General features: G+C 39.7%; 4 protein-coding genes across 8 annotated transcripts; 2 read left to right on the forward strand and 2 right to left on the reverse strand.

The window, feature by feature from the left end:
* Positions 1–8,417: 8,417 nt before the first annotated feature.
* UBE2W (ubiquitin conjugating enzyme E2 W) lies at positions 8,418–41,907 on the reverse strand. The gene is made up of 6 exons (XM_052787589.1): positions 41,798–41,907; positions 23,548–23,639; positions 19,748–19,850; positions 17,045–17,200; positions 15,803–15,878; positions 8,418–11,322 (listed from the first exon to the last, which is right to left on the reverse strand). Exons 1-6 carry the CDS (start codon positions 41,810–41,812, stop codon positions 11,309–11,311), a joined length of 456 nt encoding a protein of 151 aa, XP_052643549.1. The 5' UTR covers positions 41,813–41,907; the 3' UTR covers positions 8,418–11,308.
* An 8,055-nt stretch (positions 41,908–49,962) lies between these two features.
* Positions 49,963–65,616, reverse strand: ELOC (elongin C). Of its 2 annotated transcripts, XM_052786922.1 has the most exons (5): positions 65,490–65,542; positions 64,961–65,030; positions 57,637–57,698; positions 55,327–55,470; positions 49,963–52,602 (listed from the first exon to the last, which is right to left on the reverse strand). In XM_052786922.1, the coding sequence occupies exons 3-5, from the start codon at positions 57,638–57,640 to the stop codon at positions 52,412–52,414; spliced, it is 339 nt and encodes a 112-aa protein (XP_052642882.1). In that variant the 5' UTR covers positions 57,641–57,698; positions 64,961–65,030; positions 65,490–65,542; the 3' UTR covers positions 49,963–52,411. The 2 variants fall into 2 exon arrangements, with proteins under 2 accessions (XP_052642882.1, XP_052642881.1); XM_052786921.1 differs by lacking the exon at positions 64,961–65,030 and having other exon boundaries at positions 65,490–65,616.
* A 274-nt stretch (positions 65,617–65,890) lies between these two features.
* Positions 65,891–70,186, forward strand: TMEM70 (transmembrane protein 70). 2 transcript variants are annotated; one of them, XM_052786916.1, is made up of 3 exons: positions 65,891–66,301; positions 66,818–66,929; positions 68,026–70,186. In XM_052786916.1, the coding sequence occupies exons 1-3, from the start codon at positions 66,149–66,151 to the stop codon at positions 68,472–68,474; spliced, it is 714 nt and encodes a 237-aa protein (XP_052642876.1). In that variant the 5' UTR covers positions 65,891–66,148; the 3' UTR covers positions 68,475–70,186. The 2 variants fall into 2 exon arrangements, with proteins under 2 accessions (XP_052642876.1, XP_052642877.1); XM_052786917.1 differs by lacking the exon at positions 65,891–66,301 and adding an exon at positions 66,347–66,526.
* A 1,589-nt stretch (positions 70,187–71,775) lies between these two features.
* Positions 71,776–94,938, forward strand: LY96 (lymphocyte antigen 96). Of its 3 annotated transcripts, none has more exons than XM_052786919.1 (5): positions 71,776–73,109; positions 79,589–79,678; positions 80,630–80,758; positions 81,722–81,774; positions 84,008–84,512. In XM_052786919.1, exons 1-5 carry the CDS (start codon positions 73,037–73,039, stop codon positions 84,107–84,109), a joined length of 447 nt encoding a protein of 148 aa, XP_052642879.1. In that variant the 5' UTR covers positions 71,776–73,036; the 3' UTR covers positions 84,110–84,512. The 3 variants fall into 3 exon arrangements, with proteins under 3 accessions (XP_052642879.1, XP_052642880.1, XP_052642878.1); XM_052786920.1 differs by lacking the exons at positions 71,776–73,109; positions 84,008–84,512 and adding exons at positions 76,449–77,871; positions 94,089–94,938; XM_052786918.1 differs by lacking the exon at positions 71,776–73,109 and adding an exon at positions 76,465–77,871.
* Positions 94,939–144,179: the final 49,241 nt, after the last annotated feature.

Raw genomic sequence — 144,179 nt, forward strand, 5'->3', positions numbered from 1 at the left:
AATTTTAGACAAAAACCCAGATAATTCAGGTAAATCAGTGCTTCAAATCTCATGACCACAGGCAATGAAGACAAATATAACTACAGTTTGATGAATTAGCAAGAATAATACCAGAACTACCAATCTGAAGATCATGGCGTACCAGTTTTCCATTACAAAGCACACAGACATTTAGGAATGGCCCACTTCTGCATTACTGGGCTTTGCTACTTCATAAGAATACATTGGCTTTGCTCAGGAGAGAAGTATGGGAAAGCCAAAGTGTAATTACAGGCCAAAGCAGCAATAGATTCTATAAGATTAAATTCCTGTTCACAAGCCTGTTGGGGTTTTTTTGTTTGTTTGTTTTGTTTGGGTTTTGCTTTACTGATAGCATTCTGACTACATAAAAAGGCCTTCAAACAAGTCCAGACAAGATGCTATTTTCATTGACAGTGTTGTACAACAGCATCACACCTATCTTGAAGTGCTTTGGATTCTCGTTAGTGCCTCTCACTGCAGGCACAGATTACAGCAGCATACTTCAAACACAACCAAAGCTACACCAATAACAGCACCGGTCTGTCTGTACATCAGTGTCAGTATTAGGTACATTTATTGCCACAGTCATGCTGGCAAGAGACTGTACCTCATCATACCTATTGACAACTTCACAAATAGCAGGCTGTAACAGACTAGGTCACAGAGAAGGCAGGGATCAGGCCTTTTAAATCTTGAAGTAAGTTAAGGCCAGTGTTGGGACATGAAAATTAAATGTTTCACTCTTCGCCAAACACGTTCTTGTACTGGCATTAAATCTACCTGATACAGTTAAGTAGATGTAAAAGGACACAACTAGTCAGGAGATAATTAAATCAGTAGAAAGGTGCTTCCCATTCTGCATAGTTCATTTGCTTTTCCACCCTGCTACATAAGTTACACTGCTACAAAACATGTTGTGTACTTCACTAACAATCTTACATTCCCTAACACACCAGGGTAGTTAAGGCAAACAAAGCCTAACCCTCCTAAAATACTCCTTTTGTTACAGGACAGTGGAAAAACTCTGCAACAAGTTGAAAAGGACTTAAATTTCTACCACTTTGTAGAAGTAAAAAAATGACTTAAGGCAATTGGGCAAGATTATAAAGTTATACAGTAAATTAAACCTATATTAAATCAGTAAGTTTTTAAATTATTATTCTCTTGGAACAAGAACTTAGACATACATGAAGTCAAACAGCAAGCAGAAAAGAGAAAAAAATTCTCTGTACACAGCATTATGCAGACTCTTCATACAGAAAAAGGGTGTGTGTCATTGTCTGCCCCCCCCCCCAAAAAGCAGCTTCAGAAGTTACTAGTATTGTAAACATGAATCAGTAAATGACATAAAGGGCTTATCATAGTCAATAGGAACAACACTAAAGCCTACACATGCTCATAAGTATAGAATCTCATGAATGGAAACACTAAAAGCAAGGACAACCGGCATTGTCACTCAAATGGTGTTCATTTTTAGAAGATTACCAATGCCTCCAATTTGCTGTTAGTACTATCTCCTGCCAGCATACACTAGCTTCAGTCCCAGTTTGCCCAATTTTTAAGTGCATGCTACTTCTAGGGATGGCAGCAAGATATAGCTTCAAAAAATGTGAAGTGTTACTGAGTAAATAGTAGGTATTACATCAGTTGAAAATACAGAATCTATGCATTTTACTCCTACATCAAATGCAATTTAACTACTCAGTTTCACCTACAAAGTAGCCATTTCTGAGTGAGTTAACAGTGCAAGAGGTCTGTTGTATATTATGCATGTTATAGCAACTAGCACTGTAACTTCTTCACAAGACAACAGTGAATTAAGTGTAACATAGTACTAATAGTAATACCTAATAGTACTAATTAATAGTATATTAATAGTATATATGAATAGCATATTCTGAAAGAGACACAAATCATATTTATGTTAGATGAAGTTGGTTAAAACTGTTTGACTTCAGAACATTTCACAATCCTGTCAAAATTAAGTCCCCAAGCCTTAGTAAAGTTTTTTGGGGGACTGCAAATAAAATTATGAATTACTGGCAGTAACAAAGTACAAATAGTCATGTATGGACTAAATTCTATTGCTATATGAGGGTGTAATAGAGTTGACAGTAAATTTTGCAGCAGTTCAAACTTTTTTTTTTTAAAATGGTCAGTGCATCATTCTCCTATTAATAAAAAAACCCACAACCTTATCCTGCATTGTCACCAAATCATCATTTTGCAATTATGTGCTAACTATGCCAGGGCAATGGGAGTTTGGGGGTTATAGGAGGTCTAGGATATTTTGAGAAGTGACACAAATGCACTAACTGGATGTTTCTACTAAAATGTTGCTGTATTCCCACCCATCCAATAATTTACCAAAATTATTAGTTTTGTGATGATTGAACATTGCTGAATTTAAGCAAGAGTAAACCCCCACATAATTTGAGAAGTTCAGTGTTCATTTAATGAGAGTAATACTAATCTACTACCTGAAAAGCAACTAAAAATGCTTAAAAAGGGAACATCTACGACAGGTATGTATATTTTTCAATTTCTCTGAAAGTTTAAACATGCACAGTGCCCACATGCTTTCACAGAAGTTAGCAAAACATCCCCATGTCTGAAAGTGTTTTGATCTTCAAAGCCACATTAAGACAAAATGTAAGCAATCTACAAGGCAGCATCTTTACAGATAGATGAAAACTATCCCAAGATTTTCAAATCAGTTTCCTCACTACACCTACAATTCCCTATGGAACTCAGTATATTATTGTTATATATATATATACACACACACACACACATTTGATAAAAGGAAAAAAAATAAACAGAAAAAACACCTTAGATAATAAAATCCAAATTTGGAGGGAGGCAGCCTGTAAGCTTCTACTTCAAGACACAAGCTAGAAATTCTCACTTCCTTTTCTCCAGATTGTTTTTAATGCATTATCTTTAAAGAAAAAAAAGAATGAAAATGTAGAAGTTGGTGGAAACCTGCACTTTTAAATTAAAAACTATAAATAATAAGGTCCTTGACACTGTATCAAGGAAGGTAAAATACAACATACATATCAAGATGGATATACACTACAATCAAACCAGATTAATGTATGGCCTAAGTAAGATTTATTAACCATCTTTAGTATGGACCTACACATAAAACTACTGTGGGGACCAATATCAAGAAACAAAGCTCTGTGACAGAAAACAGCAGTGTTCTGGTGCAGACCATGCAGGAGGACTCCTTTCCAGAGACCAAATCCTGCAATAATACTTTGTAATTATAAGAAAGAAAGAATTAAGTAAATGCTTTATCTTGTGACAAACTCCTAACAGTGACAGGACCCTTTACTCAAAATCAAGCAAGATGCATTAATAGCTGCCTCAAAATGCATAGAAAGCCATCTCACCACAAAATGGTATGGAATCAGGTTATGCACAGATCACCACAAATTTTCCAATTACATCTTTGGTCTACTCCAAAGAGAACCCCAAGACATTAAACGTGAGGTGCAGGGAGGGGTGCTCCAGACTGGGCTGGCTGGCACAAGACAACACTTGTCATACTTAAGCAGGTACATCCGATACTGGATAAACATTTAGATGGATTTACATTTCAGAAATCATTCAGGAAGAACTAAGCCTTACTATGTCGCATGCTACAGTCACTAACATAAGGAAACGTGCCTTCTGGATGAAATGACAATTCATATCAACATCCAAATGGTAAACCTTTATAATGTTCACTTTCAAAAAGCATTGCACAGAAATGAGTTTAAAAAAAAATTACAAAGTAGCTGATGAGGAAAGTATAGAAGCAGATGATAGATTTAGATGAGCATAAGAACTATTCAGAGAAGTTTTTATGGAAAAGAATCACAAGCTATTCTATACAGTATTCCCTAGTAGTACCTGAGATACCAGGAAGACATGAGTAATGTCCAGATACGATTTTGTCTATTCCTACAGACTAGAGAAAGGAAGGAAGCTAACAGAAGGAACTTTCAGAATTACAAAAACACATAGCAAAGTACCATACCAAGTCTATTTTTCACCTGCAAGACTTCAGAATCTCATCAGGCATAGTACGAAGTCTACTTCGCTCAGAGTTTACTAGGGCTTATGGAAAAATTATTGCAAAGGCAAAAAGAAACCTATTACCTCAGTTCATGGAGAGGGCTATCCATCCTCTGAGTTGTAAAGTTTGCTTGGACCAGTGTTTTCTCTTATTATAGTATACCCCAACAAACTCCGATACTGGTTTTTATACAGGACCTTGACCCTTCAGTTGCATCATGACCATAGTTGCAATGCATTTGCCCCTTCCACTTCTGAAGAACTTCATAACGTAAGAATTCCAGCTTGGTGCATTTACTGATGTCCTCTTAAAAAAAAAAAAAAATACCAACAAAACCCAAAACCAAACCACCGCACCACCACCCACCAATTCTCTGAGAATCTTCAGAAATCTATCAAACTTATCTTTCAAGAACTGATTGTTCTCCCTCTCATTTCTCCCTCCCACCCCACTTTGTAAGCATATATTTTCTCCATATGGCATCCCCATTGTGTTAGTCAACACAATTTAGCAGGAGCATTTGGAAGATCATTCCAAACACAGGATTGTCTGGACTATTACTTAAGGAAGCCAAATTCACCTGTCACTCCAGGAGGATGCTTAAGACAGAAGTTACTGATTGGGGCATATGATAATGCACAGATACACATGAGATTTAAGAAGTTATAGTCCAAGACTCAGTGTGATACAAAACACATTAGAGCAAGATGATGCCCCCAATTTCTTTTTTCCCCATAAACTCAAATCCTTATGCAAATCAAGACTTCAGGCTCAATGTATTATAATCAGCTGGAGATTAGGTGCTTTATCAGTCTATGACTTGTTTACTTAGTGATGTATACTTCCTATACTGCTACTTTCAGAGTACTAACATTCAATAAATCGTCTACACCCAACAAATAAAAGCGTACTTCATTTTTTGCATGTGAAATATATCTACCAATGTTTTCTGTAGACATGGGGACAGTTTAGAGAATAAGAGAGATAGTCAAGAGCTATTCACCCTTCGTCACCAGTCAGAATGACAGCTGTCACACACTCTGACCAGTACAAATAATAAATTGAGACCAAACCCATCAGATTTCATCTTTTGATGATGTCTTTTGAACAAGACCTTCAGAGAAAGGGGTTAAACTAGGAACAGTGTGGTTTTGTCTTGAAAACTTCCTACCACAGTGCAAAAGTCCTGTTCTTTAAGCATACAATAGACAAATGAGATCTGTATCCAAGACTTCTGTCTCGAGTGTTTTCTGTATTAGAAGATGACTGTACCACATTTGGCTTTCTATCTAATCTCAAGAACATTTGATTTGTAACATAACGATTGCCTTCCTTTTGGAAAATAACTGAGCATTTTCTGAGCAGCTTCACTGAATCTGTAACTCTCTATTTGATTAAGGTTTGACAATGTTGGTCTGATAAAAATTTGACCAAAAATATCCACACAGAGCAATGCTAGCAGCCTTGCTATTTTGAAAAAAACAAAACCCCAAAACCCAACTAAAAAAAAAAAATATCCTGGGCACCAAAACTGAAGGCATCTAAATAGAGAGGTCACTTGAAGCCTTTGGAACAACTTCAGAATTTTTACTAGAAAACAAAGTTACGATAGGAGAATCCCCTGCCACAGACAGTCATAGCCAGTCCAGACCTGCAGCTCTCAGGCTTCTCATAGCACGTAACTCAGCTTCTGCATAAAACAAGGTTTCTAGTACTTTACATTATGCAGAAAAGTGTAAAGATACAAATCAGGTTTCAGCCATCACCTCCCAAACCCCAGCTGCACAATCCTTTCCATTTCTTGCACTAGCTCTGAAACTCTTGATTACACAGCAAGCTGATTCAATTTCCTAATTGAGAAGAAAGATTTTTCACTTTTTCTTCTTAAGTCAGTTTCCTACTGCTTTAACATGCTAAATCATTTCAGTGCAGACTCAGACAATAAAGCTGGATGCAAGGTAGGAATGTGAATCACGAGGCTGGAAAGGGAGGAGGAAGAGTACAAATTCCTCCTTTTCAGCGGCAGTAAACTAACAGAAGACACTGAATAGCAAGAACCCTGCTTGATTTTATCTTTAAGGATAAAATGCCCTGGAGAACTCCATTAGCACCATCCAGATAATATTGTAGTCCAGGGAAGAGAAAGGGCCCAGAATGTTCATCTGAACAGATTTAACCCTGACCTACTTGGCAAAAAGCACTCCAAAGGGCTCCAAGAGGGTAAATTCCCACCTGCTGAAGACAATACAGAAGTTTCAAGGTCTTCTCACGGAGATTTTAAATACCAAAAGACAGACCAGCACGAGGGAAGCAACCATGGTCAGTGTTACAGTATTTCAGATAGTAACATCTTTCTTTGAGGCTATCATTACAGTTTTCAGTTCTTCACAGGATTCCTATTCCAGAAAAGTAAAGTCTCCTGTAAGTGGCTCTTTCACCAGCAGAAGTCGAGGAAAATGACACTTCAAAAGACAAAGTTACACTTGCAGATAGCATGTATGTAAACTGAAGGGGGTTAAATACAATCTAACCTACTCTCTCTGACACACACCTTAAGAGCTCCTACGGAGTATTATACTAAAAAGATTGTGGACAGAGGCCTATAAATTGATCTCTACACTGGTATCATACACTGCATGATCAATTGATTTTGCATTTAGCTTTTGTTTATTAAATACAAAATAATCTGAATTAAACCCACATAAATTTCTAAGGAAGCCACTTCATGACAGCAATTACTTTGGAAGTACAAAGTTACTGAAAATGCTCTTGCTTTGTAATTTAAAAACCCCTCAGTTTTAAGCAGCTCAAGAGAGAATTTCTTAAGTTGAATCAACTGCTCAAAGCCCCTCAAACACTACTTTAAAAAGTACTTAAAATCTGGAGGAAAAAAAATACGGCAAGTGAACAGAATACCCTGCATTGCTATTGTCAGTAAAATGAAATAAAAGCAGTAGCTAAGTATTTGCAAATTTGTATTTCTGAATTGTATTTTAATATGGTAAAAGAAGGCTCCTGATATTTCCACTCTTCCAATTTTATTAAGGTATTTCGAAGCCTGATGGTTTGGAACATTTGTAGAACTCCTGAAAACACCTGGCACACAAACCAAGTCCCAAGTCTCTGTTCCCACCCTGCTGTGTAGCTGCAGCTGAAGATGGAATATCACTAAGGCAGCTTAATTCCCCTTATCCAGTTCAACACTCAACTGTTCAGGTACCACTGCTCAGGAGAGCAAATCCAAACTCGATTGAGTGATTTGGATTAAAAGTAACTGGTTTTAGAAGAAAGTTCATTCAAACCTATTTTTTTAGAATGATCAGGATTTGTGAGTGTGCAAGCACAACATAATGCTGAATTGTTTTACCAGAGGAGGCAAAAACTATACTGGCTTCCCCCCAACAAAGACAGAAATTACATAGCTGCACTATCGCAAAGCTTTAAATATCAACAGGACATGTTCTAAGAAACAGGAGTGCCACAGGTGATTTTTTTTTCCCTTTGTTTTGAAAACATCATTCATTTTAATAAATATTTACATATACAAAAAAAAATCACCAAGAACAGGACTGGAAAGTCTTATTATCAATTATATTTAAACCTTTCCTGGCAGACATTTAACATGTTCTTTAAAATTTAATTACTGACATGGGAATTTTATGGTCTCCTTAGATTGCACCTTTAAAACCTGAGATGTGAACTATATTTTGTCAGACTTTCAAATAAAGTAATAACTAAAAATCAAACACCCAGAACAGTATTCATAAGATATATGAATTAAAAAACTTAATTCTTCACAAGGATACATTTTTCAGGTATGAAAACAGTGCCTTTTTCCAAAACAGAAACCATCATCTCTTGAATAAAAAATTGTACAGAACAAAGCAGTTATTGATATGAGGCAGCAGAATTTTCATTTAACAGTCCTGACATATGCTAACAAAGAAACTCTCTTCCCACCACTGCAAGCAAACAGGAATCCTGCACCTGCATCTGAAACTCCCCGTTCAATATTTGAAGTGTTTGTCAAACGGCAAAGAACCACAATAAGGAACTATTTGATCATCTATGGGAAATGAAAGCACTGTATCTTAGTGATTTTTTTTTTTTTTTTAAGAAACTATTTCCTTCAGCTGTTACAACAGATACCCTCTGGAGAAAAAAAAAGAGGAAAGACCTCACTATCATCCAAATTCCTCCCTTGATATCCATCACAGCATTTTGGAATTACTGACATCTTTGTCTCAAGAGTAGCTGAATGTAAGGAACAGTGCTTCTGCACTCCACCATGAAAAGGTCCACACGTATTTCCATTCAAGGGTAGTAATCTATTTTAAAACAAGAATTTATTGTGTTATAGTATAAAGACACTAAACACAAAACAAAGTGTTTAACAACATGAACATTGACACAAAATAAAAGCAAGATCGTTTCAAGCCAATTCTGTAACCATTTCATGTGAGAAATTCCAAGTGAAAGAAAGTTACATACACAGAGTCACCCTACAGAAAGGATGGCACCACCTTCATCTAATTCAAGCCCTATTTCAGGACATCATAGCATTGTCAGAATAGTTGCATTATTTTGAGGGCTTTAGTGGTATATAGGCTTTGTCTTGGCCCTCTGTATATAGGTGAACTTACCCACAGATCTACAAAAGAACCAATGGAGGCATTTCTACTGTAAACTAAAAGACCTGAGGTACATTCTCTCCTAATCTACCTTGCATTTTTTTGATCTAAATATATTATAGGGGAGGGTTATTAAAGAGCAGCATAAATTTGGTTATTTAACTTCATTGTAGTCCATGTGATAGCATAGGTCAATAAAACATATAATGCTTTGCACTACGACACCCATCTTCAACAAAATACATACAGCATGTCATAAAGCTTCTCTGAAACCATGTATTGTAGTATGGCAAGCCACCATATGAAAAGATACATGAATCTGAGAAGATGTTCTTGAACCATTTCTTCAGAGACATTACCTTGTATCACAATAAGGTCTCTTTCCTGTGGACTATTTGATAGGATCCATTATGTGAACCATTCATACATGAATTTCTCAAAGCTGCACCAATCATTTCAATCAATACAGAGCAGTTAATATGAATATACAGATTAAGTATCAGATTACTGCTCTTTTATATGAACCATTTCCAAAAATAACCAGTTTGATTAACTCACAACAATAAAATTTTGCTAAACAAAAAGCTCGGAGCAGAACTATTTCATTTGCTTAAAATTATTATTTTTGGCTCTTAAAAGAAACTGAATTCTATGTTTTAAAGGCTCATTGTGAAAATATATACACACATCAAATTTATATCCAAAGCTAGATTTTACCATTGAGTTTTAAAGGCCAAGAGATATTTTCAATACAGTAGAAAAAAATAGCAGTTCCTGAAGTATATTGTAGCCTCACTTCACTGGCAATATCCATAATTCAGTTGCTGTACAAAACACTTCTCTGAAGCAAATCCATCTGAACTCTATCCACCCTGAGTTAAGCATCTACACTTTAAAATGTTTTAAACATTAGGTAACAGAGAAGTATATACATGGCTATAAAACTTGTCAGTTATCATACAGCAGTAAGAAAAAAAAATCAGTATTTTCAGCCAATTTTCTGTTTGTTATTGTAGTTATTAGTTCTGGGTTGGGCTTGGGGTTTTTTTGGCTTTTCTTTGTTTTTAAATCAAGCAGTTACTTGATTTAGACATTCATGCATTAATCGCTTGAATTTTTTTTTTTTGAGTGCAACAATAAGGCAATAGTAAAAAAAGTTATAGAAATTTTGCATATGTGTAAAGGTATTAAGTTTATAAAAGTGCTTCCTAAAAAGACAACCTAATTGCAGTATCAAAATATTACAGAGTGGTGAGAACGACTATCATTTCAATAAATGTTGCTCCATAGAAAAACATCAATCTGATTTTAGGCTTTTTCCCCTTTTTTGGTGAAGTAAAAGCCTGGAAAAAAATTGGTATGGCTGCGTGGGACAAGCAAGTTAAGAAAATATACTTTAGTCTAAACTTAAATAAGAAGGTCCACACTTTTTTGTCAAAACATTAAGCCTCTGTCAAAAATGTATTTTTTTTTTTCTTTTTATAGTACAGGATTAAAAGACAAGATGATGCTTACAAGATAAAGAAATAATTTACATGAAAATATCTTCTGACAAAGCTTTTCAATCAAAATATTGTTTTGTAACATTCAAACATGACATACAACAACAAAAGAAACAGTGAATGCAAACAAAAAAATGTTATATGGATTGCTTTCAAACACATAAATAAATGAAATATTGGTGTAGGCAGTAGGGCTCATGCTGATGGCTAGCAGGAAATAACAGTGTGCAATCTATTTGGAAAAAGCTCTAAAGTACAAATTACAAGCCCAATTACGGACTGCAGCAAGTTCAGTTATATCACTGCCATCCTCTTCTATCTCCAAAATAAATTCTTGATTAAATCACTCATACCCTAAATTACTCATACCTTTGCTTCAGAGATATGAATAACTATATACAAAAAGTAGTTTTATTTCACCATAGGGATAACATTGTACCTCTCTGCCAACGTCACTTGAAAAACCTTCCATGTCAAAACAATCTGACAGCAGATAAACAATTTAATAAATATGCAATGATCTTATTACAGTCCTTCAGCTAAGCATGTTGATTCATGCTGCTAGTTTTGTGACCACAGTGCATAGAATCCAAATATAAAAGAATGGGGAGGCTTTTAAGGTAATGGAGGATCCCTTGCTTATAATCCAAATATATCCGAAACTTTCATAAGCTCTGTCATGCATCAATCTTTTTTTGTGGCAGGAGCAAAACCTTTCCCTGGTACAATGTCCATTGCCGGCAATGGATGCACCAAAACCGTCAAGGAGCTCAGTGTTATTGCACAATATATGAAGACCTGGAATTCTTCCAAAAGCTTAAAATAAAAATAATGGAATTATTCTGACATTTCTGGACACCTGCATTAATACTGTATGACTAATAAAAGCATGTCAGTTGCATGGACTGAACCAGCGATCAACATGCGCCCAGAATGCACACTAGTAAAAATGCAGTCAAAGGAAGTAGTCTTCATTGCCTATAGGTCACTTCCAGTCAAAGGTTAAAGTTCAAAGACTGAATGATCAAAGTGCTCATTTTCTCAGTAGGACTATCTTCTGCTACGAGGATCACAAAATGGTGGCATCAACATGTGTCATCTTTAAAATAAAAGAAGAGCATTTATGGAAAACATATAAACATTCTAAGTCCAAATTAGCAAGGTGCTGTACGCAGAAACAATTCCTAGCATAGACAGTAACATGCAGTGGAAATACACCAATTGAATAATTATGCAGTTTTGTTCAATAATGACTCAGGAAAAAAAGAAGAGAATATCAAAACACAAAACTTCCAAAATACACATAACACCCCCAAGCATATTAGTATTAGCAAATATTTCATTAAAAGGACAGTAATTTCCACGCTTGATATTGAAAAAGTCACTCATCAGGAAAATTAAAGACTAAATATGCTTAACATTTTGCCCCCTTTAAGTATAGCAGGTCCACACCAGTTACCAAATTGAAAAATCCTTTTATAAGGAATATATAGCAATAAGAGCTAGCAGAGTGGGCTTCTCCTGCTGCATTCTCAATCTTTTATACATATATATGTATATATATTTATATATATGTATGTATATTCATTTATTTCTCAAGAAGCAACACAAACTATAGCTGACAGAATTATGCAAAAATAACAGGTTACTACTATAATCCTAAAATCTTAAACCTGAAAATAACTTATATTCACTAAATTTTAGATACTGTGATTGGACAGAACATATTACAAAAAAGCATATTCTATGACAATCTTTTCTGCATTATGCTCAATATTAAAGTAAATATTTGCCTGTGAAAGGTCTCCCTTTTAAATTTTCTCTTCCACACATCAACCCGCAGTATATTTGCATCTGGTAACAGTAAATATTAAGTTTGTTAGCAGAAAGCAAACTTATTGTCTTGTTATTTTCAATGCACTTGTTACCTCGCACACCTAGAAAATGTAGCCTCATAAATAGTATTTTTACTGTTTACAGATTTAGTATGTATAAAGTAGCAGTTAAGAATTCCACATTCTCACTGGAAAACATTATGTCATCGATACTATTGCATGTAAAAAACCTCTTCATTTTGATAGTAGGGTACTATACATGTAAAAGATTGGACAAGGATGCAAGAGAGATAGAAGGGGTATTTAAATGGCATACCAAAAGTTTGGGCCAAATACCACAGAAAACACTTCCTACTTCAAAAAAAAAAAAAAAAAGAGACAAGCCAAAAGCAGTAAGGAGGTGCTAGTTGAAAACAAACACCATTGCCCTCTTTTTCACAAAAATCTACCTCCTGACAACACCAAAGCCAGGCAACAGCTTTGCGAAACCAGTTTCAGCCTGGATGCCCAAGAAAACTGTATCTGGAAGATCCTCCTCTGTCTTTAACACAACACGATCAACTCTCAGACTGAAAATTCAACGTGAAATTCAGTGTACAGGTGAAGCAGACATTTGTAGGGCAGACATTCTAGAAATATTTTAAGTTATCAAAGATCAGAAGTCTTGAAACAGGGCTTGCGAGGACATCAGTTTGTAGCAAACAAGGCTCCACAACTCTGTTTATGCAATAAGTTGCTTTGTTGGGGCATGAGATGAGATTAAAAACTCTGTAATAAGCTAAATGCACAAAGACACATGTTTACATGTCAGAATACATCTCAAAGTGCCACTTTATCCCTCTGTGTTCATATTGGTTTGCTTTACATCAGCTCCCAACATCAGCTCCCAGCCATGCACTATTTGCTCCCAGCTAAATAAATTCCAGGCACTTACTGGAAATAAAAATAAAATAAAATAAAAAAAAAAACCAAAAACAACCAAAAAACTTCAAATGCATATATTAGAAGTGATGACAGTCTTCCTCCTTTCTCTTCAAAACACAAGGATTCAATTTCACATTAAAGCTAAGCCATCCTAATGGCTAGCTGACAACAGAAGGGGCAGAACCACTCTGCATCTCCCCCCACGTGTTCTTATATTAGCACTGCCATTTATTTCACCTAGTTGTTACCTTTGGACGGCTGGTTTTCTTTCTTGGTTGGGATTGGGGTTTTGCCCCTAATTTACCCAGCCTGAAGTGGTTCGACCACAAGATCAGATATGTGACACTTCAGTTGAAGCAGAAGCAGAAAATTAAGATGACAGAATCACATTTTCCAAGGGCTTGTAAATCTTTTCAGATTACAAAACACTGAAGACAGTTCTTTTCCAGAGAGAGGTGGTTAAAATTAGCAGGCAAGCTACACCTCCCATTTTAGTGTAACCCACCATTTCTTCAAACCCATTAAGAAAACATTGAAAATTTAAAGATCATGCTTTGGCAGTCTTGTTTTATGTCCACAGAAGAGAAACAAAATTACTTGTAAGTAAGAAAAGGAGCAAGTGACACACAAAACTTGAAGGAAAAACCCTCTAGCATTTAAGAAAATTTTTGTCCAACGGACATTGGGCATATTTTATTTTTTAATGTAAGAATTTAATGGTGGGGGAGTAAAACCCAATGAACTTCTAATCATGACCTCCTTTTTAATTAGTACTTAAAAGGGAAGTTAAAGAACAAATGAAAATATTATGAAGCAAAACAGTATGAGTTATTTAAATGAACTGACTTGCTTTCTCTTGCCTCAGGTTGGTTTTTAGATCGCTCTGAATTTGGGGAGGGGTAAGGTTTTCTGACTTATAGAAAACAGCCATTGCATAGTTACTTCAAAGTAATTAAATGACTTGTTCAGTGGACTATAAGCAGCTTGATGGTTTTGAGCCACAATTATATAGCAACTTTCAGAGTCAGATAACCCACACTTCTTTTCATACTCATTTGGTGTTTTGCTTGTTTAACTCAAATTGAATTTAATGAATAAGAAATCAAAGTAGTATCGGTAGACTGTTCTCCTTGATAGACTTCAATCCTGAATCAAAACAAGACTAGTACAAATTCAAAGCAGACAAAACATATTTTAATCACAAGGCAAAGCCAATAAATGAAACTTTACTTGTTTCTCTAGCAAGTGAAAATACAAATAGTTAATAAAAATTCTCCCGAAATTGCCAATAAAGATAAAGCAAAACTAGAAATGGAGAAGCACCAAACACATTACAAGAGCGTGAAAACAGAAAGAGAAGAGAAAGTGACTACTGAATAATCTGGTGAAGATTAAAAACCCAGCCTTGCAGGCAATAGGATTATTATTCTTGGAATCAATTTTAAAAACAACATAATGTACAACCACATGATAAACAGTCCTGAGTTTCTTAAATACCTCTTAATCCTATGACATACAGCACTCCTCTTACTGTAACTGAAGTCACCTTGTTTTAGAGATACTATTAGAGTATTATGAGAAACAGAGTTTCATTCTGTTACATTACCATACATCAAAATCCCATTGGTCTCAGCAAGTCTTATGAAACTCTCAAGTTTCACTTGTTAAGGCATCCATGGGCTTTTAAGAATCTAAGGGTGAAGGTTTTGGCATTTGCCTCTCCAGTCATTAACTCCCACTGTCTCAAAATACCCAGTCTCATTTCACATAGGGGACAGAAGATGTCCTGGGGTGGGGAGGCAGTGAAAAACAGAGGATGTCTTATGATGGAGCCTTCAGTGAAAAGCAGTGATGGGATCAACTGCTCCTGCACCACCCTAGCATACAGCATTACTTGCTCTAAACACATCCTTTCCCAAAATACACGGGCTTCCAATAACCACCATTTATATACTATTTTCCCAGGGAAAGCAAAGAAAGTATTGGCCAACAAGAAAGGAGAGAAGAAAAGCATAGCCCGTCTCTAACTCCTGCTTCTTTCTTTCCTCACCAATGGAGTGGATAAGACAAGTACATACAGTCAACCCCAGCTCTGGGAAAAGGATGACAAATATTGAGGCAGAAGAAAGAAACCACACAGTATGAAGCCAGACAGAGAACACATGGAAAGAAGGGAAAAAAAAAAAAACAAAAAACAAACCCACAAACAAAAAACCCCACCAAACCAAAACAACTAGCACTGCAGACACTGTAGTACTATACATTGCAATTTTAGTATGGTGGGTTTTTACCATGTACATGTAGAATCTTATTACTGTATTATTGACTACTAGTTCTTAAGAGCCTTTAAGTCAGCCAACTGTCCTACACTGGAAATTCTGATTAACAGCGGAAATCTATTAAAACACATAGCTGTTTACAAATACATAGGCATTTTTTAATTGTCATAAAAGCTCTTAAAGCATTACCAACAACAACAAAAAAACCTGGGTTTAGAGCTAAACCTAGTTTCATTACAGACCTTCCCCAATCCCAAACTTAAGACTTGTCATGGACTAATACAGTTTATAAGAACTTTCATTCACATTCAAACCTCCAATTTAGAACATAAATCTGTGCAGTTTAAATTTCCATCAGGAATTATTAAAATGTGATATAAAAAAAAATCACAGCAGAGTATCTCAGAAACAGGATTTTAATAACTTCTTCAAATTTAAGAAAAGAGTTTAAGGCTTTGAATGCATTTCTCCTACTTTCCTACATTTTCATTGCCTTCAGCCTGAAAAACTTCAAAATTCCTGCTCCTAGTTAAATACTTACCATGATACCACCATTTTGTTTTCTTTGGATTCTTGTTACACGTTCTTACATAAAATGAGTTATCTGGAGGTCGCCTCTGCAACAGAAGAAAAAGACCTACAAATAATCAAACAATCCTCATATTGTAATACATGAGCTATTTAATAAGCTTATGAAAGGCTACCACGTGAATGCAGTGAAAATGAGGTAACAGGCAAGGCTAGAACTTTGTCGAGAAAAATCTCTTAATGATCCAGGTAAGAATTCTCACTAGAGATACTCCAAGCAAAAAATTAATGAAAAATACCAAACAGTTCGGACAGACAGGGGAGAACAAAATAAAAATAAAATAAAATAAAAAAGAATAAAAAAAAAAAGGAAAGGAAACAACCCACAAGAAAGGAATAGCTGTTCAAAAAAACCAAATGAAATTCCTTTGCAGTTTTGAATCTAATTCTGATATATTAGATCCAATTCCCATCCGTAAGTCTCAGCTTAGAGTGGGTGAAAAAATGAACTTAAACATCTATATCTGATCAATACTTTGTATTCTTCAGCTTTCTTCATAAGTGTCATCATTATGCAAAACCAAAGTCCTAGGATACAATACAAAGCCATTTTGGGGGTGTTTTTCTATCACATACACATGACTAGGACTGATTGGGATGTGACATAAATAGGCATGTTTGGATAGCACAGATGTACAAGCTCTGACCACATCTAACTTCCACAGATATTCCACTGCGAAAGAAATGGTCAAAAGTAAAAGGGTAGCCTCTTCACAGAAAAGGTCTGAGGTATCAGTACCACTCATCTATGACCAAAAAAGCAGCTTAGCACTATTTACCTTCCTGAAATGAAAATTATAAAGATCACTGAAACAGGACAGCTGCAAAGCCTTACAAACATCTGCACTAAAGACATTTCAATAGGCATTTTGCACTGCCTTTAGACATAGAATCAATTTACACAGAATTGTCCTAAAACATGACTGAACTTCACAATTAGTACAACTAGAAGGATTCCATTCACTCCTCTTTTCCAATGATGATATATGAGTAGGTTACCATGAAAACAGTGACAAAGGACTTACTGCACTGTTTATTTTGCAGTTCTAGCTTAGTATTTTTTCAGTAGTAGAAATGTAGATATAGTAGTTTTGCCTATTTTAGAATTTGAGAAATGAAAAAATCTCACTTTGCAAAGTAGAAAACTATTCACTTTTACTTATTCTACTCCAACGGTGCTAAAAAAAGCCCATACCTTTTCTTTGCAGCTGGAAAGCATGCTAATAATGCTAAGACAAACAGATTGCACTGAGAGAGCTGGAGACCAGTCTTCTGTTAGAATGGATAAACAGATATGACCATTGCTATAAACATGAGGATGAACAGGAATATTGTCTCCAGTAAACATGACCTAAAAAAAAGAACAAACATTACTGTAATTTATGTTCCACATTTTAAATAATTGTATTGCTTTGGGGAAAACAATATCTTATTTAAGAAGTGGATCTGCCATTTTCACTTACATTAAATAATACACTTTACCATGTGAGGTTCATTCATTTTTGGAAGCTGTTAATTGAAATGTAAAAATAAAACAATGGAAGCCTAAATAGCTAGTGAAGATGAAGTTAAATAAATGGTTATATGTAGGGTTTTTTCTATGAATATTTATACAGCATAGAAAAATACAAAGGTAACAGTGTAAAGACATCAAACTAAACTTTTTGTATCTTGTGGCCTCAGTCTCTCACGTCCTGAGGAATACAGTTGCCTAGCCAAAACACTGGATTTTAATGATTTCATAAGCCACAATGTTATACACCAGGAAACACAACCGAGATTCACAAATAAGTATTTATGTAACCCTGGACACCATAGAAATTAAGTTCTGGACAACTCATCCAGGTTCCAGCATAAAGAGTAAAATGCATCAATCCTACTAACTATAAAATAAAGGACTTGTACAACCAAAGTATGCTACCATATAGGAAATATTTTTAGATCATTATTTCAAAGGGGATATGTTTTTATTTGACATGGATGAATATGTAAGAATAGCATTTAGAACCTTAACTCCTCTCTATTAAAAGATAATATCACAGTCAAAAAAAGGCTAGAAAACCAGTTTTGACTATTGCTCTTACATCAAGTTTTTGTCAAACACATAGTTGGCTCAGGACCAACGGAAATGGAGTAAAAGTGAAACCTTTGTAGCAGCATTATCCTCCTGAGCTCCTTATCCAACATAACCACTGTCAGTAATCTTTTATCCAATGACACAATAAATCTCTACCACTCATAACCATAATACCCAGAAGCCTCTTAAGCATTTCCTAAGTTATATAGATATATGTATGTGTACAAATATGTATACATGTACACAACACACCCACCTCATCACTGACTACAAGAAAGAAGCAACACCATCATACAGGAAACTAAAATTAGAGAGCTTAACAAATGGCAGATAGGTTTCTAAGGCAGCAGAAAAACTGGATGCAGAATGATCTTTCATGGGTCTTTAAATTGGTATTTCTTAAGCACTGAAGAGCTTACCTTCATAATCTAGTAATGTATTTCACATCTAACTAACATCTTCCTTTTATAGGAAAACCAGAACTAGGCATGCTAGGTAAGTAAAAGTATGCACACTATGATAGACAATATACATTTAAAGGCAGAAAACAACCAAATGATTAAGCAGCAGAAGTGTAAACTGCCAATTCGCAGTAAATAGATTTGCAGGAGAGAGAATTATGACCCAGAGGTTTGTAATATAGAATGAACTACCCGCACAGCAGCGTTTTTATAATGGAAATTCTAGCCATCTACAACAATCAAGTATCCAGTACTTAATTTCTTAATTGTTTTCTGTGCTAAAAGTCAGTGTACACGTACAGATCTAATTTGCTGTTTTACAATAAACTGCACAGAGCCACACACACAGGTTGGATAATGAGTACAAACAGTACCTACTTGGAACCAAATGGAAGTGGCTACTCTCCTGTGGATGACCTATGATTAGTTCACTGCAAACCTGATGAAGTGCAGAAGTACAGGTGGCCAGTTTGTTCCTTAAAACCTAAGACTGAAAAGTCAGCATTCTAGGTTTTAATCACAGTACCTAAAAACATGTCATGTTTATGGTTTAAGTGTCTCTCTCAGCTCCATGCTTCAGTCTCAACACCAATGAGAACAGTGTCAGAGATCATTCTTGGAACTCTGAGCTGAAACAGACAGGATAAGAACTAAGGCACTCTTGCTTTTCTTCTTCCTTTTTCAGAAAAGCAGCACTGATAGATGAACACTACTCTTACCAGCCGTGTTTTGTAACATTTCCCTCAGGTAATGGAGGGATGGATGTACAGATCTCATTCTGCAGCCTAGTAGTACTGCTGTCCCTTCAGTTCTTTACATTGCCATGAAAGCAACACAGTATCTCACATCTCAACTGTAACCATTAGATTTATAGGCCTCTCATAAAGATGTCGTGTATCTATGAGAATCCCTACCACAAGAACAATATTGCTCCAGCTGTATGAATAATGGCAGCAGAGAAGATGCAAGAGGCTTAAAAACAAACTAGAAAAAAAAAAGAAGTTGGAAGCAAAAAGAGAGGGGACAAAGAAGCAGTTTGTTGTTTACTCTACTCCTACACCACAGTAAAGGGGATCTTCCCACTTTACCCTGCGTTGCTCTTTCACATGATATGAATATCAACCTCAAAGAAGCCTCCAGTTTACACTGCTCTTTCATCTCCTACGAAACCAAGTAGATTGTCACAGCACCATACCTCACTGCAGAGTCATTTTTTAAAAGAAAAGGCATCTGCACAATGTGTTTAATACAAATTAAAGTAACTAAACCTCATATTAGGATATGGGGATGATACTAATATTCAGCATGTGTCATGCAGCTATAACTTAAAGGTAGCGTTAAGCAAGAAGAAAGCAGTTACCTGAGGCGAATCAAAAGGATACCGACTACTGAACTTAAATAGAAGCTGAAATTTCTCCCCTTCATATAGTGTTCCTGGAGCACCTTCCATGTCTACAATCCACCTAAGGAATGGGGAAAAAATTGTTAGTATTGTGGACTGACAAGTAATTTTACTCCTGGAGCACAGGACTAATCAAATCAATTACCAATCACAGCCCAATTTTCTAAACTCTCCATTAGTATCATAACCATCACAAAGGTGAGTAACACATCAAGTCTACATTTGAAAGAAAAAAGCTTGGTATTTTACATACAAATAATATTTTACATACAAGCATTGATATAGTGCGGCAAATTATACAAGTAATTATGACTTGAATTCAACAGAGACCCATCAGTTCCCAATAAAATGACTGTTTCAGCTTTGTTGTCCCACATTAACAAAGACCTGTTCCAAAGTTTATTTCTACACAGAAACAAGCTTGGAACAAAATAAACTACTACGCATTCTCTTTCACATTGATTTCCTTGACAGAAAAGTAAAACATCAATACAGTTTATTAAAATAAAATCTGTATCCAAAGGGGAAGGACAATGCTCCTCTTGCACCCATATCTGTGAAAAACTCAGAAATTAAATGGTATATAACCTGGCAGGCAATGTAACCAAAACTGGAAAAGTGAATAGTATAAAAAGGAAAAGGTCACAGAAAATTAAAAACAAAACAAAACAAAACAAAATGGATGATTTGCAACCATAATAAAGATAACACCTCAACATATCACAGTATTTTTTTTTCTCTGCTTCTGCTCCTTCCATCATAATAACACGGAAGTAACTGACAGCTGGAGTTGGCAGGGGGTAGCTGGGTGTGAGTTGTTTATTGTTGTTGGGTTTGGGTTGTTGGGGGTTTTTTTAATCCAGTCAAAAATAGATGCTTTGCATATTGTTCAACACATACAGCAACAGTCTGCTGTCTAGCTTCTGTCATTTTGGCATTCTATTGTTGATCACTTAATACCATCCTTTGCAGCATAACTTCCCCATTTTTGTCTTTCACCCTTCGTTGAGTTTTACACATTTGAGCAACACAATAAGGTAAAGATTCAGCAAGAGACTACAAAAATGCTCAGATAAGATTTATATCTGACTCAAGTGAGGCAGCCAAGATTTTTCAGAACAGCAGCGTGTTCAGAAAAGTCAACATCTCCTCCAGCTGGCAGTCCTGATGACCCTATTCCCAACCTCTCCATCCTCATATCATATACACTCTCCCCCTGTATTTAAGCTACACACATTTTTTATCTTGCCCTCTGTTACTCACTCTTTTTTCTACTGAACTGCTAGCTGTCACACTCTTCAGAAGGAATGCACCTTCAACAGTAGCATGGTGATGGCTGTATCAGTGTTCCATATTTTAATTTTGTGAAGACTCCTTTGATTTAATCTATCTGCACTCCAGACCACTTATCTCTTCTTATGCCTTCTGCTTTTACATTTATACACATGGTGCACCAATACTCTTCAGCTTTATTAGTCGTTCTGATCCAGAACCTCCACCACTTTCAAGTTTTCAAAATAGTTTCATTTACTAAGTAGAAGATAATTCTGCCTGGACATTGCTCCTTTTATGGTCAAGGAATCGCTAGAACCCATCTTTCCTGTGTGCTTTACGGTTTAGCCATCTCAAATTTCTAATCTTTGGGTATTTAAAATACATGATTGCTTAACATTTCAAACGACCCAGTTACATCACGGGATCCAATTATTTTATTTAACATCTTTCAAATCTAAGCTTGTATTGCTACACAAATCTTTACTCCACCAGTTCAAACTGCAACTTGATTAATGAACTCAGAACATGCTACTTGGCACCAAAAAAACTCAAAGATAAAAAAATACGATGTTATTCATGACAGTGACAATTCCAAAATCTAGCATGACAGCAAACAGGAAGTTTTTACTTGCAAAGTATTGAAAAGTATAAAAATTGCACATAGCAGAAAAAAATAATAAGGTAGTACTCTGGGAACAGAGACATTCTAAGAAAAATGGAAATCCACAAACAGAAAAAAAACCACTCGACATATTTTTTTCCTTTTACATCTCTTCATCCGCTGTAAACTTTCACTTCATAGTTGGTTTTTGTTTAAATGAGTAAAAAACACTTGCAATATTAGACTGAGTCCCTTTTTCAGAAAATTTAAGTATTTTGCTTCCAAAAGAAAACCCAAAGTAAAGCAAGAAACACAAGCTGTAATTCACAATTGTACAGCAGTTTATTACTATTTGTACCAAACTCTGGAAGGTGCTATTTCAATTTGTTTCAGTCATATGCATCTGCATGAAGTATCACAAACCCCAGCATCATTTAAAAAGCAGTAGCAGTGTTTAACTCAGTATATACAAGGCTCAGAAAAGCCTCATGTAACATGGTCTGAGTGCCACCACCAAAAATGCAGATGTATCATGGTTTAACACCAGGCAGCAACTAAACAGCATGCAAGCTGCTTGCTCATTCCTCCCCCTGCAGTGGGATGGGGGAGAGCACCGGGGGGGGAAGTAAAATTCACGGGTTGAGATAAAGACAGTTTAATAGGACAGAAAAGGAAGGGATAATAATAATAATAATGATGATGATGATGATGATGCAAAACAAGTGATCCACAATGCAATTGCTCACCACCCGCTGACCGATGCTGAGCCACAGTGACCTCCAGCCAACTCCCCCCAGTTTATATACTGGGCATGATGTAATATGATATGGAATACCCTTTGACTCGTTTGGGTCAGCTGTCCTTGCTGTGTCCCCTCCCAGCTTCTTGTGCACTCCCAGCCTCTGCTGGCAGTGAAGTGTGAAAAGCTGAAAAGTCCTTGACTTAGTATAAACACTGCTTAGCAACAGCTAAAACATCAGTGTGTTATCAACATTATTCTCATCCTCAATCCAAAACACAGCACTATAGCAGCTACTAAGAAGAAAATTATCTTTATTCCAGCCAAAACCAGGACAATATGTGAAGCAACATGACAAGACAGCTCTATGTTATGTTTTTAAATTGATCCATCAATCAATAATACAGTCCAGAACATATAGCCTGAGATTCATACTCTCATAAATGTTTACATCTGCTAAGACTTTTTTAACATTTCTCTAAAATTAAACTAAGAAAATTATCTAAAAGAAATATCAACACAGTCTAAATGTTTTGAGTTTCAGTCAATTAAAATAATAATTTAAATTAATACCAGGAACAATCTCTGTCCATTTCAATGGACAGGACACAATATTTAACCATGTTTCTCCTGTTTCGCTAATCACAGAAAAAACTACAGCAGGAAGGAAAGCGCAGAAAAATGTACTTAGATAAATTTGCTCTTTAAGAAGTTTCTTCCACTTGCTTTAGAGAAAGAAGGTAATGGAAATTAACAGCTACGAAATATACTCAATACAAATAATGTAGAAACTCTAAATCAGCTACTCCATTATTTCAGTAAATCTACAGGGGTTTCACAGGTCAGTAGCTATGAAAGATTGTTAAATTATTTTATTCTAAAATATGCAGAAGCTTTTACCAATTGACATTTTGTTAGACAGTAAAAAGCCTAATAAAAATTTAATGAATTCACTATCCAGTTCCTAAGAGTGTCCAGCACATTACTGCAATATGCTCATTAAGTAGAACGTTTCACTCCCTAGACTAAAAACAAAAATGCAGAATGTTACTTGGAATAAGTGGTGGAAGTGGCACGCAAAGAACTTCTAATTACTTACGCTTTTCAGCTTGATAGCAAAAATAAAATAGAATGTATACTTACTGTGTAATTGAATTTTGTACACTCTTTTCATTTAGAGTCATTCCTGGAGGTGGATCATTTTGCAATGCCAATAGTTCTTTTTGTAATCGTTTCTATAAAGAAATTGTATAGAATATTTTAAATATTAAATAAAGTTCAACAATAAACATGCACACTAAAGTACATTTCATTAACTACTACAGGTGAAAGGAGTTTTATTTGAAAATTTAAATATAAAGTGAAATGAAAGGTGAGAAAGAGGGAAGACTCCTCTCCTAGAAATTAAACTGAAAAGTCACAGGCAAAAAGTCACAGGCTTTAAACTTACTTTTTTGGTAAAATGGAACAGCACTTGTATTTGCAACAGTGCCAAGTGAAGAACTGTTGTGATATGAAATACACAGAGGTATCCAGGATTCTGTCATATTACAAAGATGTCAGTCAGAGCTCTAAATCTATCAATGAACATTTCATATTCCCGATAGCATCAGATTTACAATTAATTCTCCAAGATTTTAACAGTAAACTCTTCCTCCTCCAAGTAATTTAAGACACTTCTATGTTGCATCTGTGCAAGCTTTTGCCTTGTTCTAAGCCATCCCAGAGGACAGAACACAAAACTAAACCAAGACTATGTGACTTGCAGATCATAAACTATTTTATAACTTTTTAGTAACTGTATCTTAGAGCCTACAGAGTCATAGTATTTAGAAAAGTGTTACACCAGTAGCTTAGGTAATTCTCACCTATTTTGACAGGGATAAATCGGTAACTGCAACCAGCTGCTTCTATGTGACTACCAGAACTGTTTCTTACAATGTATGGAGCAAGGGAAATGCAACCTCTGTAAAGTGCTATCATTGGCACTGCTTTCAGAGTGTATTTTCTCCATATAAACAGTTATGCAACATGTTTTGTCATCTCCAAGCTATCTAGATAACGGAAAATTCAAGGCTTTCTCATTTCTTACTCTCCTTTTTCCTGCCAACCATTTAAAGGTTTACCGCCTACCAGTCCACTTCCATCATCCCACTCATCAAAATGACCTTACCCTCAAGAGGAATAAAAATATATAGTTTGGGGTTTAGTATCTAATTTTGATTCAACATACATTTTTTTAAAATGTAGGTTTATCACGCATTTGTAGCTGTTTCTTACTAATTTTCCAAACAATTTTTCTGGTGCTTAGTAGAATTTTAAAAAATCCACTGGGGAAAATAAAGTGTTCACTTGTCAACATAGAAGTGATTCAGTATCTCTTTAATACCTTTGAAATAGGACTACAATAAATTCAGACACACAACTCCTAAAGAAAAGGCCCCCATACATTCACAATTTACATTTCGAAATAACTTTGCCTCCATCAAGCAGCCCTGAACACTTGCTTCGAGCTTCTGTTTTGAAAGTTCCTACCTTGAACACAGATACACACTTTAAAAGTCTTTTATTTGCAAGCAATTAAACAAATATGTTTTGAAGTGAAACGTTGTCAAAAAAGAATTTTAAAGGCTGTTATAATTGGTGTACAGATATAAACAAATTGAAAAAACAGTGCTAGCACTTACATAAGAAAGCTATATACATTGCTAATACAGTGAAAAACAGATTAGATTCCTAGTGTTCATCTTTTGCTTCATGCAGTTTAGGAAAATTTCACATTATAAACACCACTGTTTAACACCAGTATTATGAATTAAACTGCAAAAGAACAAAGTTCCAAAACCATTTTACAAATCCTTAATTTGAGTAGCAGAGATGTTTTGAAGCCAATTCTCTTTCTGACACTTTCCAAGACCACCATCAAATAAACCTCAGTGGTAGTCAACCTGTGTATGCCTTGTCATACAGATCATCATACTGACAAATATTTTAAAAGTTCAGAGATGAGAACCTTATATGATAAGGGAAATTCAAACTCTTTCCCTTAAAGAGGAGATTTAGAAATATTAGGTAAAAAATAGTAAAGAACAAATGTACTTAAGAACAGCAAATAATTCAGTAGATCCATTTGCTTATACATGTAGACAAACTATGTAACTGTCTTTATAAAAAAGGAGCCTAAAATCCATTTTAAAATTAAAGTAAAACCAGCCACATTAAGGTAACAGTATCTGATCAAAGACAGTAATTTGAAAAGAGGAAATTTTGTTTATTCTGTATCCTACCAAAAATCCCAAATTACCAACACTTCTCATTTCAAGTTTGGACCTTTGGCCCTTTTCTCCAGCAACCGTCTTTTCAGTCTAATACAGTCTCAGTCACTTTTTTATCCATCTCACCAGTTCAAAAATATTCTGACTGCTTCACAGCTTTTCAGTTCTCACATATAATATTTATGGTTCTTTCTAAAAAAAACAGTAACTCAAGGGGAAAAAAAAAAATGTAGAATGTGTACTTGATCAGCAGCGTACCACTGAAGCACTCTGTTCCTCTGATCTTAAAACATTTACTCACACTGTCATGGGGGCCTGCCCATTGAATGCAAATAATACATACAGACAACACATTGCTTCTCCTCAGTTGCAATACAAAATATATTAAGATCAAAAAATGCATCCCAGAGAAATAACAGCAGATACTATTTACATTTTGGGTCAAAAGTATCACAGTAAACAAAATCATATTTTTAAAGACAAAAAAGAAATTATCTTTTCTAAGTTAGCCAGTTCAAACAAGTATCAATGTAAGTTCAGTCTGACCTGTATTTGCAGCTCTCAGTGAGAATATAAATAAAAAAAAAATTCCATGTCATTCCCATATAAAGCTGAAAAGAGCACATTCAGTAGAAAATGGATGTTATCTGACTATTAAGCCAAAGAAACTCAATAACGTAAGTCCCCCAGAAAAGCAAACCTATAACATTGCTAGTGTTGTAATGAAATAAAAGCAAACTTTATCAAAGCAACTTATCACTGTGAAATACGGAAATCAACAAAGAAAACCTGACTATGATTACCTATTATGCATACAAAACTCCAGTATAATTCTGATTAACAGTAAATTCCTAGGCAAAGCTCCACACTGGAGGGAGGGGATGCAGAGGTCAAGAAACCCACAGCTCTTCTGGACTTGTTCTTCATTCAAAGCAATGTCCCAAACAGGACCAAGTATCAGCAAAAGGCATTATTTCCTTCAGCTTTACTGTAACCACTCTAACCCTGTCAGCTGTGTTCTCCATTGTACTATGCCCTGACAGATTTCATGTATCTCAACATTGCTCCCCCTAAGGGTAAGGCCAGGAGGAAAAAAAAAAACAAACAAAAAACCCAAAACAAAACAGAAAAAAAAACCCAACACACACACATAAATGAAGAGGATCTTACCCCACAATTGCAGGCAATCAGGACAGAAGACCAACAACTGCTATTAGAGATGGCACAGAACCTTTTCATTTTTATTCTCTCCACCTATACTGACTATCTTGGATAACTTCCCTTGAAATTAAAGGACAAAAATACAATTTAATAATAAATTCCTAGGTTTCTCCAGTCCCCATGACAGGAGCTCTGAAAGTGTTAGACAGCTCAAGGGGAAAGAAACGCTTTTAAAGATTTCGTAAGTATTACTCTAGTCACTACAGAGAGAAGCAAGGCAAAGTCTTTACACAAAGATAATTATTACTATTGGACCAACTGATACACATTTAAGAAGGGGTACTTTGGGGAATATAAGCCCTTATTTGTTTTTTTCCAACTGGAATAATAAAATATACTATCTATTTTACAACACTCTACTATTCCATTAACCATGCCATACAAGTTAATCATACCTTATCTGATGAACATAGCTGGGTATCTTTAATAGGCTTTCACCAGACATTTTCAAAATTTGGTTTGTTCTATCAAGCATCAACTCAATTATTTCTGTACAAACTAATGAACAGCTGCCTATAGACCTTTTCCAGAAGACACTCAAGAGTACTCTATAGCAACTGTAACAAAACTGTAGAGGGCATCATGGCCTACTAACCAGAATTAATCCAAATACTGAATAATTTTAAGAGAGGGACTAACCAATATTTTGAAAAGTGTCTTCTAATCAACCTCTCTGGTCAATGCATTCCAGTGTTTGACTACCCTCCTGGTATAAAATGTTTCTTTTGTATCTTATTGGAATATCTCACATTTCAATTTGTGTGTGTTGCCCCTTGTCTTCCCAATGTGGCCCCATTTTAGGTTGTAGGCATCAGCAAGATCTTCCCTTTGCCTTCTCTTCTTAAGGCTGAAGAAATCCAGTCAGCCTCTCCTTGAGCATCATGTAGTTTAGCTCCCAACCATCCTGGTGGCCATCTGTTGGACTCACTCCAGCACATCCATGTCTTTCTTCAACTGGGGCTTCCTAAAGACAGTACTCCAGATGTGTCAGAGTGAGGGGAAGAATCACTTTCCTCAAGCTGCTTGCTACATGCTTGCACACACAGGCCAATATGCAACTAAGGATATGCAGAAAATCTGGAAGATACTCTCCAAAGATATTATGAAGGACTATTTTTTCCTTCCTCTCTCCCTTACCACAACTTAAAATAATTTGTCTCATGTTGTGTCTCATTAGTACACAAAACTGGATTATCAGAAGCCAGATGTAGTTTTAGAAAAAAAAATCTTAAATGAAGCCCTTGAAGGCCAGATTCATACAGTTTAATTAGGAAATTAAGCTCCTGGTTACCATAGTAATTCATAAAACATCTGAAGTTTAAATGTAACAACTTGAAATTAATTCCTCTTCGGTGTTTAACAATATTTGTACTGGCTGACCAAAGAGGTTACAAAGAACACTAATTTTCTCAGAGTAACACCAAGTCTAAAGACTACTGTAACATCACGCACAAATCCAGAAACATGCACTCTTAGCTTCAAGATAATTCAGTTATGTACTTTTAAAAAACCACAACACTGATATACGAAGCCCACACACGTTATGTACAAAAGGCACGTTGCAACTCTAAGTTTCTGAAATTAAGCATTTGAAAAGGAACAGTTTTAGGAGGAAAGCCTTCCTTGTATTTGACAGCCATGAATGCAGAAAACTGTTTTTCTGGCACAAAATTCTTGAGAATTAGCAGCAACATACATAGCAGGACAAAGTACAATGGATTAACACTTTTCAGACAATTTTAACCACCTCATTTGTAGAATCTTATAAACTTAGGACTTGAAGATACCTCAGGGAAGTCACCTCCCCATCTTCCTAACATAAGGATGGATCAAAGATTCTTAAAATATCCTTGTAGTTAAAAGCCTTTAACATTTTCCACATCACCCTATCTCTTGCTTTTGTAATTGGAAGAATTTTCTTCACAATAAGAGATCTAGGTGAGTTGAATAAATTACGTCAAATTACTTCTCCTACTCTTCATGGAGACAGAAGAGAATTCTTTTACTTATTTCAACTTATTTCTCTCCTTTCCCAATCTTTACTAAACACAACACATAATTCTTTCAAGCCAATGCAGACTGCACTCAAAATACCCTTTAGTAGGTCCACCCAGCTTGACAGAACCAAATGCCCTCTGTCAATCAGATACCCAGTTGAAACAAGAGTGATTTTACTGCAATCAAACTACAACTGTGATACCCTGAGAAGTGGTCTTTGTGGTTAATAAAAAAAAAAAAGAATCCAAGAATCCACCAATTTATACATTTCTCTTGTGCGCTTATTCAAATGTCACAGTAACACAAGCCAGAAATACTTGCACAGTCAGAATACAGCTACTGCTTCTCTTTCACAATAGTTACTGCACAATAAGAGGAGAAAGTCATGTTAGTTCAATGTGATCCATTCTGGCTACTTTTTAGCTAGGTACTCACAAGTTAATTGTCCATTATATCTTACAGGTGTCAGAGACTATTCAGTCCAGTGATTTCCAGAAGCCACCCTTTCACACAACAGTACAAGAATAAAAATAGTACTTATCTGGAAACTCAAAGTAATTGTCAAAAAACCCAGATTCAGTTACTTAAACACTTAAAACAAAAAAAAACCAAAACCAACCCACACAGCTGAATCCTAGTGACCAACATAATACCCAACGCCTAAAAGGTATTGAATCTGTCCTTTTTGCTTGGCATTATTTGTTGTTAATTTAAGTAACTGTATCATCTATTCTTTGCTTTCCTTTTCTATTCACAGGCTCATCCCTTTCCTCATCTTTCTAGTGATTTATAAAAACCTTTATTAATGCTTTTCTAATCTGCTAATATAAAACAATGAACCATGGGTAGATTTCACTCTTATATGCTTGTTCCTTTCTTTCATATTGAGCTTTAGCTGTAATTACTTATTTTCGCTTTTCTGTTTTGTACAAAGCCTTTTCAGTCTTCAGGTCACTAAATAGATCCTCATGTAGCCATTCTGACTTTTACTATTATTCCTATATTTTTTCCATATTGAGACAGCTTGCCACTGTAACTTAGTATTTTCTTCTAGAAATTTGTAGCCCTTCACCACTCTTAATTACAAGGAGTCCTTCTTTATTTACAGATCTCCAGCTATGTTGAGACATGCATATCTAAAGTCAATACCGTTATTACTTTTGCTTTTTTTCTTACCATGAATCAGGAATACCATTCTTTTTTAAATCACATACTCAGGTTCCTTTCAGCCTCTCAACTAGCTCCTTTAAGTCAAAATACAAGCTAGTGCAGCCACTCACTCCCACAATAACCTCCAAACAGATGTTATCTATACATTAATATGCTCTTGGGTGCTCTGCTTGCTGGATTGTTCTTTTCATATCACAAGATCATCTTTCCAATGTTTCTGCTAATCCATCATAAGATTTCATATAGAAGCTCCCTTCCTGCTTCTCCACCTTCTATTTAAAGAGACTGCAAAAGAAAACATGGACTGCATTCATGGAGTTATTTACGTAAAGGGGGAATAAATGAAGCACGCATAGGCAATCTTAATTTGATCTTTTCCTTATTTTTGAGAAAGGATTTTATGCTTAAACATTCTTTTAATACAACTTCCCAATAAACCAAAACTAAAAAGTATCGAATTGGTAAAACCATTCACTACCTAGAGGGAAACAGAACAGCAGGGTAGGAAGATCAGAAACCCAAGACTGGGTAACACCACAGTCCTTCAACTAAAGAAATAACCAGCTGCAGAAGGCAAAGAGTAGTGACATAACCAGTAGTTTACAGAAGTATTTTCAAAAAGGTGGAACTCTTTGAAACCAAGATTACTGAATTCACCTCTACAGGAAAGGGTGATTCAAGGATGAAATCAAAGAACACAGCTTAACACTGATCCAAACATTAGTTCCAAAAGAAAGTTTATTCAAGTAGTTGAGACATGACTGACAGCAATGGCTTGTATTCTGTTGTTAATTCCATCAAATAGGATTTGTGCGACCCCTTCAATTAACCTCCACAAATTTTCTAAAGTGTCAAGCTCATAAGACTTCTCAAAGCATATGGGGCAAAGAACACAAAATTAACTGGGTGTCAGTGGAGTAAAATTCCTGCCAGCTCCCCAGACAGCTCACAACAACCTCCATCATTTCAACCCTGATAGATGGCACTCACTGTCTGTCATGGTTCAAGTTACATATAACTCTGAAGCCAGTAGCTTCTAGCACCTTTGCTAAACAAAAATACACACTCTTCTTTCTCCGAACTGGCACGTCTTACGTGGCAACCTCTGAAACTGGTATGGAAACATCTCAAATCCCACAGCTAAATTCTCACTTGTGTTGATTCCTGGTGAATCATATAAAGAAGCAGAAGGCAGGGCAGAAGCATATAAAAAGATGCGATCTCTGAAAAGGTGGAGAGGGTAGCAATTTAGGACAGGAGGAGATTTGGAAGTGGGCAAGATGAGTATTTCAGAATGCATCTCCTAGAACCAGTTAGTTTGGTTACTCTGCACCATTGAGCCAGATGTTTTATCTCACATGAATGATTATTAACATAGAAAATTATTTCACTGGTCTCCGTATCCCTGTCAACTACTTCAGAAAGCAATAACCTATATTCCTAAAGCATATATGACAATATCACCATCACATTCCCCCAAACCAGGGATCTTTTTTCTGATTCTACCACAAACCCATGGACAGACAGGTAGACAGACAGACTTTATCCACAATCCCCCACAATGCAACCTCCCCGCCATGAAAACTTACCTAGCTCTTAAAGGTATGCGAAAATTACCTTTCTCAATGCCTTTAAAAAGCAGTTTCACAATATCAGCTGTCTATTTCCAGTTCTAAGCCCACTGTCAGAACTCTTACAACAGCTTTGCCTCTCCCTTGGAAAACTGGAGCCTACAGAGTTAAACTTTAACAAAGCTACATACAAACAAAAACATGTGTACAGTGAAAAGGCAAGGCACCCTTAGTTATAGGCATCACTACCAAGTATGAATTATGTACATAAAGCTGAGAGCAACTAAGGTAGTCAATGAATATTGTTTCAGTTAACATATAATTCATAACTGGAGTGGGCAAAGCATACATACACTATTACATTGGCTCTGTTGATTAGCAGTAAAATATTAACACCATAATCCAATAAAGGTCAACTGTGTGCCCATACTCCCGTCTTATTATCTCCTCAGAGTTGAAAATACAAACTTTATAAAAGGTAAATGATACAAAGAAAATAAAACTGAAGATCAATGTATACATTCAACTGTCTTATCTTTGCAATTCTTGAATATTCCACTTCTTGGTGTTTCAAGAAATGCTGCACGAGATGTGCAGTGTCTTAAACGGGTAATATCTTAAATAAGTAAACTAAATTATGAGCTATCTTAGTCAAATAATTTACCTATGAACAACCCTTAATATAGACTTCAAAGTCTATTTTAGGGACTTTTTTTTTTTTTTTTAGAGAAAAAAAAAATTAGAGAGAGAAAAGCTGAGCTGATTAAACCAGAAGGAGATTCAGTACCAGACAGGATGTATTAAGGGCAGCAATAACAGTTTGGCAGAAAACAGCTGGGCATAAAGCAATTTTTCTCTACCAGTAGAGCAGAAACCTATGAGTAGAGCAAAAAGTGGAAAATGGGCAAACAGCTTCCGTTCCTTTCTGCTGGAGGAAATGTTCCATCACCACACCTTCTTTTACCATTAAAACAAGCTAGGATGGGCAATTAAGCTGGAATGTGGTGGCCTTTTCACCTGGAGTGGTAGGGACTCTACTAGCCATGCTCAGTTAGGCAGTATCGTGAGGATATGAAGAAACTGAAAGATGGAACAGCAACTTCACAGACTAGGAAGCATGGGTGTCCAAAACATCTGTATTTGAATTTTGTTAGAAACCTATTTCCACGCACTCAGATTCCCCTCTCTTTGTTGCAATGATCTAAGAACCGAGTGGCCTTCCAAGGCCAAGCCTTCCTAGACACTGTAAACTCAAATCTTAATCTGGCTTGGAGATCAAAGAGGAAGAAAAACTCACTCATAAATAGTTAAAAATTAAAAATTAATCCCAGAGGGGCTCCACTCTTCTATTTTATGCTGGTAAAGCCACTGCACCCTACGGAGACCTAACAATATTTCCGCAGTAACTGCCAATGATTCCCTTCCACACCCAAAGATTTAAATGTACCCAGAAAACTCTGTTAGCACAAAAGCACTGTCAGTACTATGATGAAGTCCTGGCAAAGAATTTACATTTCACTCATCAGCTACAGGCTGTCACCTCCTCCCCCATTCAAGTTACAAAATATTTCACAAAAAACATCTTTTCTGTTTTGTAGAAGTTTTTGCATGCAGGATATAGATTTTTTTCCAAGCACTCCCTCACTGAATGGAGGCAAATAGTAACCCTGTACCAGAATAGGAGAAGTTGTGAACAGGCTGCAACAACAGTGTTGTTACAACACCACCATGTTGATTCATAAGCAAAGCTGCTACTAGTCTGCTAGTACAACCTACTAGCCTGAGAGAGTAAGACCAGTAACAACTCTATTTTCAGTATTTTGGTTCTTCCATTCACACATTTCTTACTGAAAAATATCTCAAGTCCAGAATATGAAGTTCTAAACACTGGGTAGGTAGTCCTGCTTTTCAAACAAAACTCCTCTACAGAAAAAAAAAAAAAAACCCAAACATTTTTAACGGTGTAAGTATTGCTGGAACTGATTGCATATTACTCTCTAACTAGAAATCTAACTTTAAATACCAAAGAGCTCCCAGAAGAGAAACAAGGTAAAGATTAAAAATGGTGATATTTAGGAAAAAACTACCTGCTACAGTCCATCTTGCTACCTAAGGAATCTAAAGAAAATATGACAGTTCCTACAAATTAAAAAATCCTTTGCTTCCTAATCAATCGGGTCATTCAAGAAAGCCCCTGCAGAGTGTATCCCATAACTCAGGTGAAATCATTTGGCCCAGACTCCCAAACTCACAAGCTATCCAGACACTTGATTATCACAATCCTGCATGAATTTTTCCTAATCAAAGTTCTTCTGGTAAGTTTTAATCAAGGCCCAGAGAGGAAAGAAAGATAACTGTTTGGACATGCTCAATTAAAGCTTCAGCAGGACACATAACAAAACAGCTTCACAAAATACTCTGTACATAAAAAAATAATACCAGGATTTGAATTTGAAGAATTGTTTTTCAGTTTTATCTATTTTTGGCTGAATATCAGGTTTTCAATCTGTACTGAGAATGCAGAAGCAGATTAGTCTCCTCCTTCTCATTTCTAATAAAACATGTTAACATCTGGCAACCCAGTTCTATGTTATTTTCCCAGACCAATCCATACTTCAAGTTCTGACTGTCAAGCATTTTGTACATTTCTCTCTTTTTAAAGGAACCAAAAGGCAATACATGGATCTTTTAACAAGCTACTTACAAATAAGTTTCTACCACTAATCTTTTGTTCTTTGAGCATTTAAAAATTTCATTAGGTTGGGGGGGGGGGGGGGGGGGCAAGGATTGTTGATTTCTCAGCTCCATAACAGAATATTATCTTCACATACTCCAAGATATTCTAAACTATTTGACTGGAAGGTCAAGGCAACACAGTTCTCTGCTAAAGGGAATAATATGCTTGACTTAAACTCACCAAGAGACAAGATCAAACTGAAATCGAACTACAGTATAATTAAAGATCAGTCAATAACTACACACACAAAACACTCTGTACTCCACAGTCTGAAAAGCTTTTTGCCAGATAATCAAATTTTTTACAATGAACCTGTCATTTTAAAGCAAATTAAGTGAAATCCACTAATAAAGAATAAAATGAAACTGACAGCTAGTCATCTGCTTCATAAACAGAGTCTTCAAATGTACCAATGCCCAGCACAAGCCTCACACAGTACTAAAAAGTCAAACACAAATAATTTTATCTTTTAAGGACAAGAGTCTGGCATTATTTGAGCTGCTTCAGTTAAAGAAATGAATTTAAGACAACAGCAAGGGCTGGCACAATAAGGACAACCATATATCTACCAGGGAATTTCTCACCCTTATAAAAACTGTTGCAAAGGTTGATAACCAAGATAAAATGCTGTATTCTGACAAAAAGCCTTTTGGAAAGAAAAGGGTCAAAATCTTGGAAGTTGTAAACTGCAACAAGATTTAAATAGTCATCAAATCCATATCCCTAAACATGACAGGGAGAGAATTTCTAACTTAGGAAACCTCAATCCATTCAGTTTCCTTGTCCCTTCTCATTATTGGCCAACAATTTCTAATCAAAAAGAAATAAATAAATCTATGTGAATAAGTAGTATCAAATTCTATGAAGCATTTTAGTCCGGCAGACCTTTAGAGACAATATTTGCTATACTCTCGTAAACTATTATCACCATTTATTGACATATATACAGGATTTTCTTCTTGAGGCTGATCAAACAGTATTTTTAATTAAGTTGAATAAAAAAACATGACAAACAACTCTGTAATCACCAAAGGAGAAAATTATTTTTTATACTGTGTATGAAAGGATGAATAGCTAGTATTCTCAATCAGATCATTAATTATCAAAAATAAGGTGTCTCACAATTCCTGTGCTACCACTGTTAACTTCTGTCCTTTCTTTTCTAATATATTAATACTGCTCCCAGGAAGGCAAATGACGGGGCTCCCTCCCTTCTTCCCCTGCCACCCCAGACTGATACCTGTTTTTCATTCCAGTGATTAAGGTCACCTTAGAGGAAAAACAAACAAAAACAAAGAAAAAAAACTGCAAAGGCTGGCACCGATTCCAGAATACCTTTTAAAAGCACTCAACTATCAAAAGCAGGAAGAAGACAGGTTACCTGACCTTCATTCTATCACAAAAGGTTTCATACTGGCTCTTTTTATTTTAAAACATTCAACTTATTTACTTTATTTTCATTTGGTTTTAATAAATGAAGTTACAACAGGTTTCAATGAATGGGCAATATTGTCTCTTCCTCCCTTCGAAAGGCAAAAAACCAATCCCCAGCTGATAGTTTTGTCACAGTCCTTCGCTACTTCAAAACCATGCAAGACAATTTTTGGCTCCAAGTACTGAGCAAAATACCTTCATCGTCCTGTTCTCCTTTGCCCCAGTGGAAACTTTAGCCTGTAAACTGCTTGAAAGCTTGTCTCTCGGTTGTAAACCAAGGCTACATAAGAGACATTATCATTATACCAAACACACTTGTATTTGTTGGACACAGCCATAACTACGGGTAAGTTCAACAGAAGTTGTGCCTTCTCTCTTTCATATTAATAGGGGTAATTTAATCACATAATCTCTGGGAGTATCACCAGTACAGCCTATGCCTGTATAACATACAGTGAAGATCCTTTAGTCTGAAAGTCTTAGCTTGGTAGAATTTGAGCAAACAATTAAAGAAAGTGCTTGATCACTGAGTTTTGCACATTGTTTGAACTAAGCTGCTTTAGCTTATTAATTACAAACTCACAGAGCTTTCCAAGGGAGCAGCTTAACAAGATAACATTCCCTGGCTTTTGCAAATGCATTGTTTCCTCTCTTCCCCTTCTCAGAGCTTGAATAGTTAGGCCTAAAAGCAAGTACAAGACATTTTCCAACTCTGAGCAAAAAATATTTAACATCAACTGGAATAACCATTCTTTACAATAAATATCTGCCTGCTTTTATTTTCCTGATTTACATCACACACGTATTCATGACATATCAATGTTCAATGTGACGGGTTGAAAGCATTCATGGTTTTCTATATTTTAGCTATACAGTTGGTCTATTTGGAAGAAAGATCTGCTGATAACGCTCAGTGACACCAGTTTCAGTAAACTTGTCAACTACTGCTTTCTTTTTCAGAAGTGAATTCTTCCATTCTAGCTCAAAAATCGTGCAGTTGCTGCACAGCAAAATGTTTCCCAAAATTCTATTTACACGGGCAGATACAAAAACAAGCAAGTGAGACTCTTTAGGGCCTAAAGCCGTAACTTCTATTTTATTTACCTTTACTGACTTAAAGACTATAAATTTTAAACTTCACTTGATATTCAACTCACTTTAAAAGTTTATTAAACCCCCCCCCCCAAGATTAGACTATCTGATCTTGGTAAAATAACTATAAACTTTGTATTTATCTTATTTTACTGTAGCATGGCTACATGCCAAAGCTAATATACCACATATCAGTACAGACTGGTAACTGAAGGTTACATAAAGGACTAACAACCTCTTAGTGGACAGGAGAAATGCTTTTTACTTTCAACTCATTCTGGTCTCAATTATGGTACTTGCATTTTTCAGTTTAAAAAATGATTGAAATTTTTATCTTCAACAGTATTTCACCAATGGCACCACTAAATTAAAGCTGTTACTAACTACCAATAATTTCCTTGTGTTTATACGCCAGAATTGGTTATATAGTTACAGTAACCACTCATTTTCTTCTTATTTTCTAAATATTTTGTTTGAAACAACACAAATAGCATCCCATACTGTGATGTTTAACAGTACAGAACACATGTGCATCATCACTGAAGTTCCAGTTGGCTGAAAGCTTTCCTCACTTAACGCTGGGTTTCTTGGGGTTTTTTGGAAGATATATTAAAAATAGTTTAGAACTTTTTCCTGGACAAAGCTGTCTAATAAGCAGAGAAAATTACTTCCAAATTATTAAATAAAAATGCTGCCAATATTGAAGAAAGATTAATCAATAAGCAATTGTTCTGAGAACAGCTGGAAACACAGAACTTCACTAAGACTAGGAGAGCAGGTAAAGAATAGAACCAAGAGCAGGTAAAGAATAGAACCAAGGAACTTTAACAGAAAGTGTACATAATTTTTCTTGCAATTTCAGTGGCCTGTATGCATTTTTGCCACCCCCTACCCCACTGGCTGAAAACACTGGAGTGAAACTCGTGGGAAACTTTTATATTGCTACTGGCTTGTGTTTTGTGATAAAAGTTTCTGGTGCTTTCAAACTGTAACATGAATTCTGCATTGTCATCTAGCACAATTATTTTATTAAATGCCTGTTTAGACATGCATTTTGAAAAATATTCTATTGCTGGAATAAGACTTTTCAAGTAGCATTTTATTTTGATGTGTGCATGTATTTTGATGACAGCCCACCAACAGGCAGTTTTCAAGGGCAAAAAAAAAAAAAAATTTTCTGATAACAGAAACACATGGTGAAGGCTAACATTCTACACTCTTTACTAAAGCTGTTTGTGTCATTAATTACATTAGCTCTGTATTTAATCAGATTTAAATATCTACATGTACAAATCTCATGTGCCTAACTTTAAAGAAAAGGCAAGAGGTTATTTTGGTGATAAAATGCAAACCTAAAACCGTTCCCATATATGTGTTTGTGAAAGCTGTTTAAATATGTCCAACCATAATGCAGGGCCTGAAGTAACATGGTATTAAAAATGAGAGGAGGAGAAAGGGAAAACAATAGTAATTAAAATGCAAGTATTATGAATAAAGCCAATCTTTCAAGTTTAAGATGCAAATAGTTGGTATCTAGCACTTTGTACAGTAATGATATATTTTCTGTACATTTTCAACTGAACTTCCTTGGTTCTATTTTTTACCTGCTCTTCTATTCTTAATGCAAGTTCTGTCTTTCCAGCTGTTCTGAGAACAACTGTTTATTGCTTATTATTTCTTCAGCATTTGCCGCATTTTTATGCTATCTGTAGCTTTAAGACTTCAGATTACTAAAGATGCTATACTGAATTTTCTAAAGCAAATCCATTCTATTCACTTGTTCTATACAATTTACAACTTTTCAGAATATTTCTGGGGGTTTTTTTAGGAAAAAGTTGCACAAGCTGGGGCTTCTTCTGTGAAAAATGTTGGGAAAAAACGCTTTTCCTCCAAGGTTGGTTTGTTAAGAAAAAAAATTATCGCTTGCTTAAAGTTAGGCAAACCAGGTTTAAATCAATCCAGCAGTGGCAAATTAGCCACCACTTTGGACAACACTGTGGTTAGAAAACAAAACACAGGATCTTCTATTATTCTAGAAGAAAAGCATTACAGAAAACTACCATTAAAGAATGTCCACACAGACAAAGATCACAAATTTAAATACTACACATAAAGACTCAAACACAGGAGTTTTACAAGTTACTATGCATCAACTGAACAGCAGTAGCTCTTCAGGTTGATGTTCAGTGCTATTGGCAAAAAGAGGTGATTTGTTACAGTTTCAAAACTTTCCTTGTAGGCTGACTTACAACCAGCTGATCAGATAACTCTAGCTTTAAGTTAATCAGAGAAATTTCGGTGGATCTGTAAACATAAGATGTAATTAACCTAGGGCGTCATACATTGCTGTATAAAATTATGGCAGTTTAAGAAGTAACTAAAACATATTTAGCATACCAATAGATCATTCTTATGGGAAATGTAAATAATACTGCCACAATAGTACAGTGATAAGACTACTGGTAGTTACAGACTGAAGTTGCACAAACATTTCAGTTAAACACTGGGTACTTAAAAACACTGTACATAATCAGAAAAAGGATGTCTCCTTTTTATCTCAGGCAACTTACATATTAAACATCAGCACTAATAAATTAAATTATCTTGAACCAAAAACACACTTAAAATTATATACAACAGTTTCCTTTGTAAAATTTTTTTTTTTTTTGCATTGAAGATTTAGATGCTAATTAATAGAAGAATTCAGAGCCTTGAGGTCTTGTTCATCTGGGAAGGTGTCTACTGTTGAGAAACTTACTAATTTTACAGTTCACTTACTAATTTTTCATTTATGCTTCCTTTTAAAAAAAAAAAAATCCCAGACAATTTCTTTTCCAATTTGCTAAACTACATTACTAAATTAGTAGTTTACTAAACTCAGGAATAAGTCATCAGAACATTATACAACATATAGACAAAAAGACTCCATAAGTTTTCTTGAATCTCTCATCAGAAGACAGTAGAACACCATTTAAAAAAAAAAAAAAGTGTATTCTTAACAGCTGGTATTTCTAAAATGAAAGCAATTACAACCTTAGATTTACCATGACCATATTTTCGGGAACTGAGTACTACCCTCCACACATAACTTGTCTTCTAGGCAATATTTGTCATTCATATATCCTAAACAAACTTATTTAATTTGTAACCCTTATTTCCCCTTTACAGAGGGAGCAACAGGAACGAGGGGTGAGGCAAGCTACAATAAGTTGTTTACTAGGCCAGAGACAGCAACACAGCACAGGTTTACAAAGTCCCACAGAGTGCCTCCTTCAAGTTTCACAACTGTCATTTCCCTATAGTTTTCACAGTTTTATAAAAGATACTACTTAATAAATTATTGCCTCTATTTTGCAGTTACGCTTGTGAAAGTCTGAGCGTTAAAAGAGCATTACAAAAACGCGTTTTCCAGACAGAGCTGATAAAATGAAGGCAGATCAGACTATCTATGGTACTGCTAAATGAAGAACATTCTGTACAGTATGTTCAAGTTCTTGATCCCGTTTCATTTCAATAACTCAGACACACCATGGGTTTTTTTATGCTTCTACACTTCATCAGCAAAATTTTTACCCCATAAAGTTCAATGCTTTAACATTTTAACCCTTTTTAGCTATGCTAAATCCCAGTTATCAGGACAATTAAACTTATGTCATTGTTTTTGTACGTTCCTTCTGGTCTGTTTCATTACTAGTGACAAAAAATGTAAGTTATATTGGACCAAAACGAAAACAAGAAAGAGAAAAGAAGCAGCAGTTTGAGAAAGAAAACAGAAGTGCCAGATCATCCAGATCTAAAAACAAAATGGAAAACTGTAAAAACTCAAGGAAAAGCAGAACAGTTACAGGTGAAATAAGGAAGGACAGGGGCCACTGCCACAAAACCCAGCAATCTTTTCTCCTGCCCCTCTCAATAAATCACCACCCACTCAGAGCAGCACACAGTGAAAGTGATCCATTCTTCCAGAGCAATTTCTGCAGCTACTATTTAAGAACTCCTTCGGAGAAGGTATGAATAAATAATTCAGCTGGAAATACCTGTCAAGCAGCAGGATGTTTCATGCTACTGTACCCACAGCAACCCCATCCAACCAAGTAAAACCAGACGTTATCGGTCCACAGGACTGACACCACGCTACAATCTCAATTTACGGAGAGACAGAGGACCCCACGGGCATACGGCTTGGGACAAAACTTGCCTGTCCCAGCCCCCCCCATACCGGAGAATTACAGTGCTGTACCCCAAGAAACGCCCGGGAAGATACAGTTGTTGGTTGCATCCTTCGACACCGTCCTCACGGTGTCACGGGGGGGGGGGGGGGGGTGTATCTCCCTGACTCCCTCCGCTACGCCGCGGCCACACCGCCGAGGGAGGGAGGGGGACGACCCCGCCACCTCCCACATCGACCAGCGAAGCCGTGGCCCCCTAAAACCCTGCCGAGGGGGAGAGGAGGCATCGCTGCCAGACCTCTCCCCGAGGCAACTCGCCCCCCCGGCGCCTCCCGCCTCCTCCCCCGCCCGCCATCCTGCCCCGCCCGCCCTCACTTGCGGCTCCCTCCTCCCTCCCTCCCTCGCCGCAGCCGGAGCCCGGCCTCGCCCCTCGCAGCCTGTCCCCGCGGGTCTCAGCTCCATCCCGGCGCCGGGCCAGCCCTACCCTGCCCTCCCCGGCCCTGCCGAGCGGCCGCCGGCCCTCCCTACCCCCGCGGCCGCGCCGGAGCCGCCACGCAACCGATCCCCTCAGCCGCTGCCCCCGCGGTTGCTCCGCCCGCACCGCTCCCCAGAGCGCACCACCACGCACCCGCCCGGGGGAACGGCTCCTCCCGGCTCCGGGCCGCCGCCGCTGCCGCTCGGCCCCCGCGCCCCGGCGCTGCCCCGGCTCCGCCGCAGGCTCCTCACCTGCATAGACGCCATGATGGATCCTCCCCCTCCCCACTGCGCCGCCGGCCCGGGCCCACAGAGACGCAGCGCCGCACGCCCGTCCCCTCCCCGCCTTCCCCGGTCACGTGCCCGCGCCGCCGGCGGGGCGGCCGCGCATGCGCGGGGAGAGGGCGGTGCGGGCGGGCGTCACCCTTGGGCTCCCGCCGCCGCCGCCACTGCTACCGCCACCGCCATTGCCGGCCGCGGGGGAGGCGCCTCGCTGCGCCCATCGCAGGGCTCCCCCGGTGCTGCCCGTCCTCTGCTCGGGAGGGAGCTAACCCCCCCACCCGGCCTCTCATGTTTGTAAAGGTTTTATACCCGCACGCCCAGAGTCTTTAGGGGAGCTAGTTAATGCCGGCTGTGCCCTTTTATGGGTTTCTCCGGGCTCCCCTCACGTCTGGCGTGTCCCGGCGGGAAGGAGGGATGAGGGATGCGCAGCGGGCCCGGGCCGGCCCTGCTCGGCTTGCCGGGTTCAGGACGGCGGGGCCGTGGGCTGGTTTGCCGTGGGAGAAGGCCTGCCTGCGGCTTGGGGTGAGGGACGGCTCTCCTGGCGAGGGGAGGCCTTTCTGCCTCCCGCGCTGCGCTGCCCACAGGTCTTCAGTCTTCAGATAACCTGGTTTTTCTGCAGTGGTGGTCGGGTGGCGCACATGCCCAAATTAGCTCGGGTGTACTTTAAGCGGGAGCATTTTTAGATGCGATGTTTTCCTTTCCTGGAGTGGAACATCCTTTGTGCTTTGCACCAGATGATTTTGTGGTAACTGCGTAGGTGAAAATAAACGCGCCGCTCGCTAGAAGCAACCTGCATGCAATCAATAAATTAAGCAAATTGTGGAAACACTTTTCATAAAGCAGTTACTCCAGCTATAGTATTTCAGGCCTAACAGATCCTCAGGATAAACCCACAAAATGTTTTTTCAAAGTCAAACCTATAAAACTCATAATCCTAGTGGATATGTAAACCAAGGATTTAATAGAGATACTGATTTCATAGCTCGTTACAATACCCATCTCCCTGCTGATAGCACTACACGTTCCAAAAACATTGGAGTACCTTTCTCCATCCCTTCACACCCACGCTTTCTGATGATGCTAAAGAAGCCCTTTGGGTCACTTCTGCTTCATCAGTAGCACCTGATTTTTCCTTCAGAGGTGGCCTAGATACACATCCAATTAAATTATTGAACAGTTGTTCTCAGTTTGTGTTTACCTTTGAAATCTGCTTCTTTAATTTTAGACCTAAAGACAGGTTGTGCATCCAAAAGCCTGCCTACTTTCTTTAACCATATTATTTAATGTGATGCAAGATACTACTTCTACGTACAAGCTTTACCTTCTGGTATGTTTTTATGCATCCTCAACTTTGAAAATGGCTATCATCTGGAGGAAAACAAAAACCCAGCAGAACACGGCATCAGCTTCCAACTTGTACCCAGCACCAACAGTGTTGCCAATGTTGAAGCGAGTATACAAACTTCTGGGGTTTGCTTGAAGGGAGGAACAGAAGGAGTATCCTTGCCCTCTGAGGTAGCTGCAGAAGGGAACAAGCCTCTTGGCTTTGCGGGAATTTGCTGATGACAGAATTGAGTATGTGTCAATTTTTGCATAGAAAGGAAGACTAGCCTACCAAAAGTAAAGATGGAAAAAGTATCGTGATACTAACCAAATCCTATACTTCTTGTCCTCTAAATTCAACCTCAGTTTTCATGTCGTAAACTATGGCCTCCTGATGCTGTGCAAGCTGGCATTGCTGTACTGACTTTATGTAAGTAACACCTAAGTCAGAAGAATCTTGCTCGGTGTATTTTCCCTGGAAGTCAGTATTTATGTACTATATGATTTCACAACACCGTTTAGGTTGCAGAGGATTTATTGCATTAAGTAGACGTTTAGACCTGGTAGAGGTTTCTTTTTCCTGCAGTTCTTCAGAACTAACTTAGGCTGTTAGAACATTAAGTGGAACGTCGCTATTTCTGTTTTACTAGATGTTGTTGTTTTGCATGATCCAAACATATGTTTATCCTAAAATACATTTCTTAATGCCATATGCCACAAAGATAGCAAGAACATCAAGTTTAAGCAATGGACATGTGTTCGGCTATAAACATGGACATACTGACTATCTGTGTTGATGTAATCACAGTGAGATAAAACTGATTTCAATCCGTTATATTCAGTTTCTTAACCCTGTTCCAGAAGACCCTGTTCAAGGTCAGAAGATATGAACAGGCATAAGCTTATGAATGCCAGCACACTTCACAGGCTGCAAGCTAGTTTTGTATTAAAAGATCGGCTTTGTAGTCTTAAGCTAACTGTAATCAGTACAAATATGACTTCTACTCTATAACAAAAGAAAAAAATTCTCTCTGGATGAAAAGCCATGTTAGCAGAAAATCATAGCTTTTAACTGTCCTTATGTTCAAGAAGTCTTTTTTTCCTATCACACAGAGCTCTGCAATGTTAAAAACAAGGCACCTACCACATTTTGGACTAAAATATTGTTTACTGAGATAACTTCATCTATGCTGCAAAATCCCATTCCTAAGGATAGCAGGCACGAAAAGCAAGGGACAGTTTGCCCTTCACATAAATAATAATGCACCAACAAATTACTACCCGACCCTATCTTAATGAGTATGTAAGAAACTAAAGCATTACTCTGCAGCTGAAACTCGTGACCAGATCCCCTCATCCCTAAATTCACTTTGAGTAGTTTATTCTTACAGGACTGCCAAAGGTATCTTTTATCACTGTTGTTACATCTTTGTTTTTTAAAGTGTCATGCAATTGCCTAATACACACATGCAACATTTTTAGCTCTTTGTCACCATGGGAATAGGGGCAGCTAGAGAATTATCCCTGTGTTTTATTGGGTTTTTTCCCTTTCCCCATGTCTCAGTAACCTGGCTTGCAGACAGTGCTTTTCAGTAAGTGTTTTTGTACAGTGCATAATGCTATAGGGATTCAATCCCTTAAGCACAATAAGAGACTTCCAGAAAGAATTTATATGAACATCAGTATTTTCTTCCTTAAATACAATTCCATTCTTGATTTTGTGGTGGCTCATAGTATTCTTTGTTCTACGTTCTTCAGTAATCTCAGCAATGAAAGGCCCAAAATCCCGGAGTGGGTAGATTTCACAAGGAGTTGGTTATATTGTAATTTGCTGTTCATTTCAGTGTTGACCTTTACCTGTGCAAAATGTAGAAGAAAACACTTTTGCAGTTAACCCTTCCTAATCTGTTGCAGGTGTAGAGATAGCCAACGCAATAGTTGTTTGGTTTTTAAAAAAGAAAGCTTTACTATTTGGCTGATGCAGCCTGATCCTGCACCAGTCAACCTAAGGATTGCAGTCCTAGGTCCCAAATATTCAAAACTTTAGGGGTAAGAGGAATTTCATCTGTTATCTTAATTATTTCAGAAGCTATCTTGATCTGATCAAATACATGATTATGACTCACATATCAAAAACATATAGAGCAAATAATAAAAATTTTACCTCCTACTAAAATTGTTTCTGTAAATATTCACGAATTTGATCTAAAAATCCACTTTTCTTCAGAGTTTGCATTACCTTACGTTTACAGGAAAAATGCAACTGGTGTTCAAACTGCATTTATTAGATAATTTTCTGATATATCTAGCCAGTTTCACAAAGGTCAAATATGTTTCTTGATTAGGGTCCCTATAATTTTATATTCCATTCCCTATGTTATCCATAATGTTTTCAAACATTTATTTTCCTCTGCCCTCCCTTTTTTTCCCCTATATCATTCTTTTACATACTGAACTATCGCTGCCTGCTTCTTTACAATTTCTGCCACTGTAATAACACGGGAGCTTGATTTCTTTTATCCGTGTCCACCATACATTTTTAGCTTTCCATCTTGTCTCCTTCTCACACAGAAGTCAACTGTACATTCACGATAACCTCCCCTTAGTACGCCAGTGGCATAGCAACCATAATCAGCAGTGGCAGGAGACTGCATCTCAGGAGCCTGGAGGACTCCCCACCTCTAAAGCCAACTACTTCCTCCACTCCTGCCTGCCAGTTTAAGGAAGGGCACCAAGTTTAAAAAGTCTGTGGAATGGAGATCTGATAAACACAAGCTTGATGCACCTGTAGAAGACGCCATCTAAAGATGTAGAAGCAAACCAAGGCCAGATTCTATCAAGAATATAAAAGAAATAAATTGCATACATAGCTAAAAATGAAAAATACCCTAAATCTGCAAGATGTCTTTGAGGTGTTAAGATTTTATTGTTTTATTCCTTAGCAATAATCTAGGTTTTCCATCAAAGGTGTATTCCATTTTCATCTTAGTGCTGAACAGTAACAGGCACATTATCACTTCCATCCCAGAACTTTCAAAGGGACAAAAGGAAAAAAGTTTCACCTTATTCCTGATCTGCTGCAAGTGCAGTGCCTGCAGAAGAGGGTAATATTGTTCTCAGATGTCATATGCTTCCATTTCTTCTCTTTATAGGATTTGACAGTTTTGCAGCTGCTGGGTGATCTGTGCCTTTCAGCTTATCCACAGAAAGACTAAACTACCAAGATAATTTTCCATCAGATCAGAAAAAGAATCTGTCTTATTATGTGGACACACTGTTGTTATAATTACTGCAGGGGAAGAAGGAGGACATGTGGCTAGGGGAAGGAGTGGAATTGCCTGTTTTACTAATATGCCATAATTACCAATTTGTAGTAATTGTCAAGCCATGTTTTTTGGCACCATTAGTCCTCTAACTCTTTTAAACGCTGTGAAGATAAATACCTATAAAGATACAAGCTGTAAAAAATTAAAATAATGAGGATTGTGTAGGACCTATAATCAAATAGATGAATACATTATAAAGTGCGAGGTTATGTAATTATTAAAAGTTCTTCCACATCAAAAGCATCCATTTGCAGAGCCCACGTGAGCAGGTTGATTACTGCGTCTATCGAATACAAGGGTTCAGACGCTGCTCAGTGATAATACCTGTAAGATTCAAATATAATTATCATTTAGTAATTTTATTTTACCTCTGAAGACTGTGAACTGAAGGCTTCTCAGGTAAGCCCAAGAGTTATATGAATACCTAGTTGATTTTCTTATTACAAATACACAGAAGTGACTCTTGACTTCATAACCAATGGAGAAGATACTGGTAGGGAATTTATGAAATTAAGTAGCTGTTTGGTCTTACCAGTCTAGAAGCAAAACAAAATTGCTGGAAAAGAGGCTTCTTGGGTAACTTCCACAACTGTGCAATAAGCTATCACAGCTCCTGGGGGATAAGAAGCAAATCCTCCATATGTGCCCATCAGACTCCATACTGCCATCACCGTACCCTGCACACTACTTACAGAGCTTCCAGAATTTCATTTTGCAGGCCTGTACCCCAAGATGACACTTGGTTTGCATTTGTTTATTTAATGTCCCTTGGGAAAGACAAGACTTCATATGGGATACGACTACCATGAAATGGAGGTATGTTATGAAAACACAATGGATGAGCAGTTACTTGACTATTTCAGCTAAATATTTTCAGACAGTTCTCTTGTTAAGTCATGGTTGTTTCTTACAAGTCAAGTATTTTTCATTATTTAAGTGCTCTACAACAAATCTGAAAGCAGGTTAAATGTTAGTGCAATATTGATACATCATTTACATGTTTACAAGTAGTTTGCTACAAATAATTCTAACTCAAATGGACTGTCACTTCTGGAAAACATTTTATGTCAATTTAGTATGGTAAACGCGGAAAGTGTTTCCCTGTATAAAAAGAGAAATTACATCCTTTATGCCAAATGCATTTAGATTCTAGATATTTTTCAGGCTTGGTGATACCAACCAAAACTGAAAACTATTTATGTAAGAGTGAATTAACCTGCATAACAAGTATCCCATTGTTTTACTAGACAGAGTAACAAGAATTTAGAGCAACCTAAGACATGAATTATGTATTACTTATGGTTTTGTGTAGTGGTGATTTTGGAGATAAAGGTTTTCTATTATTAAGTGCAAATAGGATACCAGTAGTGTTTTCTTCATGGGAAGAAAAGCCTTAGCTATGAATTCTCACCTGAAAATGTGGTTTTAAATTTGAATTAACATCAAAAGAATTAACAGTATTTAACTTCAAAGTAACTTCTGGTTGAGGAAAGAAATTGGCAACAAATAAATAAGGAATAGCATTAATCCATACCTGTATTCCCCAAAAAACTCATCTCACAAAACTATCCTGAAAACCAGCAACTTCAGCGCTGTTCAGTAAGATTTTAATTTATCTAAAAAGTCTCAAGTTGTTACTTTCACCAATCTAAAACGCAGTACATAGGCAATTTTAACTTTATTTTCCAATTCTACCTTTAACAAGTGGGGCTACAAAACATTACATGATTAACATCTTAAAAACTGCTGGAGTATGTAAGTTCAGTAGGATAAAACATTGAAGTACTCCATTTGTCTAAGAACAATCATGAGCTTGCAGCTCTCATTCTCCTCCAACACAGCGTGAGAGGAAAATCCTGTATTCTGTAAACATGAAACAGTAACATGGCAATGACAGAGAGAAGTGTCTTTTTTTTTTTCTTTTTTTTTTTTATCTCAGTGACCTTTCTCCCATAGAAGAGATTGCACCACAACCTACATTTTAGATGTAACATACTCAAAGCTTTATTTCATGACACAGAACACTTGTTAAAACTTGAACTGATAAAAACTCACCATTCTTTTCTCTGTGCTGCCCTAGTGATGACACTCAAACAAGCTTCAGAGGTGGCTGATAATAATCACAAAATCTACTATGTGCTCTTTTCTAGCTCTTCCAGTCGTTGTGCAAGACAGTGAGTTCACAGCATTAGTATCTTCCCATAAAATTGCCACCTAATAAGGTACATTTAAAAGAAATCCAACTCCAATCCAGTTTATTATTTGTCAAAAAATCCTTCAAAGTTGAACTTTTTCCATGGGAAAAACTACCTAATGCCTTTTTTGCTAATTGCAAAGCTTTGGTCTGTCTTTGAAAAACAGCATAATAGTTTAATCTCCAAATCCACTCAATCTTAAATTAATGAGTTCCTGCTATTTTTCTCTTATTCAGCTGTTGAAATTAAGTTTATACTACAGCCTCCACCCTTAGTTTTCAGCTAGGAAAACTGCTACTTCTCCTTAGTACCTACACACTAACATTGTGCTTTTGTTGTTACTCTCTTAAATTATACTGCAACATTTGAGACTTAACAAAATAAATAAAACTAGGCATATAAAATATGGACTTAAAAGTTAACTTTCCTGCCCTGTTAATTTCCTTGCTTTACCTATCACATAAACGAACAGATTTAGGCAGGTGTTGGGAAACCCCTTTCGATGGGAAGAGTAAAAACAAGAAAGGGTGAAAAAAACCAAACAGCCACTGCTGCAACTTACAGCTGTAAAATATACAGTGATAAAACACAGACAGAAGCAACCAATTTTCCACACATACTACCGTTAATTAAGAAATGCCTTTTAGACATCGCATTCATTGCAGCTCTTGAACATAATGGCATGGTGAATCTTGATGGTGAATCCTCCTTTCTTCAACCTCAAAACCAAAAAGGAATTTCATGTCTTGTGGAACGGAGTTCTGATCATTCCAGATGCACAGACCATTTCATGTTGGAGACCATCAGCAGCTTCTTCAGCAGCTTATACATACTGAAATGATGAAAAACCATAACCCAGCAGGACTTTTCTCATTACTTACAGTTAGTAAAGAATCTGGAAGTTTTTGTGGCTAAATCAATGGTTCATCAATTTGAACCATCAAGATACAGGACTAGCTTACTAAGTAAAAAGGAGTATTATGGGACACCTGAAGTCTTCAAAATATCCTCTTCAAGGCTGTTCAGGAATTCCATCCTTTTTTAGTACTTGGTTGTTACTGAGAATTGTGCATACTTGTAATTCAGAGGAGCACAAAGATATCTAAATGCTTTAAATCTATGAAACTCTTCAGAACTACGAAAAAAACGCTTTAATTTTATACATGCAGTTTCACAACCTATTACCCAAATACTAATTATATTAGCAATTTGCTCACCACATAGCCATGAAAATTATGATTCTAGATATGAATACTTGCTCTGAGAAGTCATAAATCAAGAGAAACACAGGTTTAAAAATTTTCAGTTTTGAAATTTATTTAGAACTCAGGGGTTAAGCGTGGTAAGTTTCCAATCGTCTGATAATAGCATACCCATGTCACTATCACGGAAATTGCACTAATTCCCTCTGCCCCCCTCCCCCTTAGAAATCTGCACGTTAGTTTTAACAGCCGGTGGTTTTGCAAATAGTGTGCTTTAGGACACTACTGCATTTCCTGAGTGTTCAAAGCTACTTTATGATACATTAAGCTGAAAGAAAAACAACGAAATTATTATTCAGAACTAAACCAGCTATTTTACCTTGCTGCTGAAGTATGGAATCATAAAATGCAATGTATTTTAACAGGAGATTGTTTTGGAATGCTTAAAAAGGGAGGAAAAAAAAAAGAAAAAAACACTTTAAAAAAAAGACATCCTTTTTACTTCCATTTTAAACTAAATAATTTTTAAATTCAAGTCGTGAACCTCAAGACTATTAAAAATGGCCAAAGAACTTAAGACTTGCTCAGACTGAAATGTAGTTGGGACTAAAGTATCCACGTCGGTATTCCTTGACCTTTTAGGGTATTCCTAGTGGCTCTAACAAAAGCAGCATAACAGGGTATCTCTGGTTTATCTTTTTAGTGCTCTTGAAAATGAGTTACTAACAGCACTGACCAGAGTGCTTAAACATAGGATTTCAGACAATCGCCTTGCAATGCACTTCAGCTTTATCATGGAAAACCAATCTAGTCATAAACATCCCCACTTTAAACACAATAAATTGTGCCAAAGTACATGATGTGAATAAACGTCAGCTAATCTATCAACACATTGACAAATGTCAGCTTGTCTATCAAGCGTTGTTCAAGCCCAGAGTAAAATTTCATTAGTCAGAACTGAACTCCTCCATGGGCAGACTGCATAGTCTATGTAAGTTACTAGTTTTTTTCCAGAAAAATCTCTTCAAAGTTGTATTTACGTTGACAAACAGGTTTAGAGGAGAGTTTCAGTCCTCTAAATTCACCATGAGTTAATACATCAATAAAGAGGTCCCACCATCTGTCAGTGGGATTCTTCCATAAAAGACCACAACCACTTCTTGATCAAAACAAAGCTGAAGCAGTGGCAGCTGATGGAAATGCTAACTCCATTGTTCTTGCATCATTTTTATGATGTATTAGATTTATTCTCATTTACAGATTATTTTGGCAGAAGGGTTCTTCAGGCTGCAGCTGAACAAAAAGCAACTTCTTGTCCCAAGTTTAATTTTTTTTTTCTTTATGGAAACTTGTTTTGAACAAAGAACTGTTAGTATAGGCAACTACCATCAGGAACTACCAAGAGATGATGTGTTCCACTCTAGTATTATGTCAGTGGCTTGCCAATCCTTTTCACCTAAAATATTTGTAAAAACATTGGAAATACCTATGAAATTTATAAAACAGCTCCTTAAACATCTGCTTAATGCCCTTTCCTTCAAATGTAAGAGACCTCCACATTTCAGGGTCTTTTTCTGTGGATACAAGGGAGAGGTCGAGGAAGAGGTAAAAGATAGGATAACTGCTATCTTTTCAGTTCCTATGTTACAAAATTGAAATGACTACTACTCTAGAGATTAAATATGGACTTTACATAACCAAATCACAACAATGGAAATAAACCATAACTGAAACCATATAAACCATATAAAATCCATATCAGGTCAAGTGACAGTACATTAAGAATAACCTTATATGTTATACAGAAGATAATATACACAGATTTTAACAGTTATTTTTCCCCTTAAAAGCCACTGTCAGTAGGATCACAGTCTTACTGTAGAGACAAGTGACTTAAATATTTGTAATTACTAATGGGGAAAATTTAGGTTCTAAAAGAAAAATGTATCAAGTACACCTTTACACACATCTATACTATGATTTAAATTAAAAGCCTTAAGCATTCTCCTACATACTCCACTTTCAACCTAAATGGAGTATCGCTATCAATATACAAACCTTTGGGAGGACACTTATAATCTAGTTAGTATAACTATGCTAAAGGACAGCTATCTTACAAAGGAGATTAAGTTCAGATGTTTAGAAACTTTAACAATAGGAGAAAGTTAGAAACAGCTACTCGTATTTAACTATAATTACTTTTAAAGAGCATTAGACTAAACTCCAGTATTTTCTATGGTCATTGTATTAAAAGAAAGTTCTACCACACCTAAAGGATAAGGCATAGCCATCTACTAATTGGCATATTTGTTTATTTGTCTCAGTTTGTGAAAAGGTCCTTATTTGTGTAAGCAGCAAAACAAACTTCAACTGAATGATTGCTATATGCAAAAGGACTGAAGGCAATTGCCTCTGCAGTGAACTTTACAGTTCTCAACAGCACACACGCAACATGCTATCTGAAAAAAAGTTACTAACTGAACTACATGTATTAAATACTGAAAAAAGTTTTACATTTTTTATTATAATTTATTTTATTTAACAATCTAGGAAGTTTGCAGCCATCAGAAGTTCCAGTGCAATTTCAGGTGCAATTGGGAATTCAGGAATCTCCGTAGAGCTGTTAGTATAGCGGACCTTGTAGGTGAAATACATGCATACTTTGGATAGGACATGGGATGGGATCTCTCTAAAATTCACCTCATTTGTTTCATTTTCTGCAAACTGTCCTGTAGAAAAAAACAAAACAAAGTAAAACCAAAACAAAACACCAAACCAAAAGTCAGAATCTCAATTCACTGCAAAATTAAATGCTTTACCATACTAATACAACACATTCTAAATAGACTTGCATAAGTCCCATATTCCTGGGTATTAGATTCTTCGGTGTAAAGCAGGATGTGCCACATTCACAATCCTCAAGAATATTAAGATCCCCTGCATTACAAATTGTTTATTTTGGCTGCAGCTTTTTAATAATATTCTGAACAACTACACCAGAAATTTAGGTTTAATTCTGATCCTTGCTTGATAGGTGCTCTAAAACTGTAGTGTGCTCAACTCTAAAGGTCACAGTAACAACATTAAAAAAAAAAAAAATAAGGGTATCAATCCAAATTTCTAGCTATCTTATCCAAGAAAAAAAATGGTTTATAGATGTTCCATATCTGCATATACACGCTTATCAGTAGTCCCTTCTGTGATCCCACTAGCTTTGAATTTCTCAGTTTCAGGCAGATTTGACAGAGGGTCAAAACCTCAAAGACACACTAACTTGATAACCTGTGAAAACAGGCAGGCAGGAAGGACAGGGAAATCGTAGTTGTTCTGGAGGTAAGGTTACATACAGTACGAGTTTATCCCTATTCGACATTGAAGAATTTATCCAAAGCTCACATATCAAAACACAAGTACATTCAAAATTAGCTTTCTATAGTGCCTATAAGCATGAAACTTGGACGATATGAAGTCATCATGTGGTTAGTCCTACAGCCTTTCTACTGTTGTCTCTGTCCCTCTTTTCCTCATCTCTCTGGTCTTTCAACTCGTTAAGCTGAAAAACAATACAAAAAACACTAACGTGTGCTCTACATTTATGGGAGACCCAGCAGTGTTTGGTTCCTGCTATTTCTATAGGAATCCCCTAACTACAAAGCAGAGCTATTTACTAATGTCTACACATATTTGTGTAGAAATAGCTGCACACACTGAAGCCAATCCGGCTTGAATTCTAGCACATGAAGAGTAGGAAGCAACAGAAGAAATGTTAGCATATTGGCAATGTCATAGTACTGAAATAGAGAACACTTACACATCAGTGAAATTATGACCTACTGAACTAGACAGGAAAAGTACTTTTCCGTGTGAACCCATTTATCTTGCTGGTTTTTATACAAAATATTCTTGAATGCTGACTGCTTTACAGAGTCACTTTTCTAGCCCTCTAAGCAGGCTACTTCGCCTTTTATTCCTTCACATTGTTTATGGAACAAATTCAGAGCAGGTCTTGTAACTACTCTTCCTTTTACATGTCTGGGAGGCTGACATGGAGTGGATCAGACACAACAGACCTGCTACATATTTTCAAATGCAACCATTACAATGACATTTAATGGAACATTAAGCTGAGAATTTTAATTGCTCAGTGTGCCCAACTATTACTAGGTAATTTAAAAAAATACTAAGCAAATAGGTCTCTCCAGTAATCTCCCTCACCAGAATCTGAAAGAGAATATACAATGACCATATTCAGACCAGAGCTCCATGTAGCCTACTGCCCACCACTCAAGTGGCCAAAGGTAAACGTACGGGATGACGGTACAGAAGAAGAAAAGCACAGGTGTTAACTTCTCCCTGTTCTCTCCTCCACCCTTTCGGTCTTCAAGAATTAGTTCAGACACTTCTTAAACCAGAAGTAGTCTCATATATTCAGTAACATGTGAGGTCCTCCCCTTCTGTAAGTTTATCTACCCTCCTATCAAACTTAAGCTAACTTTTGTCATTAAGCTCAGGAACTCCTTGCCACAGGATCTTGTGAACATGTTGTGGCCTAAGCCCCAGTAGGCGGCTAAGCACCACACAGCCATTTGCTCACTTCCTCCTGCAGCAGACAAGGGAAAAGGAAAGGAAGAGTAAAAGCTAGAAAAACTCATGAGTTGAGATAAAAAAATTGTTTAATAAGCGAAAGACAAGTGGAAGGAGAGAAAGGAAACAAAACAAGCGATGCAAAGGTAATCACTCACCACCTCCCATGGATAGACTGATGCCCAGCCAGCTCCCAAGCAAAAGATGGCTGACCTCCTTAACCCCCTCCTCTCCCTTTTTACTTCTGAGCATGATGCTATATGGCATGCAATATCTCTGTGGTTAGTTTGGGTCATCTGCCTGGTTGTATTCCCTCCCAACCTCTCGCACAGCCCCCTGTCTATTCACTGGCTGGGGGGAAGACTGAGAAACAAAGAAGGCCTGGACACTGTGCAAACACTGTTCAGCAATAGCTAAAACATTGGTGTGTTAGCAGCATTGTTGTTGTCACAAATCTAAAACACAGAACCATATGCCCTGCTATGAAGAAAATTAACTCCATGCCAGCCAGACCCAGTACAGAATACTAAAAGTTCCACCATGAAGGTGGTAATGAAGAACTACTAACTCTTGTTTGTTTTGAACTTGACAGCTACACATTTCATGTAATACCCTCAAGTTCTCACACCATGGGAAATGAGTAGTAATGACACTGTAAGATCGCTAACTGTCCAAAAGCGGACAGAGTCCAATTATATGTCTGGTAGCACAATACCCTACAGAAGTGGACTGTTCCACCGGAAACAGGAACTAGGCGGGATCTGGAAAAGTTATCATTTATTCCAACTTTCACTCATTGAACAATATAAATTCAAACTGTCCAAAAGTGAAAACAAAGGATGTGAAGGTACTAAAACTTTTGTACCTACCTGGTCCACTCAACATAGCTTTTATTGTTCCTGATGTTAATGCATGCTCTCTTTTTACAATGAACTCATGGCCGTCGGAGGATATTAACTTCACATACATAGCGTCTGGGCCCTCACACCCACCGTATGTTTTCTCTTCTCCATCTATAATGGAAAACAGATTAACAATTTCAGAACACGACTGATTAACACCACTAAGAATGCAAGCTGCAGTCTTTTCTATGACTACGTTTGCAGACCGAAGAACCCAATACAACCAGAAATGACAGAAGCATTTTGCATATTTGAAGATGACTTCTCTGAAGTGCTCAGCAACCTGTTTTAAAGTAAGAGGTTTTGCAAAGTAGGATTTTTTTAATTAACATCTCTTCTCTCTCATTTCTTCATCACTAAATTCTGACATGATTTCTAAAATCTACGTAGGGAAGAAATTTTCCTTTAGACATTCTCAAGTGAATTGAACATGCTACAGCTTCCCTCCATAAGGCTATTGCCATGTTTATCATACCTGTACTTCCTAAAAGTTACCTAAATGCATATCTAATATTTAAAAATACAGACTGAAAGGAAAAAAGCGCTTTTTGAAGCACAGTTAAGAATAAAAGCAGTCAGTAGTCCTGTACTGAAGAAATGACATGAAGTAAGATTCATTGTCCCTCACTGCCCAGCCAGACCCAGAACCATACAGCGTTAGTGCAGACCCGTGTTGTGACCTTTGGTGGAGAACAGGGAAAGTGCAAAAGCACCAAAATCAAGGAAATTTGGAAATTCTCCCCGCAGCAGTTCTGGCTGTGTGTTTTCTGTTTCCCTTCTCCCTTTTGTCTCACTATATACCTGCTCTCTACTTTGTTTCTCTAGAAGCCCTTATCCCCCTTCCCTTTTTGTTCATTCATTTATTCTCTCCTAACAGCGCTATCTTTGAAGTTGAAACAACATTACTGTTGCCATCATTGCACTGTTCACTCTGTGCAGTCTTAACAGTTTCTGCATCTTGCACCTGTCTCGTCTATTTAGGCAGCACGCTCTCTGGGGTAGGAACCACTGACTACTTTGTGCCCGTATGATGCTTAGCACTATAGGACACCATCACACTAAGGAGACTGTCTCTGTAGTTGGTCTTTATATGTTCCTGTAAACTCTTAAATAATAAAGACTGCAGTAATATTAAAATATTTTTTAAAAGATGAGTGTAAAAAAAACTCCCACCCCACTAAAAATACAATTCCTATCAAATTCAAACTGGAAAGTTAATGCCTTCCTTCAAATACTGTATTTTCTAAGGGACTAATATAGCAAGTATTGCTAGAATTCCATTAAAAACTACTTGAATTTGACACTGCACATAAAATTTGATTTTCAGAAAGGTATTTATCTTGACAGAAAGTTAAAAATGAAAGTCCTGGAAGTTCTTCCAGCTTGGAAAAGTATAAGAGAAGAGATCTGTACACTTCTAGAAAAGTAATATACCGACAGTATTTCATGATCCCATGCAGAAGTATGGAAGATAAAACAGATATAGACTACAAACTTGACATTTCATTGTTAGTGTTGTTTCTCCTTCTGACAAAACAAAAAATAGAAATTATATTAATTATATAAGTACCTTGCATTGTATCTACTGTTATAGCAAATACAACATTCCCCCAATCAATTAAGTTCCTTTGTGAATTTGAAGTTAAAACTGAATTACCGTAGAGTTAGTGCCAATTTTAGTAAAGTACTGCCAGTGCCAAACATCCTAAAATACATTCAGAAAAAGTATAGATAAAACCAGAATCTGTACAATCATGTTTCATTAACCAGTCTTTTGTAGAGGCAGATACAACAGTTTCAGACATTTAGTCAGATCACACACACAATATAATTTATCAGAAATCAGTCCTTATTATGATCTCTTAGCCAGAATTCAACAGGCTGGCTTTAGTTAACAAACAAACAAATATTTAAAACAGTACATAGTGAAATTTTCTTGTCCACTACCTAAAAGTTTAGTGCTATAAAAGTCTAAAGGCATCCTATTTTAGCATGTACATTTTCAACACTATGGATATTAAGCAACTGAAATTGTTAGATAGATGCACTCTGAACAAGTCTTTTGACAAATGAACAGTCACTTGAGAATATTCTCCTAGAAAACATTTGTAGGAAGTTCCATTAATTTTTGAGGCTACAGGAAAAACAGTGACAAGATCAACGTTTAAAGTCTTACAATCCACCCTCTACTGATGTAAGAGAGAAAATGCTTATAGGAATAAGCATTATTCCTACATTATAGGAAACAAAAAAACCCCTCTAAGATGATGAACTTACCCATTCTCTTCTTATAAAAAAAAATTGTTTCTTTTCAACAGCAGCTTTTGCAATAGGAGCGTCTGAAAAAACACAAGTGGCAATATTTTCAGTCAGTAGTACAATTTCTTAAGTCAGCTTTAGTTACAAGCCTTTATGTTATCATAAACACTCTTCAGAAAAGAATATGATGACACACAGCATGCAATGTTGATGAGCATTACATTTTGAAAACATTACATTTTGAAACTTATCTTTGCTGCCCAGAGATCCCTACCATATTCAAGAATCTCTAAATTTTATCTTACTTTGTAAAGAAGGCGTTCCCCTAAACTTTTTAAAGACCCTTGACTATAAAGCCAGAGTTATTTCAAGAGCCTTATGATTTTTATCACTACGGACACCATCCATATAATGGTATCGAGGAGGTAAAGAAAGCAAGCTTTGCCACACTGCATAAGGCACTTAGGAGACTGAACAGCTTGTCTACAGGGGAAAAAAAAAAAAAAAAAAAAAAAAAGTCAGAGAACAGTTCACTATGCTGTGAATAGAGGAGCGGTTGTCCTGCCATTCAGAGGGACCTTGACAAGCTGGAGAAAGGGGCCAACAGGAAACCTGTGAAGTTCATCAAAGGGAAATATAAACCCCTGCACCTTGGGAAGAATTACCCCAGGCACCAGTACTGGCTGGAGGCCAACCAGCTGGAAAGCAGCTTTGCAGAAAGAGACCTGGGGATGCTGGTGGACACCAAGTTGAACATGAGGTAGCAACATGCCCTTGCAGCAACGGCAGCCGACAGCACCCTGGACTGTATTAGGAGGAGTGTTGCCAGCAGGTTGAGGCAGGTGATCCCACCCCTCCACTCAGCACTAGTGGGACACATCTGGAGCGCTGGGTCCAGCTCTGGTCTCCCCAGTACATGCCAGACTGAATTGAGTCCTGCAAAGGGCCACAAAGATGACCGAGGGATTGGAGCACCTGTCATATGAGGAAAGGCTGACAGAACTGGCGCTGTTTATGCTGGAGAAGAGAAGACTCGGGGATCAGTCTAATGACTGTGCACTAAATACCTGGCCTCCAACCTGTCCTTCCCAGAAGATTGACAGGTCCTGATAACAGCCACCAATGTCACCTAGATAATCTACTTCAGACATTTAATGTAGGTATTCACATAGTAAGTTAACCAGGAGCTTCCATAGCTTATAAATTGACATCCAGCTTGCCGCATACATATTTCACCATGTAAATGAATCAGAAGAGTTAAGAGAAATGGAAGCACTTATTTGCAAAACAAATCCAGTACGTTCAGATACAAAATATATTTCTTTACACTGAACCGCATCTCTGCTGTGGGAAAGAAAACTTCGGAAGAGAAATTCCAACCACCCACCTGCTGTTCTGAAATTCCTTTCACGTCAACAGCTACTCTCCAAACATTAACCCAGTACAAATCAATGAACTACTGCTGTATGCCCACAGGCTTAGGAAAACAGCACCAGTGATTCTGGGTGGTTTCCCAGCCGATATCCAGGGTCAGGGGCAGCAAAGAGACTGTTAAGAATTCTGACAAACCATGTTGTTGCCTCGCAAAGCAGTGAGCAACAGCAGAGGCATGAACCATGGTTATGCACTAGAGAAGGACCCCAGAGGCGAAGGTGTGAAAAAACAGACTAGAGACCACTTCCCCCATCCCCTCCCTCCTATGTTTCTGGTAAAAGCTTAGCAAAAAACATAAGCATGTTGAGGAGGGAGCTGCAAGATTTGGAGGAAGTTTTACAGAGATCTCTGCATCTCTTCAGAAGATGCAGCTCTTCGCTATTGCCAATAGCTTCACTTCTCAATAGCACTTTGGTGCTGATTTGATCCATCTCCCTTTTTTCATAACTACAATTATGAATTAGTCTGAATGTTTCCTCAAGCTTTCACAAGAAGGCACTGTTACGTACACCTAATCAAACTACACATGCATAACCAATAGTTTTTAGTTGTCTGTGGAGAACTGAGCAAAAAGCATCCTCCACTTAGACTGCTGTCATCTTTGAAAATTATCCTGACTTTACAAAAATATCTTACAAAATATTTTCCTTCCCAACTGGTATAAGGAACATCTTCATCTGTACTCTTGCAGGTGATAAGTACCTGAATATAAGGCATATTCAAGAATGCCCTTTGAGAGTTAATTTGTGTACACTGTCATAGAGATACCTTAATATCGAGTGTTAAATGCTTTCACCATTTTCACTAGTTCCAGGAACTCATCCAAGGAAATTACATTTGGGTGCTGGAATAGTTGCAGCACAAAACTGATGGGATCTTTCACCCTATTTCAATGGGGTTTGTAAATGGAAATCAAGCATCTTATTGGACAGTATCTGTTGCTCAGGAACTGAAGGGATACCTTGCATTATTACTTCTACTCCGCAAAAGAGAATCACTTGTGCTACCTCTTTCTCTAGCCACAAAACCCTTCCCTACATTCCAAAAGAGTAGTGAAACCACTTATAATGATTAAAAAAAACACAGAAGTGATACCATTTTGTGGAGGTACTGTTGATGATAAAATGTGCCTTAGCTTCCAATACAAATAATGCCACTAAATACAGGAATAAAGACAGGCTACCTAGTGGGAATGCAAATATATTGACACCTTGCAAGGTAAGAGCATAACTTGAGGAGGCTAATATATTGAAGCTGGGGAGCTGAAAAAATGTCTACATTATATTATATTAGAGCTGTCCCAAAAAATTGCAATGAGCACTTTAATAAAATCAAATTAAGTATGCTACCATGTGATTAGAGAGGAAAAAAAAATACTGTAATTAACACTTAAAGAAGAAAAAAAATTATCAGGCTTAGTGGTCTGAATTCAATTGTACTAAAAGGAAAACAGGATAAAAATGCAGTAAGCGTTAGCAGATTTAGGACATACTGGACTAATCCAACACCTAAAAAATGAATCAGTCGTTTCCTTGAAAAAAGGAAACTCAAACAAGATTCATCTGGACTCAGTGAATCATCTGAGGTTAAATAAATGTGCTAAGAGGGTAATCTTAAAATGAGAAAGAAACTTTCTACAAAGATACAGTATGATGGTGCAAACATGGAACAATTGGACTAGGAAAAAACTACTAGTTCCTCCAAAAATTATATTGAACTTTTTGTTGTTTTTTTTTTGTTTGTTTGGTTGGTTTTTTTAACAAAGCTGCCAGAAAAGTATAGGTAGATTTAGATAAGACAGAAGCGGAAAGCACTGCAACAGAAGGGGAACAGAGTATCTCTCACACAAGTGACTGGTCTTGAAAAATGGCATACTAGAAGCCACATGAAATGAAATCATATGAAATGCAAGATTCCTGCACGTAGGGACTGATACAAGCTTCTTACATGTAGTCAGGGCTTGTTATTTGGGAGTATAGTCATTCTGTGGTCAACTATGAACTGATGCAGCTCTATAGGGGAGAAAAAGGGGTGGGGGTGGGGAGGAAGAGGCAAATGCACATCAAGGATTTCTTTGCTATAGAGATAGGGAAATATGAACATTGTTGCACACGAGCAACAACTTGTCAGGAATACCACACACAATTCTGAATTCCTGTTTTCAAGAAAAAGAAGTTCTAATTACAAGAACTACAGAATGGAGCTACTGATACAACTGTGTGTATTAGTCTTGCTTAGTCAGCTTACCAAAATAAAACTGGAATGAAGATAAATATAACAATTCATTAAAAGAATAAACATCAAAGAGGGAGAAGTATGCCAACATTATTCCTCAGTTTAAGTCTAACAAATGAACATAAACTAAAAAAAGAATAAAATTTATACTGCTATTCCAGAATCTAAGTTTGGTTCCAAATATAGAACAAAACTAACATTCTACTGCCAAAAGTAAAAGATGCAGAAATCCTACCTGCTCTTAAGAAAAAGACGTCATACATTCCATTATATGATGCATTCAACATGTAAGCAAGGGATACAGTTTGGTTTCACTCAGTTTCTATTCTGATATAACAATGTGTCACTTCAGAAAAAGAAAATCTAAAGAGATAATCATGAATACTATTACAAGTATAGATTTACTCCTGACAAAATATGGACAGCAAAGAGCACAGAAAAATCACAGAGTCAATGCAACAGAAGAGGAGAGAAGGAAAGAAAAACAAGAAACCTGGGCAACTTGAAAAACCTAAAAAAAGCAATGATAACCTGTTAGCATCTATTGGTTCCTCTTCTGGATCAAGAAATGTTCGGTGTGTCATGACACTTCATGAAGATTAGAACATAGTGCAGCTCAAAATTATTATTTTGTGAAAAGCATCTTCTTCCCAACAAATACACTCAAATTATCTGAGACAGTATTAACATGATCTTGTGCAAGTCATAGCCTATTTTTTCAGTCAACTATTTATTATGTATTTCTGACCTGAGTATTTCAGACTCCTGCAAGGAACCACTAATTTTTGTTGAAGTACATTCCTGATTTCATTTCCCCTTGAAGAAGCTTATGTGGCATTACCAATTAGGTAGCTCAGCTCCCCGCCTTTAATCTCAGAAAAGCACACATATTAGGTATTATTGTTCTCCTGCCTTGCCTCCTTAAAAAAAAAAAAAAAAAAAGCCAACCCTGCATTAGTTAAGAGAAAGATTATATAAAAAAATCGATGAGGGAGAATACAATACAACGAAAACCAGAGTATTTGGTACAGAAACTTTCCAACCAGTCTAAAAAGGAAGCACTTGCTGCAGAAAACATAAAATTCTCATTAGATATTAGAGAACTGAAAGTTTTCACAAGTTGCTAGAATATTTACGCCTATGAGGTAGAATATAGCAAAGTATCATAAAACACGGTAATTAACCCACACAAGGCAAGTGTTCTTGTTAGCATAAACATCTTGCTCTCCTCCTTACAACTCTAAGAAGAAATGCTATGGTATCGTGAGTTTAGTTTGATCTCTTTCCTGCTTTTCTTCAGCATCAAATGTGAGAAAAAAAATGAAGCACGTCCATGACCTTCCCACCTTACTCCCAAAGCTGCGTGCTCATCTCCCAAGCTTCCCAGAATTTCCAGAATATAATTTCCTTGTATATCTTGTGTGTCGATGAGACCACAATAGACTTGAAGGACATAATGCTAATTTAGCTGAACACATGCAACCACTGTACAGATTCCAGAACCCCATTGCTTTATTCTGGTTAGCACAAGAAAATTAAATCTATGCAAACACTTCAGGCACTCAGATTCTTTGATCCCACAGAAAACTCTTTAAAAACTCAGATTCTGGCCTAAGGAAACTCAAATGGCTTCCAACTTGTTAGCTGCGCAATGCACACACAGCTTTTGTATACTTCAGCTGGTGACATTTCCATACTCTACACTATCAATTTTTGGAAAATGTGGGTCTAATAACCTTCACAAATGCCTTCACAATTCCTAGGTTAGTTTTGAAGCCAAACATGGCATCTTCTGGGTCTCATTTATGTACTAGTAAGAGTTCATCAGTAAACAAAGGCTGCTGTGTGCTAAAACAGTAGCCTGCTACTGTTCAATCCTAAATTCTAGTCCTATTCTTGATCCTATACGGTAACTTGTTTAAAAATACCACTCTTCAGTTTAGTATTCATTGTTCAGTACGCATCAAAAAATAATTAATGTAAATAAGGATTGAAGCATATTTAGAAAAAAAACCCATGAGGGCAAACTGGTACAGTGTGATTTCCAAATCAGGTGATTCACTATTACACACTCACAGGCACTAAAATTCAAACATTCAGGGGCACACTGAAGTGTGACAGAAAGGTGTACCATAGGTGAGTGCTAGTCAAGATAAACAGGAGATGAGGTAGGATACTGTGTGGAGTATCAAAGATCTCACATTAAGATGTTTCTATCTAAGGAAATTTTCCTTTTTGGTAATTCCCAAGAAAGTTTTAAGAAAAAAAAAAAGGCGGGGGTGGGGGAGGGGTGGGGGGGGCGGGCAGGGGGGTATTACTGTTTTCTTCCTAACATACAATAAAATGCCTGTACTATACACCTCTTGCTATTAGGGGAAAAAAGCTGCTAGCATATTCCAAAATTTTATAGGGGACAGATTTCTGCCCTCTCCTTATAAGCATTCATCAAAAACTGCTGTTATGCAAACTAGCTTATAATGAAGATAATTAAATTCTGAACCTTTCTAGGTGCAAGAAAACTTGTCAAAATACATCAAAATTCCTTTGTTTTAATCTGGCAAAACCCATACTTTTATGACAAAGCTTAAGGGTTTCTTGTAATATACACCGCGAATTGCAAAAACACAGCAAAACATCTGAAGCTAAGTATACTTTCAAAAGATATTTATCTATCCCCACACAAAGCATAAGGGACAGGAGCATGAACACAAATGTATCAGAAAAAGAACTATGAGGTTGGGAGACAGAAGAAGGTACCTCAGAGAATCAACTGGATCTCCTCACCACACCAACACTAAGTCTTCACATTAAGACTACATGAAACTACCTAAATCTGTTCATCACCCATTCTAATATAAAAAAAGAAATCTCAAATGACTTTTTTCTGATACAACAAGAAAAAAAATATTAAATGCTGAAAGTTTCTAAAGATTATCTTGAAGTTCCCAATGTTAATGGGAAATGTTAGCGAAGATTTTATTGACATAACTTAAGCACATTAAAAGGCTGATCTCAAAGTATAAGATGTGTGCTACATGTGCAAAGATGGTAGCCAATATATTATAGAAAAACTAATTGACACTTACTCCCTTTCTAAGTAACTCTTTAGTTGCTAAACATTATTTCTCTCCCGACAATATTTTTTTGTCCTTAGGATAGCAAAAGGAGGAAATTGAAGCACGTAAGGAATTATTCAGAAATAAGTGCACAAAGTGGTTCTTATCCTAAGTCTCTTACCTCTCTCTTTACCTATGTTTTTCTAGCTTGCTTCCAAATTGAACTTTTGCAAGTGATCTTCAGCAAACCCAAGTAAACAAATGGCCTATGACCACCTAAGCCTTCCTACAGCGCAAGGCTTAACTCACAATCTACAGTACTAACCATCTTTAATAAAGCTCCTGCACATAGTATTGCATGGTGTAAGATTAAACTGGTCATCAAAGTTAACCGCTAGCACCACCATCACCTTTTCATGCATCTATGTGAAGCCATCAATAACTCACCAGTGCTCAGGTTCCCTTATATTAAAGCAGAATCTCCCGCTGAGAAACACATGGTACTCAAAAGCTTATTTGTCTTACTACATGTCAGCGTATCACCCTTTTCCGTCAACCTTGCTTCCCTTATACTCGTCGACCACTACAGCTAAAGCACTTTAACCAGCACTTCTCACCTTGGTATAACAACCCCTGGGGGTGCATCCTAAATTCTTTCGGCCTTAGTTTTTCCCCTCTCTCTAGGGCCTGGCGTGGGAAGAGGGTGGACGTCATTTGTGGCGGAAAAAGTTTAAGAGCGATATTTAATTAAAACACCGTGCCGGAAAGCCCCTTTCCCGGCGGCGCCTGGATTTCAAGGAGACGGCTTCACTCCCGCACGCAGAGGAGAGAAACGCGCCCTTCGCCACCGTCCCGCGGTGGGAGGGGAGAACCCCGACCTGGCACCGCACCCCTCCACACACCCCCAACGGCCCCCCGCGCTCCCCCGACTGCCCCAAACCTCTCCGCTCCGCGGCCCGGCTCCCGTCCAGCTTCCCCCCCACAGCCCCGCCGCCTCGGGGCGCGGGGCAAGTGCGGCGCGGAGGGCGAGGCCCGCTCCCCTCCGAGGGGCAGGCCCCGGCGGCTCCCCCTTCCCCGTTTTCCGCCCGCCTCGCCCCCTCCCCCCCGGACGGCGACAGGGCCCCCGCCGCCCACGCGGCCACTCACTCGTCGGCGCCGCTCCCTCCGCCCCGCTCGCAGGGCCCCCGCGGTGTCGGGCCAGCTGCCTCCCAAGAACTTCCGGCAGGGTCACAGGTCACTTCCGGCCCGGGGCGAGCGCCTCTTCCCGAGCCCGCCCTTGGAAGGCGTGCGGCGCCCGGCTCCCGGCATGCTGTGCGGCGGGGAGCGGTGCATGCTGGGGCGCGTAGTTCCCGGGAGGGCAGGTGCCGGCCCGCCATGTTAGGAGCGGCGCGGGGGAGATGCTGAGGCGGAGTTGCCCGGGCGGCGGTTCCTGCCCCGGGGCTGGCGGAAGCCGAGGTGTCCGAGGGCCCGCCTTCCCTGGCGGCAGGCAAAGTCCGAACCTCGCTGCGGGCGTGTCCTAATCGTGCGGGCGTACGCTCTCGGTCTCGCCCCCCGCCCCCGCCCGGCTGTGCCCACGAACGCAGTGCCGCGGGGATCCGTCCAGGAAACCCACATCGCCCGCCGGGTCAGGGTGCTGCATCGCCGGGCGGAGGCCGCCGGCGGCAGCCTGGCGGGGGCGAAGTGGAGTCGGCCGGACCCTTCCTGCCGGCGGAACCAAAGCGCGGGGCTCTGGGGCGGCGGGGGCTGCCGTCCGGTGCACCGCGCCGCGCTCCCCCGACCCCCGCCGCTGCGGGACGCGGCCCGACATGCTGCTGCCGCTGCTGCGGGCCGCCGGCTGCCGCCGCCCCGCCGCCCCGGCCTCCGCCGCCGCCGCCTGGCTGCGGGGCGCCGCTCACCGCGGGTTCTCGGCCGCCTGCCGCCGCCGGGCGGCCCTGCCCGCCGCCGCGGGGGCCCAGCAGGTTGTGTGGCGGGTGAGGGGACGCGGCCCCGCTCCCCGAGAGGAGCTGGCCGGGGGGAGGGCGGCAGTCCTGGGATTGGCGGCTTTTTCCCTGCGAAAAATGCGAACCTCAGGCGGGAACCGAGGTTCCCCCCCAGGGCATACCTGAGACCTAACGGAGACCAGGCGAGCGCGGGGGCTGTGAATGTCTCCCTGCAAGGCCCGATGTACAACGATCGCAAGCTTAGTATTCGTCAGTGGGATCGCAGACATTTAATGCTAATTTGGGATCGCCACATGGAAGATTATTACAACAGTCAAGCGGTGTATTAGTTGGCGTTTGTTTGTGCCGTGCGCTGTAGCGTAACCTAACTTTAATCCCCAATTTAAGATGCTGGGAATAGGTTCAGGGCAAGGAGAAACTTTGTGTGTGTGTGTATATATATGTATATATATGTGCATGTGTGTGTGTGTATATGTATATAAAGTGTAGATTGGTACTAAAGTTGCTTGGCCATGTACTGCTTTCATCTTTCAGGTTACATCTTTTCAAGGAGTGGCTGTTCGCAGCCTCTGCACATCCTCCCCTCATGAACACCCAGAACATGGAAGATTAGTTTATAAAGGAAATTTGGCAAAGGCAGTGTTAGGTATGTGACTTGAAGTGATTTGTATTGCTTTTTTTTTTTTAACAGTGTTTAATAACTTTAAAATGCAACATTATAAACGTGACTGTTCTCCTTTCCAACTCTGCTAAAACCTGGATCCTCTATACAGCACAAAAATGTGGTGGTGGTGGTGCTTGGTTTCTGCTTGTACGTTTGGGTGTGCAGGGAGTTCTGTAGGTACTGTGCATCTCTGTAACCCCTCCGCCTCCGTCTGTTTCTCTAGCAGCTTTTGGAGTGCATGACCCAACCCAGTAGCAAACAAAGGCTAGCTGTAACTGCTATTTACATTCTGTATGTTTTCAAATGTTACTGATATGTTTCTGAAGTAGACAGATACTACCATGAAATGCGCTCTCTGTAATGAGACTTTGCTGGTCTTTCTCTGACCAGTTAACGTTACAAAGACCTAGTGAAAAGTAATCCGTTGGATGTTTTCTGATATGCATTTTTGAGATGCGTCTTAAAGAAGGAGGAAGTATGCCTTACTAACACACATAATTATCACAGCATCTTAGACTCCTGGTTCTCATGGTGGCTTAAGGACTGTGAGAGATCCACAACACTGGCTACTGTCTTTCAAGCTGCATGCAAGATGGCTGTGGAGTACTTGCTAATATTGAATAACCTAGGTTTTTCAAGTTATGCGTGGTGGAGGACCAAGCAAGCTTCTTTGTAATGTACAGTGAATGTCAACATTAGTTGTTGGTGAAGAAAGAAATTCCCAGTCATATCTGTCATGATTACCGTTATGCGTGTCAATGACTGGAGTCAAGTTTCTCTTGAAATCAGTTTCAATCATAATAGCTAGTAGCTGACTTCATCATAGAAATAGAGCCAGCTACCAGCTTTGATAAAACCAACATGAACACATAAACAAAACAGAACAGTGGCAAGAAGGCAGGGTTGAGCTGTCAATGGTTTCTTTGTAAGCTTTAAAAAAAAAAGAGAAGTGGATTTTCAGTAACTTCAGCTGTTCGAGTAATGCCATTGATATATAGTAGCAGAACATATGTAATTATAAAGAAAATTTTAGTCATAAGTATTAACCTTAATTTTCTTTTTCTTTTGTTTTATGTAGGTGTGAGGTTTTTCTCTTACTCCACCAGCATATTCAACCTGTTCATGATGCCCTACATCATGCTCAAAACGGGTATTGGATTTGAAAGTCTGCTCATACAAACTGCCTTTTATGGGTTGATTGGGTTTTTTACATTTGTAACACCGGTTACTTTGCATGTCCTTACAAAAGGCTATGTGATTCGACTCTATTATAAAGATGAAATGGACACATATACAGCCATTACATACAATGCGATCTTGGCAGAAAAAGCGACTGTTTTCCATCAGAAAGATGTAAAGATTCCAGACATCACCAAGATGTTTACAACATTTTATGCTAAAACAAAATCAATGCTTGTTAATCCGACACTTTTCCCAAATCCTCAGGATTATAACCATCTCATGGGCTATGACAAATCCTTTTATTTTAACTTAGAAGAGGAAAAGGAAGCTGGTGAAAAGAAATAATTTGAAGATAATGAATGTCGCTATCATTGTTCATGGTGCAGTGCTATATATGTGAAAGAATGTAAAATTCTGTTACACTTTCATAAGTATCAGGTAGCTAGAAGTCCCCAAATGCATTTTGGAATGTATAAAAAAAAAAAAAAAATCATTCTTTTAAACTTGTAAACAGTGTGAGGGCTTCTTCAGAGTTAATGACACAAAACATAGTAAAAAAAAAAAATAATGCTTAGATCTGTCTTGTGCTTGTTTGTTCTTGGCTTGGTTTTTATTGTTAACTATCCAGGAGAACTGTAAAACGCATGGGCTGTGCGGCAATCTCACCACCTCCATTTCAAAAGGAACCATTCATATAAGAAAAACCATCAATACACATTACCTGTCAAGTACATAGTTAAGCTTTTAAGCCTGAAAGATTAATTGTACTTAATCCAAAAAGATTGGGCTTTTTCTTCGATGCTGCTGGTGGTATAAAGGGAGTGGAGATGGCTTTCACTTCCCTTTGTGAGAGCATCAGTAGCCAGGAGGAGTCTTCAGAAAGCAGGCAGGTATTGTTGCTAGTTCCCACTACAGCCTCCTAGAGGCCTGCAGGCCTCTGGAGAAGATAGGGAGAATGTCTGCATCATAATAATCTCTAGCTACTCACAGCTACTAAATGGTTTCTTAAGCTAGAGTCCCACTCCAAGCGACCCTGTCCCCAGAGGTGGAGAACAAGAAGCCTCTGTTTTGTTGGGTGGGGAGAAGAGCCTTAGCATAAGAATTGCTCTCTGAATATCCTGTTGAAAACTCGTGCTGTATTTGAAGCAACTGAAAATACTAGCAGCTAGTAGTTAAAATGGATTCTGTCAGCATTTATGTAAGATGGGGAAGCAAAACGGAATCTCCTGTAGGGTACTGTTTAGATCTTGTGCCTTTAAAAAACATACCTCTTGATTTTTAGCACTGCGAAGAAAGCCACTTTTAGCTCAAGTAAAAAGATGATTAGATCTTTTCATGTGACTAGACTGGTTATTTCTGCACTTCGAGTATGGAGAAATTGGATTTAAATGTTTTTAGCCCAAGGAGAGGTTTGTCACGTAAACTGACGGATACTTGTTTTCAAATAATGAAGGGCCTAAATATTTTGAGGCCTAAAAGTTACTGCATTAAAAAAAAAAGTCAAAATTCAAATCAATCCTTTTGTATTAGCAGTGCCATTTGTAATAAGTAAATCTAATGCTTGCTACTAATTAAGTCATCCTGATACTGCAAATAAAGAGAAAATAATTATAGCTACCTTTCCAGATGTTTCCTAAGTTCTAGCTGCAAAAATGTATTTAAAAGTCTAAATGTCTTCCAAGACTATTATTTCAGTTTCCTGTCATAGGATGACACTACAGATCATACTAAAACACTAATGTTTTTAAATGTTGTTTTCCTGAATGTTGAAACTGCTCTCGTTGTACTTGCAGAGTGATTAAAAAGCAAATCAACCCATCCAGATATTTTTGAGGCAGTTGTTTTGTGTTGAGGCAGCTATAATTTTAAAAGCCTGATCTAGCCCCATTAAGCCAGTATCGCTTTATAGGTAACAATAATATAAAAAAACGTATTCCATAAATGATGCTGAAGATGTGAGGCCAGTAGCAAGCAATTCTGATCACCTGGTTGTACTGCTTGTCCTTATTGAAATGATATTTTACACCTAATTAAAAATAATCTTTCCGTTCTTTCCATGTCTGATGCATTCACTCTCTTCTTTTTGTGCTTGCAAATGAAGTTAACTTCATCTTTGAATGCCAAATACAGGGGGAACAGGAAATAGAGTTTGCAAGAGGAGGTAAAGGAAAGGCCCCAAAATAATGTTTATGTACCCCTTGAGCAATATTAAAATCCTCAGCCTTTTCTTCTGACTGCAGAAAAGTTTCACTGTTAAATTTGAGATTTGGCCAATTCAGATTTAAGCAGCAACAGTAAGAGGTTTCCATCCCAGTGGCTGAGTTTCTCAAAAAAAGTATGGAAGCTAAACATTATTTCTTCTATCTGTTTGTCCTCTGGCAGTGAAATGCAAGTTAAGCTAGTAGGTGGCTTTCTGACACATAGATGATTTTAAAAAAATAGTTAAGAAATCTAGATTTCTACCAGAAGATAGGTGATGATTCTGGCCATGATGTAGTCTCAGAAAAGTATTTTACGCTTTCAATGTGCAACTTGAAAATAATTATTCCATAGTTTTCTTTTAATAGTACTTTTATATTAAAGAAAGAAAAACCAAACTAGAGATGCACAATATTCTACCTTGTTTGCTGCTCACTTGGGAAACTCAGTTTGGGAAACAACCAAGTTGTAAATCCTAAAATCATAATATTTGTTATTGTTGCCAAGTAAGTATGGCTTTGGCCTCATCCCTGTTTGTGTTTCCACAGTTCATGTGTATAATCCCAGAATTATCAGATTTGGCTTTTTTGCAATTTTTACTTACAGTATGTACTTAGAATCCTAGAATCATTTAGGTTGGAAAAGACCTTAAGATCACGGAGTCCAACTGTAAACCTAACACTGCCAAGTCCACCACTAAACCATGTCCCTAAGCACCACATCTACACATCTTTTAAATACCTCCAGGGATGGTGACTCCACCACTTCCCTGGGCAGCCTGTTCCAGTGCTTGACAACCCTTTCAGCAGAGAAATTTTTCCTGATATCCAATCTAAACCTCCCCTCGTGCAGCTTGAGGCCGTTTCTTCTCATCCTATTACTTGTTACTTGGGAGAAGAGACCAGCACCCACCTCACTACAACCTCCTTTCAGGTAGTTGTAGAGAACAATAAGGTCTCCCCTCAGCCTCCAGCAGCTCAATGTCTTTCGTGTAGTGAGGGGCCCAAAACTGAACGCAGTATTTGAATTTACTTGCACATATGTGACTGGTTTAGATCCCTGGAACATGTTGAGAGCAGTAGAGACTAGTATTCAAAAAAATGTAGTTTGTTCTTCATGTTAGCAATGAAATAATGGAATGGAAATGTAATCCAAAAAGGCTTCTAGATGTGTATCTGTTTTACTTTGGCTTCTGAACAGATATTCTAATACAGATATTTCACAGTGCACTGAGTGCATTTCTAAGTGGGAAACTGAAATGCTTCGTGTCCTTCTAAGCTGGGAAATGTGCATAAACCAAAACAGGCCCTCTTGCTACTAACAAATCATGCAAGAGAATTGACTGTAGTGTGAATGTTTCAATAAGCAGATTGCTGTCAAGTAATTCCCAAAGCCTAGTTATGGTAGCTCCACATCCTTCACAATCCTATTAATTTTATGAACTACTATTTTCTTCTAGTTTATTTTTCTTCAGTTTTATACACTTGGTGAAAACCAGTTCTAATTGCAGAAGTATTACTACCTGCTAACGTTTTCTTCCCTGGAATTTGCTGATATTTCTTTGGGTGTGGGTAATTTGTGTACAACATGGAAGAAACAATTAATTTATAAGACCTAGAGAATGTGCTCATAAACATGGAGATTCTGAAGGAAATACTGATGTAGAAGCCGAGTCCTCTAAAATATGTGATTTACAAGCTGTCCTATTTGCAAGGCTATACCTACTATGAAGGTTGCCAGCTCCTGCTGTCTTTCCAGTACCAACCAATCACTTCTCCCTAGCAGCTCGGTCTCACATCTTACTCAGGTACCGGTATCACTCAATCTGGTGTGAAGAGCAGGAATGTACAAAATGACTCAAGCCTCTTTCCTAGACACTGCTTCCTATCCCCTTCCAGCCTTAAAAGCTTCCACAAAAGGCCATAGATGACTGCTTTTTTTCCTAGGAAAACAGACAGGATATATGAGAATTTTTCTTTTCAGTCTTTGACTACATGCCATGTTCTTGCCAGTGTCCCTCTCCCCTTTTCTCAAGTTTTTGGCTTTGTCCACAATATTATTCATAGTCCCTGTCTGTTCTTAATTATAAAGTACAATGCTTCTTTTAATTCTTTAATGTTATTTTTTAAATTAAATTATCCCACAACCCTCAGCCTTTTCTTGCAAATGCAAAAAATTCTGATGAGAAAATTATCCCCTTTTGATACTTCAAAGGGAAATCTTTAAAGCTCTGAGGTACTTCACGCTCTTAACCACACTCTCTAGAATTAAAAGCTAACTAATTTCACTGGAGCTTGGTTTATTACAAACCAAAGTCATCACATTGGCAAAGATGAAGAAAATCTGTAGATTTTTGCATGGTGCTGTCAGGGCCTAATTTAGGTGATGGAAACTTCATGAAATTTTGTGCTGTAAAAATTAAGAGCACACATGTGAATTATTACAATTGCTCGGTATAACTTAATAGGTGGAAACTTGGTAAGCTGCTGTAATTTGGTTGCTCTGGAGCTCTGTGGTCATATCACGAATTTCTTCATGCTCCCATGTACAACACAGCCTGCTGCAGCCCCCCTGAGAAATGGGACAAGTGTGATGATAGATAGGAGTTGGATCCACTATAATAAGATTATTCCACAGCTATACATACCTCAGCGAGCAGCTATTTTAAGCAGGGAAGAACAGAGAACAAAAGCAAACAGCCACAAAACATGTCCAGCTTTCTCTGTTTCTGGAACACCAGGGTGGACAGAGTTGCTGTGGTGTGCTTTCTGTCAGCCTCAGGTAGGACACAACCCTTCCTTCTCCCTTCACCTGCTGCTTTCTCTTCTTTTCGACAACTTCAATGGTTTCATGTATACTTTAGAGTATAACTATAAGCTTTAATCCTAAAGTTGGCTTGGAAAGAGTAAACCATAAGCCTACTGGCAACAGGCAGAGTTATTTCCAACATAATTGTTTCCACAGGATACCACCTGGTGTGTATTTGCTTCACTTTAATAGTCTCCAGTGTTTTAATGTGATATATTCAAATCAAACCCCTAAGCCAAAGTGCATACAGCATTTAAAAAAGTGTATTCAGAATAACGCACATCACTTTTTCTTTCTTTCCACAACTATTTGCATTCTTACTCAAATGCTACCAACTCACCACTGGTTATGTGTTGGAGCACTGCTCTTGGGTCAGACTCCCCTGACACTCTCAAGCACTTCATCAGCTGCATGTAGAGGAGCTGAACCCTCTACCTCTTTCTAGTATCCCTGGGCATGACTTTCTACTTCCATTATAAACATTGTCAAAGATAGGATGAGAGGATTTGAGAAGAGAGATTTATCCATGTATTGCTACAATTTTCTATTCTTCATGTTGATTGCTGAGTGTGTTTCTGTTTTGTGAGTAATGCCTTATGCCTTATATATAGCCCCTTTATATTGGAGTGTCTTCAGCAGTAACCCTAAACCCTGGATCAGAAGTAATAAACGTCTGCTTCCAGCTGCAAAAATATCTACTTCAAAAACTGTCACAAATGGTCCTGCAAGGAAAATAAAATTATTATTGCCTCTTTCTTTTGTTGAATAAATGTGTTTAACATCTTAAAAGAGTTTTCCATTAACGTGAGGTTTTGGTACATGCCAAGAACTAGGATATAATTTTTAATTCTGTCTGACTAACACTTTGAAACGGAGTACTTTGCTGTACTGGTTATTTATTTATTTTTCTGTGATAGGATATTATGGTAACGTATATTATAAATCTTTCCTGAGGGAGATTTCAGTGACTTATAAGTGCTCATCTGGTCAAAGTACTCACCTGCAGCCAACAATCCAAAGTGATTATTTTGAAAAGCAATCACAAGTAAGTTAAGCACTTTTTAGATGTATTGAGAAAGAAGATAAAAATATCATAAATTAGTTCAAGGATTTTAACCACAAATCAGTGAGGAGGCTTGCAGTTAAACTTCTACTCTCAGCATCTCAGATGTAGACAAAATGAAAAGTCATAGGTATGAAATCCTAAGTTCTCTAGACTTGGATTTATTTTATGTGCTGTTAACCGGATATGCAAGTTGGTCCCTACTAAATGTAGTTGCAAAGGATTTAAAAATAACTGAAGTAAATTGTCACAAAACTCTAGTGAAGTAACACCATTGTGTAGCTCTTTCCACTTCTCTTTCTTTCCTTTTCACCTTCCTTCTGGATCAGAGTATGTAAGAAGAAGATTATAAAAGAGTATTTAGTAAAAATAAAATATATTGAAGTTTATATCCTTCTTCTTCAGTGACCTTCATACTGACTTGAAAGGGACAGAGCAGACTCCTCACACCTCTAGTGCACTAGTTTGGGGCTTCAGTGAGCGTCACAAGAGGTCACTACTATGAATGGCATCGATAAGGGCATCAAAAGCCACAAGCATCTAAAACTGAATTTGCTGAGAAGATTTAAAAATTATTAAGGTTATTTCGATTTAAGGACAGTTTGACCAGACACAATGGTCAAGGTTATAGACTTTATAATCATGGTCATAAGTGATATTTTAGCCCTGATACCAGCAGCACTTACTGTCCCTATTTTCTCATTAGCCAGCCAGATCCTTCTAAAATGGAGCCTAGTTAGCGCTGATTTTTTAAAGCATTGGAATAGTCTTGAGTTGTGCAATAAAAGTGCATGCAATAAGGAACAGCAGAGGATACAGAGGTTTCCCCATGTGTCTGTCTAAGCCACCAGGGGGGACTCATTCCTCATCTATATAATTTACTGCAGCAAGTGTCTGAAAAAAAAATCTATTCTTGAACCAGGTACAGAAAGTCACCGAGTTCAGAGGAGAGCTTGTCTTCATTTATGTTAAAAGAGCTTGCATATCAAATCTTGTAAATCTGCAGCGCTCTTTCCAGTCTGCCCATGAGTACATCAGCCACCCAACACACTATGCAGCAAAGTACAAGTCTGGTCACAGAGGGACAGACACGCTTTCAGCTGGGTAATCATGTATGTCAATAGGGCACAGTCAGCGCCATCTCAAGCCCACTTCAAACTGACCTGTGACTTTTGCTAAATCAATTGGACTGACAGAAGACTCAGCGGAGAGCCTGGCTTGGCATCTCGCTGGTTAGACTCACTCCACATCAGTGGCCATGGCTTTGTGGTTGAATGGAACCTTTTTTTGCCTGTACATGCACAAGGTAGCTCTTCTCTAGTGGCTGCTTCATCACACCTTAGTGGCTGCCTTGTTACTCCATTTTTTTTTTTTCCAGCTATTGCAGACTTCCTGATTTATTTCCATTTCACTACATATTTTACTATTTTTAAGCAAAATGTGGGCATTTTGACACAGAACTGTATTATTGCTATGATCACAAATGGTTTGTAAGTTTAATAGCATCCTATTAAACAACAGCAAAAATCTGTGTGTGAGCTACATACTCTGGAGATCTGTCAGGAAAGTTGTATAATTTTGAATTCCCACTTGAAAGCCACCTGTTAAAAGTTCCTTTCAGTCTTGAACTCTGTCAGGCTGGTGGGACTCTTCTTGTGGTCTGTGGAAAGATTTGGAAATATTGAAGGGAATTCTCTAGCCATATTAAATTTTCAGATTTTTATCTTATTTTGTGAATTATTACATGTATTAGCTCACTAGTTGGTACTTCTAGGTACTTTAGAATTCTCACCTTCCTTAACTAGTCTGTGAACTTCCCCCATCTTCTGGGCACAATCAGCCATGTTTTTGTGCATGTCGCTATTCCTAAATTATCTTTTGCGTTACACGTTCGGACTTCTGAAATCCAATTTCTTAATCTTTTGCTACTTTACCTTTATAATATGTAAAATATTACCCTGGTGTGCACGGAATTTGGGAGAATAAAAGCTTTTAGACACTGTGATGGGGAGTGGGGAGTCAGAACGATTTATTAAGTTATATTTGTTGTAAGTAATTTTTATTGAGTTTTCTGCTTAGCACAAAACCAAATACCTGTCTATTGTATATACTGCTTCTTTTTAAAAAAAAAAATACAATTTCTGATCTCAGAGAAGCCTGCAGACATACATACAAACCAAGAGGGTAACTCATGAGAAAATAATTTGATTAAGTTCTGTAAGTCATTCTTCCATAAATTCAGTAAGTTTCCATATTTTATTATATTCAGAAAAAAAAAGTAATTGTGTTTCCTGTCAGTTAGATGGTGATTGTGCTCTCCTGAATGAGGTATGAGACTTTTTTTGATCTCTTTCTGTAGTTGGGACTAGCAATATTGCTGGGTTTGTGCAGTAAAAGCCGACCCAGTTTAGTCCACAGAACTGATGTAGCAGATACAGGCAAAATATGTTACTCTTTGTGTATTGCACTAACAGAAAGAAATAAGGGGGCAGATCTAATACCAAAAGTGCTTTAAGAGTTTTTGTTCTAGTGTTTCAAACCTGAGTACCAAAACCTACAACCTAGACTGTTTTCAACATCTTGGGTTAAAATCAGGCTCCTAATCAATCTTCAGTTGTGATGGGTAGATTCTGTGTTCTTACAGAAACATCTCACTCAAAGTGTGACAGCTTTTGTTGTTAATTGTCTCATGTTTGGTGTCCGCCTGGCCCCATGCCTGTGCACTGCACTGGCACAACAGTCAGGGGTTGGGCGCCGTGCTCTTGGGCAAATGGTGCAGTGCAGCTTCTCCAGCAGAGACAAAGTGTGGGGGAGAAGGTCACAGAGGGAGGCTGGGAGGCAGACATGGGACTTATCAGTTGTAATGTTATGGATTTTTAAGACTGCTTTCATTAAGAAGTATAACTGTGATAGTTACGGCTTTGAAGATGGTAGCTGACACCGTGCAGGACATCAGTGGTTCTACTCAACAACATGTCAGACGGTTGCCTTCAGCTCCCATACTTACCTCCATTTGGAAATATATCATCTAATTACACTTCTCTGCAGCACTGGCGTGTTCTTAAAGCATGGTGAGCTTTGTAAGAAATTAATTCTGAAAACTTGTGAGAGTTATTGACTACCATATCAATAAAAGAGTGGACTTGGTTTTCATCATGTGTGGATTCTTCTTTTCTTTAGTATGTACAGGAAGCTCTGTGTTTGAAATTATGCCTTAACAAATGTTATGTCTGATGAGTCAACTGAAATTTCCCTTTACGTGCTTCTGGCAATCATAATTGTACTTCTCCTCACTTCCCCATTTCACACAGTTTTCTCTTTCATTTTTCACTCGTGGCTTGAGCTGCGTTGTCTGGGGAAAATATAACAACAAAGGCAGAAATTCTTTTTCTTCACAAAATTTATTGTGATGATAATTGATAGTGCTGCAGTAGGATTAATTAAGATTGCAGAGAATTTGACAAAATAACCGAATATTCCCTGAAGACATGTGACTGAGGATGACTGTACTGAATTTTTGTTCCTCTTTTCCCAAAACAAAGTTTCATGCCATCGAATACTGAGCCAAAAAAGTAACTATGTTTGGACTTTTTTTTTTCATTTTATTCACCCCTGGAGTCAGTGAATTACTTTGTACGTCATCAGAGCTAGAAATGTCATATACTTTTTGTGGTAAGTAAAAAATAGCTTATTCTTTTCTTTTCTGGCGTTCGCACAATAATTACTGTAGTTTGAGGAAATGTGAACTTTCTTTCAAATTTGTTTCTTTGATGAATACAGAAAAATAAAAAGAAGTTCAGCTGGAGTATATTTCTGTTATTAATTACCCTCTTATAAGAATTGTACTGCATAGGCACAAATATTACCACAATGCTGGCTGCAGCAGCTAAGAGAGAAGTTTACGCCCAAGTAAAGCAGGCATGTTTTGGTTCAGGAAAAACTAGAAGATAAGGGATTTAAACTTGTTTTGCAAGTACTGTATTGTATAAATTATCCACATTGATTTAACCAATGTATTACAATGAAAAGCTTTAAGGATATGGAAGAAAAGGGGGAATGTGATGTTCTGCCAGGCTGGAGGACCAGTCAGGCTCTGGGACAACATGGCGTGTCCCTTCTTGCTGTGTCTGTGTCGTGGGCTGCTGGATCTGTGTAGTTCACTGAGTTTTTTGGTCGATTCTGCAACAACTGGGCACCTCCCTGATGTCCGTGTTGAACAGGCTCAGTGTGCCCATGCAGACCCAGTGGTCAGAAGGTGGGCTTTTGAGGAGATATTTTGCAAGGAAAGGCCCCTGTCTTTTGAAAATCTGTGTGCATTACTAGTGTATATCACCTGTAAAATAGCTATATAAACTGAGGCACAGGAGGGGATGGTTATTTTGCTTTACATTAATAGTCACGTTAAAAATTTAACAGGGGTAAAAGTGACGGTACTTAAGCTTGCAAACCAAACCTTTGAGACCAGAGCGAGTTTTGTTTGCCCTTTTTCCTGACGCAATTTCCTGTGTGTAGTGGTATCCGAGATGAGAAGCTGACTGCTGGTTACCGACAGCCAGACAGTTTCCCTCTGCACGCCCCTTGCTTTAATCCCCCAAACACAAGACAGAACCCTTCACCGTAAACGACCCCGCCATCCCGTTTGCTGGCGGGGTTAGTGCGGGGAGCAGGCCTTCCCCAGCCTGCCAAGCAAGGTGAACTGAACAGACTTCTTTCCTAAAATTAAAATAAAAATAAAAACTGACGGGAAATGCTTCCAAAGGCTGTAACTGAATGATTTTTTAAAAATTAAAATATCGGCTAATGGGCTCTAAATTTGATTAAGTACAGGTTGTATGATGCTTTATCACACTGCATCTGACACTGTGCGTTGTACAATGAATGCTAGGTGGGTCACTCACAAAAGAAATCTACTCAAAGGCTCATTTACATTATCCTGGAAAATATGCTGGTACATTAAAAACATTTTTAGCTGTTGTCAGCAAGTTTATATAGATTCCAGGGGTAGCATAAGTAGGGATATTTTCAGCAGAGGACCATGCTGGCTTAATGCTAATACAAAGTTTCTGTAACTTCAAAAGAGAAATAAAGGTACTTTTACCTCTGAGTTTTGTGTGCAAAATAGCATCAACCAAAAAATTGACTCTTCTTGCTACTTAAAGAAATATGATATTATTTTTGCCCTCTAAGTATATAAATAATAAAAATATAATTTAAATTACATATTTAATATTTATTGTGGGTATTTATATTAGACAATTTTATAGTATATACCTGAATACATTGAAAAATATATATGTGTTTATTGTGAGTGTGTATATATGTATATTTTTATTATTTTCCTGGAAGAAGCCAATTTACACTAACAATATGGAATACTTTTTTCCTGTAGATTCTACAGCTCATGATTTCATGTTTAATCTGACACCTTGCAGCATCATGAACAAATCCGTCTGGAAGGCTGCTCTTATGTGGATTCCAAGTGAGTCCCTCTCGACTAGACAATTATATTCTTCAAATGCAAAAAACCGAATACAAGCAAAAAGCTGACACTTGACATCCTAAATGCCAAATGGTTTGGGAGATCAGTTTCTCTGATTAAAAATGGAATAGATAAACTATAGTGATGGACAGAAATGATGATTTGTGAAAATAAGTGTGTTTGAATTTTACTTGTTGGAGCAGTTACCAGAGCTCTGCACACTAACTGGCACTGTATATGCAAATCTGAGACAGTATAGGTGCATGTGCATTTATCTGGAAGAAGCAGACAAGATTTGCAGCATACAAGCTCTTCTGGCCTGAAGAAGATCCAAGTCTGTTTAAGGAGAGAGAATACCATTAGACTATCCAAGTATGGCAGGCCTTCTACTGAGAATATGCATGTTCCAGAAGCTGGAAATGGTACTGGATTGTGTATGCAAACCCAACATTAATATTAACATCCAGCTTTAAGCTGGCAAGCTGAGTTACTTATGAAATGGCTGTATCATAAACTTCACCTTCTGAGTAAAAACTCTGGAGCTGGACTAAGTCTGCTTCCCTAGAAAGATATCTTTATGATGGCTACCAGCATTCAGGTCAGCTTGTTTGCAACACCTGCTTAAAACTACAGAGTCCTCATCTGAGTATTTATTTGGGTTAGCTGTGGAGCTGAGTGAACTCTGTTATCTTTGCTGAAGAAATTAAAACAGATTTTGAAATTGTCCACTCAAATATTTTTTAAGACTGATTTTTTTTGTTGAAAACCAGCTTTTTGGTTTTTTTTCTGGAAGTAACAGTTTTCAAAATATGTATTTTTGTTAGTTTTGGGGGGAGTCTTTAAAAAATATTGTATTTCAGAGAAAACTAGGTTTTAGCTGAATAGTGTGTCTGCATATATGTTTTTCCTCCCCACCAGCTACCATTTTCTTACTTGCAGTGTCTTAACTAGGAAGTGACATCACCTTTTTGAAGGTCGTCTTCAACGTCTGGTACGACAATGCCAAAGCATTACACTGGAAAGAAGTCCTTTGCAGCGGAGCTGATGATGAATATACAGTGTGTGGAATGCTGAAAGGAGGTCAGTGCGGAAAATACACTGTGCCTTTCCCTTGCCTGGCAGGTTCCCTTCACAACAGGGCCATATCCTGCCAGACCTTTTTCACCACTCAGCAGATTTCTTAAAAGACTAATTGATCAACCCATGCAGACAGATTTTTCTCTCCACAATCTAGACTGATTCATCTTGCTTGGCAGGCAGCAGACTTCAGGACAGGCAGTTCTCCAGTGCCAGAACCCCACTAAAATAGAGAATTTCCAAATTCTATGCTTTAACACCCTTGTACTGCAGTTTCCACCTCTATAAATTAGGATTACCAATATCCTTCATCTCATTATGACACTTTTATTGTTAACATCTCTAAAATGACATGGAAAGACTACATTTGACTGGACTGTATAGAAAACTTGAGAGGAGCTGGGGGCCTTACTAATATCCAGAACACAGTTTATTTAGATAAGTAGCTGGATGGGTTTTAAAAGAGATTCTCTACACCCATGTATAATGCTTTTTTATTAGAGAAGAGTCAATCCTGTTGTAGGGGCTAACCAACATTAACATGACACAGGCTTGGATCCAGAGAATTCAGGCAGGATGTCAGACTAAAGGCCAAAAAAGACCTGTACGGAGGTCAAAATACACAATCCATGTTTTCCTTTCTTTAAAAATGAGTATCAGCTGTCTTCGGTTATCATTCAGCTGAACTACTATTACAAGGTAAATTATTGGAGTTATCACAGTAGGATGGGTCTGCAGGAGACGTTGCAGGAGCATTGTGGCTAATTTCTATTTTCTAACGTGGTTTAGACAAATAGGCAGAGCTCTAGGAGAAGAAACAGGTGAGGGCTTTATCACTGGAAGAGTAAATGGCATTGGCACTGCTGTTGAGAGATATGACATATTGCTTTGAAGTTATTTGGGAAGTTTGATTGATGGCTTTATGATTAAGTAACCATTTATATTATAATTATCTCTGTTTTACAGAAACAATTGTGACAACATTTGACATTAAAGGTGCAAGAACAAAGTTTCCAAAGGTACTTTTCAGGATTTTATATAAAGAAATAACAATAGTAAAAATCACATACTTACATGTATATATTTTCTAAAAAGAGTTGTTTACCCAAACTGTAGAAAATAGCAAAAGAAAATGTCAGAAAACTTTCTCATGCTTGAAGTGATGACTCCAGTATGGTAGCATCTCTGAAATGCTAAATGTCCTCAGGTTATTATTCCTCTATTATTCCTCCTTTATTTTATAAAAGAAAAGACCAAAGATATGAGTTAATGTCACCTTAATAATTCCGTTTCATTTGGTAAATTATTGTGTTTACTTTTACCTGTTTGAGTAAATCCATTCATATTATTTCTTCCCATTTCATTCTTTATTTGATGTTCTCTTCACGTGCTGGTCTGTTCCTCCCTGAAATCCTTTTCAAAGATTTGAAGAGGGATAACAATATCCAAAAGTAAAAAGAATGCTCCAGCATTAAACCAGGAGCAGCACCAGTCCTCAGGTTAGCCCACTCTTATCCAACACCTGCCTCATCAGCTGCCTCAGCCTCCCCAAGGCCCTCACCATCCCTATTAATTCCCACAAATGTCACTAAGGAGTTCCTACTGGCACAAAATCTCCAGCCTCCCCTTAACTCAAACCTCAGAGGCCTCTAACAGTGTTGAGCTCCATCTGTCCCAGCAGCTCTTCTAGCCCCAGAGCTGGTCGTAAACAGGAATGTCCTCTGCCATAAGCAATCCTCCTATGGATGAGGTGCTTATGGCAGACCTAACACTTCCCGATGGGACTCTGCCAGACCAGGAACTAACGCTAATCATAGTCTTTGCTGTAAACTAGAAACTCTTGCAAGCCTCCCAGTCTTTAGATTAGTCCTAAGAGCCCTTCAGCTCCCAAGTGCTCATCCCCAGTTTGCAATACCAGAAGAGGAAGGTGACAGGTATCAAAGAAGGTAGGGTAAGACCTGGGTTCAGTAGGGGCCACCAAGCTGTCTTCTGTCCTGGTGCCTACAAAAGTCTGTCTCTGTGAGGGTGTAAAGATGGGTAGCTAGACAACAGCTAAACCTGGGTGATGCTGCTTTGTGAATCAGACTGCTGGATGTGGATGAGCAGAGCGGTGGGTCTGGAAGGAATGCTGAGCTGACGTGAGGACCAGTATTGCTTGCAGCAGCGTGCACTGTGAGTAAGTGTGGCTGACTTAGAGCTGGGCTTATGGCTGAGGTTCAGGCAAGCAGTATCCCGCTAGTCAGGGAGCAGATGCTCCATGCAGGGAGGTGAGCTGGGCACTAACAGCGTGATTTAAGTAGGCAGCTTGAGACCTCACACTAGGAGACATATTGGCTATACTTTGATCAGGGACTGAAGAATGACTACAGCACTCTTGTCACATGGGTCCTTCCTCCCACTCTCCTCTCTCTAGCATACTTCACCCTAATCTTGACATCATGTTCAAACTCAGGACAAACTTTTTGCCACCAATAATAGTATAAAGTTGCTTTAGCTTTCATCAAGCAGACGGCTGATGTATTCACATCATACGTTCACTCTAAGTTGCTGATTTTGGTAAACACCACTGAGGCTGAATAGCAGTTAAATGTCCAGTATGTGATTATAGCTGAAAACAAAAGGATGGACTGTGCAGTACAACAAACTTACAAGACTGGTCAGAAGCTGTGTGGTATGTAGCCAGGAGGATTTCCCTAGGACTGCCTGTGAAATAGAGGCTGTTATTGCAACTATCTATGTTGCAATGGGTGTTGGGGACAAGAAGGTGGCAGAAAGTCAGCCAAAAATCAAGTGTCGGTAGGAGTGAATCCTTGCTAGATGTAAGCTATAAGGGCTAATAAGGTTACTGCCTTACAGTGGGGACAAAAAAGCCCATTGCTGCAGAATGCAGCCTGGTGTATCAACTCAGTTAATTCCTGTTTGTGGAATCAGAAATGTTACTCACGACAACAGCTCTGGAAAGGTGAGCAGGTGCCCTCGGGAGCACAGGACTCTGGTTTGAGGGAGGACCTTGACAAGTGCAAGCTGGGCCACGGCCTACTGCTGTTCCTTAGTACCCTGGTCATGAGAATAAAGTTGAGCACTATTTTTTTATGTACACATTTATCTGAATATACACATGATAACAGTTCCTGATGGGAATCTTTCTTTTTCAGGTCTAACAGATGTTACCAGAACCATTCAAAGCAGATACTTAGGCAAAAGCAGGCAGCATTGTGCACTAATTTTCTTTTTTTTCCTTGCTTATTTTAGGGCAATTATAACATTATTTTACAAGGATTCTCTGATGATTCTGAGAATAATATGATCATGTGCTTGAACTTCACCATGATAGTAAAACAAGGCGCTTTCTGAATGCGACAAATATTTCAAATAATTCCAGAACACGGAGCTCACTTCTGCAAGCATCTGGAACCCAACCTGCGAAACAATAAGCACGCTAATTTTCCTGAGGTAGAATACATCATGTACTGGCTGGAAAGCTACATGATGGATAGTCTTATGCATTTATAGCACTGCTGTAATCAGATGCTCAGCCAATGTGCACAAAATCTCTGGGAATCAGACATCCTGATTAATCCACAGAATGACCCTGACTGGATGTCAGGCTGAGGACTGCGTTTTCGTGCTGTGCCTTGAGTTATGAAAAGAACAAGTACTTTAGACTGCGCTAAACTAATACAAGAAGTTTTTAAGTGCAAGAACCAGAAGTTCGCCAGTATTCAATTTGAAATAAACCAGCAATTGAATCTGGGAACGCTGTTGTGTGGGTTTTTTTTTTAGCTGATGTGAGTAACATTCAAAGTGGAACATGTTTCCAGTTACACTGATACGGTACAGCTGAATTTAGCCATCCAGAGCTGTAACTGCAACCCCATAGCGTGTTTTTAGCTCTTGCTCAGAGTCTGAGGGGCAGAGGCTACACAAGCTGTCCCCTTCAGAAGCAGGGGGATGGTCATTGCTCAACAGATTGATCTATTCCTCAGTTATCAAAAGCATGTCTAAAGATTTGCTGTGGCTTCTGCCTCTTGGGCAGCCCTACATTCAGTACCCACCTTCCTTCTCTGCTGCACCTCCACACCCAAGACCTTCGGTGAGATTTTGATGGAGTCTAAGGTTTGGTCCTTAGGAGGAGAGCTGGCAGCCTTTCAGGCTTCACGGTGCTTTGGTGCCACTGTATGATGAAAGAAAGACAGCTGACCAGTGCAGTGTACAAATGCTTCCTTCCTTCAGACAGGTACTCTCCTTATGACATTAGGATGCCATGTCCTCTTTTCATCATCAGCCCCCAGCCAGCGGTTGCTTAGTGAGTTCAGACACTTTTCCCTAATGAACAGGCCTGTGTTGAATTTGCACTTTGTGCTGGCTGATAGGTCATACTCTGTCTACCAGATTGCTTCCAAATGCCTGAAAAAAATGAAAAACCAGAACAAACAAACCCTCTTTCAGGCTGCTAAATACCAAGCAGGAATATTAGCAGAAGTGAAGCTTTTAATCTCACTTTACACATAAAGATGTTTTTCAAACTGAGTATCAGAAAACTCAACAAAAAACCCCACACCCTAGTATGTAGATACTCCATTTAAAACTTGGTTTCAGTATAGCTAGTTTGGCAATCTAAAGCAAAATCATCAAGAGTCAATAAAAACATAAGAAGTAGAACTGCGTCATGGCTGGAGACGAGAAGCCACGGTTACATCCAAGTGGCAACAGCAAAGCATCCGTGCTTGCGTTCAGTCCACAGACCATTCCAGCAGCAGTCCAAGATGGAGCATCACAGCAGTTTCTGCTTACTTTTGAACCAAGTTACTAGAGTTGCAATCAGTTTCTTCTCAATCTAAAATATCAGTCGAAAAGCAGCCAGAGAGCCTGATAACCAATACCTACTTTTCTTCTTCTATTTTCCTCATTTCAAATAGTATTACTGGTCTAGGGATCAGTCTTTACTGTATGATGCCCCTGTGTACACATTTCACAACAGTGAAACCAGCAACCACCAGCTGAAACCAGGACAAGCCTTAAAACAGTTTTTAGTGACAAAGTGTTCTGAGACTTTTGCTGCCCTGAATTATTTGGGGTGTTAGAAGAAATGTTTTGTTTATTAAGCAGCAAGTACCACAGGTAGGAGAGACTAACAAACAGCTCCTGGAAATCAAGGACATTCACGTGCTCTATTTGTCAAAAGCACACATTTTAATGCCTTATAGATGTTACAGAAAATTTACAGTATATGTAAAGGTAGAAATAGAATTTCTGTATCTAAATAGGGACATTTACAGATAAACATATGTATTCAGTAGCTTACATTGCAGACTTTTATGGTGTAGATCTTCAGCTGAAGGGTTATGATTACACATACCAGCAGATAGGATTGCGAGGCAGAACACAGGAGCCACAACTTTATAAAGCAAAGACCTTTCAAAGGCCTCAAGCTCTCTCCTGCGCATGACCGAAGGTTTCCACTTATTGCAGCACTGGTGGCTGCCACACTGTGTTGCCCCATGGACAAGAGGAGATGAGTTTTTGTAAGGTGTAAGATCACACAAACAGCTTACCCCAAAATCACCATGATTCTGTAGGGTGAAGGGTACAGCTGAAGGCAGAGCTTTGCTCTGCATGTGTTGTTCCCGGGACAGAGCTGTTACAAGGCTTTCCTTTCTTCTGCTGTTGTCCGGAGTTGACAACAATTATCATTTAACTTCTTTCCTTTCCAAACTTTCCTGAGCCCATACTCAGGGCTCTATGCAAATTGGAGCCTACTAGGATGAGGTGAATTACTTGGACTTGGTAAAGACTGATCTGAATGCTTCCCTTTTCTTCAATTTATTGGGTCAGTAAACTTTGATCCATTTTTTATTTCTTCATTTCCTGGCTCTGTCCAGAGTTTGAATAGTGTGAATGCTGTGAAGTAAACCATTCACTAAGTATTTCTTGCTTAAAATATTCAGTGAGACCCACATGTCCTGAGATACCTGTAGTTTGCCAGGAGTTCCAGTGAGCTGTGCAAAGTCCTCTCCCCTGCAAACCGAAATAAATCAAGGAAGGCCTCGTGTGCGGCGTACTTATCTGAAACTAATACCTAAAGTCTTCACAAATACTGCTTTTTCTCTCCCTCATTACTGTTGTTTTTAAGTGGCTGTCAGGATTTGCTGCAGATGGGAAAATAGCTTTTCTTCACCCCCTCACCCTCTGTCGCCAAATATGTAATTATCAGAAGAAGCAGTTCCTGTAAAATGTGTTTTCCAATAAGAGCACACACTTTTTGAGCTGTATTATTACAGTTTCATTTGATAAAAGCAGTAAAGCATGCATAATTTCAAATGAGAGAAGTCCTGCTGACCACAATAACAGATACATTTGCTGGCTGAAATTGTAACATCATTTGAGATGATAGACACACAAAGAAAATTCCATGTAATTCAGGTATTACGATAGCGTGTCTTGTTTCCAGGGATGTACTGGAAGGCATAAGGAAGCCCTCAGTCACCAGTTAGCTTGGCTGGTAAAAAGCATGTATACTCATACTGAACAAATGAACTACATGGTGCCTGCAGCAAGAAGGAGTTGGACTTGATGATGCAGGAGGTGCGTCCTGACCTGTGTTAGTTACAGGCATCAAAAAAGAAACACAGCAGCATTAATGCCTTTTGCAGAATTTTTTTTCTTGGCGGAAAAGGCTAGTAATTGCTTTTGAAGTGTCAGTGTAGCACATTATGCTGAATGACTTCAGCTGCTTCATTCGGCCCCTGCGTTCCTGCCAGCCCAGGGAGTTCAGGGGCAGCAGAGGGGGATAGTGACATTTCTAATGGGAAGAGATGAGGAGGGAGGGAAGGGAGGGCAGCTCATGCCAGCAGAGCTCAGGGGAGAGAGGGCAGGAGAAAGGAAATTTGGAAACTCTCCTTGCTGGCATTAGAAATGACTGGACTTTGGAAATCCTGGAAAATAGTCACTGTGCACGTGTACTTGCCTTGTGGATCCCAGGCACAGGGGCCTCGCTGCATGGCTGCTGTAGATGGGTATGTCCATAACCTCTTTTCTTCAAGATACATTTTACTACTGACAAAGAGAGACCTTATTATGTATATAATATATATATTTTTAATATATATATATTTATATACACATATATGCATTTGTCCAGATAATTTATAACAGCTTCCCAAAGCTTGTGTCTGCAAAAAAACCATTTTTTTTTTTCTTGGGCTTTAGCCTAAAGAGCTGCCTTAGCTACAGGTGGTGTGTTTTTAAATTTAAATTTCTTACTAACATAATTTCTTACTGACATAACTAAGAAAGCAAAACTTCTAATAGCAAACCTGGCTCTTTCCTCACAGGAGGGAACTGTCACTCATTCTGAGTATTAAGGTGCCCGTCTGCCCATTTTCCTGCCCTGCACAAAACCTTCAAGTACTACACAGTAGGTGATAATTTTTTCTTAATAACTTCTGCTAACTGGGCACATCCACTGTGTTTTTTTATTCTCCAAGAGGTTTGGCATCTCTTCCAAAGAAGTGCCTCCATACTGATTATGAAGTTGGATTAATTCTTATATGCTTTCTGTTCCGCCAGGTTCGATTTAGACTTTTCACTTTATTACCCATGTTTTTTGCATTTTTCATATAGTAGTGTAGTTTAACAATTTCAGTAATGCAAATTAAAAAAAAAAAAAACCACAACCCTACAATAAGTAAAGATAAATACAGAAAAGCAAAATTTTAGCATTAGTCCGCTGAAAGCAGTAGAATTAAAAAAATCTGTCCTTCACTTATGAGATGCATAAAGGAGGAAATAATCAAACAAAACATTATGCATATGAGAGCAAGCTGTTGTTCACTTTGACCCTAAATTAATTTGACCCTGTTTTAGAATGACTTGACTTTATTTCACATCTGAATATCAGCTGAACAGACTGGTAATTATCTTTTGTAATCATATATCACACTGAAGCAATCTGCCCTATGTCAGTGGACATTGCATGTAGTGGAATTTTCCTTATATCTTTAAAGCATTAAAGATGCTTTTATAACATAGAGATAACATAGATAGAACAATGAACATCACTAATGAAAGTTTCACATATGACTGTCAGAAAAAGACTGTCAGCAGCAATATGCCTTTCTGATTCCCCAAGTTATCTTGCAGTGACTCTGACTGCTAGATACACAGTTTCTTTAACCTGTAAAAGTTTGGCAATTTTAATATTCTAATTATGGAGGAAAAGGGTTCCTAAAAAAAATCTAAAGTAATTGCTTACCTAGGATAATCCAAAATATTAAAATAAAGAAAAAGTATTCTCAGATGAGTAATAAGGAAAAAAAAAAAGTAGTTGTGTGAAATAAATAATTTTGATAACTTCAGAATGTTGCGTATTTATTTTGACCAAATAAAAATACTAGGCTTCAACTCACTTAAATTTGAGATGCTTCAGCAAATAGGAAATATTTTTCTACTTTTTGACGAACTGGCAGTATTCAAGGAAAGACTGTTGTACCACAAAATCATTGTGATTCTGCTGATAAGCCAGGAGACAAGCTGTGATAGTTGTACTCGCATTAGTATCTACTTGACAATCTGAGTTGTCCTATAGGCTACAGGTGCACAGAACAATTCTAAATGACTTTATATGCCTTCTTCTGGAATTGATATGCAAAGGGCAACATTAAGACTTTGCAAACAATACAACAGGAAGCAAGATGTTGGGGGGAGCAGACCAAACTATGTATTTTGACTTTGTAAATTATAATTTTCTTTTAGTACTTTTGGTTTTATAAAAAGCAAATGCTATAACAAATAGAACAAATAAACAGACCAATACACCTCCTCCTTATGCACCTTTAGGAGTATATGGCTAGGGTAACCAAAATTTAGAACAGAACAGAATAGAACAAAACAGAATAGAATAGGTGTTGAGTGTCTCCAAATCTTACTGAAGCTGAGAGCTGGACATACTCCGCAATGTATATTTTCATATAGCCCAATCTTAGCACAGTCATAATGCAAATGATTTTATTTAAGTGTAGATGAGAAATCTGTGATAAAATACAGAAAAGCTATTTCCTTCCAGGCTGGTATTGGTTCTACTGCAAATGTTTTATACAAAAGTTACTTGGTTCAAGATGCCAAGCCTGGATGTCTGTAAGTGGGATAGGGGAGCAACACAGGAGAGAATGCTTTCTTTTGGCCTTGCCGGAGGCACAGTGCGCTGCAAAGTCCACAGTCACTGTCACTGCCATGATGGGAGTGGAAACACGGCTGCTCCCTGTTTCACTGCTGCTCCATAGATAGCTACAGCCAATCCTTGTGACAGTCCACTTCTTCACCCCAAAATAAGTGTTCTTGGGGGAAAAATATGGAATAAAATGATAAATAAAATTTCAGTTTTGAATATGTGGAAGAAAATAAGGAAGAAAGGACAGGTGGGGTAAACAGTTACATAAAATATACAATCAAATGCAAGATTTTTGAAATATTTATAGATAAAACATTGCAATATCAGTGAGTCAGGCACTAATATTAGGTTTATTTGAAAGAGGAGGCTTTCTCCAAACATTCTGTCAATACAACAAGGATGACTAAGACACCATAACTCTGTGAGAAGAGCTAAAATTCACCATAAGCTCAAGGTATTCAGCAATTACAATTATAAAGATCTGGTTTTTTAATACTTGGATTGCAGTGGTGCCTTCTGTAAGTAGCTTGTAATCAGGACTGTTGCTTCCCTGCTGGGTACTGTATAAATATTTATGAAATTAGTAAAAAAATATTTTAAGGGTTCTTTGAAATGTGAATCATGGCCAGACCCAAAGCACCTACTAAGCATCTAGCCCCAAGAGAGTGACCCAGCATCACTTAATTCTGCAGTCACACTGTTTGACATCTCCAAAGAGCAAGCCAGGAATCCTACACAATGAGGGGACTGGTTCAGTGCAGTGCAAGATAGCTTTGTGCTGAGGATGGCAGACAAACTAAATTAATTCTTATTTTCCACCACAATTTCCACTGTAATTCACATTTCAAAGCATTAACAGCCTGAAAAGCATATAGCATGACACAGCGAGGTCTATACCAAATTCAGAGATTTTGCTCGACTACAAAGCTGAAAATAGAGCCAGATGCCTAACTGTGATGGGTCTTGAGCATATGCATTGTTTGGATGTCTAAATTGGTGTTACATGGATTTGACATAAAATTCATCCTTTTTTGCAATGGTCTCACACTTTTCTATGGGACATCACATTGACCACAGTTCTGTGAAACATAATATAGCAGGCAAACTGAACTACCTTATTTTCCACCACAATAAAGTGTGTGGCTGTGTTATTAAAAAGACCCTAACACAAGAAGAACATTGATGCAATCTCTAGACCAAATCACTGACCCTTTCAGTGACTGTTTTCTCTATTTTTGTCTTGATCTGGAGGTTAAGAGACTAGTCTAAGAGTAAAGCAACATATTTTTAGGCTCATTGCCCTAATGTTCACCTTTTGGTCTGCTGTCTCTTGGTAGGACTGGATGGTTTTTCAGTTTCCCAGAGGTCCCATTCACAGGGGCCACAGTAGACTTGCGAACGTGAGAAACAGCAGCGTCACTCCTCGGTGGACTGGGGTGGCTACTGCCAACCAACATCAGCACCTTCTTTGCAGGGTTGTCACTTCACCACCATATGGGTCTGAAGTAGTCTGGTCTTATAAATTAATCTGATTTGCCTAAAATCACCATGGTGTCTTGCGTGTGCAGAGTAACATAGAATCTAGCAGTTGCCTGGTTGCCTCAGCTTTCTACACATGCTAAGTTTTTCTACCAAGAGGAAAAAAATATCAAAGGCTTAAAACCCCAAGCCGACTGTCATCTTGCTAGGCTACCAAATTTTCCAAGTTCTTGATCTTAAATCCCCTACATGAAGTTGTGAGTATTCCCATTTCCCTCCTTCCCTTAAAACTGTGATGCAATTTGCACATGTGAAGTGAAGGCCTCCCCATTGGGTGAGGTTTTTGCCCTGTTACTGGGGGTGCATTTTAGTTACTGCAGAACAGCAGGGTTTTTCACACAAGCCAGGAACCACTACTTTATAAATGCATATGTGCATATAGGAGATCTTGGTGCGCATGAAAGCAAACTGCACGATGTTGCCTGCATGCTTCATATTGTTTTTACTCCATTCATTTCTGTTGGGAAAAAAAAAGTAATATTTGACTGTTTGAATGTGTGAGATAAATACTAAAATGTTCAAGAAAGAAATGGAATATGCTCTGTTTAGGCTTAAAATTAATAACTTTTCCAAAGCTGGTATCAAGCCCAGAATAAAAGGAGGAGGTTGGCTGCAAGGTAGTGCCTCACTTTGTAAAATCAACAACTGCTCTCTGAATTACAGTGCTAGGAGAGCTTATCCTTGCTGATGATTGACAGGCTATTATCTTGCTGAATAAAAAATGAGCAATCAAATGTGAAAGGAAGCTCTGTACTTGGAACCAAATTCTACACATCCTTAAGCATGACACAAACTTGCTTAAGTCAATGAAGCCATTTTTTAGAGGGATTTTTGCGGCTTGGCCCTTGATAAGATAAGTGCCTACATGTAATATGCACTTGTCACTATGCTCCTGAATGACTCAAAAGACTAGTAACATGGCAAAAAGCCTTTCACCTGTAGACTGTCAGTTTGAATATGTCAAGCAACCAAAAGTTCCTGCTGCAGGAAATTTTATGCAAAAATTTCAAGCAGTGCTAGGAGAATATTAAAGCTGCACATATAGTCATATACTCAAATCAGGAAGGGTTGTCACTCATTTTTAATGTGCCCCTTTCTGCTACAGCCTTACGATTCAGTTTTTAATAACGCAAGCACGTATCACCTTTTGAGCAGCGCAGTACAGGCATTTTCTCCAAATCTGCAGAAATCTTTGCTTTGATGAACAGAAATCTTTATTCAGTCTCTGAGCACCCCGTAAGCTTATTGTGGTCTAAGTGAAGGAACACAAAAATAAGCACACAGTTGAGTGGCACTACACATCATGGTCACTGTCATGATCAAAGTTTAGTTGTATTGAAAATGTCTTTCCTGAAAATGGATTGAATTAAAATACCAAAGCTGAAAGGATTAATACTTGTTTAAACTATGTGTAAATAGGTCCCTTTTATATAATCAGGAATATTAGTGATTGTTAGTTATAGATTAAATAGTTTTTGCCTCCTGGAGTATCGTTTGCTTTCATCAAATGAAATGCAAGAGATCTAAATGCTCTTTTAGCCTTTCCACAGGCAAATCTGACCCCTTTCAGCTTTATACCTGAAGAAGAATCTCTCCTGAAGACTAGTTCTGTTACTTTAATTTCTCCAAGAAACTCCCCCTTTGAAGGTCTCCTGTTTACTGCAGATCTCTCCACGTGTTAGCAAATTTCCCCACCTCCCCTTACTACAAGGCCTACTGCGTAAAAATCTCCACCAACACAGAAGGTTTTTTGGTAGTCGAGTGACTCAGGGTCACTGAACTGAGGCTAAAGTTTTGAAGAACGTTTTGTTGAAGGATTGGCCACTGGCTGAATCAGCATCTTTCTACCGTCCCTATGAAAAGAAACCTAAATGAAGATGGTAATTCATTTAGTGGTCACTTGTGTTTCTTCTACTGCAGCAGGCAGAGTTTTTCTCTGTATGGCTGTATAGTGAAACTCTCTGCAATGCCATGGGTATATTTTGAGGAAAAAATGGGTTGAGTTCTCTGAAAAATCCTGAGAAGCTTAGAATAGACAGAGCTGGAAGGTCTTTGTAACATTATAATTCGCTGGGATTCTGCTTCTTGGTCAGCACTTGGAACAGATTCACTATCAGGTCAAGTTTTTTGGGAGCTGTTGGGCTGGAGGCAAAACTCAGATTTAGTCATACAGTACTGGAATTAAGAGAACTATTTCCTTGCTTAAAATGAGTTGTTAATTATCCTACTAATTGAAACCAGACTAATTACCTTGGAGAGTGATTGACATCATGCAAGCAGAGTGTCAGAAAAAGCAGCAGCAGTGATGCTTTGCCACTGAGGAAGCATGCAGCAGAGTGCAGTCAAGGATCCCTTGTCCACAGAAGCGTACTTGGTTTGTATGCTGGTTGTGGCAAAAACTGCCTGTGCTTGCTCAAGCACCTCCACAGCTTGGTGCCGAGCCCTCTGGGGAGCTGACTAACTCGGTTGCAGTGGTGTGTCCTGCCACTGAGGTCAGAGGCTTCCCGTGCCGCATGCCCCACCGGCACGCTGGAGGTGTGTCTGAGCCACTTCTGCAGCCACCAGCTTGGGTCTGGGCTCGTTAACAACTCTCTCCTTCTCCCCTATTCCCTATTTGCACTGAAGGAGGAAGAGGAGACTGTCTAATCCGTCGGTAGGAAGATGGAGTGTCATCTGGATCTAGCAACAACTGTGAGCACCTCTGCCCATAATTCAGCATCAGCCGGAACGTAAGGCTGGGAAATATTATTATTCAGTGGAAGGGAAGTGAACAGCTTCTGTTGCCTTGGAGCTATTGTTTCTCTCTCTAGCAGGGCTGCTTTGAATATTAAAGAAACTAATAGCGATTCAAATTAAAAACTGTGATTAACATTATGTACCAGCCTAGTGTACTTATGCTGTGAGAAAGCAAGAGATAATAGAAAACGATCCAAAGCCTGTCTTGCAAAAGTGAACAAGTTCATTAAGTTGTACAGTGGCTGCTGTGATAAAGGTATTTTATAGTGCAGAGTGACTCCTGTGTTGGCATTTGGCATACAGCTACTGTTCTGGTGAAAGCAGAAAACAGATCTTCTTTAATTTTTAGTTAATAATTTAATTTAACAGGAAGCTCATTTTCTTTAATTTTTTGTGTTGCGTTTTTTTGTTGTTGCTCTTGTCTGGAACACTACGATTAATATATCTTGCAATGGCATGTCCGTGAATATTATTTTAGATGCAGCTTTGCCATTCTTTTTTACAGGCCTAGTATTAATTTTAAACATTTTTTCTTGCTTCTGCTGCTATCTTCAGTTACCACCCCCATAGCAGCCACATGCCCTTATGCATTCTTTCAATTTTTCAAGACAAGCTGCAGCTATTCTATTTAAATGTCTTCTTTAAATTTTATTTAAAACTGCTAAACTACATTTACTCTGCATACAGCTTTTGTAGATGATACGTATGGCCAAAAATGATAGTTCTTTTCACCAGCAGATGCTAGAAATGTTTATTCATAATGAAAAAACAGAAATAAAGATAATAGCTGATTAAAGAAATGTGTGTGTGTATGACTATATATATGTATTTATAAAAGCTTTAGCAGCAGACATAGCAAAGGGGCTGGAGATTCTTTTTAGCGCTAGCTGATGCAGTTCAAAGTCCTACACAGCCTGATGTAGTCACCTTGCTGCATGTGTTCCCTTCACTCTCCCCATTTGGGTCAGGGCTGCAGCTACCCTTACAGCATGAATACGTTGAGTTTATTAGGGTGGAAGCTGTTTTTGTGCTAAAGACCCTCATGAGATCTTTCAATTTCCTTTCTGTACAGATATGGATCTCATTCATAAAGATAAAAGGTCACCTGAATCTTTTATGAATTTCATAAAAAGCAGACACACAAAAAATCCCAAACACCTCTGACCTGGGGAAAATTGGCACAAGTTATTTCTCCTCGCAAGCTGTACCTTGTGTTAAGAGGTGTTAAGCAGCCACAGCTTAGAGTATTACAACATTCAGAGTCCTGAAAAATCTGGTGATAATATGAAGCCAGTGCATTTGAACGTGCACGTTAGAGGTTCTCAGAATTGGCTCCTGCGTCTGGTTTTATTGGTCATGGTCTGTTCAAAACTGAAGAAAGCACACCTTTTTTATTGTTTTACAGCTATTGGACAAATTCCTCATGGTGAAAGTTGATACAAACCCATTAACTTAGAGCCAGAAAATCTTTGCAACAGTTATGGCGAGGCCATTTGACACAATGCAGCTTGGATAGGTTTTTTTAAGTATTAGAAATTAATCTAAACTTATGTTTCTGCAGAAAGTATTCCCATAGCAGTCCTACAGCAATAGGATTTTTCATCTCCTAGCTTTGAAATATGACACTCACCTGCTTGCTAACAGGCTATGTAATTTCTAATGAACAGGTATGGGACCTCAAGGATATTTCTATTAGTGCTGTGGAGTGTCTGTATGTCCCATGCAATGAGAAGGAAACATCCCCATATTTTTCACTGACGTGCCGAGAACAGCTAAATGTTTATTGAAAGAATCTGGAAAAAGAACATCCATAAAACTCAAACAGCGATTTTCCAAAGGTGATGTCTTTAGTCTTGGGATGACAACTGTCTGCTGCCACTGCTGTCAGTTGTGACTGAGAGTGGTCCTTCAGATGTGCTGATAAAGGCATCCAGTGCTACTGGGGGAATTCGACTGCCAAGCATAAACCTGCTTCAGGACATGGCAGGAGAACAGAGGGGCGATGCTCCTGCTGGAGCTGAAGTGTCCACAAATGCGAAATTCTTCTGCTAGCTCTCCAGTCATGTTGTCCCAAGAGGTGTTTCACTGGAAACCTGGCTACATATGATGGCCATGCAAAGACAGCTGCAGACCGTGGAGATCCTGATTTCATTTCCCAGGTGACTGAACTAGGGAGTCATCGATTTCAAGCACGTTTGGCAGACCAGAAAGCTGTGCCTGGGAAAGCACTCTGACCACACCGGACCAGACACAGCAACTAAACCCTGCCCCTGACTAGCTGAATAAAAGCACGTGTGGTTGAATGTCCTCATAACAACAGACTAATAGGTAACCCAACAGGGCTGGATATTTATTTAAATGTAGAGACTTCAGTACCTTGTAGTCCTCCTGGACTTTTGTATGTATTCCTTCTCTAAAGGAATTCCTGAACAGCTTTCTTTTAACTGAGGTTTTACACCTCCACGGGTCAGTGTTAAAACTGAATGCAATATTTATTCTAACTTGTGTGCCAAGAAATGAAGAATTACAGGCTTGTGGATTGCATGTGGCTTCAAATTTAGAGACTGTTCAGCAAATAGGAAACCCTTACTCTACAAAATGTAAAGCAGCCTTTTCACTGGGTTCAGAAAATACTGTACAGCAGTGTTAGTGACAAAAACTTAAGTATTTAACAATGAAGGTGTTGATGCTAGCAAAATATAGTGAAGAGGGAAGGTGGTTTATTAGACTTACCAGGTTAGCACTTCACTTGTAGAACATTGCCCTATCTATTTAATAGCCAGCAGTGATGAGACTCTTGATTTCATATCTTACTAAAGTGTTTTGCCTTTTTCTGGCTACTCCATGGAATGTGAATTTAAGTTTAACCTGAAGAAAGAGGTTGCACAAAATAATATTCTGCCACCATTTCTGGATAAAAAGACTTGGTTAGGTTTACACACACATGAGAGAAGGAAAGTGTTTTGACTTGAATGGACTATTTGATGACTGATGAAAGCTTAACGAAAAAAGGAGAACGTAGTGAAATCTACAACCTTAGGGTGGACTGAAGTCCAGATTTCCCTACCCAGCCGTTACCTGCTAGAGTAGCTTTGCAGTTCACTCAGGAGACGCCAAGCTACTTCTGTAGGAAGAATCATTGGTACTCCTAAGGAATTTACTTGCCATGAAGTAGTTCAGCTAGTGATCACCTGTGGATTTTGTAATGAAATAAAGGAATATATTGTCCAAATTCAACAGCAAACAAACCTTAGGGAAGGAAAAGTCCTATGGGGTACTCAGCAAGTAGACTATATCGGACCCATGGCACATACCTCTGAAGGGTGGAAATTCATTATGACTGGGGTTGAAATAGTGAGCAGTGTGGATAATGCTTTCCCTACATGCACCACATCCAGATTGGGTTTAATCCTGTGGCAGAATTAAACTAATGACCTGCTATGCAGCTGTGGTGGGTTGACCCTGGCTGGACACCAGGTGCCCACCAAAGCCACTCTATCACTCCCCTCAGCTGGGCAGGGGAGAGAAAATATAACAAAAGGCTCCTGGGTCAAGATAAGGATAGGGAGAGATCACTCGCCAGTTACCGTCATGGGCAAAACAGACTCAGCTTGGGGAAAATTAATTTAATTTATTACCAATCAAATCAGAGTAGCATAATGAGAAATAAAACCAAATCTTAAAACACCTCCCCCCCAACCCCTTCCTTCCTACCGGGCTCAACTCCACTCCCGAATTCTCTACCTCCTCCCCCCCAGCAGCGCAGGGGGACGGGGAATGGGGGTTGTGGTCAGTTCATCACACGTTGTCTCTGCCAATCCTTCCTCCTCAGGGGCAGGAATCCTCACACTCTTCCCCTGCTCCATCGTGGGGTCCCTCCCATGGCAGACAGTCCTTCACAAAGTTCTCCAATGTGAGTCCTTCCCAGGGGCTGCAGTTCTTCATGAACTGCTCCAACGTGGCTCCCTTCCACGGGCTGCAGTCCTTCAGGCACACACTGGTCCAGTGTGGGTCCCCTGTGGGGTCACAAGTCCTGCCAGAAAACCTGCTCCAGCATGGGCTTCCCACAGGGTCACAGCCTCCTTTGGGCATCCACCTGCTCCGGCGTGGGGTCCTCCATGGGCTGCAGGTGGATATCTGCTCCACCGTGGACCTCCATGGGCTTCAGGGGGACAGCCTGCCTCACCATGGTCTTCCCCACGGGCTGCAGGGGAACCTCTGCTCCGGCGCCTGGAGCATCTCCTCCCCCTCCTTCTTCACTGACCTTGGGGTCTGCAGGGTTGTTTCTCTTACATATTCTCACTCCTCTCTCCAGCTGCAGTTTCTGTGACCCAGCAACTTTATCCCCTTCTTAAATACATTATCCCAGAGGTGCTACCACCGTCGCTGATGGGTGTCCTGGTTTCAGCTGAGATAGAGTTAATTGTCTTCCCAGTAGCTGGTACAGTGCTATGTTTTTGAGCTAGGTATGAGAAGAATGTTGATAACACACTGATGTTTTCAGTTGTTGCTAAGTAATGTTTAGTCTAAAGTCAAGGATTTTTCAGCTTGAAGACTGGAGGGGCACAAGAAGTTGGGACAGGACACAGCCAGGGAAGTTGACCCAAACTGTCCAACGGGGTATTCCATACACGTGATATCATGCCCAGTATATAAACTGGGGGGAATGGGGGTGGGGGGATCACCGCTCGGGGACTAACTAGGCGTCAATCAGTGGGTGGTGAGCAATTGCATTGTGCATCATTTGTATATTCCAATCCTTTTATTATTACTGTTGTCATTTTATTAGTGTTATCATTATCGTTATTAGTTTCTTCTTTTCTGTTCTATTAAACTGTTCTTATGTCAACCCATGAGTTTTACTTCTTTTCCCGATTTTCTCCCCCATCCCACTGGGTAGGGGGGGAAATGAGTGAGCAGCTGTGTGGTGCTTAGTCGCTGGCTGGGGTTAAACCACGACAATGGCCCAGGCCTTGACCAGCAGTGGGTCCATCTTGGAGCCGGCTGGCATTGGCTCTGTTGGACATAGAGGAAGCTTCTGGCAGCTTCTCACAGAAGCCACTCCTGTTGGCCCCCCCCCCCCCGAAAACCTTGCCACGCAAACCCAGTACAGTAGCCAATGCCACAAGTGATACAGTCAGATAGTATGTGACATTTTAAAAATAAAATTGTGCAACAATGGTATCTTAAGCATGGAGTTAAGTGGACTTGCCACTTACTTTATCAACCTTAGAGTAATGGTATAGTAGAAGGATGGAATGGGTTGCTTAGCAACTCAAATGGCAAAATGGTGATGCTGACTGGGGAAGAAACTTATGGCAGGATGTGCGAGCTCTGAGATCCCAGCAGACTCCTACTGGTGGTCCACTGTACAGAGATTTTGAAGAATCCCCTGTGCTGAACCAACACCAGCAGGATGCTTTGAACACCTTGGTGTGGTATCTAGGAGATCAGGTGGGAATTCCACACTCATCACTGGGAGGACACTGTGCTTTGTGCTTTGCAGCACTGTTGAGGGAAAGGAACATGGGAAACTGTTGATACTGTGGGAGTGAAATTAATCATTGCTGATGCTTGGATATGATCCAAGATCTAAGTCTTCTTTCTTCCTCCCTAGGAACTGCTGACCTTCTGGATGAATAAGCAAAAGCTGTTGTTCAACCCATATACTACAGAAAGCATCTGTCTAGAGAGTACACGACATCTGCTCTGAACTTTGTTATGGAATGACCGGAATAAAACCATCAGTCCTGTCTGAGAGTGTTGGTGCAATCTAATGTCACTAGAGACCTGTGGACAACTTTACAGAGACCATAAAGCTAACCTCACATCAGTGCTGGTAATCAGTGCCTACAACTTGGACCCGGTTGGTCCCTTGGGGGACCATGGCTCATGTCACTGCCTGATGTGTGCTGGAGCAGCCACTGGGGCACAGTGAGAGCAACGCACGGGCAGGACACAGTGGGAAGAAGAGATGAGGGTGACTCTGCAGCCGTTCTCACCTGCAGCCTGCTGTCCCCTGCAGCTCCCATCTCCTACAGAGGAACCATCCCTTGGGACCAATATGGGACACAGTGTATTCTCAAACTGAGGAACTGGAAACTTTAATCACTGAATATGAAAAGGCTATTATTTGTCAAAAACAGGTGACCCTTGCTATCAAACATGATACTGGCTGGATTGTCAGAATTGCAACAGAAATAGAACAAACTGCTGGACATCATTGGTATGACATTTTTATGAGATATGTGCCATCTGCAAATGGCATATCACATCTTATGTTACATCCTATGATCATTGTATTATTGTGCAGTATTTTATTAGTTTTGCTATTAATATGTTTTTATATCTATGTTTATCACATATCTCGCTATGTTGAAAGCATGCATCACCGGTTGTTACCTGATTTGGGCTTAAGTGAGTGCACAAATCATCCCTCTGCCCTCACCCCCGGGAAGGCAAGAGGGCTAACCATACCTCCACTGACCCAGGCAGTGGTTTTGCTGGGTGTTTGGTCTATGCCAAGGGGTGAGTGTGACTGTCCACTCAGCTCTGGTTTGGCCCAACACAAAGCTCATGCCACGGCCTGATGTGTGCTGGAGCAGCCATTGGGGCACAGTGAGAGCAATGCGCGGGCAGGACACAGTGGGAAGAAGAGATGAGGGCAACACTGCAGCCTTTGTCACCTGCAGCCTGCTGTCCCCTGTAGCTCCCATCTCCTGCAGAGGAACTGTCTGTCGGTTTCTTCAGAATCCACTAACTTATGGAAATGTATAGACCAACCTCCCAAGCTGGAAGGTAGAAATATGCCAGCTTACCGAAAAAGCCTCTGGGGTGGTTCCATCTGCAGCCAGACCACGGAGGCTCCCGTGCTCCCCAGTGTGGCACAGGGATGCCCGCACTGTGAGGGAGGAGGAAGGGTGAGCATGCTCATCATCAGCTGGTAGCTGCTTTTCCTGTAGGTGTGCGAGCTAAAGAGTTTGTGAGCTGGAGAATTTGTGAATTAATGAAGTGATGCATTAGAGAATTCATGTGTTACATTAGTCTGCACAAAGGACATTGAGCTTAATTTGCTGAGTATGTTGTCCTGTAAATTGAGATATCCAAACAGACTGTGACATTTTGGTGTGCAGCAGAGGTAAAAAACTGGCACAGAAAGAGAAAAGTGGCATATTCCTTCCTTCAACTGATGAGTCTCTCTGATTACTAAAGATTATTCAGTTTAGACATGAGATCAATACACCATGCATAGCGTAAGATACCTGTAAATCACTGGGGATTTAGACATATCTTAACTAACAATGCTATTTATTTTTAAAGAAAGAGAGCTCTGTTCTGGCCTTTGTGGATGAGAAAAATCTTTGCCAAGTCACCTAAGCCCTTCAGATAAGAGTTAAAGTTTCTGCCTTTTCTTTGTCTGTCACTGTTTCTGTAGGTGTTAGATCTGCCTTGAGACATGCCTTGATCCAGGAAGACCAGGGTGAAGTAAGGTTGTTTGCATTTGTACTTGTAAGGATTTACTTTAAGCACAATTATCCAAGTTCAGATGTTTAACCGTTTGCTCTTTCTCTTGTTTTAGATTAAGAGAATTATTCTTATCCATAAAAGAGGAGATCCTAATCCAAACCTCTTAGCTTTTTCTGAAGACCTCTGCTGCTGTAAGATTTTTCAGTCAGTTCCTCCTTCCCTACTGTTGTCCTTATCTAGGGAATTTTCCTCTGCTGAAGGAGACTACAAAGCTTACAGCATGCCATGCATATCTTACATACTGTCCTAGGAGTCAGCTGCAGAGTCACCATTTCTGTCTGTTGTCCAGTCAATGAAAATAGATTCTCAGTCCTACAATTATGAAACACAACACAGGTCCTGGCTGCCTCATCTGACTTTGCTTGTTTTATATGAACAAAAGGGAACATGTAAGGGGCTAGGTTTTAAAAGAAAAAGCTACACCACTAGCTAGTTACTGACTCAAATAAGCTAATTCCAAAGCCGCTCAGTGGATTTCAGTGGAAAACTTCCTTTCCCTTCTAAAAAGAAGCTCTGCTATCCTTTGGTGTTTGGCAAGAAAGCAGACTGACTGTAAGTGTTCTGGAAAAGCTGCTTCCTAGCTCTCTTACAGCAAGTGTTTGCTCATTAGTAGGAGTCACTGGCTAGAACTGACTCCACCGCAGCCTCTCAAGTACTGTCAGTCAGGGGCTTTGATTGCCGGGGATTTCTCAAAGCAGGGGACAAATGTTTCCTTTCCCCTGATGCAGCTGAGAAAACTGGCAATTACCAAAACATTACATCTTGCTCTTTAAGCCTCTTGGGTTCTGTGTGTGAGGCCAATTGCCACTCACTGAGATTAAGAGTGGTTCACTTTGATATATCGGGATGTACAGGCATTCATGTTCCACTGTCGCTCCTGTACTTGTATCAGGACTACACCAGCAACGGGTTAAAAAGTGTGGTGTGGGGGGAAACTCAGTGAACTTAAATTGCAAAAGGGATTAGTAGCCTTGTTACACAAGACTGGAGGTTTAATTCAAAGGCATGTTGAGCCCAGCACTTCTTTTATGTCTGACACTGGTATATTGCTCATAATAACATCACTGTGGAGTGTAAGTGAATGTGGAATTCACTTGCAGTTCCTTCTTACATTTTATTGCCTCTTCCTTTAGAAGTTCAGTAATTATTTGGCAGAGAGCCTGGTAGCAAGAACAGAGTGTATACTGAAAGGCTGGTCACTATATTCAGTTTCTTTGTGCATGAGTAAACAGCATATATAAGAAGAACCAATCCATAGTCCAGTGAGAAAATGACAATTTTAATAGCAAACAAGCAGATAATGAAGTAAAAGCAATCCTGCAGGGAGGTGGCAAAGGAATAGCAACAAAACTTGCTGTGGGGAGGTCTTTAAGGTCTGTCCATTTGAGGCCTGACAGCCCTTTGCGCCCTGCAATGCTGCATTGGCACCGACTGCAGAAGCTGAGGCACATCTCTTTTGCTGACTCTGCCATGGGATGGTTATCTCTGACAGAGCAAGCCGCTGAGGTCAGAAATCCTGGAATGGCTCAGGGAGACTTGCCAGGCTTCATCTGTCAACACCCTTGCTTTTCTATTGCATGGATCCACCATGTGGATCCCTGTGAAGTGGCTAATAAAGGTCTTTAAGTTTCAATTAGCAGCCTGGCAAGGGAAAAGTGATACATGGATACATCAGTTCTTAGCTGCTTGCAAAAAAGAAACGGGGAAGTACTCTTCGTGGTCCCAGTGAGGAGTAACAGAAAGTGCGAGGAGGATCTGTTCTGACATCTGGTTTGTGTTGCTGCAAGCTATCTCTGCACATCCTTCCCTGCGGGCTGAGGTGACCTGAGGGTGTTCGGAGCCATGGCTGTGGTTTGTCACAGCTTTAAGCGACAGTTCTTTTACGTTTTGGTTTTTGTCTTGTTGCCAGTGTCACAAATAGTTTACATAATGGTCATCAACGAGCAAGTGGGAAGCACAAAAGTGCAATTCATTATCCTCAGGAAAGACAGGCTAATGTTGAGGCACCTTCGCAGGGCTCAGGAGGAGCAGATTGAATTCCTTTGCTCTGCCCAGAGCTCCTGCAAGAGTAACTCCACCTGGGCTGATTTACACACAGAAATCCTAGAGAAGTTGTTGACTATCACTTCCCATCTCACGACCACAGCACCACAGATGTGTCTGACCGGTTGTACAGCCCTGGGGCAGTGGGTCCCATTCATTCCACACATGACGGGCTTGCTGTGCACGTGCTACATAGCAGCTACATTGCTACATAGCAGCCGTGCGTCCAGTGCTCCTGGGGGTTGCACACACTGGGCAGAAGCAGAATTCGGGACACACAGGCAGATGTGGTGGTCTCGGTAAGGAGCGAAAGCATTTGGGACTGAGTGTGAAGTGACCTTGGACACTCTTTCATTTGATTTCTGCTGTGTTCAAGAAAAAGGACTTTGTAGTGTCTTGGCAAAGCAGCAGACTGCACCAACAGAACAGCAGACACCATCCTCAGCCTGAACAAAGCAAGCTGCAAAATTCTGGGGTTTTGCCTGGTCATTTAGGTAAAAATGTAGCAAAAAGCAAGAATTAATCAAGTGCGGGTAATGATGATGTAAATACTAGAGCTTTAATAGCTCCTCCACATAGCACTCACTGAGGCCAGTTAGCTGACCGAAGTCTGTGTAGGATTGAGTCGGACAGAAGTCCCCGAACACGTATCAACTACATCTTAGCTGAGTATACAGCGTTGATTTTTCAGCAAGTAACTGTTTGAGGAGAACATTTAACTGCCAGTAAAACTCTTTTGATAACTGTCACACAGAGTAACTAAGTTGCATGAATAATTCACAGTGCTTGAGATTTGCTGTGAATTTAGCTGCTTCTTCAGCTCATGAGCTTTTTACAAGTAACATGCAACTTTCTGTACATTATTTGTTATTCAATCCGAATCAAGTAGGGTCTTAATTTAGGAACAAGTTAGGGGCGTGATGAAGAATAGCTGTGGCAAAGTCTGACCCCGCATTAATCTCTATGTTGTTTTCTCTCCGCAAGAGATGGAATTATAGTCCAAGAGAAGCATTGACTCCTGACTGCAGGTAGTCCACATGTGTTGTCTTTTGGTACATGGTGTAGCTGGTAGATGCCTTGAACTCTGGTAGTCAGAGAGAGGCTCAAATCTTCACTTGTGGTTTTGCATTTTCTCAAGAAGCAGGGAGCATGTTAGGGTGAGAAGGCAGATGGTAAAATTTAAGGTGGTTCAGGAAATGTTAAACATGTTCTTTTGGGCTAAGGACACCTTGTCCAAGCGTTGTTCCTGAATAAGATTCTAATAAGAGGTGTTAATTGGCTTCAGTTTCTGTCAAGTCAATATAGTTTCAGCTGTGAAATATTTCACAATGTTCTTGCCTGACAAATGACATTTCTTCTGTGCTGGGATGCTGTTGATACCTTTTGGGAGTTCTGTTGCTCCACTTTGTGGAAAGAAAGAAACTTAAGTTGCTTAGGAGCACAAGTTTCATTTATTTTCCAAGAACATTAATGGAAAGTATATGTCACAGGCTCAGGCAGAGTTCACTGGTTATCATGCCATACAAGATATTTCTCTGGGGCTTTCATATTGCTTCCCACCTAAGCACCTGAAAGGGTTTGTTTGTTTGTTTGTGGTTTTTGTTTGTTTGGGTTTCTTTTTTTCCAAATAGGCAAATTTGAATGGTGCTGCAGGGATATGACAGGCTGGGGCTGGAAAAATACAGAAGTGCTGATGCAGAACTGTGCAGAGCTGTTACGTCAAAAGGATATCTGCTTCTGGACTCTTGCAGGGCAGCTAGTATTTGCTCTGCTTCTCTATTGCTTCTTCCAGGCCTAAAGAGGCCCCAGAGAAAGCGGAGAGTGTTTGTGTGTCTTCAGTCTCTTAATATAGTCATACCTTATATGATTTGCCTGATGTCCATGGCACTGCAGTGAAGTGAATGCAAATTGCCCTGCTTGCACCCTCAATGTTTTCTGCCTAGGCAAGAAGAAAGCAAGCCATCAGCGGTGACACTGCATTCAGTTTTAAGTCTTGTCTTGGTACCCCTGGGTCAGAAATGGGATACGTGCTCTGCTTGGGAAAAGACAGCACCTAGTAGAAAGCCAAGTTGTTTTTTTCTTCAGCCTTCCCAGGTAGGAATGTGGTCTTGGGTCTTGCGCTCAATCCCTTCTTCTCCATCCAGGCAGTCTCGCAGTGGTATTTGTCACGCCTCAGGGTAACAGAGCAACTTGTTTATCTGCTGCAATGAACCCTGCTGAGTCTTCAGAGGAGTGGAATTACATTCTGGATGGCAACTTGGGCTGCAGTCACGTTACTGAACATTGGCTAAAATTTCCCCTGGTTGTTGCTCTCGCTTTAGCCCTCATCAGTGGTTACAATGTTGGGAGCAGTAACACAGAAAAATCTGCGGAAGCTGTTGGTATTTTATCCACTGTGTCATCTTGCTGTCTTCAGCTGGATGACATGGTGCTGCAAATATTGTAAATATTTGCTCATGTTGTGGTCCCTGTTGTTTCTCCTGGTAAAGCTTGGGTTCATTTGTATTGAAAGTGTGGATAGGACAACAAACCCTTCTACTCCCATCCAGCAGCAGATGACTGCCATTTATTCAAAATTTATCTTAAAAAAGAGATCAAACCCAGTGTCTGGATTCCTTAGGGTTTTTAATATTTGGCTTCGGGAGCTGGTGAGGAAGATGGCCATATAACCATTTTGACAGCAGCTGCAACTTTTGCTGGCAAAGCTCTGAGCAGGGCAGCTCCGACTGGGGAGCACACGGGGTGAGGAACAGCTACAGAGAACAGAGAGGGGCTGCCTACCTGCAGCCAAGGATGCGGTTGATTTTAGGTCTTGGTTTTTTTTTGTTTAGCCAGGTTTAGGGACAGGGAGTTGGGTGCACTGTCTGTAAGTGTAATAATAACCTCGCATGTCCGCTCTGTGCTGTTCCCATGGTCTTCAGGAGATTACACAGTCTGATGCCCTGCCATTCATGCCATTTGTAATTTGTGTCATCAGGGGAATCGTTTGGACAGAGGAAGAGATTTTAATTAGGAGGATAGAATTCCTTCAGGATAAAAATGGCTATATATTAGTGTCACACTGTCCCTTCTTAGCACTACAAGAGAGAGGATGTGAATTAAATATTTAATATGAAGTAAGAGAGATTATTTAGCTAAACAAAACCAGATGTATTTCTGTAGGTACAAAGAAGTCAGTTCCTTACTGGGAATTTGAAAACCCACACCTCTCACTCATGCATGTACAAAACCCACCCCACTATCTCCAGTGAGTCCTCACAAGTCCTGGGACTTGCAAGAACGGACCCTGGAAGTGGGCATGCCGGGTGAGGACGGTTCCTTTCAGTCACTAGCCTACTGTATAACAACTGCTGTGGACACTTACTAAACCTTGTCCATCGCACTGTGGCCCTGGATTTTATAAAGCAGAAGCTAAAAAAAGACACAAGGGTGGAATATGGAACATGATCCTGTATGTCACCCATCCCCTTGGATATGGCAAGAGGGACTCAGGGGAACTAAAGCATAAATAGAGCTTCTTTGCAGTGGTCACAGTTAATGCATCTGTATGATACAGGGGGGTGAAAAAGGGGAAGGAGGTATGCAGAGCTGATACTGATGGAAACCCTATTACTTAGGCAATGTTATTCAAGAACGATTTATCTGTGAAAAAATATGACACTTGTAATGTAGCCAAGTCCTTTGCAAGCTGTAGAGCCAGCTGCATAGGCTTGCCTGAGGCACTGAGTATGCCATCTGAGCAAGTTACAAGGAAATCTCTATTTAAATAAAAAGCAAAAAAAAGTAGTTCATGAATATTAGGCACTCTGTGTCCTGCCAGAATGTTCTCTTTTCATATTAAGGGTCTGATTCTTCAGAAGAAGTACTTGTTTGTCCTCTTTCAGACTGCTGACCGATTCAGTGCAGAGGTAGTGTAGGAAGTAAAAATCATACTCATCCATGAAGTATCTCTGAAATAGAGCTTTCTGGATTGTCCTGTATTTCAAAGACTCATTCATGGGTACATGGTGTGTGATTCAGCCACAAGCAGAATGAGATTCCTCTTGTCAAACTGCAGACATCTGCAATGTCTCCATCTGAGTGATCTGTCAACCCATCCTGTAATAATCAATGGAGAGAAACAAGTAGCTACGTGGGACTGCTTCTTCTGAAGTGTTTTGGATGTCAATGTAATATAAGGTGATTTGTGCCTGAGGAGTGCCTACTTGTTTCCCCTGACTGTAGAGACATCTTTAGACGTCTACTGTAAAGTTAAGGGAAATGAATCCCCACATGAAAATATGCATCATTTTAAAAAGGTTAGCTTGAGTTGTCTGAATGGCCACAAGGCATCCAAATCTTACCTTCTCAGCTTTTCTCTTTTACATCGTCTGTGAGAGATTCTCAGTTTTCCACTCAAATCTCTCCCTTCCATCAAGGCACCATCATCTTTTTTCAAACTTTTCTCTCATGCTACATGCAAGCTACAGACAGCACAATACCCCTTGTATACCAATATATATTGGCATACAATACCAATACCCAGCAGTACAGCAGCCTCTTAAACTACAGGTGTCCTAAGTACCATGAGGCGAGATTTTCTGTGAAGTCTCAGTGTGTTGGGCATTGATAAATTGGCATGACAGTGCAGCGGATTGGGATTTTTTGATGAATATTTGTTGTTAGAAAATGACAGTTCACAGAAGCAAAAAGAACTGGTAGGAGCATACTGGTTCCAAGCAAATTTTCCCAGTGGAGTTTTTGCTTTGTCTTACTGTGAGAGACAGAGCGGGCTTGATCGGCTACTAGGAATAACCTCGGTTCATGTCCTGGGAATAGTCTAGTTAGATTTGGAGGCTGAACTTCTCTCTCCCACACATGAAGTATCCACTATCAGCTACACTAGTGAGTGTGGAAAAGGGAAGAGAAACGTCTTGCTTTTGTGAAAAACTTTGGGAGGTGTCAGCATCATTTGGATCTGAAATGAGAAGAAATGTTTCCTCTAAAAATGTGAAAGAGAAAACTGTTCCTGTCCAGGAGACCTCAGGAAAGAGACTAACAAATTTAAAGGCACCTCACACTTGTTAATGCAAGAGACGTGAGCAGTGGAGTTTTAACTTTGACTTATATAAACCAATCACCTTTAAAAAGTCCAGTTGTTTTAATAAAATATTATGATGGGGTCCACACAGATTCAGTTCTAGGTGAAATACAGTTTGCGCTGTTACTTTCCTTGCTGCAGCAAGGTTGCTCAATTATTTCTCTGAAAGCCATCATGAATGCAACAGAAATGACACTGGAAAAGTAAAGGAGAGACTCTGAAATAATTTCAAAGCTTTTTTATTTTCCAAGGTGGGGACGTGTAGTGTCTAACACGCAGTAAGCCTTGCAGAGAGTTCCTGCTTAGCTGGAGGTGCACACAAATGCTGGCAATGCTTCCTGTTGCTAGAAATGGCCCCAACTTTATATGACAGGGACAACTGAGTTTGTATTTAAAACACCACCTCGCCCCAAACATTCCAAGTGCTGTGCATTGCCTTTGGAATAGATGAGGTGAAATACTATAACAGTGCAAGATTTAGAGTTGTTTGGGATTTTTTTGTAAACATGCTAGTGACCTTATTGTGAGTGGTAGGTAGCCAATAGCCACTTCAGTTAGCATTCAGTGCTATAATTAGCTATAAAGAGTTTTGAGACGATCAATAATTCACCAATTGATCTTTTACATCCATTATTTTGCATCTGAAGGGTGCCTAAGAGTTCACCGGCAAATTATTCACTTAGACGGTGTCCTGTGGGACCACTGTCTGCTTCCTAAAAGGTGAGGGAAGGGGATGTTGCACAGATTTTAGGTGAGTTATTTGTCACCCCCTTGACTGTGGTTGGCTGCACCCAGCAGCAGGGAAATGCATGCTACCCTTGTCACCATTGATTGCAGCCAGCGCTGTGCTCTCTTTAGGAACCCACTGATCTGTATAGATCTCCAGGGTTGACCTACACCGTTCTCTGCTTAAAGGCTTTTGGCAAGATCATGTATGTCTTTCTGAGAGCTTTGTTTGCAGGATGGTGCAGGAAAGCTGGGGGTGCAGGGTAACAGCATCTGCCCCCCCAAATGCATAAATAGTCCAGATGAAGGACAAAAGGCAGGTGGCAAATTAGGACATGAACTTTTGTCTGTGCGACCAGCAGCCAGTTCCCTGTGTGGCCAAGTGACACAGCTAATCATCGGGAATTTGTACCCTCCCCATCCAGTCTCCTTGGCTGGCACCCACCCACAGTCTGCCTGCAGTTTTGCAAGGCATTCACACCATTTCTTGTGGTCGATCTCTAACCTAGTTGGTGCTATTAAGTATAGAAATGTCTGAACGTGTGGACAAAAGGCCTGTGAAGAAGAGAGATATACAGCAAAGCAGCTAGGGGTGCAGCAAGGGCTGCAGCCTCCTGCCAGCAGCAATATGCAGGCTGATCCCAGCCCAGGGACAGCAGCTGCCACTGGTAACCCCAGATCCGGGCTGTCTGAAGGCACCCCACTCCAATCTAAATTTTATCTACCTTGTGGCATGCTTAAGTAAGGAAAGCAGCTTCCACGCTAGTATCTTCGTGCCAGTTCATGCTGTACAGCGATTTTCACCAGCTAAGGAGCAAGGTTGTGTTTTTCTGCACCAACTTTTAGTCACCAGGAAAACCCTTGTTTCCCCAGACTCCTTCCTTCTCCAAGCTCAAATAAGTAGGAAGCTAGTTATTAAGAAAAAATAAATACGAAGATAGGGAATATGTTAAGTAAAAGGAAAAATAGCTGAAGAGCAGCTATACTCCAACTGTAGCATATCTGTATTTCTTGTCCTGCCTTCCTTGCAAACACCTTTGGAAACACGCCTGCTTCATGCAAGCTGGATTTGTATTTCAGGGAATGCATGTGCGCTACTACTGTGCTATAAATAAATGGCTGCTGTACCAGGTCCACTGGCTAAGTTCATCCAACTTCTCTGAACCCTCCTACCCATGCTTTTTGCCTTTGGAATTGCACTGCCCAACCAGAGCAAAGCTGGCCTGCCCTCTGTCTCAGAGATAGCAAGACTGAGGTCTTGCAATATTTTTGTTGTTTAAATAATGTTGTGATCTGGTGCTAGTTCAAATGGGAAGAGGTTTTTGTGGGTTTTAAGACTGATCTATATCACTTCAGGTTGTGTCAGTAATTAATTTGAAATATGCTTGCACACATGCAAGGTGTTGGCTTAAGCGTATCAGTTTCAGTAAAGCTGATGTGACTTTTGCATGTAGACATGGCCTAAAGCTCTGTGGGAATATAAGAGGGAAGACATTGCAGAGACGAGAGCTGACAATACTGTGTCATGTCTCCTCTCTCTCTTCCTCCTCCTCTTTCTAGTTTCACACTGCAGATTAACAGCATAAGCATCTGATATGTGGCATCCTGCACCTATGCCTAGCAAAGCTACTGTGATTATACTTCCCCAGCTTTTCACAGGAATCAAATGTCCGTTCTGGGGTTGATGATGAAAATCTCTTTTTAGGGTAGATCACAGCCAACCCTGGAAAAAAATTTCTGGTTTTGTTGCAAGGATAAAGTCAGTTTTATTACCGCAACAATTTTATTGTCAGTTTTATAACTGAAAGTTAAATGAAGTTTAAAGGGAGTAGCATAAGTAATATTCATGAAGATTTGTTGGAATTTTTAAAAGCATTTCTGTTGTCCAGGTTGGGTTCCCTTTTCTGCTCCCCTGTCTTGAATATTGTTGCAATATTCAGGTACATTCTTTATATTTGAAAGGAGAAATATTCACTTAGGCAGGCATTCTTGAATTGTCAGAAAAAAGTTCAAACTCATTTTGTTGACTACCCTACAGTGTGGAGACTGGATTTGATAACCACAAGAACTTGCACCAGAAACTTGATTCTTGAGCCATACAAAGCATGCTGCTCCAGATATCTTCTCTCTGAAGCTACAGCTCTGGGAAGAAGTTGTATTAAAACTTGGCTGAAGGTAAGGACAGATTCAGGGAAAAGTATGCTCCATTACAGTTTGTACAGTCTAATTATATGGCAAGGCAAAAAAATTTACATTAAAGTTAAGCTATGTATATTTTGATCCAAAGCTCATATATTTTTTAACTTCCTTGGTGACATTATGCAGCAATTATTTCTGTAATTCTACAGAGATGGAGAAGTTCAGATTCATGATTTTAAACTTCTCCAAACTGTGAGAGACTTAGCTTTTGAATCTGAATTGTATGCTTTGGACCCGTTTTTGTTCTACGTAATTAATAGCATGATTAATTCCCAGGGAGCACAATGCCAGTGCAGCAGGCTCTTGTATTACCGTTTCCACAATCTCAGTGCAGGGGATGTACAAAGAGGTCACGGAGAGGCAACTACTCTGAGTGCCCTTCCCTCAGGTAGTCAGGCTTTTGGTAATGTTATTTGTTGAGATGATAGCCTGAATCAGCCCCCCCTGCAGCTGTACACTTTTTCTGAGCAAATACTACAGGAGCTCTGACTACTTCCTTGTCTTTACTTCTCCTAACTTTATTTAAGGGAAATAATGTGAGATATTTAGCTGAGGCAAAAACTTTCATATGGCTCTTCTACCGAACTAGAAGAAATAGTATGAGTGGTTTTTATGGAGAGCAGAATATTTTCCCCCTTTCCCCACCTTCCCAAAACAATCTGTCAGCTCTGCTGTTTTAGTGGACAAGGACCAGAGCTGTGTGTCAGCCTTCTCCTTTCCTCTCTGTCTTGATGTCCGTTCACATCCTGGGGTAAATATTTGCTGCACCAACATTATTTTCTTTCCAAATTTCAGGGCAGACACTAATGCTGCTGCAGAAGCAATAAGGCTTCTTATGTCTTTTCTGATCAACCCTGTCAGGGTCAAATGATACCTAGTTATTTTTTTCTTCTTAAGCACAGAGATTCTGCATTATTATAGCTAAATTTCTGAATCCTGAGATATTTCAAGAAGTCATTAGTTCAAGAGTACAGAGATATTTTATCTCCATGTTATGTTTTAGACCGTGAATAAGATGACTTAAAATTTCATAGGAATGCTTGCTCTCTTCAAAGATGGTTTTGGGGATGTTAATGCTTGGAGTGGCAGAAAACTTGAATTTATCACTGAAGTCAACTTGTGGTTACACTGAACTTTGGAAAACAATGGGGTTTATTTTCTGGCTGTTGTGTTCAATGTGGAGCAGCATCACAGCAAAAATGTGAGGGTTAACAGCTTGTGCTACTCTCTTCCTTAAGTCTTCCAGGTTTGAGAAGTAAATCAAATCTAGCTGTTCTCCAGACAAATAACCTTTCCCAGTTTTTACTTTTATAGTTTTCAGTGGTGTGTAGGGTGGAATATGAATAAAAAAAGGAAGAGTTAATTTAGTGGCATGCTTGCATTTTGTGCAAAGGCAGAATGGTGTCCATGCATTATAGAGCTGTTAAATACCCAAGGGAAGATGCATCATGTCAGTTTTGGGCCAAAGTTTAAACATTTAGCCTGTAAAATCCTCTAGATAAGGGGTTTTCAAGATTTTCTTTCAAATTCTGTTTAAATGGCTTATCTCAAAATGTTCCCTCTAAGTATTCACAACACAAGAACTGCAACGTAGGTTTGCTGCCTGACAACAGAACTGACTGAAGCACAAATGAAACTGTCACCCTTCAAGTTGAGCAAAACATAGAAAGGAAGCAAATGACATGAATGATGAAAACTAGCTTAGCTTTTAAAAAGGTTCCATTATCATTAATCTAAGATGCTCTTAATGTAGGCAGTTTACAGCACCTTGCATTCTCCATTTTTCTGTACATATTCGAAGTTTCTTATCTTTAAAATCTTTGTTTCATGGATCATCCTTTTGCATTTATATCACAGCCTGCACAGCTGGGTCCCAGTCCAGATCTGATGCTATTGCAAATTGTAGTGATATATCTAACAATAATAATTACTTATGCAAGACGTCATGGGAAACATATTCTCATGTGCCTTTTCTAAAAAAATCCCCCTTTTATCCTCAATCAGTTTGTGATAGTACTTGTGAAAACCATTCACAGAGAAGACAGCAATGAAGTAATTTCACTGATGAATCCCTTCAAAGGCAAGTGGGTTTTAAGGTAGGAAATAAAAAAAGAAACATGGCACACGTGAGCCCCTTACAAAAAGGGGTATAAAACCAGAATGAAAAAGTCATTGCTAACTAGCAACCAAAGGCACATTGAAGAAAGCTGTCTCAGTGATGGGAATTACAAGACAAAAACTGGGCATGCAGGCAAGCAGAAGGAACAAACACCACATAGATCGTTTGCTCTTAAACTTACGTTGGTTTACTGCTGTTGGAAGTAGTAATGGTGACGACAGCAACAACTCCAAAGTTTTACTTTATGGTATACCAGAGGAGGCATTCAGCTCTTCAGGCAGTGCTTGCAGCTTGATGTACTCTGGCAACAATCACACATCTGTGAACCACCATTTGGTAAAGCTTGGTGCTTTAAACATATCAATCTAAGCAAAGGGGGATGAAGGACTAGAGAAGGGATATGAGAAGTAGTTGTTATAATCCTGGGAGCAGCTGAGGCACACAGAAAAAGTGGTCTAGGTGACTACAGAGATGCTACTCTGACAGTATAGAAGGAGGTATGTAATATGATAGCAGATACAGTCTTCTGAAAATCATGATTAAAAGCATCAACTTCTGAGCTATGAACTGGAGAACACGTTACTAGCAATGACACAGCTTAGTCATTACTGAATAACAGAGTTATTCACCAATATGACTTTGATCCAACAAAGAGGAATGCCATTTCTGTGTTTGCTTTTGGTGAGCAGCGAGGACATGACAGAGAAGCTCTTTTTGCTGAGCCAGCAAACCTTGATATCAACTGGGGAAAGGAACTCAAAGACTTCAGCATGGAGCAGACTTGGAATTTCATTACATCAACAACTGTCTTGAGAAAAAGCTTTGGGAGGACCCGTATCATGTTAGCCCTTCTGAAGCGTAGGGAGAGAGGAGACAAGGAGCCCTGATGAGGTCCCTGCCCTCAGTGCAGGCAGAAGTGACTTTTCCAGTCACAGTGTGGTAGAGATGACAGTTGCAGCCACGAGGCTGGTTTGATGAATCTGTCCAGGCAGTTTTTCTACCAAGTCACTGGAAAAGAGCTGAAGCCCTCACTCTTAGCAGAGACTGGAGGTCTCTTTGAAGTGGGGCAGCAAAGGGGCTGCAGCCCCACTCCAGCAGGAGCCCTACTTTTTCCTAAACCTCACCCTTCCCCTCACCTAGATTACTATGAGTATGCTACTCTGACTTCAGGGTATGCAAGGATTTAAAAGACATTTTGAAGGAAGTATTTAAATAAAGGGATGAAAGCAAATTCTAAAGGGATGAAATTCAGCGTGAGAGACATGGACAAACTTAGCTAGATGTCTGCCTTTGGTAACCTTTGCTAGATGGGCCAGTACCTAGCCCCTATTGCCTGCACTGATGCCTTTGATACAGGACCGCAGGAGAAGTCACTTCAGTTGGAGAAAAGGGCTGAAGGACCAGCTACAGGGAGACAACTGTGGGTTGTGTTGGAAGGGTCCCTGTCAGACTGGGAAGAGGTCATGATTGTAGCTCTGGTTCCGGTCCTGTTTTATGTGTTCGTTAATGATCCTGTCACAGAGAGTACTTGTTTGCTAATGGAATTTACTGACGACATGGTTTTAGGACAGAGAGAATTCCTACAAGAAAAAAGGGGATGACTGTGGTAAATAAGTAATAGCAATAGGATTAGATTTAACACTACAAAATGCAAGCCCATGTGTTTAGGGAAGAATAATAGCAGTTTCTTGCAATATGACAGGACTTCATCTGTCGAAAATTACAGAGAAAAAAATGTCAGAAGCATCTATAGTAGTGGAGAAATATAGTGGAGAAAAAATCACTTAGGATACTGAAATACATCAAATGTTTCACTTCCAGCAGAGATTTCCATAGGGATTAGCTCCACAGGGATAAATTCCACTATATACACCTCTTTGCAAGGCACTGGTGAGACATCTTCTGCAGACTGGGTGTTGTCCTGGTCAGGCATAATCAAGTATTATGAACTCACATTATGATACTTGCAGAAAACAATATTACCATGATGTTTTAGAACATACTAAAAATATGTTACTTTGCCCAGCAAAATGCAGTGCTTTCTAGGAATGCCTCAAGGGTACAAAGGCCAGGGAGGGAAGGAACTACTTATCTAAAGAGCAATGCTGTCACTGCAATAAATGTATATATAGAACAGCAAGAATTTCCTAACAAAGAAATGAGGATTTGGATCTTCTAGTCAGAGTAGTAGGGCCAAAAAAATCCTACCCCTTCCTTCTCAGCAGAAGTGTTTGACAATATGGGCAAAGAGCTGCAGCGATTAAAAAGCAGACTAAGCTGCACAGAATAAAGATTTAGTCACAAAATATCAAACGCAATTTCATTACAGTTCTATTGCAATAGCTGCCCTGCCAGTTCATGGCTGGGTTTGCCACTGAAATACCACCCAGATGGGATCTTGGAGAGGTCTAAGAAGGGTGCTGTTCCCAACACTACGATCCTCTGGAATTTCATGGCAAGAATGTGGACAGGAGTGACATTCATGTGCCAAAAACTTGAACGCAGTGCCCAATTACATCAACAAGTGATGTAACTGGGCACATCTTCACTGAGCTGATGGAGCTACACCCACTTAAACCAGCTGGGAACTTTTGTTAGCTGTTAGCAGCATGATGCCCAGGACATGGAGCATACTGGATGCGATTCTGCCCAGTAAAGGGCAATGGTGGAAATACACAGCACACCTAGCCTCACAGAAGTCTTATCAGTAGTATCTTGCTGGAAACAGAGGCATGAGTTATTAGCCATCTTCAAGGTTTCAACAGGATAGAGGTTTTTAATCTAGCCAACTTGTCTCCTCTTCACTAAGAAAACAAGCAGAAAGGATGTCTTTGTCATGTCCAAGGCCGGACCCCTCCAGACATCTCACCTTTCGTAAAATATCTCTTGTTGTACTCTGATTTTAAGGAAGTTTATCTTCTCCAGATCCTGTTGTAACCCAAAGCACAAATGTGTATTATTATCCTTGATTTTTGTGTACATACCTGAGTGTGAGTGTGTGTGCATACTAGCCTTTTTAACAACTTTGTTTGATTTACAAAGTACTTACTAGTAATTAATTATATAAATGATATACCAGTAGCTGAATTCAGCCAAATAAGCAGGCTTGAGAAAACAATGGACAGGTAGAAAGGCCATACACTTAGATGTCTTTTGGCTCAATGGATTCACTGAATTCCCCATTTCTGGCCAACAAGCATACTAATCCACCTACCAAAGTCATAGCCTTCACTTCCAACCAGGAGTTATTAGGGAATAACAGAAACAAACACTTGTTTCAATATTGCTCAGTTTTTCTGGGGTCAGACATAGGGTTATCAGTCTGACTGGAGGAGTACATGCATGCTATGCGGTTGAGTGTTGGAAGGAAAAGGGAAGTTATTATGGTGCAGAAATTGGTCTGTTTTGGAGCGTTTTGAGATTTGGCTGGCATGAGTTATGAATTGAGGCACTTCTTATAAGTAGTCTTCTCAATATATGTTTCTTACATTTTTATTTTGATAGAAAAAGTTTGAGCAACTTTATGTTCATGAAGAATGCCACCTGGGAGAACTAATGGAAATACTTTTAATTTTGGATATTATTATGAACTTACATGAACTAACAGGTACATAGATAATTAAGAGTTCATGATGAATAATTATTATTCTGATTAATCTGAATCTGATTCTAATTAATTATTATTATCTGATTTAGATATCAAAATGAACTCATACAAGATAAATGACATTATTAATTACTAGATCAAAGGCTCTGGGAAAGATTCATTTATGTAGTCCATGGGCACAGATTTACTGGATGATTCTTGAAGTCTTTTAAGAACTCTGTGTTAGTGTTTCAGCTTATAAAACTGTTATATTTAGGGAGATATTTTATGGAAATACTTCAAGACAGTGTTTACAAGGTATTGTGTGTTGTTTGGTGTTTTTTTTTTTTACAGAGAAGTTGATCTGGAAGTGAAAAGCAAAATAATAAATCTAATTATAAGCTCTTTGAAATGGCAGGATTTCTTTTAAAGCTTGTTCACTGCTTTTTGTTTTCTTTTCTTTTCTTCATATCTTCTTTTATATTTTATAGTAAAAAAGAAGTTTAAAAACTTGAATAGAGTGAAAGAGAAGATATATAGCAATGTCATTTCAATTATTATACTTTTTCCAGGACCAAAGGGTAAAAATTTGTACTGGGAATGTCATATTTACTAAAATTATTAGTTCTAAAGTATTTATTTGCCTCAGTTGTTAACCATGATTACTGGAGGGGTGACTGTGTACATACAGTTTACTCCATCTACCACCATGTAATAACACTCAATCTGTTCCACAGTTCCTAGCTAAGAAGTCACTAATAAAAACATGCAGCTGCCTCAAATTTCACTATTTTCAAATAGCAAATTTAGCCCTCAGAGTTTTTCCAAGCAAACAGAAGGCGTATCTATTCTAAGGGAATCAACAGCCTAATACTAATACATTTGAAAATGCTTTACATCTGAATGGCTGTGTTTGCCATTTGCTGCGACTCAAGGGGAATAAAACTTCTTTCACAGAGCTGCGATGCTGTGTGCTGGTCACTCACTATATGCTACCACTCGCAGCTGTGCTGCCTGAGAACGGGAGAAGAATTCTCCTCATTTTATTCCCTATACATCACTTGCTTATTTAGCCTAAAGTACCCTTCCTTCCCATCTGGGAGGCTACATATGTCTAAGGTCAGTTAAGGGAATTCTGTTCCTTATTAATGAAAGCTGTTTTAAAATAAACCCACCATGTGTTAAAAAAAAGAGAGTTAAGCAAGGCTATAAAATCTTAAAATGGATATTCATCCTTTTCTTCCACCCTAGAGGGAAAAAAATATTTTGTAAAGAGGGCTTTTCTTTCCTGGGACTTTGTTACTCACATCGTAAAGCCCAAATTAAGATTGCACTTTGCTGTATAGGTGAAAAGCTGTATCTTCAAATGACGTAGATTACGGAGCAACTCAGCACTCTCCAGATTTAATTCTGACGGGCAGGAGCAGGTGGATGCCATGCAGTATAACCTTGGAAAGATGACCCCACATGACTATTAATTTACATTTGATAGTTGTAAGATAAAGTAAGGGTTAATTAAGGAACTTCTAGAAGGGGCACAGGATGTTCAGGTGAAAGGTGGAGCAAGGAATGTGCTGACCCAGAAATAGGCCAGCTGGTTTATGTTATTATTTTATTTTTTCCTAAGACCTTGAAGTGATTGTAAAACTCTACAGTAAAATGTGCTCGGTGATAACCTGAGTACAATGTGTCTTTCAAACGACTGAGTGGCTGAGGCGCTGGTTTACCATAGCATGCTGGTGCCATGTAGACAGAGTCCAAAGCAGGCACACTTTGCAGTATTTTGTGTTATGAAGCTTTGAAAAAAATACTTTTCACTGCAGGCAAGCTTGAAAAAATGGGCAGGACCTAAAAAGCCTTTAATAACACTTTTCTTCTATTTCTTTTCTACCTTTTTTTTTCTGCTAGGGATCATTTGCATTTCTCAATACCAGAGTAAAGAAGAATGAATGTTCTTGCTCTTAATAAGAATCCTGCTGTTGCAGCCTGTCTCTTGTACATCATATCTGCTCATTTATTTTGCTGTTAGCAGTAATAATGCGTGCAGATGAGCTATTACATCATCAGCCAAAGATCCTATATTGGGAAAGGAAGGAAGTGTTTTCTTTGCTTTGACCCCATCTATTTTTTTTGGCTGATGAATTATTAAGTTAGTAAGAATAAAAAAGCAGTAAGCCCTGATGCAGAAGAGACATTTCTGTTTCCAATATTTTGTGGCTGTGTGGTTTTATTTTGTTAAGAATCCAAAACAACTGCACCTTCCCAGGAAGTGGGGAAGACTGTTCTCATTAGCCAGTGAGTTGGACGGCTCTTTTATTGAGAACAAGCTTCGGATCTGCTAGGCTGTGGTTTCCTCCTAAATATCTTCCTTCCTCCTAAATATCTCCTTCCCTTTCTCATTTGTTCTCAGGCATTGCAGCCCTCCACATTGCACCATCTGGGCTGCACACGCTAATTCATGTTGTTGGAAGGAGGAGACTCTTGCTGTTATGGGGAGAACTACATTTTATAGCCCCTTTGGTCACCTCTGAGTGCATCTCTCAGGTGACATCTCTGCTCCTCTGTTCCACCCCTCTGGTGGAAGTTCGTAATCCGCCCAGTAAGACCAACTCATTGGTCGGTTCCATTGGGATTTTCTAGCCATGGTATTGTAACAGGCACAGTGCAGCTTTGCACTTGAAAATCTTCTTTCCCTGGGGATTTTTGAAGGTGCTGGAAGTGGCTCAAACCCACCTGAATCACAGTCAAAGGGAAGCTTATAATTATACTTCCTCTCATTTAAACCTACATCTTTCCACACAGGCTTTATTAAGAAAGACACACCTGTTACCTCCGCCTCTGGGCCAGAAGCAGCACACAGCTCTGCTCCGTTTCTTCCTTCTCCTTTCTCCTCCTGGGGGACCACAGATTGCTTGCTGTATTTACTCCCAGCCTGGCCACTGCTCACCTACCTCAGTCACCCACGCGCCTCTTCAAAGCTTTTTGCAATAATTAATGAAGCATGGTAATGCTTATGAGGTAGGGAATGTATTTTGTCTTTTCCTGTCCCCTTGCTCTCTCTTTGTCAGACTGTTGATTTTGCATTGTTAAAGTTCGGCGCCAAAGCAAAATTCAGGTATTTATGTGTATGTTTTCAGTATCTCCATGTCACTCAGATTCAGGTAGTGGGGCAGGCTGATGGGTACTCTAAGTACCCAAGCACCTCGACCAGACACCCTATGCCTCCAAGGCATTTGAGGGAGCAGCAACATCTGCACTTCCTCAGTTCCCAGGTTATCCTGATTTTCTTCTTCTCTGGGACACGGTGCGCAATGACATTCACCTCACTTCTGCTGAGGACCAAAGGAAACACATTGCATTGGCATCAGACTGACCAACATTTCTCTAAGTCATTGTACTTCACGGCAAACAGTACTTAGTACCAAAGCATTATGGATCTCCAACTCATATATGAAACATTTGACGTATATTGGACTTTTTCAGTCCTTTGGTATCTCCACATTTGCTGTTATAAAGTAACTAACTGGGAGACTTCACAGCCATGAAAATTTGTCATGTAGGCGACTGAACTTCCCTACCTACCAATAATGCAGCATTATTATATAGGACCAAATTTTTCCAGCATTCTTTTGTCATCCTTAACTCATGAATGACAAACAGCTTTGTTACTAAGAGACACAGTTCAGTAAAGTTCCTTAATGACAGGTCTGTCTTCCTACCCACAAAGAGTTCCCATAGTACCAGACTGAAATATTCAGGCCTGTTTATTAATTCAGGGCCTGCATCTAGTGGATGCCTTTGCATCAGCTACTGGTACAAGGTTATGCTCTTATTTTATGTTTGTTGTTTTGGAATTATTCAAAGATTAAATTATTCAAAGATTCAAAGTTAAGATAACTTCCTTAATTTTTTTATAAATAATAAATAAAAAAATCTGCTTGCCAGAACTGTAGGCTTGAAACTAGATGACTCCTATAGGCTGGAGAAGTGGGGTTCTGGAATAGTCTTCTGTCGTGGTTTAACCCCAGCCAGCAACTAAACACCACACAGCTGTTCATTCACTTCCCCCCCTACCTAGTGGGATGGGGGAGAAAATTGGGAAAAGAAGTAAAACTCATGGGTTGACATAAGAACAGTTTAATAGAACAGAAAAGAAGAAACTAATAATGATAATAACACTAATAAAATGACAACAGTAATAATAAAAGGATTGGAGTATACAAATGATGCACAATGCAATTGCTCACCACCCGCTGATCGACGCCCAGTTAGTCCCCGAGCGGTGACCCCCACTCCCCCACTCTCCCCAGTTTATATACTGGACATGACGTCACATGGTATGGAATACCCTGTTGGCCACTTTGGGTCAGCTTCCCTGGCTGTGTCCCCTCCCAACTGCTTGTGCCTCTCCAGCCTTCTTGCTGGCTGGGCATCAGAAACTGAAAAATCCTTGACTTTAGACTAAACATTATTTAGCAACAACTGAAAACATCAGTGTGTTATCAACATTCTTCTCATACCTAGCTCAAAAACATAGCACTCTACCAGCTACTAGGAAGACAATTAACTCTATCCCAGCTGAAACCAGGATATCTTCCAAACAGAATTTAGGGACAGAAATATGAATGTTAGCATAGATTTCCCTCAGCTGATGAGAGGGATTACATGATGTGGTTGCCTGTGAAACCCTGGGACTGAAGTGATCCCTTCTAGTCTTATGCTTAGCGAATAGGAAAAGGAAAAATGCCTTTAGCTGAGGTTAACCATCGTATCTAGACACCTTCGTCAGGAGTTCATTTTATGCAGGAAGATGCAGTGACAGATTTTGCAACATCAATCCAAAAAAATCTGATTTTCATATAACATGACCAAAGCACGAGAGCTTGGTCAGGTCAGGGGGGAATAGCTCCTGTAGAAGTGAATGAAACATGAGGGCATTTGGTTGGCTTGAGGAACCCCTTGGCATACAGGTGGGCAAAGCTCTGAGGGTCTCTGTGCCCGAGCTTGTAGGCAAAAATAAGCAGTTCTGCAGTCACAGGTCTTTCCCCTGTGCCTCAGTTGCAGGCTTTTCCTGGGGGCAGAGGGAGAGGTTGCATGGGTGGGTAGCACGTACCATGGCATGCTGATGTAAGATGCTCAGGCGTCAGCCCTCGCCACCCCAGCAGACCCCCAAAAGGCTGATGGAGCGCAGGACAGGAGAGCGCAGGGGCCTCCGTGCCCACCGCCCTCCGCCAGGCTAGGGGGAATTTTCCCAATATGGGGATTTTGGAACAGAACTCTTTTCCTCATCTGCATACCACATCTTAACCTTTGGCACGAAACCCAGGGAAGCCTCAGGATTGAAACGTAAGCCTTTCCTAGACCCTGTGGAGGGAGGGGTAGCACCGGGACTGCAATTTCCATCTGTCCTAGCATCAGTACTGTACAAATGAGCATTTGCATGGTGTATTTTTAGCCAGTATTGAAAAGTCTCAGAACTTTTGATACCATATGGAGTCAGTGATTGCCTCCAATTCCAGAGAAATAAATAGGCTTTTTTGGTCTTTGAAATTATTTTATTTTTCTTATTTCTTGGGGTATTTGGGGTTTTTTTTTGTGTTTTTTTTTTAAGCATATGTAGCGTCTTTAATCTTTATATCCTTAATCCTTTATTAATAGGATTATTAAACCTGAGAAACAGCTCAAACAGAGAAATAAATCCAATGGTAAAGCAGAATTTGACCTAGAACTCTGAGAATGTGCATCCACGAAGTAACTGGCCTGCAGATAACTTAAAACACTACTGTCTGGGTATATGTTTGTCTTGCAGTGCATGAACTGCAGTAAATCCAATGGAAAAGACAGAAGCAATTTTAATATTTTGCCAGCAATATGTTTATAGATGAATTCTAGCTGTATGAAAAAAGAAATGTATTTTCAGGAACAAGAAAAGATATTACCACTATATCTTTTAACTTTAAAAAGGGTATTTTTATTATCAGATGTTAAATTTGAGGATATGTATTGGAATTAATTTAAGTTGGCAATTAAATTATCAGTGCTTTTCACTATTCAGAGCTAGTCTTATAATTCCTAAAATTCCAATAATTGTTAAGAATCTTTTAAAACATAAAAAAAAATTATTACCAGGTAGCAAAATCTTTCAGATACCTCAAAATTCCTGGGAGCATATGGAATAATACAATAATTTAGGAAGAGATTGTTCTTCGTCTTCATAATCCAGACAAGGTGCAGAAAGCTCCTCCTTTTTGATCTCAAGTTAAAAAAAGAATTTAAGCATATATGAAAAGGACTAAGCTGACTATAAAATGAACACATGAATATGAACATAAATATATTTGTATAAACACCAAATTATAAATATACAAATATAGACTGGAAAAATCTGAAAGTGAAAAAGTTATTTCGATAAGGATGAAAACTATAGTAATCTGAACATGCATGGAAACATCAGAAGAAATAAAGATTTAACTTAATAAAGGCTAAAAATAGCCTCATAAATTATTGTCTTGATCCTGTGGAAAAATGAAAATGTTTAAAAATTATACTTATCAAACTGTTGCATCATAGAATCAAGGTACTTAATGCTAGATTTTTGCTTGAAAAATATCTCCAAAGTGTATAGAAGAGCAAGGGCTTAAATTCAGTGACAAGTGAATTAGAAAAGCCTTGGCATGCTATTTGTTTGAGGAATATTAATAGTATAAACTAGAAGTGGGCAAACAGTGCTATAACAGAAAGTGACTCAAGGGAGATGGGCTGTTTGTCTTTGATGGGAAAAGAAAAAGGAAAAAGAGATTTTGACGTATAACAGAGAAAGGAGAGCTTTTAAAAGCCTGCCTGGAAAGCAAACTCGCTCTTTCGTTTTCTCTGTAACTTCATCAGATGTGTGAAAGGCTTGATACCTTGAGAGGCTGAATGTCCTGCTTCCTCTGGTGCTGCTGAGCCCAGGGAATTTGGTGGCCCCCTGTGCATCCCTTAATATCAGGTCACAGATGAAGGTAATTAAAGCAATACAGATTTATGTGGTGGGAGAAAGTAACGAAGGCAGCAATATGTGCTACTGCAACAGGCATGGATTCCTGCAAAAGTAGCTTGAGAGAAGCCAGAGCGAGCTGGTGCCAGTGGTTATTGATTCAGGGATAGGATATCTCAAGGACAGGGCCTGTCATGTGGGAACCGCAATGGGATAGCAAAATGCACTGTCCAGCCCTGACAAAATGGGCTTAGCTAGAGAGGTCGGCATGCTTAAACAAGTTTTTTGCTACTTCATATTACTCTCTGTGGTGTTATCCCTTGTCGTCCTTCAATTGTGTGTAATACTAATTTTCCTTTCTAAAATAAATGATGGTCTTACCGACATGGCCTCTCCAGCTGCGCAGGCCATCTGTTGCCTCAGCACCAACACCTCCATCTGTCCACACGGACACGTCCACAGACTCACCTGGCTCACAGGGAGACACACAAGATTTATGTGAGAAGCTACACAGAAGTGGTCATCGCATAGGAGACCTGGATTACTTGGGCCTCCTTCTCCTGAAGGTAAATTTAATCTGGCCAGTTGAAGGCAGAATCAGTGGAAAACAGCCTTCACAATCTTTTATTGGTTTGCATGTACACTTTTTTGAAATCCAGTTATTACCATGACACTTACCACCCAGCCAGGACAAGCCAAAGTGCAAGGAGTGGTGCTTTGTGAATGAAACAGTGCAGGAGTGACTGTTAACAGACTGCCAGACCCCCTTTCCGAGGGTGCGTGGAGGAGCTGGAACAGAGAATCCCGCGTACCCCGGTGGCTCTCCGGGCTTCGTGGTGACCTGTGGGCTGGCTTCGCTGTGGGAGGCAGGTGCTTGGTGTGCTGGCTCTGCTGCAGGGGGTCTTGGAGTCAGGCACCCCCACTGAAGGGGAAGTTGATGCAAGTGCTCAAGAAACTCCTCCAAATTCCTCTTTGTTGCAGTTTGTCATGTTTAGCTGAGTGAAAATTTGCCACTTGTGGAAAATAGGCTGTTTAGGTACCTGTTGTCTTAATGTGTCCTTTTTCAGGAGTTAAAAGTGGACCTGATGACCACCTAAAAGACCTGGACCTTAGTTAGAGAAATGGCTTTGCAGGGAAGGCAGGCAATTGTTTTTATACTTACTTGTAAGACCAGCAGCAGATCATTTGCAGCATTGCTACTGAGCTAGAGGTAGAGAAAGTTTCATGCAGAAGACCTGAGCAATATGATTTAATGAGGTCTTAGACTTCCACATTCATAGACTTAAGCAAGGCATGGAAAGAAAGCCTGGGTTTGGTTATTTGTCCAGCTTTCTTGGAACAGAGCTGCCAGTAATGACTCTGCAGCTGGAGGAGATGGTGGAAGAGAGCGTTCATGAGGAGTGCTGCAAATTCATCCCCCTTAGCTTTACAGAAGGGATAAAGTATCGGTAAGATGAGCTTTCAAATTGCAAGCTCACAGTTTTTCACGCTGTCAGTATTACGATACTACAACTCTCCAAAGCACGTGGAGGTTTGGGTGAGGAGTTTCAAAAGCTCAGCTGCGTATCGCTGAGTGTCCTGAGAGTGCCAAGACTCCTGCAGGCAAAAGAGACCTGCTGGATGAATGTGTCAAGGTTTTCTAGCTATACCTCTGTAGGCAGCTGCTTTATTTGCTTACAGATATTCAAAAGTTATTTTTATACAAAGGAAATAGGACCATATTTCTTGAAGTGCTGTGAGGGCAAGTGTATTGTTTCTGTTATTGACCGGGAGCTGCAGCTCTGGGACAGGACTGGCCTGTGCTAGGAGCTGTACACTGGATGGGAGGGGAGTTCCACCCTGTCTGGATGATAAGAAAATGGGTGGCTTCAGGCTTCAGGAGGAGGACAAGGAATCTGGGAGTCAGTGGTGGACAGCTTCACACACCGTGGTCTGAGCACATCAGTGATTTTCTTTACATCATGTTCTTAACTCTCCCTATCCAGTGAATGAAAAATGGGGGGTTTGGATGACATTTAAGCCAGCAGCTTAACCATCCACTGACATAAAAACAGCCTGTATTTCCACAGGAGGTGTCAGTGTAGTGCCCTGATTCATTTAATTTATCATCATTAAAATGTAAATAAAGGTAATACAGCAAGCACAACGTAACATGACAGAAGTAGGAAATAGGGCAAAATAGATCATATTAATCTCAGCTCATGTGATCCTTCTGTGCCATGAGTCAGATGGATAGTAATGGTTCACTAATCGTGTGAGGGGCTGTGGCCTGGAGAGAGATGGCCAACAGACACATTCTTGTCCTGGCAGTCCCTTTGTTTGGACAAGGAGTTTTGGGAATATATATGATTACTGGGTAAAATCACAGTTGTCTAGACATGTTAGTGCTACAGGAATTGCCCCCTTCTTCCACTAAAATCAATGCAGGAAATACACCTAAGCGTTTGCATGGTAATGATGAGTAATTTAGCATCATTACGTGTGAATTAATGTGGTTTTGCTACTCCTTAATGGATGTCTCGGATGCCCATCCTGCTCTTCTCTGTGTCTGGAAACTTACCCTACAGCAGGCAGCCTCAGCCTCTGGTCCATGGCTGGTCTTCCTCCAAGAGGTCAGCCAAAGGCAACTGTCAGAAGTGAGGCTATTGTGGGTAGGTTTAAAGCTGTGAGACTGGAAACCATAACCAAACCACTGGGCACATATTAACATCTCACAAATCAGAACAGCTTGAGCATTGCTGCTGTGAATCTAAATAACCATTCAGGTAGGTACAAGAACAAGCATTAGGCGCAGATGCCAGCTTTGTTTTGATGCAGCCAAGGCTCTGCTTCTCAGATTTTGCCCTCCTGTGCTAGCTGTACATTGGCCTCACTTGCTTGAAGCTGCAAATGTCTTGAAATGGAGCCCAAAACCTGCAGACTTTTTTTTAATGCGCTTCCTCCTCCTTTTTCTCTGTGATTTGCGATTTCTCTGCGATTTGCCTTTTCCTGACTTGGCTAGCTATGTGAAGGTAATTAACTTTATAAAGTATATATGTAAATATATACTTTATAAATATATATTCTGGGGAGATCTTATAGCAGCCCTCCAGTACTTAAAGATGGGGAGGGACTCTTTATTAGGGAATGTAGTGATAAGACGAGGGGTAACGGTTTTAAACTGAGAGAGGGTAGATTTAGATTAAATATTAGGAAGAAGTTCTTCACTGTGAGGCTGGTGAGGCACTGGAACAGGTTGCCCAGAGAGGTTGTGGATGCCCCATCCCTGAAGTGTTCAATGCCAGGTTGGATGGGGCTTTGAGCAACCTGGTCTAGTGGAAGGTGTCCTTGCCTATGGCAGGGGGGTTGGAACTAGATAATCTTTAAGCTCCCTTCCAACCCAAACCATTCTACGATTCTATGATTCTATACAGCAGAAATTACTATAAAATTAGGGGGTTTTACCCCTCCTTTTTCCCCTCCTCCTTGCCCAGTGCTGTTTGTGGGCTCTCTGCTGCTGTTGCTTGGGTTTTTCTGGCTGTCATTAACTTAGCTGTCCACGCTTCCTCCAAATCCACAGCAGGATGTAAACCTGTCATAATTTAAGTGCTTTGAATTAATCTCAGAATACTCTATATATGGATTTTAAGGTGTTTCCTTTGACACATATACACAAATATATACACTTTGGAGTTGACAAGGTGATCCTCTCACAGAACAGACTGAAACAGTGCTACTGGCTTGGAAGAGGAGACATCATCTTCCTAGATCTCATTACTCAGTTAAAAAAACCCAAAAATCCCACCAGAAACAAACCTCACATTTTGTCTTTGTTGTCACTGTACTTTTTCTGAAACGACTGTTAGGAATATGTTTTCATTTTACTGGTTAGGACTAGTGCTATAATAAATCCTGATGTATAATATAGCACAATTGTCCTCATCTTAAATTTAAATACAATTAAAAACTAATGTTAATGTCTGGTCTAAGGTAGAAGTTACAGTAACAGGTGTTAACTAACATCTGCTAAAGCATGACCAGCCTTCTCAGTGTGACCACATCCACCCCAGTGAAAAGGTTGTGCTCTTGGAAATAACAGGCTTTGAAATGAAAACTAAATAAGAAGCACAGGCCTGAGCAAGGTGGGGAAAGGCGATGAGCTCGGGAACCAGCTTTAGAAGCTCTGTGCTCTGGGAAGCTCTCAAAAGGGTCCAGCTGAGTGCTTTGACACATAAAAGCTGCAAAATTTACTTTTGGAAAAGGCACCTCTTAGAAAATATGGGTGGTTGTGTCCTCACTACTCTCTCCTCTTCTCTTTTTTTTGGCAAAAAAATAAAAAAGAAAGAAAACCCATAATTTTTTAAAATGTCAGTTTTAAAGTATCAGGCATGAAGTTTTAAGCTGTACTCCCTAGAGTCTCCTAAGAAATACCTTTCAAGGTCATGAAATTAGTAAAAAAATCTCCACTTCTCATAATCAAGTTTTTATGCTTGCCTTTCAGATTTAGAAACTGGCCCTCCATGTGTCTGGGATTTGTGGGCTAAAGCTTGATGGCTGCTGTTCCAAAGGACAAACAAAGTCTCTTTTACAAAAAAAAAAAGCCCTACGGAGTGTGGTCCTGCCTGTCAGTCACCTGTAATTTCTTTTGTTGGCAACCCAAAGAGATAAGAGCAGAGCAGCCTCAGCCCAGCAACTGTTCCCAAGCAAAGGACCCTGCAAAAGCTGGGTGATGGGAGGAGGTTTGTTGTGACTAATGCAAACTGATAGTCCTTGCAAGGGGATGGCAGCGCCCGGGGGCCGTTCGCCTCCTGTTCTTTCAAGGGAGCCTGTGGAAAGCACATGGGTCAGGAGGAGCTGTTAATATTCCCTCTCTGGAAGAGCAAACGTGTGCTGGCGTTAATGAGCATGGAAAAATTCTGTGATAGTGTCCCTGTGTATTTCAAAGGCATAGATCAGTGTTGAAAGTAATCTTTGCTTTTTTTTTCTCTTCTTTTTGAATTTAAGGCAGCTAAATAATAAATAAGCAGACATAAGAGCTTTTGTATTAGGATACACAGGGGGTTTTCAGTGACACTGCTTGCTAGATGGGGCTGAAATAGGGGAAACTTCCCTTTTGGTGCATGTGTCGTATTTTTTAAGATGGTTATTTGTTTATCACCGTCTTCCTTATTTCCCTCGCTTTTCCTGTGACTGGCCCTTGATGTCCCTTCTGATGCACTTTTTTTCTCTCTTTATATTGTTTCTCAAAAAGAACTTATAATGCCACAAATAATCCATTACCAAATGTATTACCTTCTTCTGAATTAACAACCTCTTCATCAGATGCTGCCCACAGTTTTTGGGCCCTTTGTCCTGCTTTGTTTTGAATGCCGTCCTGAGATTCCCATCTGGGAAGAGAAGATGGAGCTTTTCCTTTGCTTTCTCCCCAGCCCACTCCTCCTTCTCCAGTTGTCAAATGTCAGATGTGATTATGCTGTCCTAAGGAGAGAGATCTTTGCTCTGGCACCACGAGAAACCATGTAATTGGCGTTCGTGTGGGGTGGTGGGAAGCAGAATCTGTCAGGCTTGGGCACTAGCAATAATCTGGCGTGGTTTTACACGCCCAGAGCCCTGGCCAGGCTCACAGTTTAAAATGCAAATGATGGTGGCAAGAGGATGATAATAATAATAAAAAGACATCACTGTGGGTGATGCCGTTCCTGCTGCGAGTAGACAGGAAGCCAGTGGCACTCCTCGAGGGCCGGGGTGACGTCAGGTGTGATGCTTTGATGGCAATGCGAAGCCAACTCTTCATGAGCCTGCTAGCACAATTTAGAGAAAAGGTGGATGTGTGAGGTTGAGGAGGGAGGAGAGGAAGCTGCAGAGGGTGATTTAGGCTCCTTTTAATGAGGCTTTGCAGGAATAATGATGAATAAGAATGGTTAATAAAAACATGGTACACAGCATGGGCTTTCAGAAGAGTGGGGAACATATAGGGTACTGAAATATTTCTGCCATGTTTCTATAACAAATTGGTAATAAACATGCAGCTACCTAGAGAAAACCTTTATGGAGCCATAAAAGGAAACCCACCTCCAATTAAAGTCTCAGCACGATGGACAGCAAGTCCTTGCTCAAAAAAGGGAATGGTGGTTCAAACGCTTTTCCCATCATGCAGCAAAGCAGCTGGATGAGGAAAGGTAAGTGGGTACAGCGGGCTATTGCCAGGTCAGACCTCGTGGCCAGGCAGGAAAATGCAGCATCCCGGCCACAGCTGGGGTAGCTGTTGCTGCCCGGGGCTCTGCGACAATTGGGAGTAGCCTGTGAGAAGGAGCATCGGAGAGGTGGGAGAGATGGTGGTCCTCGTGCTGCTGTTCTGCAAGGGGACTTGTGTTGCTGCTGCTTTGCACTTGCTACTGCTATTTCTGTTCAAGTACGCAAGCACCTGTGAATGAAATGATCTGGGAGTTCAGGCCATGCTGAAATGGCTTTTAAATTGAGGAGTTTGAATTTAGTCATCCAAATGCATTTATTTAAATGCAAATAAGAAGCCAATACAAATTAAAACTGCAGCCAAAATGGTGGCTGTTTGGAAAATTTTATATAAAAATAATAGGTTAAAACTCTCCAATAAATAAAACCAGCATCTTTTCATATCCTCAATTCCATCAGAATATAGTCTAGTTTTTAAAAAATTTGTCTCATGAGTGCTGGTAATATCAGGGGAAGAGAGAGGTATTTGGTACTTTTGGAAATAGATCTGTATGGTTATAACAAAAAAGTTCAGTGAATATTCATGATTTACATCCTTTGACGTCTTCCTGACTACCTTTGCTGTTCAGAAGTCTCTGTTGTTTTGCTTGAAGTGAGCAACACCAAGACCCACAGGCCTTTATCACTGCAAGAGAAGCTGAGTGGATGATTTGAAAAGCCTGAAATGATAGAATAATGGAATAATAATATGTGGTTAGGTGATAGCTAGTCTAGGAGATGAATGTACAGATGGAATAATCTAAGTTAGAATGATTTGCACATGTAAAAAATGACTTCTTTAGAGATCTTAGAAAAATAATTCATCAGTTACAATTATTGGGCAGGGCTAGCTAATGCTTGGCTTTGTTTTAAATTAATTTACTAAATTAGTGACCACATTGTTTGAAAAGACTTCATAAATTACTGGAAAAAAGATTGTAAATTAAAGGGTTTGGGCTAGAGAAAAGTATGTAACAACTGGTTAGTTCAGTGCTTAAAACACAGGAATAGCGACAGCTATTTTATATAAGTGCCTTTAAAATGTTTCTTTGGTAAATGACTGCAGAGAGAAGCAGTGCTTTTCAGAAACATATATCTGAAATTGTCAGTGGAAAAAAGCATTTTAGGCAAAAAAAAAGGAAAAAAAGAGAGACAACCTAAAATTTAAAGCTTCAGATAAAAAGAAGATCTGGCAATGCTGCCATGATACTATCATGGCAGACTCATCATCTCTGTAATGAATCACTGGTTTCCTATATTTTTCTTTCAAGAAAAGTTTTGCCACTTATTTTTGAATCATGTATGCTGATTTATTTATTTATTTTAAGATATATAATTTGGTATTTTGGTAAAGAAGTACTTACCAGTTATTTATCAAAAGTGTTTTGGTAAGACTGTATACATTACAAATGCTGAAAATAAAAATAATTAAAGTTGATTGAATTATAGAATTATTGTTACCATACTGTAAATATCACTGTGACAGAATAACAAATTTTAAAATAGTGAGCCATAGACATCTGTTAGTTTCTGAACTGTTACCATTATTTTTCTGCAGTGAATATGATTCTCATTTTTCTGTACCATTTTTAGGTTATTTTTGTGCCATATGGGCATCCTTTGATATTTGGGAAAAACTTAGAATAGAGTCACTTTGAAGCACAAAACCTGAATTTGAATGAATTCTTTGTTCTTCCTTTATTCCTAATTTGCATGGAATGTGGTCCATGCATGCAGAGGGAGGACAGAAACTGGGCAGTGTCTTTGTTTGTTCTATATAAGGCACTGGCTTGTGTTGTACCCTTGTGAAATTGTTTAAGATCTCCCTCTAAATTTCATTTGTTTGCAGGCTGTCAATACTGTTGCCTTCAGACGTGATAGAGATTGTATTTTAGTACCAGGTCATGGTCCCTCCTGTAGACTGCCTACCGCTCCTTCAACACAGGACAGGAAAGAAATTCCACAAAATCGTCAAGAATCTCTGTCACACTGGCAGTAGCGTGAGCAGGACTTTCTCCGAGCTGTACCTCTATGAGGAGTGCACAGCAGCTCTGGTTTAAATAATGTCGCTTCTCCTGGTGCCATGAAGTGATGAGTACAAAAAGCTCCTTCTCTTCTGACTGATAGAAAATGTTAGACAAGATGCTCCAAGCCAGATTCTGGGCTGGTATTAATCAGCACACATACATCAGCTGAGCTCTTCCTTCTTGTCCTAAGCAATTAGCTCTTCTTATGGAAATACCCTATCATAAATACAAATGGTTGGTTCATTCTCACCTCTGCCGTGAGAGAATCAGCAGAGGTTGTGCGTGGGGTGAAGGAGAGAAGGATTTTGACCCTCGAGGAGTCCTGTGCACACCCACTCATCCTGTTGTCAGCCCATGTGAACAAGAGGCATCAAACTTTGTGGACTGGTGTCATGGGGATCCCCACTTGTTGCCCAACTCTTGTGAGGAGGTCAAGCCAACGGCCTGGTGGAGATGTGTGCCAGGTGTTGGTCCTGCTGGGGTCAGAGGGCAGGGGTAGGACTCATGCACATTGTGGTGCCCAAAATCAGCTCTGGTCCCTCACTACCAGGTTTTAGCTTTTCTCCCCCGCTGTGTGCTTGTCATGCACGTTGCACAGGTCAGGCTTACTGTTGGACTGCCATGATCAGTGGTGCATAAGCCACATCATCTAATAACTGCTAAATTACAGTGTTTACTTTGGAAAATAGTAGTGATGTTCAGGAGTGACTGAAAGGACAATTTGTCTGTTCTTCTAAAGACTCAGCACAGCTCTTTGGTTAAATCTAGTTTGTTTTTCTCAAATTTATAGTGTTAAATTCTCAGGAAGACATTTTCTCCTGTATTTTAAGCCTAAGTAGAGAGCAGTGGCTTATTTTTTCACACAGAAATGTGCTTGCTAGAATGCTAATTTAATACACTCAGTTCATCAATGATTTCCACTTCTCTGATTCATATGATGGAATCAAATTCCACTGGAGTAAGTGAACTGCAAAGCATAGCCTTCTTCCTACAACATGTATCTCCAGGCATTAGAAATGTACTGATACTGAAGCAAAAATAAGTGTAAGCCCCCATTGTGAATGAGGAAGAAGCCAAGCATGTTTTTGCTCAACTGACAAGCTTGGGAAGTCAAGAGACAACTTAATTGAACAATTGGTTCATTGACTGGATGAAGTTTTAAGTTACATGAATGACAAAACTATCAATTATTTTTAAAAAAATACATGGTATTTCTTGCAGCAGAAACATGTAGTAATTAGGGGTTGGGTCTTCTTGCTTTCACAGCTCAAGAGAAGGACTAGACTCCAATTCCAATTGACACAGCATGAATTAATTGTATGTTCTCATAATGTAGCTTTAGAAATCATTTGCATCTTGCATGTCACTTTATATTTTTCACAGGTTATAAAGAACAGTTTCACAAGAATAGCTGCCTTATACCAGACAGAAAAAAATATCTTAGTCCTCCCCTCCATCCCCCCTTTCCTCCTCATAGTTATTTTTCTTCTTTGCTTGGTTTTTCTCTGTGGCTGGTAGGCAGATTGCTGGTGAACAGACCACGTAAGTCCCCAGCAGAGCTAGCAGGCAGCAGCTGAAGCCCAGCGACGGGTGTTGTTACAGGAATGATGCCTCCTGGTTCCTATGCGCTGCCTTGAAAAACAAGACTTCCAGACTTTGCAGAAAAAAACAGGAAACAAAGGATTGCAAAGAGTGGGACACTGGACGTGTGACATCTGCTTTCAGCTCTGCCACCAACCCTCTGAGCTTCTGTGAGTTACTGCAAAGCTCTGTCACTCCCATGTGTTTACTTGTCCCTAGTGCTTCTTCTGACAGTTCACACAGTATAACCCCAGCGTTGAGTCAAGCAAAATGAGAACTTTTCTTCCAAGCCACAGGTTTCTCCTTATCTGCTTACACTTGTCTACTCTCTATCTACTCGGTGCTACCACTAGCTATATCTAAGGGTGAGTAGAAATCCTAGCCCTTTATTCTGCTTGTCTCCTCATTTATGCTGTACAAGGGTATTATGGATTTGTGTGGCACGGCTTTTTTTTTTTGGTAGCAGGTGAGGGGCTGCAGGGGTGGGTCCTGTGAGAAGCTGCTAGAAGCTCGCCCAGCTCCAACTTGTACCCGCCTCTGGCCAAGGCCGAGCCCATCAGCGATGGTGGTAGCACCTCTGGGATAATGTATTTAAGAAGGGGAACTGGTAGTGAGTGGGGGGATTGGAATGTGAGAGAAACACCTCTGCAGACACCGAGGTCAGTGAGGAAGGAGGGGCAGGAGGTGTGCCAGAGGAGGTGATGCCCCTGCAGCCTGTGGTGAGACGGTAGGCTGTCCCCCCCAGACCATGGAGGGGAGCGGGGGAGCAGATGACCCCAAAGATGGCCGTGACTCCATGGGAAAGCCCGCGCTGGAGCAGCCTGTGACTGAAGATCGGCCCATGGAAAGGACCCATGCCAGGGAAGTTCGGGAAGAGCTGAAGCCTGTGGAAAGGACTCACATTGGAGAATCATCGAATCATAGAATCATTTAGGTTGGAAAAGACCTTGAAGATCATCAAGTCCAACCATCAACGATGCCCACTAAACCGTGTTCTGAAGTGCCTTGTCTACGCGCTTTTTGAATACCTCCAGGGATGGTGACTCAACCACTTCCCTGGGCAGCCTATTCCAATGTCTGACAACCCTTTCAGTAAAGAAATTTTTCCTAATATCCAGTCGAAATCTCCCTTGCCTCAACTTGAGGCCATTTCCTCTCATCCTATCCCCAGCCACCTGACAAAAGAGACCAGCACCCACTTGACTACAACCCCCTTTCAGGTAGTTGTAGAGAGCAATAAGGTCTCCCCTCAGCCTCCTTTTCTCCAGGCTAAACAATCCCAGTTCCCTCAGCCGCTCCTCATAAGACTTGTGCTCCAGGCCCCTCACCAGCTTTGTTGCCCTTCTCTGGACACGCTCCAGCACCTCAATGTCTTTCTTGTAGTGAGGGGCCCAAAACTGAACACAGTACTCGAGGTGCGGCCTCACCAGTGCCAAGTACAGGGGAACAATCACCTCCCTGCTCCTGCTGGCCACACTGATACAAGCCAGGATGCCGTTGGCCTTCTTGGCCACCTGGGCACACTGCTGGCTCATATTCAGCCGGCTGTCAACCAGCATGCCCAGGTCTTTCTCTGCCAGGCAGCTTTCCAGCCACTCTTCCCCAAGCCTGTAGTGCTGCATGGGGTTGCTGTGACCGAAGTGCAGGACCCGGCACTTGGCCTTGTTGAACCTCATACAAGTGGCCTCAGCCCATCGATCCAGCCTGTCCAGATCCCTCTGTAGAGCCTTCCTACCCTCAAGCAGATCAACGCTCCTGCCCAACTTGGTGTCATCTACAAACTTGCTGAGGGTGCACTCCATCCCCTTGTCCAGATCATTGATAAAGATATTAAGCAGAACTGGCCCCAATACTGACCCCTGGGGAACACCACTTGTGACCGGCCACCTACTGGATTTAACTCCATTCACCACCACTCTTTGGGCCATTGAGCCAGTTTTTTACCCAGTGAACAGTACGCCCATCCAAGCCATGAGCAGCCAGTTTCTCCAGGTGAATGCTCTGTCAAAGAATGAATGTGTCAAAGGCTTTACTAAAGTCTAGGTAGACAGCATCCACAGCCTTTCCCTCATCCACTGAGCAGGTCACTTTGTCATAGAAGGAGATCAGGTTAGTCAAGCAGGACCTGCCTTTCATAAACTCATGCTGACTGGGCCTGATCGCCTGGTTGTCCTGTATGTGCCATGAGATGGCACTCAAGACGATCTGCTCTATAACCTTCCCTGGCACCGAGGTCAGACTGACAGGTCTGTAGTTCCCCAGATCCTCCTTCTGGCCCTTCTTGTAGATGGGTGTCACATTTGCTAACCTCCAGTCAACTGGGACCTCCCGGGTTAGCTAGAACTGCATATAGAGAGAAAGCTGTCTCTCATCTCTCTCTGTACTCTGTATTCTCGTGATAATATCTAAACAGAAGCATTTGCAGGTTTGTGAATATAAATGAGATGGTGCAGAAAAGTATTTTCTTGTGAACAGGTAAAGTCTTGAAAATTACAGCAACCCCCCCATCTGCTTCCTGCTCTTATATTCTTCTCAGTTTCAAAACTTTACCAGTTATCATGGATTTGGGGGATAGACAGATAGACCAAAGATGGCACCACACCTTTATCAGTTTACTAGCAAGTAACTTCTGATCCTCTCTTTGGTAAAAAACCTCACCATTTTGAATTTGGGATGCAGAGACTATGTAGACAACCAGTTTATGCAGTCAACATAGCTCACTGGTGGAACATCACTAGGACCTCAATATATTCTTAAATTTATGAGGAAATGTGAGAACAGCAGTGATAATTGCTGCAAATGATGCAAAATTATCCAGAATATTCTAAAAAATTGGTTATGAAGAGCTGCAGCAAGATCTCACAGTAACAAGTCCAAAAAAGGCAGATGAAATTCAGTGCTGATAAGGGCAAAATATGCATGTGGTGAAAAGGAAGTTCAAATATATCCATGCGTCAAACTTGCATTACCTACTAGGAAGAGATTTTGGGGAGTTGCTGTGACATTGCAAAGTGTCAGATCAGGGCTCAGTGGTGATGCAGAAGAGACACAGATTACCAGGAATCTTGGAAGCAGTATTGAGAGACAGGCTAGTTTTCATTATTATTATTATTAAGTTCCAGAACTCTGTTTTGTAATGTTAGGGATGCAAATAAAGTGCAGGACATTTGTGTATTCTGAAGCTCAGGAGCTCTGAGTAAAGACCAAAGTAAAGCATCATTGTCTTTGTCCTTTGAGATGTTACTAGAGATCTGATTTTGTTAACATATTGACTCAAAAATCTCCAGATTAAATACCATTTTATTTCAATGTTTTGGGAAATTGTAATACGGAAAAAAAGTGCCTTTTTTTGGAACAAAGAGGTAGGGGCTTTTGGTATTTGAAATTAACCATAATCTTTAAGATTGCAGTCCTCTAAGAAAAAGAAAAGGAAAAAGAAAAGGAAAAAGAAAAAGAAACAGAAAAAGAAAAAGAAAAGAAAAAAGAAAAAGGAAAAAGAAAAAGAATAAGAAAAAGAAAAAGAAAAAGAAAAAGAAAAAGAAAAGGAAGAAGAAAAAGAAAAGGAAAAAGAAAAAGGAAAAGGGAAAAGAAAAAGAAAAAGAAAAAGAAAAAGAAAAAGAAAAAGAAAAAGAAAAAGGAAAAGGAAAGGGAAAAGGAAAAGGAAAAGAAAAAGAAAAAAGAAAAAAGAAAAAGAAAAAGAAAAAGGAGGGATTTAAACAACCGAGCCCATTTGTGAAAACCACTTTGTTTTTTGCTGGTCTTACTGTTTATGTCAGAGTTGTCCTGGTCTGACAGCAAAAGATGAACTGAGACACTGTTTCCACATTTTTTAAAGAAACATATTAAGTGTTCTTTTTAGCTGATTAAATTGATTTCCTTTCAGGTGTACAGCCTGCAAGCTAGAAGTCTGTATTTACATTATAGACTTGCCATCCCTAGACATTCAAAATGCGTGAATCAGAATATAAAAATCATGACATTTCAAAATACACTAAAATCCTGGAATTTTTTCACTCTCTGGATTTTCTTGAGCTTGAAAATGCCGTGTTTTCTGTCTTTTCTTTGTAACCACAAGAGACAAACAGCTTTCTTTTTTTTGCAATTGAGCAGCTTCAGGAGTTGAGATCTCACTGGCTATTGTCTAGTCCTAGCAGAATGAAATATCTGTGAATATGAAATAACCCAAGACTTGCAACAGGAAAATGAGAGTTGACAGCTGGATGGTTGACGTATAGGTAGTGTAAAAAGAAAGCTGGAGTCCAAAGCCTTAGTCTCAGGGCTGTGCCTGTAAGGTTGATGTGGGTTTTGATGGTTGGACTTCTCCAGCCATCTCCAAGCAACATGCAGGGTACCAAGCTCCCAAAGACACCGTGCTGATTGCTCCATTTGTGGCCATGACCCCAGCATGCTGTCTAGCCATTGTCCTACAAGCCTCTCCTAAAAGTTCATATTTAACTCCAAAAAACTGTGCCTACAATAGTAATCTAGGATGAGGATTTGTATCCTAAATGTTTTTTGCAGCCTCTATGGTCAGGAGAAACCCATGGTTTATATTTCACTGTGGATGGACACTTCAAGAGAGATTAGCTGCGTTTAAGCACAAACTTGCAGGAGAGACGCATCCAGAGAGTGTTTCTCCCCACCTTGAGGGGGGTACCTCGCATAGCCACAATTGGACAGCTGACCAGACCTGGTGAGGGGAGGAACTGCTTTCCCCCATGAATTATCCTACTCTTACCCGAGCCTAAACAAAAGCTGGTCCTGCTTTTCTCTAGTATTTGGGATTCAAAGATCAAAACTCTGCTATCACTGGGAGATAAAAAAAAGCTCCCATTTCTGTTGAAGTATTCCTATTAGTTTCCAGAAAGCCGGTAATGTAAAGGCTTCTGTAGAAAGCTGGCAGTGGGCACCTAGAAATCAATCTGACATTGAATTACTTTGCCAAACAACATTCACTCTCTATTCTCTTTTGCTCAGTGGGTGTTATTTTGGGGTTATTTCAAGAAAGTTATGAAAATCCCATTATACGATCCTGCCACACCCCACATACCAGCCAATGATCACATCCCAGAGCATTGAAGTGACCTGTAAATCTGATCACAGTGCTATAAAGCGGGAGCATGATTATATGCTGTCCCACTCAGATTGTTAATTTGGTTCAGCAATGCAATTTTCAAAGTGACTGTGGAAGAGACTGTGGTAAAATGGGTTGTTTAACAGTTGTGTGCATACTCACATGCCTGGGGTAGGTCTGCATTTTCTATAGGATGCCTGTCTAGTAGATGTGATTTTGGTAGAGGTTTCTATTCTAGATGTAGAGGTAAATTTCTATTTTAAAACACAGCATTTGCAAAGGAGACTAAAAATATATAGCTCTGAGGAACGGCTTTATTTTCAGTATGCACTATATCTTACTAAAAAAAATCACACTACCAAAGACAGGCCTAGAAAAGGTTCAATATAAGTACTCAACACAAGTCTGCCAAAGAGGCTAGTTTGCTGATGCCAGTTAGCAACGCTGGCATTGAATTCATTTCTCTGGTGCTGTTTTGAGCATGAAAACATCAGCCTGGCAATACCGGGATTTTGATTCCTCTTGGTTCAGTGATTAACTGCTTGTGCCCCCAGGTGTGCTGCTGAATGAGGACTACATGTTTTCGTCTAGGTCGGTTGTAAAGAGATTCACAACATGCCACACTTTGTGGGAAGAGTGTGCCTGTGATATGGATGTACAAAAAGACTTCACACTGGGCATTCAGCACTGCCCAGTTATGAGACCAATTTATTCAGATTTCTGCCTTTCTTTGTCTATCCCTTACGCCTGTCACTTAAATACACCCACCTCCAGAAAGAAATGCATCAACAGATTGAAAGCTCACAGCATCCTACGTAACAGTCTCTGTCAGAAAGCAACAAATATCATATTAAGTCGAAACCACTGTGTATTGGTTTTGTGTGGCAAGGTTTTGGTAGCGGGTGGGGTTACAGGGGTGGCTTCTGTAAGAAGCTGCTGGAAGCTTCCCCTGTGTTCGACAGAGCCCATACCAGCCGGCTCTAAGACAGACCCGCCGCCGGCCAAGGCCGAGCCAATCAGCGATAGTGGTAACGCCTCTGTGATAACATTTTTAAGAAGGAAAAAAGTTGGGACGGCGGTATTCGGCAGCCGGAGAGAGGAGTGAGAACATGTAAGAGAAACAACCCTGCGGACACCAAGGTCAGTGAAGAAGGAGGGGGAGGAGATGCTCCAGGCGCCGGAGCAGAGATTCCCCTGCAGCCCGTGGTGAAGACCATGGTGAGGCAGGCTGTCCCCCTGCAGTCCATGGAGGTCCACGGTGGAGCAGATATCCACCTGCAGCCCGTGGAGGACCCCACGCCGGAGCAGGTGGGTTCCCGAAGGAGGCTGTGACCCCGTGGGAACCCCGCGCTGGAGCAGGTTCCTGGCAGGACCTGCGGATCTGTGGAGAGAGGAGCCCACGGAGCAGGTTTTCTGGCAGGACTTGTGACCCCGTGGGGGGCTCACGCTGGAGCAGTCTGTGCCTGAAGGACTGCACACCGTGGAAAGGACCCATGCTGGAGCAGTTCGTGAAGAACTGCAGCCCGTGGGAAGGACCCACGTTGGAGAAGTTCGTGGAGGACTGTCTCCCGTGGGTGGGACCCCACGCTGGAGCAGGGGAAGAGTGTGATGAGTCCTCCCCCTGAGGGGGATGAAGCGGCAGAAAATAACGTGTGATGAACTGACCGTAAACCCCATCCCCGTCCCCCTGTGCCGCTGGGGGGGGGTGGTAGAGAATCCGGGAGTGAAGTTGTGCCCGGGAAGAAGGGAGGGGTGGAGGGAAGGTGTTCTGAGATTTGGTTTTATTTCTCATTACCCTACTCCGGTTGATTTGTAATAAATCAAGTTAATTTTTCCCCAAACTGAGTCTGTTTTGCCCGTGACGGTAATTGGTGAGTGATCTCTCCTATCCTTATCTCGACCCACAAGCTCTTTGTTATATTTTCTCTCCCCTGTCCAGTTGAGAAGGAGGGGGAGTGATAGAACAGCTCTGGTGGGCACCTGGCATCCAGCCAGGGTTAACCCATCACACACTGCTACAATATAACTAATGTTACCTCAGAAAAATTTTGGCTAACATGTTTACCCTGCATTTTGGGAGCAGCATCATGAGATCTATGTTGATGACAACTGTCAGACTTCAGTTAGGAGTGATTGAGACTTTGTATCTTCAGCATCTGTTCCCCTTTCTTCCTATGCAGTATTTTCATTTAAAATAAGACATGAACATCTGAAATATTTTATTGAGTAGCTCACTTTTCACATTGCATAAAATAACTCTAGGAATATAGAAAGAAAATGTTAAGAAGTTGAACTCCTTAGGGGAAAGTAAATTTCTCAAAGCACAAGCCCAGAATAAATCTGGATCAACATTTTGCCAAATTTCTCCGTCAGGGTTCTGTCACAAGGAACAGAAAAGATAACACATGTGACCTTTTCCTGAGAACCTCCTGTTCACTGTACCATGCAACCTGATGGAAAAGCATCATCCTCAAACAGGCATTTTTTACCTGTCTTTAGCACAGGCCTGCCTATGAGAATGTATCTAAACCATATTTCCTCTTGGACTGGTCATGGATTTTTGGAAACTTACTCTACTTGAGTGTTCGCTCCAGTGAATTTGAAGTAATCTCATCTGAAATGTGTGAACATTCATGCATTTAGACATTACAAACAGTTTTTTTTCCACATAGGGCTTTCTGAGCAGGCTGCCTAATGAGGTAGGGGAATTTACGTCCCTGGAGAGGTTTGGGACCAGGCTGAGCAGACGCCCTGAGAGCAGCTTAGGCGCTGCTAGTGCAATGTAGCTGTAGCTGTGAGACAGGGGCATGAACCTCTTGAGCTTATCCCTTGAGATCTTTTACAGACTGGTTTTCTGTAGGCACCCTGATGGCATGACTCCGATGAGCTAAGAGATAGTAGCTTTCAGCTGAACCTATCCTGCATTCCGGGCAGGAATCTCCATGTTTGTACGTGGGAGCTGAGGGTAAAGGAACCTGTGTTGGCTGGAAGTCTAATTACATCCCATCCTAGAGTGATTTGCAGGAGAGTTCAAACTACAGAATTCATAATTCTTTGAGCTAATACCATCTACCGTGGATGAACCATATCATCAGGAAGAGTTTATCTAGGACCTGGTAATTTCTGTAGCTAGAATAAACATCTGTTATTTTATTCATATAGTAGTACTTTTATTTACTGCAGGTCAATACATATGTATTCTTAAATAATTAATGTACAGGCAGATTGTATTTTTTGAGCTGAGACCAAAGAACACCCTAAAATATGTTTGGATTGATTGGTGGACTCTCATTTAGGAGAAGATCACATAGATAATAACTTAGAAGTGAATATATGTTTGATGAGATAGTCACCGTTAAAATGATAAGGGGTTTTGTATTCATCCAGTCTTAGGATGTTCGTTACAGTCAATCAATAAGGAAAGATTTAGTAAGTTTTGAAGGAACTGAAGATTTATGTAGCTGTTACAGAGTGATTCTTTGAAATTTTTGCTTTCATGGCATAACTTGCTAAATATTATTTAAAAAATGGGCTGATCACCATTCTCTCTTCTGCTAGCAGTGTGAGCTGAGTTACGTGCTTCTTTCCTGCTGAATGTATATCTGAAATGGTTTATGCATATCTCATTTTAAATTATGCTGATATGTTGGAAATATATAATGCAGAGACACCAGAAAATAGCCTCTACTCTAAACACTTCTGTAGTCATTGGCAGGACTACTCAAACCTATTCAGGTATATTTAAAAGTCCAGAATGTAGAATATATAATTTGGTCTTTGAATGATAAACTTGGCCCTTTTTTGCATGATAAACTTAGTCCAAGTACTTACAGTATCTTTATGGGCTCGAAAGCTTTTATTGTTAATTTGCAAGTAGGCCTTTTCAGATCTCTTAGGATTCTCTTTTCACAGCTAGATGGAGACTTGCTATGAAAAGAAGACACCATGTCCAATCACATCAACCAGATCAGCTGATGATCCAATTTCTCATCTCAGTAATGGGGATGCAACTTCTCTGAAGTCCTTAATAGCCTTGAGATGAAAAACTGGCTTAACAGAGCTGCCTGTGGTTTGTTTGTTTTCCTGAACAGTGCTACGCTATGCCGGACCCTCAGGATGGCTTGAAGTTAACAAGCAGTATCAATAAAGTAATGATAATTGTAATAGTGATTTAAATTCGCTAATTATTCCCAGTACTAGAGAACTGTTTTGCTGAATATATGTGAACCAGAATGTGATCAGACAGCACCAATTATTTTTTTCCTTCCTACTATAACTGTGTTGATGCTAACGTAACTCCGAGCAATGATGACTCTGAACAAGCAGAAACAATGGTCCGAACATACAAGCAGTGAACATACAGCTCTGGTATGGCTAACCTGTCATCCTGTAGGGCCTAAGGTGGAAGGTACTTTTCATGTTCCCACCATGCCTGCACAAGAATTTAATTCAATTCCAACAGGTCCTCAAATGGGACCAGAGTCAGTTTCTGAGCTGGATGCTCACTGCCCAGCCCTCTCACGGGTGCACCAGGGAAGCTGTGGACAGGGGACCTGCCAGGGACACGTGTCTGCTCCCACCTGGGAGCTCCTACAGGGTGCTTTGGGTACGCTAAGTACACTTTTCCAGACAGATAAATCTTATGGCAAAAATCTCCTACCAACCCATTATTTCTAAGATGGGAAGTTACGCTTCCAGATCCCGCAATGGGACCCCTGAGTGCAGAGATTTCAGGACACCAAAGAGCTCAGATGCTAATTGCAATCTGTAATCTTTCCGGTAGAAGAGCTTCTTGGGTTTGGAAACAATGGTGCCCATTTGCTTAGCTCACC

The sequence above is a fragment of the Harpia harpyja genome, chromosome 5, assembly GCF_026419915.1.
Source record: "Harpia harpyja isolate bHarHar1 chromosome 5, bHarHar1 primary haplotype, whole genome shotgun sequence".
Classification (NCBI taxonomy): domain Eukaryota; kingdom Metazoa; phylum Chordata; class Aves; order Accipitriformes; family Accipitridae; genus Harpia; species Harpia harpyja.

Excerpts from the sequence above, each read along its gene's own strand:
- UBE2W (XM_052787589.1), bottom strand. Across the intron at positions 19,851-23,547 it reads GTACAAAATTCAATTACACA|GTGGATTGTAGACATGGAAG; the intron begins GTAAGTATACAT and ends CCCATTCCTTAG. Across the intron at positions 17,201-19,747 it reads ATCCTTTTGATTCGCCTCAG|GTCATGTTTACTGGAGACAA; the intron begins GTAACTGCTTTC and ends TCTTTTTTTTAG.
- ELOC (XM_052786921.1), bottom strand. Across the intron at positions 52,603-55,326 it reads AGCTATGTTGAGTGGACCAG|GACAGTTTGCAGAAAATGAA; the intron begins GTAGGTACAAAA and ends TTTTTTCTACAG.
- TMEM70 (XM_052786916.1), top strand. The coding sequence starts at position 66,149 with ATGCTGCTGCCGCTGCTGCGGGCCGCCGGCTGCCGCCGCCCCGCCGCC. Across the intron at positions 66,302-66,817 it reads CCGCCGCGGGGGCCCAGCAG|GTTACATCTTTTCAAGGAGT; the intron begins GTTGTGTGGCGG and ends TTCATCTTTCAG. Across the intron at positions 66,930-68,025 it reads TTTGGCAAAGGCAGTGTTAG|GTGTGAGGTTTTTCTCTTAC; the intron begins GTATGTGACTTG and ends TGTTTTATGTAG.
- LY96 (XM_052786918.1), top strand. The coding sequence starts at position 77,778 with ATGTTTGGACTTTTTTTTTTCATTTTATTCACCCCTGGAGTCAGTGAA. Across the intron at positions 80,759-81,721 it reads GTGTGGAATGCTGAAAGGAG|AAACAATTGTGACAACATTT; the intron begins GTCAGTGCGGAA and ends TCTGTTTTACAG. Across the intron at positions 81,775-84,007 it reads CAAGAACAAAGTTTCCAAAG|GGCAATTATAACATTATTTT; the intron begins GTACTTTTCAGG and ends TGCTTATTTTAG.